We start from the raw sequence: 144179 nt of genomic DNA, 5'->3' as shown, positions 1-144179 counted from the left end.
TATTTGTGAAGGCCTTAAGACTTTACTTCCTTACTTGGAGGGGACTTGGCAGGCGATAAATCTAGGTTTATATAGGTTTTCTTCAAGTGATGTTTAAAAATTATATGACTTGACTCGAGTCAAGTTTAAGGTCTCCTGTCTTTAAAGATTTTCCCTCCAGAGATCAATGTCTTCACCCTCTCCACCACTGAGATGCCATTGCTTTGTGTTGCCTTATTTGCACACCCGAAGGCAACTGGTGACTTAACAGGTGACAAGACCATCTCAGATGCAGCTTCCGTTTTTGTGGTTGACTTTTTATAGTTCTTATATCCCAGCTGACTTAAATGTATTTTTGCTTCAGTTAATACCACCAATTCCTCTAGCAAATATATATTGGGAACCCAATTTAGTAAGAACAGCAAACATTACTGAGCATTTGCTATATTCCAGGCACTGCTGTAAGAGCTTTACAGATATTTTTTTGCGTTCAATCCTTTTGACATCCCTGTGATATAGTTTTATTATTCATTTATAAGTGGATACATGAAAAAACCCAAGAGGTTAAGTAACTTGCCTCTGCAGGTTGTTAATAAGTGTCAGAGAGAGGATGTGAACCCAGGCAGCCTGACTTCAGAGCCTCGACATTTAATCCCTACCCCATACTACTTGCAGCCCCATACAAACAATCAATAAAGGTATGAAAGAAAATAAAGCATGATCATTCCTGTACTTTTCACTCCCTCCTCCCTTGCCCACTACCATCTAGGTCAGATTCCTGAGGGCAGTGCACCCACTCCTACATCTGTGCTCAAACACTGGTCCTGTATGCTGAGTGCCATCTGTATCCAAATCTGACTGCATTCTTCAAGCAGTTTTATCTCTCCTCCCACCCGCCCCTCCCTGCCTTCCGAAGCCATGCTAGCTCACTTCTGTCTCCTCTTTCTTTGACCTTATTACAACTAATCAGACACTACCAGCAACATTGTTAGCTCCTTGAAGGTAGGGTTTCACGCGTGTTACTTCCTTTATATTCTCTAGGTTAGATAGAGCAGCCAAGCTGCTTCTACAAAGCACCTTCAAATCCACCTCCAGCACCTAGTAGTTTCTTCTGTTTGGCTACCCTACTGTTTTTCTTTTCTTCCTCTTCCTCATTTGTCTCCTCCTCCCCCCTCAATATTATAAAAGTAATATCCATATACTCATTGTATCTCTTCACTGTTTCTGATGAGAGGTCAGCCTTCATTTGTCTCATCATTCCTCTGAATATGATTTGTTTTCTTTATTTCTCTGGCTGTTTTTTGCTTTGTTTTGGGTTTTCAGCAGTTCGACTATGATGTGCTGAAATGTGGTTTTCCTTGTACTTATTGGCGTTTGCTGAGCTTCTTGGATTTGGAGGTCAATGTTTTTGTTTGTTTATATGGCTTTTTAAAACCAAATTTGGGGAATTTGGGGCTATTACTTCCTCAAATATTTTTTCTACTACATTTTTCTTTATTGGAGTATAGTTGCTTTACAATGTTGTGTTAGTTTCTGCTGTACAGCAAATTGAATCAGCCACACACATACATATATCCCCTCTTCCTTGGATTTCTTTCCCATTTAGGTCACCACAGAGCATTGAGTAGAGGTCCCAGTGCTATACAGTCAGTTCTCATTAGTTATCTATTTTATACATAGTAGTGTATACATGTCAATCGCAATCTCCCAGTCCATCCCATCACCTCCCCTCTTGGTATCCATATGTTTGTTCTCTATATCTGTGTCTCTATTTCTGCTTTGCAAATAAGTTCATCTACCATTTTTCTAGATTCCACATATATGTGTTAACATATGATATTTGTTTTTCTCTTTCTGACTTACTTCACTCTGTATGACAGTCTTTAGGTCCACCCACGTCTCTGCATATGGCACAATTTCGTTCCTTTTCATGGCTGAGTAATATTCCACTGTATATATGTACCACATCGTCTTTATCCATTCTTCTGCTGATGGACACTTAGGTGGTCTCCATGTCCTGGCTATTGTAAATAGTGCTGTAATGAACATTGGGGTGCACGTATCAGTTTGAATTATGGATTTCTCTGGGTACATGCCCACGAGTGGGATTGTTGACCCTGAATAGCCAAAGCAATCTTGAGAAAGAAAAACGGAGCTGGAGGAATCAGCCTCCCTGACTTCAGACTATACTACAAAGCTACAGTAATCAAGACAGTATGGTACCGGCCCAAAAACAGAAATATAGATCAGTGGTATAGGATAGAAAGCCCAGAGATAAACCCATGCACCTATGGCCACCTAATCTACAGTAAAGGAGGCAAAAATATATAATGAAGAAAAGACATCCTCTTCAATAAGTGGTGTTGGGAAAACTGGACAGCTACATATAAAAGAATGAAATTAGAACACTCCCTCACACCATATACAAAAATAAACTCAAAATGGATTAAAGACCTAAATGTAAGGCTAGACACTATCAAACTCTTAGAGGAAGAACACTGTTTGACGTGAATCACAGCAAGATCTTTTTTGACCCACCTCCTAGAGTAATGAAAATAAAAACAAAAGTAAACAAGTGGGACCTAATGAAACTTAAAAGCTTTTGCACAGCAAAGGAACCATAAACACGATGAAGAGACAACCCTCAGAATGGGAGGAAATATTTGCAAATGAAGCAACTGACAAGTGGTTAGTCTCCAAAATATACAAACAGCTCATGCAGCTCAATATAAAAAAAAACAAACAACCCAATCAAAAAATGGGAGGAAGACCTAAATAGACATTTCTCCAAAGAAGACATAAAGATGGCCAACGAGCGCATGAAAGGATGCTCAGCATCACTAATTATTAGAGAAACGCAAATCAAAACTGCAATGAGGTATCACCTCACACCGGTCAGAATGGCCATCATTACAAAATCTACAAACAATAAATGCTGGAGAGGCTGTGGAGAAAAGGGAACCCTCTTACACTGTTGGTGGGAATGTAAATTGATACAGCCACTATGGAGAACAGTATGAAGGTTCCTTAAAAAATCTGCTCCATTCTTTCTCTCCTCTTTCTGAGACTCCAACACATACATTAGGCTGCTTGAAATTTTGCTACCACTCACTTTTTAAAAACTGTTTTTCTCTTTGTTCTATGGATTAAATAATTTCTATTGATTTGTACTTAGGTTTACTGGCCTTCGTTCTACAGACTCCAGTGTCCTGTTAAACCAATTCAACGAGTTTTCCATTATAGATATAATTTTCAGTTCTAGAATTTCCATTTATTTCTTTGTTATCAGCTCTCTCCTGATAATTCCCATCTATTCTGTCATTATGTCTATCATTTCCTGAGTTCTTAAACATATTTATTATCACTGCTTTATAAAGTCCTTGTCACCTAATTCATCATCTGAGGAATCTCAGTATCTATTTCTATTGACTGCTTCTTTTCTTAGACTATGAGTCACATTTTCCAACTTCTTTGCACACTTTGCTCAGTAGATTTTTATTATAATCTGGACAACTTAGATGATCAGTCATAGGGAGACTAGAATAGGTTGTCTTCCTTTAAAAGACATCTATATACTTTTTTTAAAAAGCACGTATTTATTATTTATTTATTTTGGCTGCATTGGGTCTTTGTTGCTGCACACGGGCATTCTCTAGTTGCGGTGAGTGGGGGCTACTCTTCATTGCAGTGCACAGGCTTCTCATTGCGGTGGCTTCTCTTGTTGTGAAGCACAGGCTCTAGGTGTGCAGGCTTTAGTAGTTGTGGCACGTGGGCTCAGTAGTTGTGGCTCGCAGGCTCTAGAGGGCAGGCTCAGTAATTGTGGTGCACAGGCTCAGTTGCTCCACAGCATGTGGGATCTCCCCTGACCAGGGATCGAACCCATGTCCCCTGCATTGGCAGGTGGATTTGTATTCACTGCACCACCAGGGAAATCCCAATATACTTATTTAAAAATGCATTTGAAAGTACAGGGGAAAAGAAATTATCAATTTGTTCATAGGCCAATGTAAACATTTTAAAAATAACTATTCATCTAGCAGACAGTGTCTTCCATCATTCTACCATAAGTCACTCTCAAGAGCTGGTTTCTTTATGTTGCTGGAAACATACTCAAATGGAACTGACTCCAAGTTGCTTGTTAAAAAGATAAATGAACAAATGAATTGTAGTTGTAAATTCCAGGGAAAGACTTGAAGAAAGGTTAGAATTTGGAAAAGGTTATGCTAGGCACATGGGGCATAAATGCATATACTCAACAATAAGTTCCATATCTTCTTGACACTATCGAGAAATAGTGTTCTTATTTCATCCTTTTCCACTACCCTGTTGACAGCATTCAGAAAAGATATAATATGTTCATAGATCTCCCTTTCATGGGTTTCTTGCCACTTTACTTAGTCTTCTAAACTGCCGTCAACTATTGCCTTATTCCAGGATCTGACCCAAATCCTTTGCTTTCAGGGATCGGGGGCACAGCACTTGAAATAAAGATAGAAAGGTGGTTTACTATGACAGCTACCCTTCAGCTTAATTCCTGTGTTCTTCCTGCCCTGCTTCAGCACTGCTGTCACCCTCCTTGACTCGAGTGGACTGTCTGATGTCTTAAAAAAGTAAATTTCTGAATTTCTAGTTCTGTGAGCAGTGGGTCACAGTGGGAACAGCCTAAAATGGCAGCCCTAGTTTACCGGCAACTTCTTAACTGAGTCCAGTTTTTAAATTCTTCTTTTCCACTAAGCCCATTTTCAGTCCCACCACCCTACCCCATTCCTTGCCCCTGTTTTTCCTTCCTTTTAAGAGCAAACAGAGCCTGCCAGTCAAAAGTCCTGAAGTCCTATACATCTTGGACCCTTCTAAGCCTTCAGGCCTCTACGCCTTCTGGGAGGTGAAATGGGAATAGCTAGAACATGAGATTAGACCAGACATTTGGTTTTAATATTTAAATGCTGGGATCATGTTTTATGGAAGGTGCTTAGTTAAGTATCCACTACCCCCCTTTCTTCCTTGCTAACAGAACTCTATTTGCCTTGTGTGGGCAGTGTGTTCAGTCCCAGGCTTTGGCTCATAACTGTGATGGTAATGCTCACCTCCTTTGCAGATAGTTGTGGTCATTTTCCCAATTCTGACCAGTGAGATGATAGGAAATCTGTTATAGTGGGATGTTGTGGGAAAATGTTTGCTTTTCTCATAAAAGAATAGTCATGTGGGCATTGACCCTTCCTTCTTCTACCCTGCATTGAATATGAATGTGCCAGGAGAACGAGCAGCTCTGTGACACTGAGGAAAAGTCAGGGATGAGCAGAGATACCATAGAATCTGTCCCAGCAGGTATCTCCCTCAAGCTTCTTATAACTTGGAAAAAAATATTTGTTTGAGTTACTGGTCATCAGGTTTTATTTGTTGTTTTATTATTTATTTATTTATTTATTTATTTTTGCGGTACGTGGGCCTCTCACTGCTGTGGCCTCTCCTGTTGCGGAGCACGGGCTCCAGACGCGCAGGCTCAGCGGCCATGGCTCACGGGCCCAGCCGCTCCGCGGCATGTGGGATCTTCCTGGACTGGGGCACAAACCTGCGTCCCCTGCATCGGCAGGCAGACTCTCAACCACTGCGCCACCAGGGAAGCCCTGTTGTTTTATTTTTGTTTCTTTGTTTTTTGTAGCTGAAGCATTCCAAATTGATAGGTTTGGGGGATTTTTTCTTTCTTATTCTAATAGGAAAAAACACAAATCCATAGCGGAAATGAAAAGAACAGTGGAAGAAAATACAGATCAATGTTAGAAGTGCCTGTTTCAAAACACCTAAAGCCTGTGGTTGATAGAGGGTGCTATGATCTGAATGTTTGTGTCCCCTTAAAATTCATATATTGAAGCCTAATGCCTAGTGTGACAGTATTGGGAGGTGGGAAATTTGAATGATGATTAGGTTATGAAGGTGGAGTCCTAATGAATTGGATTGGTGCCCTTATAAAAGAAGCTCTAGGCAGCTCTCATGCCCTTTCCACCACATGAGGACACAGCAAAAAGGTACCATCTATGAAGAAATGAGCTCTCACCAGACACCGAATCTGCCAGTGGACTTTCCAGGTTCCAGAACAGGGAGAAATAAATGTTTGCTGTTTATAAACCAGCCAGTCTATGGTGTTTTGTTATAGCAGCCCCAAAGGACTAAGACAGAGAATATTGTTTTAAAGTTACAATACTGTATTTTAGATTTTTCCCCTTCAGGCTATTTTTTTTCCGGAACACTTCATTCATTCATTCGTTCATTCATGCATTCAGCAAACATTTACTGAGCCCCAGCTATTTGGCTTTCACTAGGATAGGTACTGGGGGTACAAAAATGAGATGAACAACAAAACCTCTTCTGTCCTCACAGAGCTCAGACTAGTAGGGGAGACACAAAAGTAAAGCAGCGTGATTAGCAGGGGAGGGAAGAACAAACATAACAAGCTGAGAGAACTGTACGTACAAAGGTTCAGAGATGAACTGGCCTATGGAATATTAGTGATGAGTGAGAAGTTCTGTGTAGAACTTGCAGGATTGAGCGACTGGAAATAAAGTTGACATACTGAGCAGGGCTAGGTGCAAAACCCTTGATTGCCAAACTTTATAATTTGGTGAAGCCTACGGGCAATAAACTGTAGGTAATCTAAACCTTTTTTAGATTTTGTCATATTTTAAAGTTGTTGGGTTGACACGGTCAGATTTCCTTTGTAGGAAAATTGATGGGAGTTTAGAGGACTAACTAAAGTGAAAAGAAATCTGTGAAAGGGAGTGCCACCATCTGTGTGCCACCATCACAGAAAGTTCTGTTCAACAATGCTGGTTAAATGTTTTAAAAGACTTGAATGAGGAATCAGGGAAATATAAATTTAAATGACAGTCCATTTCATATCTGTGAGATTAGGGAAAAAATGGAAAAAGCCTGATAATACCAAGTGTTGCTGGGGATGTGGGAAAGGGGGGCGTCTGACACGCTGTTAATAATCAAGCACACGGTTATAAGCACTTTGAAGAACAATTTGGCCCCATCTAGTAAAGATGAAGCTATGTAACCCTACAGCCCAGCAATTTAATTTTTAGGGACAAAAGTAAGAGAAACATTCTCAAGCAAACAAGGAGCCCAACCAATACAAGGACATCGCTACAAAATTCTTTCTAACAGGAAAAAAAAAATATCCTCTAAATACCCAAATTGGAGGATAAGTAAGTAAATTCTGGACTCTTCATTTAATGGAAAACTATACAGCGGTTAAAATAAAGAGCTCCATGTCTCAAAATGAATATATCTCAAAAGTTTATTGTTGGACTTCCCTGGTGGCGCAGTGGTTAAGAATCTGCCTGCCAATGCAGGGGACACGGGTTCGAGCCCTGGTCCGGGAAGATCCCACATGTTGCGGAGCAACTAAGCAGGTGCGCCACAACTACTGAGCCTGTGCTCTAGAGCCGGCGAGCCACAACTAGTGAGCCCATGTGCCGCAACTGCTGAAGCCTGCGCGCCTAGAACCCGTCCTCTGAAATAAGAGAAGCCACCGCAATGAGAAGCCCGCGCACCTCAAGGAAGAGTAGCACCTGCTCGCCACAACTAGAGAAAGCCCGCGTGCAGCAACGAAGACCCAACACAGCCAAGAACAAACAAACAAATAAATAAATAAATTTATTTTAAAAAAGAACTTTAGGGCTTCCCTGGTGGCGCAGTGGTTGAGAGTCCGCCTGCCGATGCAGGGGACACGGGTTCGTGACCCGGTCCAGGAAGATCCCACGTGCCGCGGAGCAGCTAGGCCCATGAGCCATGGCTGCTGAGCCTGCGCGTCCGGAGCCTGTGCTCCGCAACCGGAGAGGCCACAACAGTGAGAGGCCCACGTACTGCAAAAGAGAAAAAAAAAAGAATTTTAAAAATAATTTTTTAAAAAGTCTATTGTTGAATGAAAAATTTTGTCTATATTGTAAACAATATGCAGGGGGGTATACTGTGTTTGTTAATTCCCTGGCATATGGTTATTCTGCACACTGCCTCCATGCTGCCACCAATTTTTCTAAAAAGCTAATCTGGTTATGTGAACCCTTTCACTTTCTTTAAATGGGATAAAAGTTCTCTCACTGAAAAAAATATACGTCGTCATTTTCCACATTTGAACAATCTCTGTCCAGTTATGTCTTGTGTTCTCAGCTCAGCATTTATGTAGTTTGAAGGTGGGTCAGAAAAGTAATAAAGACAATGCAAAGTTGGAGAATGTTACATAATAAGGAATGTTGGCATTGTTAGCCTGGAAAACAATATGAACTTGAGGTGTTTAATGATGGTTTGAAGGCTTCTGTGTTTTCACTTAGATGTGCAGGATCTGTCTGGTTTAGCCTTGAAGATCTAAGTCTAACCTGTTTCTTTCAGTGGATCTGAAATTATTCTGGGATTCCCTCCCCCACCCTCCTTTTCTTTCTCTCCTTCTCTTTTCTCTTCTTCTTGGAAAGCTTTATATAACAATGTTAGGAAAGCTTCAGGTGAAAAGCTGATTCAGTTGAATTCAACATGATTAAAGGCACAGCTGCTGTTTATTTACCAAGCCCTGTACTAGGGTCTGGAGACATCGAACTGAGTAACACAAACCTACCCTCAAAAATCTCAGAGTCTAGTTGAATAAAGATCAATATAAACTAGTCATTGTACTCCTGCAAGATTAATGCCAAAATAGACTACTTCAGCGTCTTTATTCTATGCAAAATAGCCTTTATAGAGTCAAGGAGAAGAATGGCTGTAAAGGAATCTCGGTCACTGCGACCACCCAGGTGGTGCCAGAGTTGGAAGTAGCCCTCCTCCCCCAGCACCCGCCATCAATGCGGCTCAGAACGAATCAGCTTTTCAGGAACGCAGAGAGCAACGGAAAAGGCGGCCAAATCTTCCAGGCAGAAGCAATTCCGATCCGAGGATTAGAGCCTATCAGTGAGGGGTGACCGAACTGGAGGGAGGATAGAAGTAAGGAAATAGGGCTTAAGCTCCGAGGGAGACTCTCTCAGGAGACAGGGTCAGGCACCAAGCCGCCGCCTTCGTCGGAAAGCTTCCACCCGCGCGGTGCTCTCGCGGCTGGGCTGCGGCCTGGCTGGGACCCCGCGCCCGCCCGGCTCCAGCCCGCGCCCCGACCGCCCGCGATCTGAGTCGCCCGGAGGAGGAACTCCAGCGGCCAGGCCTCCTTTGAAGTCTCGGCGGCCGACGGGAAGGGAGATGGATGACGCGGGGGACAGGGCCGGGGCGGAGGGGCCCTGCCCGGTTCCCACGATCGATCGGCCAGCTCGAGGGGCCAACGCAGGGTGCGGGCTGGTCCTAGCGTAGGACGTGGAGTAGGTGTGCACACGTGTGCGGAGCTGCGCGGGGAGAGGAGCCGGCCGAGCACACGTGAGAGAGGAGGCCTGGTGGACTCTGGCTAGGGGCTCGGGGTCAGCTACCAGGAGCGTGGGCGGGACCCAAGGCTGGCGGGGAGGCGGCCGAGGAGCTGCGAACACTACGCCCCTCTTTCAGGGAGGCAGGCGGAATCCCTGCCCCTTCCCGGGCGGCCTGGGGCACGTCGGTGGAAGGAGACTCGGCAGGAATGAGGTTCCGTTTAACCTAGGAGCGCAGGAAGAGCTATTAACTTGTCACTGGCATCTGCTCATTCTTAAAAGAAAAAACCCGGCGAGCCGAGGGACCCCCAGGAGGGAGCGCTGGGGGCGTGGCCGTCGCCCCCTCTGCTCTCAGGGGTTGTTTCCAAAGCTCGCCCGGCCCCGCCCATCCGCTCGACCCCGCCCGCTCAGACTGCGCGGCGTCGGCCAGCGAGCCAATGGGAAGCTCTCAACCTCCAGCCCTGGCTGCAAATCACCGCAGGAAGTGTTAGGCTCGCCTCAGCCCCAGACAAAATCGATTACTTTTCTCCCCTCCGTGGTCCGACTGGGAACCCGAGAAGAGCTCGGGTGGATACCTGTCGGTCTGCACTCGGGCCAGGAGAACTAGAGCTGATGGCTCCGGGGGCTCGGGAGGTCTGCTACTTACCTCTTCATCCAGCCTTGCCGACACGGATAATAACGCGCCCAGTTTGAGGCTCGGAGAGAGGCTCATTAACTAGACACAATAAAGGCTCTCCTGGAGAGGAAGGCGGTCTTCTCAGACCCCGACCCCAGATTATTTCCGATGGGGGTCATCGGATAAATCCACAGGTCACATCTGTTCAAAGGGACCTATTAAAATATTTGTTGACCTAGAGTGAGAGTTACATCTGAGAGGGCGTGTGTGTGTGTAAAATTGGAGGATGCACCCCACCCACCTGCTAAAATGCACACAATGAGAGGATATGAAGGGGTCTTAAATAACTACCAGTTCAGATCCTCCTTGTCCCCCAGTCTTTATGTTTGAATAGTCTCCGCGTGCAAGGTAGAACTTTGGGTTGCAAGGTAGTTGGGAATTCCTAAAATTTAGTGGTTAAGAAAAGCTTTGAAATGCGGGAAATATTACACTGAAAAAATTTGAGCAGCGAAACCAAAAGATGGGAGGGAGGGAGATAACAAAATAGATAATAGAAGACGCTTTTAAAAATATCATCTGTATTCTTCACGCTCAATAGGCATTCCTAGAGACCTCGGCTTTCTGTGGCTGATTCAGAGCTCAAACCTTTGTCCTTAGGGAGCAGATAAGGGTGTTTTTCTTAGCACTTACATTATATATTTATGTGCTCTTTTGGCTTATTATCTGTTTTCCCTGGTACAACATAAACTCCCCAAAGGCAGGCGGCAATTTTGTTTGTTCGGTCATTGCTGAATCCTCAGTGCCTCTGTGTGTGGACATAGTAGGCACTCAGTAAATGTTTTTCGAATGACAGTTCTCCTAACTTGTCTCTCTGACATCTGTCACCCTCCTTCATTCATCCTTTGAGCTGCCATCAGGGTGATTTGCAAATCCAAATCTTCTTCTCTCCTTGCAGGGGCACATCATGAGGTCCAATCTCCTTAGCATGTATTGCATAACTGTTGCCCAAAGGCCACCCAGCTACCAAGTGGCAGAGCTGAAATTCAAATCTGGCTCTGACTGACTTCAAGCATCCAAACTCTTCAAAAGTGTATTTTTCTTCTTCTTTTTCCCAGAAACATGGGGACTCTTTGGGCTTCCAACACAATGGGCTGTTTCACACTTCTGTGCTTTGACATATGCTGTTCCATCTGCCAGCAATGTTCTTCTACTTCTTCCATATTCACCTTGTAAGCTCCTACTCATCTTTCAAGACCCAACCCAAATGTCACTACCTTTGAACCTTCACTGATCCATCAACCTGAATGAATCGCTCTGTTAGCTGTCCAACCAAAATACTTCACACTGTTTCTGTTTTTGCATTATCGCTCAATGTTGTAATTATTTATTTACTTTTTTTATCCACACAGTGAGTATTCAATCAATGACTATTGAATATTTTAGATACTTAAGAGTCCAGTTTTGATTAACTATACTTGAGATGGATGAATATCACATTAAAAATTAGTTTCTTTACCAGCCTAATCGTCAGCTTAGCTGCTCCTAAGTCTCTCTAGACTCGTAACTTAATTGGCTAGTTAAAGAAGTTAGAAAGTGTAGCATTTAGGAGTTACCTTCAGCTGCTAATGACAGAGACCAGAAATAACATTTGCCAAAACATGACAGAAATTTTTTTTCTCTTGCAGAGACAGTCCAGGGCTAGTATGGTGGCTTCACAGCCATCAGTGACTCTTTTTACATTTTTGTTCAGCGGTGTGAACACACTGATTTGCTTCTGCAACTTTAGTAGAAGGATGATGACAAACTTAGCATTTGTTCAGTTGTTTTCAAAACCCTATGAATCTGTACTCTTTGATCCAAAAGTAATACCAACACTCTGGGCTCTTGCCAGAGAGAAGAATCTTAATTTTAAGTTATTTGGCTCAGCTGAGAGAAGTGATATATGGGGAAGGCTGCCCAGTGGATATGTTATTTAGTGTTTAAAGTGAACCCTCAAATACTGAATTATATTAGCTTAGTCTGCAAAGACTCCCCTTCATTCAAGTCTTGATTTTTATGGAAGGTTATTACAAGAAGGTTATTACAAGCCACCACCATTCATAGTAGGTTGCTTCCATTCCCCAGATTGTTTCATGGTCCATGACGGACACTGGAGCTGTAGCCATCACATCTTTTTTTTAAAGACAGGAAGAAAGAGAAAGGGACATTAGAATCACAGAACAGCTATATAAAATTCTGTAGATCCTTGGTGCCTCTTGGACTAGATTCTACAAGCTTCTCCTACCACAACACAGCTGGTTAACACTGACTATAATTGGATTAAAGCATTTTTCTACCTGTAGTGGTTATTTTAAAGATTGCTGCAAATCCTTTGCTACTCTTCCCATTGGGTGGTAAAGTGCATGTCTACTTCATGCAAATCTGGGTAACCTTGTTTTGACTAATTAAGTATGGCAGAAGTGATGCTCTGTGACTTTCAAAATTAGATCATACGAGGCCGTGGAGCGTCCCTCTGGCTCTCCCGAGAGGTTTGCTCTAGGTTAAGCCAGTTGCTATAGAAGAAGTCTGAATATCCTGAGACTGCTATGCTGGAGAGGCCATGTGTAGTCACCATTGGTAGCCCCAGCTGAGCTCTCAACTAAGAAGCAACACCATTGGCCTACCTGTGTTGGATGTCCCAGCTGACATGTCAGTGTGACCACAGGAGAAACTCCAGGGCAGAACCGCCCAGCTGAGCCATGCCCAAATTCCTGACCGACAGAATTGTGAGCAAAATAAAATGGCAGTGCTAAGCTGTTGGGTTTGGGGGTTATTTGTTCACAATAACAGATAGCTGAAACACGACCAGACTGTTCCGATTGAGGTGTGCCAGTCTTTACCAAAGTATTTCAAACAACCCCTCTGGTAGGATCCTCTTTACACTCCTAATGATGTATCAGCAGCTCTCTGTATCTCACCGATTATAAATCCAACCATATTTTTGCATAGTTCCTCCAAAACTTTTTCCAGTTTTCTGTATTTCTGAGGCTCTCAGCCTGACAGTTTACCTAAGGAACAAGTAGGTTACAGATGCAACTACCCTTCCTTAATGTTCAATGATATATTACCTATCTCCTTCGGGAGAAAGTTGCCTAGAACAATGTAAGATGGTTTACAGGTTTCACCGACTCTTCATTTTGTGGATAAGAACTGGTTATGAGTCACATGGCATGATTTCAACATAGATTATTAGTTAGTCATGACCTTTTTAAAAAGTTCTCCTTAAAGTCACTATGCTACGTAAGTCAGTCACAAAAGTACACATACTGTGTGATTCCATTTATATGAGGAGGTAGAATAATCAAATTCATAGAGACAGAAAGTAAAGTGGTGGTTACCAGTAACTGGGGAAGAGAGAAATGGGAAGTTAGTGTTTAATGAAACAGAATTTCAGGTGGAGAAGATGGAAAACTTCTGGCAAATGATGGTGGTGATGGTTGCACAACACTAAACTGTACACTGAAAAATGGTTAAATGATAAATTTTATATTATATACATTTTGCCACAATAAAAACAATTCAAAAAAATTCTCCATTCCAACACCCCCTATAAAAATCAAGACAAGCAGTAACAGTCTCCTGACAGATCAGATAACAATCCTTTGAGGGGTATAAAACAGGATGATCTCCCTTGTCCTTTAAAAGACTCCCTGCCATGGTAAATAGGAAGAGAAAACTTTTCCTCTGGTCTGATGGCATTGTTTTATTATCAAGAACCAAAAGTGGCCTCAAAAAAAAAAAAAAAAAGTGGTTGCAGTATCTAACACCTGTCAAAAATAACAGCCTAACCAACTATAATAAAATTAAAGTCCTCGTTTGTGGGAGCTATTCTCAACTCATTCAATTTCATTTTGCAATGAACTTATTCTGGAGTCTCATCAGAAAGCCTCGTCATTCAGTCAGAGGTACCCTGGGAGTCCTACTGATGTTTTCCTCCAGCCACTGTGGTTGATTAGGAAACACCAGCTTTGAAATTTTTTCCATGCCAAAACAGTATGGAGCTCCAGGGACGCCATTAAACATTTGTTCAAGTGCTGGAGCATGTTCAAAGTAACTTCCTAAGGAAAATTTTGGCTCACCCTTGAGGTGCCCCTGCAGCCTACCTCTGAGGAAACCTGGGGTGGTCTTCATCGATGTGAACACACTGACTTGCTTCTGCAACTTTAGTAGAAGGATGATGACAAACTTAGCATTTGTTCAGTTGTTTTCCAAACCCTATGAATCTGTACTCTATGATCCCAAAGTACCAACACCCTGGGCTCTTGCCAGAGAGAAGAATCTTAATTTTAAGTTATTTGGCTCAGCTGAGAGAAGTGATATATGGGGAAGGCTGCCCAGTGGATATGTTATTTAGTGTTTAAAGTGAACCCCCAGGGCTTCGCTGGTGACGCAGTGGTTAAGAATCCGCCTGCCAATGCAGGGGACACGGGTTCGAGTGCTGGTCCAGGAAGATCCCACATGCTGCGGAGCAACTAAGCCCATGCACCACAACTACTGAGCCTGTGCTCTAGAGCCCCTGTGCCACAACTACTGAAGCCCACATGCCTAGAGTCCATGCTTCGCCACAACAGAAGCCACCGCAATGAGAAGTCCGTGCACTGCAACGAAGAGTAGCCCCCGCTCTCTGCAGCTAGAGAAAAGCCCACGCAGCAACGAAGACCCAACGCAGCCAAAAATAAATAAATTAATTAAAAAAATAAAGTGAACCCCCAAATTCTGAGTTATATTAGATTAGTCTGCAAAGACTCCCCTTCACTCAAGTCTTGATTTTTATGGAAGGCTATTACAAGAAAGAGGACTGTGATAGCCTCTTTTCTATAAAAGTACTGTTAGGACACTTCCTGTTACGTCCCTTGGTGCCCTTTATGATACTCCACATAGGAAATTTCTTTTAAAATTTAATTTCATTTGAAAATAGGCATTCTTTGCACTTTTCAACAGCAAGATCGGTATCAGGGTTTTTCTCTCTTTACCTTGGCTGCTGAGAAGCTCAGAACCAAATCTGAAGCTTGATTTTAATAATCATGTTCACTCTTAGGGTTGCCTTATTTCAAGTTTCCATTTTTTTCCCTGGTTTTCTATTTTGATTTTACCAATTTATTTGAAATGGGGGTGTTTTCAGTTGTAGACCACCCAGATTCTTTTTGGAAAGAAATAATAAGTAAAACGTACTTAGCTCATAACTCTTAACTCCCTTTGATTGTGTCACCTCAGCTCAGCCTCAATTTACAGGGATTAACCCTCAAAACGAGTGCTTAAGAAACTTAAGGGAAGAAGGTGACGACTTAAGGCTGGTAGGAGGAAACATACCGAAGGTTCTAGAAGAGGCAATCTGTATGCTAAATCCACATCAGAGACTTTCTTAGAGGGAAATGACCTTTAGTGAATTCCTTCACTTACTTGGAGCCCAAGACAGAACTGAAGTTTGGCCAGACTCAATTTAATAAAGGACTATCCCTCAGCTGGGAGTAATCCTGCCTCCACTGAATTCCCTAGTACTTTATTTGGAGCCTATCTTGAGGCACTTACACTTTCTACCCCTTGTTACTGTCTAAACTTTCTTCCTATCACTAGACTGGATGATCCATGTGGGTAGGAGCCCTGCATTTATTCATATTTTATCCCTTTCCCAATTCTTTCTGAACCCTCCTACCAGAAGAGGTTTGTCCAAATATTCCTTGAATGAAAAATCACTCACTCACTCATGAAGTGATGTTCTTTCAAAAGTTGCTCTGTGTGTGTTATTCACTCTTGGGAATCTGCTGCACAGGTTTGTCCCTTTCTCTGTAGTGTCAAACACTGGCTCTTTGCCCAGACAGGATACCAAGATCTAAGAAGCATGTGACATTCCTGGCATTGCTTTGCTCTCCAATGATGGTCAGCCATAAGGTTTCTGATAAGTAAATGGATGTCTCAGTCGGTCCTTTCTATTCCTTCCCCAAATTATCCTGATCATTAATTACACTTTCCAAAATTACTAGGCTTATTTGTCTCGAATGATGGCAATTAGACTTTGGAATACATTCCTAGAAGAAGATGCGGTTGAAAAACGAATTTGTATGAGTATGCCATTTGTGATTTTCTTACCAGGGATGAATTTTTTAAAAATACTAAATAGAAATCTGCTCTAAAGAGATGTTAGCCAACTTCTAATCCGAAGTGCAAAAAAAAAAAAAAAAAAAATCTAGTGGCTGAATTCTTGCCAGGGAAGGAGGGCAGCGGGATGAATTAATAAAGGAAAGTCTGACAAGCCAACCTGTAAGAAAGCACATAGGCATAATGTTATGTTTGTGGGCGGAGGCTGCCGTTCATTACTATTCCTTAGGTATCCTGAATGACCCACGGCTCGGCTTTTGTACTTAGAATAGCTTTCGGGGGACGTCCTCCCCCTCCCGCAGAATCGCAGTTAGCAGCAGCTCGCCGCTGCCCGCTCCCCGCCCCACCGGGTCGCCGGCCAGGCTGCGGCGCCGGTAAAACCGAGCCCGCGCTCCCCGGGACCGCCCGGCCGCTCGACCGCCCCGACCCCCAGCCGCGCGCGCTCGCGGCCCCCGGCGATCGGGACGCGCCGCCGGAGCCCCTCCGCCAGCTGCCGGCTTCCGGGGGTCTCTGGCCCGCGGACCCGCAGGGACCCCCGCTTCCTGGGACGCGGAAGTCGCGCCCGGGAGCAACCAACGTTTCCATCCCGAGGGCAGTGTTGGGAACCCGCGGACACCTTTTCCGGCCGCAGGGGGACCGGCGTCGAGCACGGGGGCGGTTGCTCCCCGAAGATGCGCCCCGGGCGCCCACCTAGGGTGTCCTCGCGGTGACGTCGGCTCCCAGGTCTGCGGCGCGCAAGTGCCCACGACCCGGGCGGAGCGAGGGGTGTTCAATTTCTCCCTCCTCGCGGGCGTCCAGGTCCCGGGGTTCCTCTCAGCCACGCAGGGCGCATCGCCACAGCCGATGCAGGGCGCTTTGACTTTCACCAATTAGGGGCACGTTTCGAGCCGGCATGAGCGTTTAAAATAATAACAATGATAATAACTATTATATTAATTAATTAGTATAATTAATATAGTAATATTAATAATTATTATTTTAAGCGTTTCGAAGAGGGAGGGGCCGGAGTGAAAGTGGAGGGTAGGAGGGGAGAAGTGTTAAAATCTCTACCAGACCACGAGAACTCTTAACTGGTTACGAGTTTGTGACAGTTTATTGGCTTTCCCCAAATATCCTCAGATTAGCCTGACAGCTCCTTCCCTAAAAATACCAAGTAAAAGCCCCCGACTTGGGAGCAGTTAAACGGTGTCACTGAATCCAATCTCAGAGCGATTACAGAGTTAATTCACATAATAAGCAAATCATAGAGTTGACAGATTATTATATGAACACGGACAAATTGTTACATAAAATATTTTAATACTGATTGTTTTATTAGTAATGTTAAGCCTCTTCATGGCTGTTTCTGTTTCTCAGGACTGACATGTTAAACAATGCTCCCTGCTAAATAAATAAATCAAAATGGTGTGAACTGTCTCCGTCATTTAACTGTACGCTTTCATTAACATTATTAACAAGATTATTGATAATTCTACTGGATATTTAACCCGTATAAGGTTTTTCAGTAGCAAATGTTACTTACCCACAGAGGAAAAAAAGAAATGCCAGCTTGAAGTGGACTTGAATAATATCCAGGTGTGAAACAGATCTTTTTGATGTTTAAAGATAACATTAAGGGTTCTTGTATCCTTAGACGATTATGATTTTCCAGTGCACATGCTCCAGCTCTTAAAATCAATTTCAATTATTAATGACAACAACAACAAAAAAGTACAAGGGGTATAATCATAAGTCAAAACTTAGAAGAATGTTTTGCCTAGCAAAGAAAGGGGACATGTCATTTATATTTCATTTTATCAAAGAAAGCTCTGTGCGGTTTACTTAGGGCTGTATAATTATGATTTCTAGTTTTAATAGAGACATGTGCATATAAAATCAAAATGATTAATAGGTATTTTGCTGATAAAAAGAAACACAGCAACTCAATCTTTTACATTTCAAGTAAAGCTTCATTGACAAGGAACGTTTTAGCTAATGAAAAGTCTTTAAGAACTTAAGTGGGGTGTTATATATCACAGAAGTAAGTGAAAAGTCATATTTTAAATTCAGCTGGGGTTATCACTTTCTCTCAGAAACTGGAATCTTACCTATAAAATGAAGTGAACTTGGGGAAAGGGTGAAGAATTGGGAAAGAAGAAGAAGGAAACTAAAGAAATTTTAGTTTATGAACATCATAAATACATCAGTAAATCATATACATCTTTTTCTTGTAAAGAATAAGTAAAAGGAAAACAGTAAAACTTGTTAAAATTTCATGCAACACAAAGGAAGTGTTCAAGCAACACCATCTATACTGTCCTATCATTCTCTTTCTGGGCACTAATTTAACCAAAAATATGTTTCCTAGTAAAAGAAGCAAGAAATCCAGAGAGACATCACTGAAAGGTGTTGTTTCTTAGGGGGCAGCTTTGCACATTGCAGTATTAGTAGCCTTGAAGGTACTAACTATAGCATGAGGTGGTCATTAGACCAAAAGTCAAATTTGCCTGTATGTTTTAGACAATGCGAACTGGAAGTATTTCAGAGAAGAGCACCGCCAGGACTAGAAATTTAAGTTACATCAATTGGAAATATTAAAGGAGTTAAGTTTAAATCCCTGGTAAGGGAAGATTTAGGATGACTGATAATCATATTCAGTTATTTAAGTGTTATCCTAAGGGCACTGGAGTTGGGACATACTAAAAATTTTAGTGAGAAGAAATGAGACTTCAGTGGCAATGGGAGAAATGGGTATTAGTATCTGAAGACTTTCCTAATCTTAAAGTTACTGAACAGTAACAAGTCACTAAGCAATGCATTCCTACGGAGCTATAGCTCAACTACCTGTTTAATGTACCTTAACGTTTAGAATCTTCTAGACTAGCTGGTGAAGAAAGCTGAACTTGGGAGGTCCTTCTGGTCGTTCATTGTGAAGTTCTACATAAAAATAAAACTTGTGCAAAAATATTTCATTAAAATATTATTTTTTTATTGGACTATAGTTGCTTTACAATGTTGTGTTAGTTTCTACTGTACAGCAAAGTGAATCAGCTACACGTATACACATATCCCCTCTTTTTTGGATTTCTTTCCCAGTTAGGTCACGACAGAGCACTGAGTAGAGTTTCCTGTGCTATACAGTAGGTTCTCATTAGTTATCTATTTTATACATAGTATTAATAGTGTATATATGTCAATTCCCATCTCCCAATCCATCCCACCCCCCTCTTCCCCCTTGGTATCCATATGTTTCTTCTCTACGCCTGTGTCTCTATTTCTGCTTTGCAAATAAGATCACCTATACCATCTTTCTAGATTCCACATATATGCGTTATTTTATGATATTTGTTTTTCTCTTTCTGACTTACTTCACTCTGTATGACAGTCTCTAGGTCCATCCACGTCTCTACAAATGACCCAATTTCGTTCCTAAGTAATATTCCATTGTATATATGTACCACACCTTCTTTTTCCATTCCTCTGTTGATGGACATTTAGGTTGCTTCCATGTCCTGGCTATTGTAAATAGTGTTGCAATGAACATTGGGGTGCATGTGTCTTTTTTTTTTTTTTGAGGTACGCGAGCCTCTCACTGTTGTGGCCTCTCCCGCTGCGGAGCACAGGCTCCGGACGCATAGGCTCAGCGGCCATGGCTCACGGGCCCAGCCGCCCCACGGCATGTGGGATCTTCCCGGACCGGGGCACGAACCCGTGTCCCCTGCATCGGCAGGCGGACTCTCAACCATTGCGCCACCAGGGAAGCCCACATGTGCCTTTTTGAATTATGGTTTTCTCTGGGTATATGCCCAGTAGTGGGATTGCTGGGTCATATGGTAGTTCTATTTTTAGTTTTTTAAGGAACCTCCATACTGTTCTCCATAGTGGTTGTATAAATTTACATTCCCACCAACAGTGCAAGAGGGTTCCCTTTTCTCCACACCCTCTCCAGCATTTATTGTTTATAGATTTTGAAATGATGGCCATTCTGACCGGTGTGAGGTGATACCTCATTGTAGTTTTGATTTGCATTTCTCTAATAATTAGTGATGTTGTGCATCTTTTCATGTGTTTGTTGGTCATCTGTATGTCTTCTTTGGAGAAATGTCTATTTAGGTCTTCCTCCCATTTTTTGATTGGGTTGTTTGTTTTTTGACATTGAGCTGTATATTTTAGAGATTAATCCTTTGTCAGTTGCTTCATTTGCAAATATTTTCTCCCATTCTGCAGGTTGTCTTTTCATCTTGTTTATGATTTCCTTTGCTGTGCAAAAGCTTTTAAGTTTTATTAGGTCCCATTTGTTTATTTTTGTTTTCATTTCCATTTCTCTAAGAGGTGGGTCAGAAAGGATCTTGCTGTGGTTTATGTCATAGAGTGTTCTGCCTATGTTTTCCTCTAAGAGTTTGATAGTGTCTGGCCTTACATTTAGGTCTTTAATCCATTTTGAGTTTATTTTTGTGTATGGTGTTAGGGAGTGTTCTAATTTCATTCTTTCACATGTAGCTGTCCAGTTTTCCCAGTACCAGTTATTGAAGAGGCTGTCTTTTCTTCATTGTATATTCTTGCCTCCTTTGTCATAGATTAGTTGACCATAGCTTCATATTATTTTTGATGATAGGTTCCTCCTTTGTCCTTTTTCCCCCTGTATTCCTACAATTTATTTGAATTTTTGTAAGAATAATTATCTACTAGCTTGGACTGACTGCATAAACTCACTGAGTCTCATTTTCTTCCACTATGGTAATAATTCCTATCTCACAAGTTGTCTTGGTGATCAAATATGATAATGAAGTAAATTCATGTTTAAAAAGAGTAATTAATATTAAAAGAAACTCCCTACATATTTATATTATGGGTGATGACTTTCTATATTCTTTTCTTGCTGTATTTGGTTGCCTTTTTCCCAAGTGGTTAAAAGATCACGAGCACAGTTGCCTTTCCTTGTTAGTTGTTTTAGCTGTAATTACAATTTTTTTTTTCTTTTGAGAAGTTAAATGAATACCCTAGTGGAGACCTACCTTTATTTAGCATGCCTTAAGGAACAAATTCACCATTAACGGTGAATATCAGAATTCCCTATCGTGGGTCGCAGTGACCTACCCCTGATACAGTGAGTCATGAAGTCCAAGGGTGGGATACAGAAATCCTAGTTTGAAAACGCTCCAAGAAACAAGGTGCATGCCCCCAAATCTGAGAACCCCTGTCCCAAGAGTTAAATTCATTGCCTTCTGTCTATAGCCAGATATGCCAGTTATGTTTGTATATTGAGACCACAGAATGATTCTAGCTTATGGCTGTCATCTTCACTCCCTAGCCTTCAGGGAGACTGCAGAGAGCTGATGTCCTCTGTCACTTGTGAGCTAATCTGGCTCACACTCCTTCAAATTCAAAAGGGCTCATAAATTATTGGGTCTCCTAGAGATCTCAGAGCCTAAACTTTAGGATGGGCTTAGAATTTGCATCCATCTCTTTTGACAGTGATCGATGTGTTCTTAATTCTCATGGAATAACAGGTGTCAATTGTGTCTGCCCTGAGCAAACATGGATATAGGGTCAGCCTACCAAACTTAGACTAGACTTTCTGGAATCAGCCTGGAAGCATCAGAAAAATCTCAGCAAACCCTCCATAACCAAGGGGCATATCCAATCTCCTTCCTTCCCCCACCCCCAGATCCTGACTCAGAGCTGAAAAACAGGACTTAGGATGCTTTGGGGGATCGAGATTGGCCCTGGAATCCAGTCTGGTAGTCCTAAAAAGAGGAATATCTTCCCTGGGGACTCCCCTTTCATCATTCTGTTGGTTGCCAGACAACCGAGAAATGTCATGAGGGTAAGTGTGTCCTGGGGCTCCTGAGCTTCTAAGTCCATGGCCGGCGTTGTGCACAGCCCCTCCCAGGCAATGCTCCTCCTGTCGCTGCTGGTGAAATGCAACTTCTCTCTCCATTTGCTGATCACTTCCTCATTTCCCAGTTTTCCCTGAAAAGCTCAAATGTTTTACAGGCCTAATACAATTAACCTTCCCAGATTCTTTCTCTTTCTCTAGACTTTGTAGTTATGGAATTGCATTAATCTTTTGTTTCCATTCTTTCCTATCTGTTGACGTTTTCTTCTCTTTACTTTCCTCTTTTCTGTATTATTCTTCCTATCTGGATGCTATGACAGGAAGCCTGACTAGAGGAAGGCCAAAATTAACATATGAGGACCAGATTGAATGACTAAGAGACAAGGAGATGGTTGAAAACCTTGATGGAGTTTAAAAGATCCTTTAGGAATAGGTATTCAGGATAAAAAAGGAAGAACATTGGAATCTCAGTGTTACTTTTGAAAATGTAAGGATTTGTGGTGTGTGTATGTGTGTCACCACAGACTTTACCTTTCCTGAATTCTGAGAGCAGCCAAGAGACTGTAAATAAGCAGCATCAATCCCAGCACTTATTTTTGATCATTCAGTGTCAGCAGCAGAGGCGAGAAAATACAAAGTCTGTTGTGTTTTGTAATTTTATTTAAGGACCAAATAACAAGAAGGAGAACGTTCAGTGGTCTCTCATTTAATCTTTATGAAATTTGTTGCTGAAGCTGTTTTCTTAGAACTATTTTAAATATATTTTCAGTTCCCTGCTGCGCTGCTTCTCTATGTCTTATAAGGTAATCCATGAATTTCCCCTCCATTTCTAAAGATGAGAAAACTGAACCACCTTTATTTGTAATCCATTTCTGAATTCTCACTAAAGCATGAACCCCTGGACATTATCACAACACTAAACTCCTTGCAAATTACTTCTACCCTTTGACTGAAAAAAGAATGAAAGGAGTCTTAGAAAAATAAGGTTAGCATTTCTAGAAGAACGGCATGAATATTTCATATAATACAATGTGAAGGCAGGAAAGATCTCACCACTCTGGACATCACCGCCATACACAAAACACTTGCCATTTTTATCAAGCTATTCCACAAATTTGGCTTAGCTGGGGGCAAATTCTTGCCCTTTTCAAGGTGAAAGGGAACGATCAAGTTAAAACCATAAAAAATTCCATAGTTTCAGCTTTTGTTTTTAGGATTATTGGAGCTTGAAATAATGAGTTCCAAAATCAAGGGTGCAAATTCTTAGAAAACCAAAACCAAACTAAAAATAATGGAAACAAAGAAGAGGTTCATCGAACACTACAGCAAGCCACTTCTCCAGTTTTGCAGTTTCACTCCCCTGGAACTTTAAGATTTTACATAGTTATATATCTAGTAAAAGTAAAATCATTCATCTAAGAGAGAATTGTATAATATTAAGAAATGTACAAGAAAACAGTTGACTATCTTACTGAACCAAATGTGAATGTTCAAAGTTTGATCAGATCTCTTACTAAAATTCATTACATTTTTAGAACTCTACATGTATGAAAGCTTTTCCAGGAGAGAAGTTTATATTGTAAAACATTTCATAAAAACAAAGAAACAAACACAACTCTGACCTTTGAAATTACCATGGAAAAGAAATCCAAAATATTGACATAAACTGAGAAACACACTTGGGAATTTAAAAGCTGTTCCTTCTTTGCTTATCGGCTTGCTCCACTTAAATTAACAATGAATGAAATACACTCTGTCTTTTTCCTCAATTAACTTTCCATTCATTTACAAATACAGTGGGCCTGGGCCCTGGAATTAGATCTTTCATTCTTCTTCTTCTTCTTCTTTTTTTTTTTTTTTCTCTCTTAAAGCAAAATCATGTAAATTTTATTTGCCAAATAATATGAGTAAAAGTTTTCATGGCTTTAAAACAAGCACATATTAACATTGGTAATATTTTTGTGATCTGAGAAAATAAATAAACAGGTATTAGATCTTTCATTCTTAAGTCTGTGAAAGTTGTTAAACTAATCAAAGAAACAAAACAAAATGTGAAATAGCTCCAAGGAATTAAGGCTGTTCCCTTAAGGTAGAGATGATGTCTCATCACTTACAGTCCTACAAATCCTTGGCATTCTCCAAAAAGTGAAGATTCCCAAATTTAATTTCCCTCTTAACTGACAGTTAACAAATCCCATAAAAAAAGTTAACTGGTAACCATAGGAGAGAGAGAAGGGACGGAGGGAGGGGGGTGTGCATCAGAGCATCAGATTTGGAAGGAGTTAGAGAGCTTCGCGTCCCCATCTATTTCTTCTGTTTGTAAGGAAGGAACGGTTGTTAATGAAGATCAGACAAAGTTAGAAACCAAAATCTCTGTTTGTAGGGTCAAACAACTCATGGACCTTTTAAATATTTAAAAAACAAAACAAGTTGCACAATCAATGTTATGCTTTAAATAACCTACTTAAATAATCTGAGTTGTTTCAGATTTCATTCCATGAAGTAAAATGAAATCCAGAGACATAAGTTTTCATCAAACAATTTGATATGTTTGTAACATATATATACACTAACAAACAATAAGCACATACACAGACGTCTGACTTTCAAGGTTTTAAGATTACATGCACCTGAGTCATTAAATTAGGGGAAGTGCTACAGATCTGTTTTTATAGAACATGAAATAAAATCTTTATATACTTCAAGGGGTTAGGATTACTAGTATAGAAATGGGTAAATAAAAGCTTAAATCTCCTCTGATCACACTGTGTCATCATTCTAAAGGCTCTACGTGTTTTCCTTGGAGAGTTAGTAGAGTAGACCATAAGCCCTTCCTGGAACCATGGGTGTCCCAGTATAATAAAGACAGAGCGGCCTGAGGGGAAACCATGCTTGGCTATTGTAACCACGCTATTTATCACAATAATGAAACTCTGTCGAAAGCAGTGGTCAGGATGATGCATTACATGGCCGAATCATAAAGCATGGTTACCACCAGTACTGAAAAATCTCAAGACTTTGGCCACCTCGCAGGTTGGCTTGATGTTTGTCCTCTGTGATAGATCCTCTGCACTCCATCAACTGTGTTTATGATATTGCAATTCTCCCTTGTTGTAGATGTCAGGTAAATATACTTGCAATTTTAGGCAATAATTTTTTTTGTTTTGCGGTACGCGGGGCTCTCACTGTTGTGGCCTCTCCCATTGCGGAGCACAGGCTCCGGACACGCAGGCTCAGCGGCCATGGCTCACGGACCCAGCTGCTCCGCGGCATGTGGGATCCTCCCAGACCAGGGCACGAAACCGTGTCCCCTGCATCGGCAGGCAGACTCTCAAACACTGCGCCACCAGGGAAGCCCTAGGCAATAATTTTTAACTTATGCAGTTGACATCTTTGCTCAGTTTAGATTTGTGGGCTGGACCATAGGACTTTCCAGGTGACTGAGTGCCCTGCCTGTTGCTGACCATAGATGGATTTTAATCATAGATTTCAAATACAGCCAGCGGAATACAGAGGGCGTGAGGCCCAGGACCAGATGCACCTCCTGACTCCATAATACCTGCTACAGTCCTTCCCCTTTGCCTCTCTAAATTATTCTTCAGGTCTAGCTTTGCTGTCCCAGAGCTGTGATTTTAAAGATGCTATAGTGTCTTTTCAACTTCCTCCTTTACCTTGTGCCTATCACCTCCACCATTTTGCCAAGGATTGACATAGGACAGCTTCCTACACTGAAAGAGGGTTTAATGTACAAATAGCTTTCAGCGAGTTAGCATTTAATTGTAATTCACACTATAATGTAAATGGCCTGCACAGAATCCTTTCAGTGTCTGAAAAAGAGAAACAGCATAATGTTGATAGGTGTAGGCATTGTCACGAGCATTTCACAAGTCCTTCACTTACAAGGCCATCCCCATTAAACCACAGCTATCCTCATTTTACAGCTGAAGACAGTGAGGTTTAGAGAAGTGTGAGGAAATTGTTTAAGGGTTACTATAGGACAGAGCCAGGCTTCACCCACATCCGCCTGATACAAAATTTTAAGCATTCAACTCTACTACCTGAGGGAATTTAGCAGTTTGGCCTAGGCCTTTGTTCTCAGCCTCATCGCAGATTGACCCACAGGCATATCACCATTATGCCAATCCTTTATTTCACCAATATCTCTTTTATTGTTTCCCTAAATGCCACCACTTCCCTTCTCATCCTCTGTCTTGTCTGTGAGAACCCTGTAAGCTCCATTTAGAATCTCTTTACCCAGACTTGTGGACTTTATTCCAGAAGATTGATTTCTTCCCTTTAATTCAAGGTTCTTTTGTTTTAATTGAAGTAGAGTTGATTTACAATGTTTCAGGTGTATAGCAAAGTGATTCAATTATACATATACATGTATATATTTTTTCAGATTCTTTTCCATTACAGGTTATTACAAGATATTGAATATAGTTCCCTGTGCTATACAGTAGGTCCTTGCTGTTTACCTATTTTATATACAGTAGTGTGTACCTGTTAATTCCAAATTCCTAATTTATCCCTCCCCTTCTCTTTCCCCTTTGGTAACCATAAGTTTGTTTGCTATGTCTGTGAGTCTATTTCTGTTTTATAAATAAGCTCATCTGTGTCATTTTTTTTAGATTCCACATACAAGTGATATCATATGATATTTGTCTTTCTCTGCCTGACTTATTTCACTTAGTATGATAATCTCTAGGTCCATCCATGTTGCCACAAATGGCATTATTTCATTCTTTTTAATGGCTGAGTAATATTCCATTGTGTATATATATATATATATATATATATATATATATATATATATATATATACTACATCTTCTTTATCCATTCATCTGTCGATGGACATTTAGGTTGTCTCCATGACTTGGCTATTGTGAATAGTGCTGCTTTGTATTTCAGGGTTCTTAACCTAGGATCTAAGAAAAAAACTTCTGGGGGTAAGGGGCATTAGGATAGGCAAAAGCCTTGAAATTGTAATTTTTCATGTATATAAACAAGTACATTTTTTCAGGAAAAGGAGGGTTCATGGTTTTCATCAGGTCCTCAAGGAATCTGTGACCACAAAATATGAAAACCATGGCTTGATTCAATTTCCAGTGTACAGAGGTGAGAGAGAATGAATTTGCCTAGAAAGTGGAGTTTGGGTGACATCAGAGTAGTGCAAGAAGAATTTACTTTGAACTTCACAAATCTGCCTGATATGTTCTATATGCTCTGTTGTAAAAGTTTTACCCACTGCCCACTATTTGTTACGGAACTTAGCTCACCGCTCAAAAATCAATCCTCAAGAGAGGCAAATGTTGGTAGAAAGGAAAGTTGCTTTTAATCAGAATGCCAGCAATCTGGGGAGATGGTGGACTCAGTGTCCCCCAAAAACCACCTCTGAAGATTCTGCTCTGCCATGAAAGTTTTTAAAGGCGAAAAGCGAAGTAATCTCAGTTAGCCATTGAGATGGGGGTCAGAGTCATTGCCATCCCCCACTGTATGCAGGCTTGTCAACTTCTTGGGATTTTCCTTTAGATGCTATCTTGTTCACACAGTTTGTTCCTGAGATTACTGAAGGGGAAGCTAGGGAAGAGATCTGCTCAGCTGTTAATTACTTATTTTTCATTTCTAATTCTTTGGTCTATGGAAAGAACCAACAGGTTAGGCAAGGTATTGTGTGACCAAGAGATTTGAATGGTGCGCTAAGTCCACAGATGAGTAGAGCATGGGGGTGCCTGGTTTAAGGTTAGTGGCAAGACAAAGGGGTGCCTCCTGCAGAGAGCTCTTTCCTGCCAGAAGCCGCTTACATATTTAGTTCTGCACGTCTTATATGTGGAGCATGTAGTAGGCATTCTTGATGCACCCATTCCCAGCTGGTCCTTGGTGGAAGGGGTTCTTGGTTTCAGACTTGACTTCTAGAGCGACAGTGCTCCTGAGCTTCTGGGATGCTCAATAAGCATTTGAGGAAAGTGGGAGAGATGGTGACAAGAGTGGTAGAGTGTGTATGGTAACTATGAACTATGAAACTCCTTGGGTTCCTGGAGACTCTTCAGTAGCCTCGCATTTTATGGTGTGGTTTACTGGGTCATGCAAGGTGAAATTATAAACTGCTGTCTGATGAGACCCAACGCTTTTGATCATGATTAAAGTGTTAGGAGAGTTGAACGTAAGTGAGATTTAATGCAATTTAAGGAAGGTATTTAGCGGTGAGTGGATAAATAGAAAAAGTTTAAGAGGAAAAGTGTACTTTTCAAAAGAGAACATACTCAAATGCAAGGAAAGGAAAGGCTAATGACGAATGATGACAATCCTAATTACTAATAGTTCTAATTACTATTTGGGTGTTAGTAGTTAAAAAGGTTGTAACCACCCAATAACTATGTTTTCTCATTGATGGAGAACACAATGAAATCTTTACGGAAAATAATTTCCTTCTGAAAAATCATGGTTGTTGATCTGGAGGTGTGGCAGGGAGATGGAGAGAGGAGAGAATCAGAAATTGTAGTAGCCTTGTTCTTTTTTACTAAAAGTAAACAAACAGGTCCAAAGTGGTTTAACACATGCAAGCAAAGCCTCTAGGAGCTGCACTGAAGATGTCAAGGAGCATTGTGACATCTTGCTGGGGAGGCTTTGGGAAGCAACTGGGCTGGGTCCAAGCAGACGGTCCCAAGCAGACGAAGGAGAGTCAAATTGGGAGGGATGAGGATGCACCATTAAAAGTCCTAAAAAGGAAAGACGGAAAGGATGCCAGGAGACCACGTGTGGGGCATCTTTTGTGACCCCCTCGGGAGCAGGCAGCACAGAGAAGAAAGCTGGACTCAGAGGTGGGTCTTGATCACAAATAAACTGGAAAGAATCTTCAGGATTAAGTTAAAAGAAGACATTCAGCACATGGGAGAGACTAAATGGTTCTTTTAAACCCTGGCTAAGGCCACAAGACAACATGAAACTGTAGTATTAGTCCTTAGTTATATATGGTTTGCATTACCAAATTCTCTGCACACACAAAAGTCACACAAACTCCTTGTAAAATACATTTCACAGTGTGTACAAAACTATACAGAATTATATAAATTCCGGATACAAACTATAACATAAAAGTCTTTCCTGATCCCATTACTTTTTACAGAGGCAACCAGTGTTAATAGTTCTATATGCATCAAGCACTCACATACACATATGCACACAATTTTTTTGTATATATGCGTGTGTATTCTGTGATTTACTAAACAGTGTACCACAGTCTTCTCACCATTTTAACTCATATAGATCTGCCTCATGCTATTAATGGTTACAGATGATTTTGAAGTATCAAATATCGTAATTTATTTAGCCATGTCCCCTTGCCAATCCCATCTTTAGCAGAAATCTCTCAAATGCCCTTTCATTCATTTATTCATTCATTCATTGGATTCTGCACATCCGCAATCAGTATGGATTCACGTCAAACATATGGTTAGTACAAAGACGTAAAACCCGTGATTTTTACACTCAATACTTAAAATCAAGTGGAGGAGATAAGAACCTAGTTGTATTAATCTAGCTGTAAAATATAAGACAGTTTAAAGCCACATTAAATCCTTTCTGCTCTAGGCAAAGTATTGGTAGGAAGGGAGTCAACGTAAACAAACAAATAACCAGTTTGCAGCACTGTATTAATGCTGCACGGGGAGTATAAACTAAGGGCGTCGGGAGTTCAGAAGAGGGAGAGATGGCTTCCAGCAGGGCTTTCCTGCTCCCATCCCCTCCATGCAGCCCCACCAGATCAATCTTTCCACAGCAGCACTTCAATCATGCCACTGCTCTTCTCAGAAACCTCCCGTGGCCCTCCATGGCCTGGCCTCTCTTCCCATTTGCTGCAGAAATTACTTCATCCATGTCACTGTACCATTAGAATAGAGGTCATTGTCATAGGGTTGAAAGCAACCCAGAGTTGTTCCAAGACCTGAGTGTGAAACCTGTCACTTCTCAGCTAGGTGATCTTGGGTAATCCATGCAACTTCCCCAGATTCAGCTTCTTCCTTTGTCGACTGTTGATATGGCCCATCTCATGGGTTTGGTATAAGAATTAAATGAGATAAGGTGGGTGAAAGTTCTTTTTTAACTATCGAGTGTGAGTACAAGATATATATGCATATGTGATATACAGATTTACAAAGGCACTGGATAATCATGTATTTATAAATATGGCTAGTACTTCTGTATGATATGCCTAAAGGAAGCTTTGATATTTGGTTTAGACTCTGAAGGATTGATGGGATTTTGAGAGGAGAATGGGGGAATGGCATGAGAGTATGTAAAGAGGTTGGAAGGCCCACAGTGTGTTCGGGGAACAGCAAGTCATGACCAGCTCAAGTGTGAGGTTTACCCAGAGGAGAGCAGGAGCTCACGTTGGAAAGAACTGGGATCAGCTCTTGTGGAGGCTCCCAAGGGCTGGGCCATGAGAGGTTTCTTAGCAGAGGAGCGGTGTGATCATTGTTCTGCGGGATGGATCGACAGGAGGGTGGTTAGAGGGAGAGAGGATTGCTGAAAGACTATGGTTAAGCCAGGTGGCAAAAAATAAGCTACTGAGCCAGGATTCTGGCAGAGGAAATGGAGAGGAAGAGGTAAGTTAGTGAGATTGCTGTGAAATCATTGGCTGGATTCTTCTTGGTCATTGATTGTACTCTGGGGAGGAGGGAGAAAGATGGATGAAGGAGGTTTTAAGCTTGATGGTGATCTGGGGTTGGGAAATGGGGCCGCTGAACACCAGAGAAAATGGGGGCGGAGGGGAGGTGCATTTATTTGCCTGGGATATTGCGGTAATGGAAGAGAAAATAGAAAATGTAGCCAGCAGTGATAACTGACCTAGCCTGGGAGGCAGCCGCCTAGGGGCTAGGTAATGCCCCCCAGTTTCTCCCAAACCTCACTGATTCAGAAACCCGATTGAAGCATGCATTTGCATTCTCTGTGAACACAAAGTGTACCCAGATAATTAATAGTGAAAACTAGACTTGGGGAGACTCTTAAATCTTAAAGGAACAAACAGTTTTCTAGAACCCACTTATTAGAAACAATTGACTTGATGATTATAATTTATTCTCAACTGTCTCTTCTATTCATGAAAGAGTTTCCTTCAAAGGATTTGGCTTAGAAACTTTATTAATCATGTTTCAATGACGGTATATCCTCAAAAGGAATCCAGATGCATTTCTCTACAAATAGTCTTCAATTCAGACATTTTACCAGTTCAAACCCACTTTGATTTCTAATATGTTTGAATAAATAAGGCTATGCTGCAAAGCTAATCTATTTCCTGAGGATTTGAGAAATAACTTGGAAATCAATTGTGAAGCACTATTTTCTGGGAAAACCCAATACTCTGTAGCCAGATGTCTCCTAAAACACTATTACCAAGAAATATCCTTCATCTGCATTATTCACCAAAGGAAACAGGAATTTCTCCCCATTGTCAAAACTAATAGAAATTTCTCTATTTTATGTGGGTTTACTCCATTTCGTCTTGTGATCTACTATTATCTATACTGAAAGCAGCAACGAAATATAGTTCACCATAAAAATGAGTCACTGAAGTATAAATGAGACCTTGTCATGCAAATAGATTTTCACATTGGGACAGTAACCAACACAGGGAAAATCAATGGTATAATTCCCAGATGTTAAAAAATGCACAACTTCATATTGTCTCATTTATTCCAAAGACCTATATATTTTAAATTTTATTTATTTATTTATTTTTGGCTGCGTTGAGTGTTCATTGCTTCGCGTGGGCTTTCTCTAGCTGCAGCGAGCAGGGGCTACTCTTCGTTGTGGTGCGTGGGCTTCTCATTGCGGTGGCTTCTCTTGTTGCAGAGCACGGGCTCTAGGTGCGCCGGCTTCAGTGGTTGTGGTTCACTGGCTTAGTTGCTCCGCGGCATGTGGGATCTTCCCGGACCAAGACTCAAACCCGTGAACCCCTGCATTGGCAGGCGGACTCTCAACCACTGCGCCACCAGGGAAGCCCTAGAGACCTATGTATTTTAAAGAACTGACTAGAATTTTTGGTGATTTTTATACTTGAAATTATACAATGGACCTTCTTGAAAAGTTACCAACAGGGAATTCCCTGGCGGTCCAGTGGTTAGGACTCTGTGCTTTCACTGCCGAGGGCCGGGTTCGATTCCTGGTCTGGGAACTAAGATCCCACAAGCTGCGCAGCACAGCCAAAAAAACAAAAACAAAAAAAACACAACTTACCAACATAATTAGAAATAATACTTTCAGATCTTAAAACACTATATAGTGGGAGGTGGTTATTGGATTCAAAAGTACTTCTGCTGAGGGAAGTAAAAGCAAACACTTTGGAAACAATTGTTCAATGCATGTAATGGAGTGTCAAGAAATTGATAGGCTTTTTGATCAGTTCATTTCTAGCAGCCACTGATGCTAATATCTAGTGTCTTTTTTTTTTTTTTTTTTTTTGCGGTACACGGGCCTCTCACTGTTGTGGCCTCTCCCGTTGCGGAGCACAGGCTCGGGACGTGCAGGCTCAGCGGCCACGGCTCACGGGCCCAGCCGCTCCACGGCATGTGGGATCTTCCCGGACCGGGGCATGAACCCGTGTCCCCTGCATCGGCAGGCGGACTCTCAACCACTGTGCCACCAGGGAAGCCCTTTTTTTTTTTTTTTGAGAAAAAGTATTCACTGTAGAAGTCTAGTGAAGGCGGCAGAGGACATAGAAACATTGGAATGAACGTGTGGCCAGTAAGTAAGAGCCATAGAGGTCTCTATCTTTACTCCATATGGTCTGAAGTGAGTCTGATGGGATTTCAGATCATGGCCCGAGATAGCCCAGGATTGTGCAAAGCTCCTGAATGAAAACTCCAAACTTCTGAATCAAAACCTCAGATTCAGGCCAAGCTGGCTGAGAGGTTTGCTGCCTCCAGTCCTAAACTAGATAGGTGCACATTTCAAATGAACCTGAGATGAATTCTGGTTTCAGGTGGAAATCAAGTGAAACTCAGTTTCAGCTGTGCTTCTGTGTAAACTTAGGGTGAGAATCCACATAAGCCAGAAATATGTGCTCTTTCCCAATGTCTTGTGAACCTCACACAACAGAAAACACGAAACCTCCAGCCACTCAAGTTAAAGACGTTTTTGTAAAAGGCATGCTTTTGTCTTGTACAAAAGTATAACCCACAGCCATGTTACTTCAATGGGTTGGGGACTTCGAGATTCCTGAAACAAAGGATGAAGGTATTAATGTTCTGGACATGTTTCATATGGATACCTGGCATAGAACCCCAACTCATCCTGAAATAATACTTTATGCTGGTAGCTTTGAACCAAAACTAAGTATGCTGGGTAGACAGTCTTCATAATCCTCTGGCTGGCAGGATACATAGTCTCCCATTTCATGGACAAAGAAGTCAAGAGGGCCAAAATTCTGGATTACTGATTTTAAGGCCCAGGATTACATACCCACAAGTCATTTTAACACAGAAAATGAAGAAATGCTACCTATTACTTGGCCCTTTCCATACCTGTCCCATCCACACCACCTCTTTAAAAGATGAAGATAGAATGAAATAGAAATGAAGAAAACAATAGCAAAGATCAATAAAACTAAAAGCTGGTTCTTTGAGAAGATAAACAAAATCTATAAACCTTTAGCCAGTCTCATCAAGAAAAAAAGGGAGCGGATGCAAATTGGCAAAATTAGAAATGAAAAAGGAGAACTTACAGCTGATACCATAGAAATACAAAGGACCATAAGAGACTACTACAAGCAACTCTATGCCAATAAAATGGACAACCGGGATGAAATGGACAAATTCTTAGAAAAGTACAACCTTTCAAGACTGAACCAAGAAGAAATAGAAAATATGAACAGACCAATCACAAGTAATGCAATTGAAACTGTTATTAAAAATCATCCAACAAACAAAAGTCCAGGACCAGATGGCTTCACAGGTGAATTCTATCAAACATTTAGAGAAGAGCTAACACCTATCCTTCTCAAACTCTTCCAAAAAATTGCAGAGGGTGGAACACTCCCAAACTCATTCTATGAGGCTACCATTACCCTGATACCAAAACCAGACAAAAATATCACAAAAAAAGAAAATTACAGACCAATATCACTGATGAATATAGATGCAAAAATCCCCAACAAAATACTAGCAAACAGAATCCAACAACACATTAAAAGGATCATACACAATGATCAAGTGGGATTTATCACAGGGATGCAAGGATTCTTCAATAAATGCAAATCAATCAGTGTGATACACCATATTAACAAATTGAAGAATAAAAACCATATGATCATCTCAATAGACGCAGAAAAAGTTTTTGACAAAATTCAACACCCATTTATGATAAAAACTCCCCAGAAAATGGGCGAAGAGGGAAACTACCTCAACATAATAAAGGCCATATATGACAAACTCACAGCAAACATTATTCTCAATGGTGAAAAACTGAAAGCATTTCCTCTAAGATCAGGAACAAGACAAGGATGTCCACTCCTGCCACTATTATTCAACATAGTTTTGGACGTCCTAGCCACAGCAATCAGGGAAGAAAAAGAAATAAAAGGAATACAAATTGGAAAAGAAGAAGTAAAACTGTCACTGTTTGCAGATGACACGATTCTATACATAGAAGATCCTAAAGATGTCACCAGAGAACTACTAGAGCTAATCAATGAATTTGGTAAATTTGCAGGATACAAAATTAATACACAGAAATCTCTTGCATTCCTATACACTAACAATGAAAGGGCAGAAACAGAAATTAAGGAAACCATCCCATTTACCACTGCAACGAAAACAGTAAAATACTTAGGAATAAACCTACCTAAAGAGGCAAAATACGTGTACGCAGAAAACTATAAGACACTCTTGAAAGAAAACAAAGATGACACAAACAGATGGAGAGATATACCATGTTCTTGGATTGGAAGAATCAATATTGTGAAAATGATGATACTACTCAAAGCAATCTACAGATTCAGTGCAATCCCTATCAAATTACTAATGGCATTTTTTACAGAACTAGAACAAAAAATTTTACAATTTGTATGGAAACACAAAAGACCCTGAATAGTTAAACCAATCTTGAGAAAGAGAAAAGGAGCTGGAGGAATCAGGCTCCCTGACTTCAGACTATACTACAAAGTTACAGTAATCAAGACAGTATGGTCCTGGCACAAAAACAGAAATATAGATCAGTGGAGCAAGATAGAAAGCCCAGAGATAAACCCACGCACCTATGGTCACCTAATCTATGATAAAAGGAGGCAAAAATTTACAGGGAAAAAAAGACAGCCTCTTCAATAAGTGGTGCTGGGAAAACTGGACAGCTACATGTAAAAGAATGAAATTAGAACACTCCCTAACACCATACACAAAAATAAACTCAAAATGGATTAAAGACCTAAATGTAAGGCCAGACACTATCAAACTCCTAGAGGAAAACATAGGCAGAACACTCTTTGACATAAATCACAGCAAGATCTTTTTTGACCCACCTCCTAGAGTAATGAAAATAAAAACAAAAGTAAACAAATGGGACCTAATGAAACTTAAAAGCTTTTGCACAAAAAAGGAACCCATAAACAAGGTGAAAAGACAACCTTCAGAATGGGAGAAAATATTTGCAAATGAAGAAACTGATGAAGGTTTAATCTCCAAAATATACAAGCAGCTCATATAGCTCAATGTCAAAAAAACAAACAACCCAATCAAAAGTGGGAGGAAGACCTAAATAGACATTTCTCCAAAGAAGACATACAGATGGCCAAGAGGCACATGAAAAGATGCTCAGCATCACTAATTAGTAGAGAAATGCAAATCAAAACTGCAAAGTGTGTATCACCTCACACCAGTTAGAATGGCCATCATCAAAAAAATCTACAAAACAATAAATGCTGGAGAGGGTGTGGAGAAAAGGGAACCCTCTTGCACTGTTGGTGGGAATGTGAGTTGATACAGCCACCATGGAGAACAACAGTATGGAGGTTCATTAAAAAACTAAAAGTAGAGCTACCATATGATCATGCAATCCCACTCCTGGGCATACACCCTAAGAAAACCATAATTCAAAGAGACACATGCACCCCAATGTTCATTGCAACACTATTTACAATAGCCAGGTCATGGAAGCAACCAAAACTTCCATCAACAGAGGAATGGATAAAAAAGATGTGGTACATATATACAATGGAATATTACTCAGCCATAAAAAAATGAAACTGGGTCATTTGCAGAGACGTGGATGGACCTAGAGATTGTCATATAGAGTGCAGTAAGTCAGAAAGGGAAAAACATATATCATACATTAATGCATGTATGTGGAATCTAGAAAAATGGTATAGATGATCTTATTTGCAAAGCAGAAATAGAGACACAGATGTAGAGAACAGATGTATAAATATCAAGGAGAAAGGAGTGGGGTGGGAGGAATTGGGAGATAGGGATTGACACATATACATATTGATACTATGTATAAAATAGACAACTGATGGGAACATACTGTAAAGCACAGGGAACTCTACCTAATGCACTGTGGTAACCTATATGGGAGGGAAGTCCAACAGGGAGGGGATATCTGTATGTGTATGGCTGATTCATTTTGTTGTATAGCGGAGGCTAACACAACATTGTAAAGCAACCATATTCCAATAAAAATTAATTTTAAAAATTAAAATAAAAAAAGATGAAGATAATATGAGTTTGTAACTTCTAATAACGTTGTGAGTTCCCACCACTCAAGAAGGAGAGACTGAATTGGGGGAAGTAACTGGAAAAATGGCTGTTGGAAACAGAATTTCCCCTGGGGAGGCAAGAGAGGTCTGCCGTGACACAGAAAGGGGAGACAGGCAGAGAAGGGGACAGCCCTCTGGGGCAGGGGAACTTCATTAACGTGAAGTTCAAAAACTTCATCAACAGCACCCTGGATGTCGGCTCAGAATGGCTTACTGAACATCAGCTACTGCATGTGTGTGTGTGTGTGTGTGTGTGTGTGTGTGTGTGTGTGTGTGTGTGTATACATGCGTTCACGTGTGTATAGAAAAGTTAAAGAGAGGAAAGCAATCACATTGCTGTGACAGAGATGGGAAGAGAATAAACTAAGCAGCTACAATAATTGGATCCTAAGGATAATTCGGGAGTCACCTGAGATGTTGGTGTGGAGGGAGAGCAAGTGGGAAAAAGCTGGGGTTCCAACAAAGTTACAAGTGCTGGTCCCAATCAACCAGAGCCCTTTAATTTGTTGCCATTATGACTCATATCCTTTGCTTTTTACCCTCTCAGGCTAAGTGGCCTGGCCAACACCATAGCATGATATGTATCACTCCCCCCGACCTATCCCACTAATGTGTCCTTCATTGAAACACTGTTTGTGAGAATTTGAACAAAGGCAGAGCTAGAGATAAGCTTGCACCATTTAAGAATTAGTGTATAATAAAACTGTAGGGAAAAAGCATAAATGTGAGGGAAGTTTTAAGTATTCCAAAAATACAGACAAATAGCTGACAATTCCATTAAATTCTTTCCTATCTATTTGCAACTGTCCGAAGAGTGTTTTTTTTTTTAATGATTCATCAGAAAATGCAAAGCTGGACTGAAAATTACCAGCAACAATAATATAATATGAAATGACTATGAAAAAGATAATATGAAATATGAAAATATCGTTTGGTGTTTAAGCAGACAATTTCTTAGAACCAAAGGACAAGATGAAGACCATGTCTCCTACTTGTTTTTCTGGATGACAAAAACATATTCAGAGGTTTTGAACTTGAAATTTTAAATGCAAAACTAAAAATATTTCGGTCGCATTTAAAAATTTTCGATTCTCATTAATAAGATGTATGCAAAGTCTTAATACAAAGTGAAGTTGAGGTAAACAAATAACCAGTGGCTACATTTAATATCTCTTTGGACATCTGTTTGGACCACTTTTGTGCATTTTCCATATATTTTAGCCAAAAACTTAATGAATTCAGGAAACAAATTATCTACAGATTATTTACAGAAAAATGTAAAGATATGCTCTGAACATGAAGAGGCTAACATTTTTGTTGTTTTTGTTCCTAACATGGGGCTCATCAAGTTGTATTTCAGCTTCCGGGCTTTGGTCAGATTCTCATTCTTGAACTTGGAAATTTTACATAATAAAATTAAACAACAATCGACCAAAATAGGATGTCACATACTTTTGGACAAAAATTCATTCCAATCTATGGAGAAGACCAGAGTGATATAGTTTTAACATAATGTAGTTTATTCCTAAAAACTAAGGGTCTTGGACTTCCCTGGTGGCACAGTGGTTAAGAGGCTGCCTGCCAATGCACGGGACATGGGTTCGAGCCCTGGTCTGGGAAGATCCTACATGCTGCAGAGCAACTAAAGCCTGTGAGCCACAACTGCTGAGCCTGCGTGCCACAACTACTGAAGCCCAGGCACCTAGAACCCATGCTCCGCAAAAAGAGAAGCCACCACAATGAGAAGCCCGCACACCGCAACAAAGAGTAGCCCCCCGTTGCCGCAACTAGAGAAAGCCCATGTGCAGCAGCGAAGACCCAACGCAGCCAAAAATAAATAAATAAATTTATTTTTTAAAAAAAGAAAGACTAAGGGTCTTTTTTGAATAAAACAGACTTGAGCCAATTCCTAATATTGTGTGTGCTTGAAAGTCATGAAAATGTCTATTGTTCAAACATTTACCTCTTTGGTGATAACTTTTCACTTTCCAATCTCCTCTTCCCTCCTCATCTTATTGCCCTTCCTTTACCTCTGTCCCACACAAATCTATCCAAATGGGGGAGTGGTTTTTTTGTTGTTTTTTTTTTTAACCATAAAACACTTTGCCTACTACCATCTATTGACTTTTGGTTTTCACTCCACACTCCTGTATGAATAATCAACTAAACAATGCCTCCAATGTAACCTCAATGAAATCGACATACGGATTGGCCTCGCTTCAATTTAAAGGTAGAGGCAGTTTCCCACATATCTATTTTCAGGTAAATGGCTCAGATTCCCTCCTAGGGTTCACAGAAAACTCTTAGTAACATCTGATGTGTTTGAACTTTAGAGTGGCGAGGCAAACAAAGAAACTTGATTCTTCTTAAGGTGGATCTATTTCTATAAAAAGTAACCATTATAAATTAGAAATGTTGGAAATAAAATGAAAACTACATGCTGATTTAATCCTAGGCTCTTGGTACCTGGTCAGCTCCTTGAACATCTTTAAACAGTTCCCTTAAAGATGTTGGGGTCAGCCTACAAACACTGAGCCCTTTATGGGACACCAAAACTCAGACTTGGAGTAAATAATGATCAGAAAACAACTCTCCAACCCTAACCTCTAGCCCTATATCCCTCCCTGCACTGTCCTCCCTATGCAGTGGAAATTGAATAAAAAATTTATATCATCAACTCAAGATGAAATCATCCCCTTACCACTTTACTAACTTACTTACATTTTAACATCTTTGACATCTTACAATCAATGGTCTCATAATCAGTGTTGGCCAGGTAGAAGTTCTGACATAACCGTCATTGCTTTTGTTCCCATAACCTTGAATTTGGTTGACATTTTGGAAACATGACTGGATAACTGCAACCCTTCAATATTTAAGTCAACAAACTCTTAAAAGATAATTTGAGGAAGAAACATGAATTCTGGCTGTTGTCTGAAAACCTTCCTTTCATCTGGTGAGATCAAGCAATAACCAGCATTTGCAGAAATGGGTGTCTATGACTTGAAGGAAAATCCCATAGAGAACAGTGGAGCACTCTTGTGCAGCAAACACAACATTTTGATAGCACAGAGAGCAACGCTGTGTGTGGAGAAAAATTCTGAATCAAAAAATGATGGAAGGGCTTCCCTGGTGGCGCAGTGGTTGAGAGTCCGCTTGCCGATGCAGGGGACACGGGTTCGTGTCCCGGTCCGGGAGGATCCCACATGCCGCGGAGCGGCTGGGCCCGTGAGCCATGGCCGCTGAGCCTGTGCGTCCGGAGCCTGTGCTCTGCAACGGGAGAGGCCACAACAGTGAGAGGCCCGCGTACCGCAAAAAAAAAAAAAAAAAAAAACACACAGAAAAACAAAATTATACCTGAAATGTTGGTTAGTCTTATAATCAGTGTTATCTCAGATTTGATGAAATAGAAACACATTCTATTCTTTGTGGAGGGAAAAGAAAAGAGGGAGGGAGTGGATATAGAGGAAAAGGAGAGATTTCTCTATGACTAGGAGGACTCTTCTATTGCTTCTTGCTATGTAGAGGTCCAAAGCTGAAACTAGCCACTGGTTCAGTCTAAAGATAGCAGACTAGAACTTTGCACAGGATTAAAACAAGTGTGCCAAACACCTTCAAAGTAAGAAAATATAAGGAGGAGGCAAACCAGTGTTATTTATTTTACGACTTTTCTGTTGACCATCAACACTTGGTATTCCTGCAGCGTGTTTCTTGGCAATTTGCAGCTATAGGCTGATGGACCTTTGATCCTGTGAGGCTGGTAGTTTGTTTTTACTTCCACTTTCCATTTCTACAATAAGTGAAGCCAACCAGTGCCTCCTATAAGAATTGAGTCAAGCTATTGACTGTTGAGAAATAACTGTAGTCCTCTGCTTCTGCCACTAGACAGTGTACTCTCTCTATATTCAAGGCACTGACAATGCTGTATTTCCTTAACCCTGAGAAACTGGCTATCTAATAGAAGATGTAGCCTTATAAATAACTAAACACTAAGTGTAGATGGACTAGCTAATATTTACTACAGATCGTATCTGGGATGTACTCAATGTCTTAAGTGCTTGTCTCCTCTGGATTTATTCCAAGAGTAAGAGAGAGAAGATTCCCAGGAGGAACATTGCAATCTTAGGCTCACTATTTTTTCTTGGGAAATGAATGATCTAAATTGCAGATGAATTCATTGACTCTCCAAGCTGTAGGCACTAGCTCCCCCACTCACACCACAGGAATCCAAAAGCAGAACTCCCTTGTCTTCTGGAATGTTGGAAAAATAGAAAGAGATATGGAGCTCCTTATAGTTATTTTTGAAGTAAACAATTGACACATATTTATAAATAGAACTACTGAGGTATAATGGAAAGAATAAGGTTTTGATGCCAGATCTGGGTTAGCACCAAAACTGTGTGATCTTGGGCAGATTACCAAACCCCTCTGAGCCTGATTTCATAAGCTGCAGCATGGGAAGGTTACAGGAGATAAATTAATCACTGGCTTGTAGTAGAAGTTCAATAAATGTTCATTTCTGTGAAAGAGAATGACTACTGGTATCATTACTTTATAAATCATCTCTTCTTAGAATGTGTGTTATTATAAATAATGCTACAATGAACATTTCTGTGCACAAATCTTTGTCTAATTCTCCAATTTTTTTTCTTAAAATATGTTTTGATCAGTGAAATCATGAGATCAAGGGTATAAACATTTTTAAAACAAATTATATCCATGCCTTTTCAGAAAGTTTATGTCTTTTTATTTTTATTTTATTTATTTATTTTTGGCTGTGTTGGGTCTTCGTTGCTGCCTGCAGACTTTCTCTAGTTGCGACGAGCAGGGGCCACTCTTTGTTGCGGTGCGTGGGCTTCTCATTGCGGTGGCTTCTCTAGTTGCAGATCAACATCTCTAGGCACGTGGGCTTCAGTAGTTGTGGCTCGCGGGCTCTAGAGCACAGGATCAGTAGTTGTGGTGCATGGGCTTATTGCTCTGAGGCATGTGGGATCTTTCCAGACCAGGGCTCGAACCTGTGTCCCCTGCATTGGCAGGCAGATTCTTATCAACTGCGTCACTAGGGCAGCCCAGAAAAGTTATGTTTTTTTACTGAGTAGGAGAATGCCTTTCTCACCTATACCTCATGGGCATTACATTTAATTTTTCTTGCTTAATGGTATCTTTTACCTTACCTTTGTTTTAGTTAGCATTTTTTGATTACTTATGAAATTGAACTTTATTATTTATTAATTATTTGTATCAATAACACTTTTTCATGAAATACTGATTTGTGACGATTCATTTCTCATATAAGTTTTCATGAATACTAGAGTCTGATTCTGAATCAGCTATGTCTTCCAGTGCTATGTCTTTCCAATCTTGTAACAATGTCACACTGTTTCAATTATCATAGCTTTACTCCAAATTTGAATATGTTTTGAAAAGCCTTAAGACCACTGAGCTCAAAAATAGCAAGGCATGGTAAGATGCTGGGGAAAAAGCAAAAAGAGAAAAAAGAGACCTAGACAGAGATAAAATGTTGGGAAGCCTCAACAAACTTCCCAAAGACTTGCATAAGGCTTGAAATAAGATTCGGAAAGTCCCTTAAATCCATTAAGGATCACGATAGAGATGAAAAAGATGGGTGGGGGGTAGCTTTTCTCTGTGCCCTGATCACAGCCTCAATGACCAGATGATAGGTGAAGAGTGGATCCCTTTGTGTATGCATTCAGTTTTCCAAATTGATTTTTTATTCACCTGCAAATGAGATCACATCACTTTTTTGTTTGGATATTTCCAATCACCTAACCATCACGTAAGAGTGAAAACTACCCTTCCAAGGCATTGAATGGCCTGGTCCTTTTCTGTTCTATGCAGCCCTATCTCCCTCAAAGCCTTCCCCCTTCTGATGGCAGGAGAGGATCTGAATTCCCTGGGTAACCATCCCCCTTCCTTCTGTTCTCCTGATTTTTTTCCTCTGACAAATCCCCATAGTCCTTTACATTTCAGTTCAAATAGAATCTCCTTAATCAACTCTTTCCAGCCTCTTTCAGCTGCTCTCTTTTGTACTTTCTTCATCTTTCCATCACAGCAATGACTTTAAGGATATACACTCCTTGGAGGCAATGACCATGTTGTTTTCATCTTTGAATCCCTGGCATCTAGCATGGTTCCTGGCACAGAATGAGTGACTAATAAAAAGTTCTCAAATAAATGAGACCAGATTGGATCTCGGATGCCATGTAAGAGATACAGCCCCCTTTTTCCCCTCCTGAGAAATACTCCAGAGTTAGAAATGAAACACAACTCTGTACCAATTTTTTCAATATTAGTCTTTTGAATTTGTTTATTTGCTATTGTCAGAAGGGCATACTTGAAGATTTTTCTCCATCCACCTTATTGAGGGATGCGTAATGATTGTAAAGCTCTTTTTGTAGAGAGGAAGCACGTGGCTGGGATAAATGTGGCTAATCTGAAGAAGAGGAGCGATATCTCTGAAAAAGCACCGCCATCATCCAAAGAAGGGAACTCGCAAATCCGCCCACTCACTCATCAAAAACCAAGTAGGACAAAAACTATCAGCACCTTCTAACCACAAGACTAAATTATAAACTTCCAGCTGCCAAGCCTCGCTTCAGATAATGCTCTTATTTCTGGCTTTTCCAGAATTCTCCAGCTTTGACACACATCTCAATTTTAGTGCTAAACAATAAAGCACATCTTAAGGCCACAACTGAACAAAAACCCCTGCTGGCCTCAAAGTTCAGTGCTTCTGGGGACAATCCCTGGGAAGTGGGCTAGACAGGAAGCAAAGCTACCTCTCACTTTCACAAGTTGTAACAGCCTTCCAGATCGTGTCTGTGGTCAATGACTGGCCAGAACTGGCCAGCCTCCAACAGGCTTGTTTAGACTACTTGATGAGTTGACACAAGCAACGACTCTTTCCAGTGCTATTAGTGTCTGAACATTAACGAGCAAGTGTTCAGTGAGACTATTAAAGAGAAAGGGCATTTTAATCTTTGTTTTGGAAGTGAGCCCTCCAAATAAACCCGTGGTGAGGGAACCCTTCTGAGCCAGTGACTGGATGGCAGCAGTGGTTGACAGGAGATGGGCTGAGTCATCGCTGCCCAAGGATCCTCCGCTCAGGGACCGGGAAGAAGGGAGGGGACCGCCCCAGCCCACCACCCTGAGAGAAAGAAAATGCTAAATACACCATATGATGAATTGTCAGCACTCTGTCAGCAATACTATACGTTTAAATTCCAAGCCAATGGTTCACAAAGGAGTCCCTTATCTTTCCTAACTGCAAAATAAACAAACCTCCAGGAGAGAGGGTTTCTCACCTTACAAAGGAACCCTTGCAATTTAGAGACTGCTAGGATGGTATTTAAAATTATGGTTCTGGGAACTGGTGTGGTTCCCAGGTGTGTTACCCTGTCAATGACAATCTCAACTAAAAGTGTAGAGATGGTGGCAAGAATGTGACACACGAGGCTGTATCTGTCTCTAAGAGTGGGCATTCCAAGCCAAAACAAAGGCAAATGTTTCACGCGCGAAGGAGAAACATGTGCTGATCTTTGCTTCTTTTTTCTTGTTCTTTTGTCAGCAAACACAAAAGCAGAGAATCATAAAACTTAGAGTTTAAAGGGAACTTAGAGGTTTTCTGATCTAAGATCAGTCTGTTTTGCATATTATTAAGCTAGAGAGTTCAGCTAATGAGGGCTCTAATCATACTTTTCATCAAATAGTAATAACCATTTAATTTTCTCCCTGGGGGCTTATAAAACTAGAAAGAGAAAAGTTGAATATATCTGCATCCATAAGTATGAATCAAGAATCATTGGTAGGGGCTTCCCTGGTGGCGCAGTGGTTGAGAATCTGCCTGCCGATGCAGGGGACACGGGTTCGAGCCCTGGTCTGGGAAGATCCCACATGCCGCGGAGCAACTAGGCCCGTGAGCCACAGCTACTGAGCCTGCGCGTCTGAAGCCTGTGCTCCGCAACAAGAGAGGCCGCGATAGTGAGAGGCACGCGCACCACGATGAAGAGTAGCCCCCGCTTGCCACAACTAGAGAAAGCCCTCGCACAGACCCACACACACAGCAAAAATAAATAAATAAATAAATAAATAAATAAACTCCTACCCCTAACATCTTCAAAAAAAAAAAAAGAATCATTGGTAGGATCTATGACACTTCTACTGAGTACGCATTGGTGTTTATTTTTAATCATTCTTATGCAGAATTTCCAAACAGCAAGAAATTACTGACTGTTCCACAAAATCTCTTTTCTTCTAACCATTCGGTTAACTGAGTCCATCATCAATTTGGTTTGTATAACAGGGGCGGAAATGAAAAACAAAGAGTTTTAACTTCAGACTCTCTCTCATGTTTAATAAAAGTGTTTGAAAATGGGAGAGAGTGAGAAATAAAACCATCACATAATATTCAAGCTGAAGAGGATGAGAAATCGGACCTGTGTATCCTTTCATCCTCCCCCTCCATCACTGAGGAAACTATAAACACTGGATTGTGAGAGCCCACTCAAATAGTAATCTTGGAGAACAGCAAAAGAAAAGAATGGTTACAGCCTCAATTATGTTAGTGATTACAATCAGCACCTGCAAGCCTGCTGCAACTATTTCTATGTTGACAGTGTTAGAAATGATGGAAGATTGGTGCCCATTTTCAGGATGAGGTATATATGCTGGTGATGACTTAAGGTTGTCATAGAAAGTAACCACAGCTGTCTTTTGCTTCATTTATCTGTTTCTTTCATGCAAACTATATATTTTAGAAAGTAATTGCCTCTGTCTTATTCCAAATTTGGAAGTAGAACTTTAAACCACCGGCCTCCTATTCAAATATATGTTTTTCACTTTGGTAGGCTGAATAATGGCCCCCCAAAATACCCAGGTCCTGATTCCTAGAAACTGTGAGAAGTACCTTGTATGATAAAAGGGACTTTGCAGATCTAAGTTCAGGTTCTTGAGACGGGGAGGTGATCTGGGATTATCTTGGTGGGTTCTAAATACAATCACAAATATACTTATAAGGGGGAGACTTGATTATAAAGAAGAAGGAAAAGGTAATGTGACCACTGAAACAAAAGTCCAGACTGTTGACTTTGAAGATGGAGGAAGGGGTCGTGAGCCAAGGAAAGCAGAGTGCAATTCCAGAAACTGGAAAAAGCAAGGAAACAGATTCTTCCTTAGAGCCTTCAGAGGGCATGAACCCTGCTGACACCTTGGTTTCCACCCAGAAAAACCATTTTGGGCTTCCCAGCTTCCAGAACTGAAAGAGAATAAATTTCTCTTATTTTAGGTCACTGAGTTTGTGGTAATTTGTTACAGCAGCCATAGGAAACTAATACAGTCACCTTTCCTTATTAAACAGGCTTTGTTGGACTTCCCTGGTGGCACAGTGGTTAAGAATCCACCTGCCAATGCAGGGGACACAGGTTCGAGCCCTGGTCGGTGAAGATCCCACATGCCGCTGAGCAAAAAAGCCCGTGTGCCACAACTACTGAGCCTGTGTTCTAGAGCCCCCAAGCCACAACTACTGAGCCCGCAAGCCACAGCTACTGAAGCCCGCGTGCCTAGAGCCCGTGCTCCGCAACAAGAGAAGCCACCGCAATGAGAAGCCCCGTGCACCGCAACGAAGAGTAGCCTCCACTCGCCGCAACTAGAGAAAGCCCGCGCGCAGCCACAAAGACCCAATGCAGCCAAAAATTTAAAAACGAGACAAAATAAAACAGGCTTTGTAAATCACTCACAAAATCAACATTTTTTTTTTCCTTAGAATTATAGCTGATGTATACGGAAAACCTGGGCTGCTGAAGAAGTTGCATAATGCAGCACGAAAAATTGAAATACTCTGCCCCTTTAAAATTGGTCATCTTTGGAAAGACACTTTTGCTCAACTATTTTTTGGCTTGCAACTTATAGCTTGTATAACTCCAAATAAATATTATATATTTCTAAAATTAGAATATTTTTGACATAATTTTATTTAACCCTTCGTTTCTATTTCTCAATATTTAAAATTTCCAGTTTGGGCCTATTGTTCCTTTTAAAGCAATTTGCCTTTACAAAACACAGTATTTTCCCCCCCTTCTGAGAAATTAAATGAGAAATGGTGGCAGTCTATGTTGAAACATTTGTCCTTTAAATTATTTAAAAATCTCCGGAATAATCACATTTTAAACATCTGAAATGGCATAGGACCATTAAGGGTATGACTAGTAAGGAAGTGATTCTGGAGAGAGGAATTGTAGAGAAATGACCTACATACTTCATTGTCAAGCCTGTTTTTGAGTATGGACCCTCTCCCTCCTGGCACACTAATATTTAGCTATGACACCTTTATGAAAATACTTTCACTGCTTGTCATACTTTTATCTTATGTGATCTCATTAATTCAATCAACACTTGTTGATTAGTACCAGGCAATGTGCTAGATAACAGGGAGATAGTGTTAAAAGAAGACCCAGGTCCTTGCCCTCATGGAGCTTATATTCTCATCTCAAATCAAATTTAAATTCTTTATCACTAGTCTTTAGCAAATCTCCAATGCTATGAATTTCTCTTTCATTTCTATCCAAGGACATACCAGCTTCTCAATAAATTGGTAAAAGAAGTAATGCTCTCTACATATGAAAGGTTACAGAATTTATGGAGTTTGGAATCTCATATAGAGAGCATACTCTTTTCCTTCCTTATTGGATTTACAGTTATTCTCTCAGCCTCTATACCCCACCTGTCTACCAATTCATCCTCACAGTTACCTCCCAAATAATCCTTCACCTGAGTGCACTTTGAAACCCAAGGAGGAGTCAAAAAGAAAAAAAGAAAAGGAAAGAAAAAACAAAAGGGGGAAAAAAAAGAAAGAAAACATTTGGGAAAAACAAGCAAACAAAAAAACAACCCAAAGAGTCAACTCTTGGGAGTGTGAGTGAATGTGTTGGCCAGGAGTTTATGAGGACAAGCCTATGAGATTTCAAGGCAAGGGAGACCAGAAACAGGAGAACCACACATCTTCTCTCCTATGGTTTGCTACAGAATGCTATGTCATCAGTCAGTGGTAACAAGAGACATTAACTGAACACCTACTTTGCTGTAGGTACTCTGCTCAGCACTGGAGTTGAGGTGAAGATTTCCCATCTTCAAGGAGCTCACAGACCATGAATTTAATGAGGACCTGCACGATAGTATTGTTTCCTCTTAATTACCATAACTCAAGAGGATGATAAAAGAGAAGGTCACATGAATGTGTGAAACGGTAAGAAACTCTTTATGTCTCTTTATGCTTGGTGGATTGTAATAAGGCCCGCATTAGCAGGGTCCAAATGTTATCAGCTGGTTATTAATCCCATTGTTATATCATTTGTTGTTTCTTGTCTTGGTGAAAAGTACTGCTCAGAACCAACCATCACCTGTGCTTTTCTGCTATGTTCATTGTGTAGTAATTTTATAAGTGAACATGAAATGGTGATGATGGATGGGGAAGCATGGGTATTGGGAGTTGAAGTATCTATGTTACAATCCCAGTTCTGCTATTTGCTAACTCTGTGACTTTATACAGATTTCTTAATTTCTCCCTATCTTCATCTGTAAAGGTAGAGATAATATCTCTTCATAGTGATTTTCAAAAAGGATCAAATTAGATAACAGATAAGGAATATATCGAACCAAACCCAGGCACCATTGCCCTAGGAGGAGAGACAGGACATAATAGTGCCATGTTGGAATTGGGTCACAGCCATGAGCTGGATTTTTTTAGAGAGGGCTGACATTCAGCTGATGGACACTGGTTCTGCTAGAGTTGTCGTTTATAGCTGGGGTCCATTTTGATTTGTTGGTGTTTGCACTAGACTGGCTATAAAATATTCTCAATTTCACTCTTGCCTTGCAGGAAGCTCTTTCAAGGATAAAACTACTTGTTAGTCTGTTGACTCTAGAGCAGTTGAAACAACCTTACAGAGGTCAGAGCTCCCTTTTTATGATAATTCCCTTTATTATTCTAAAATAAATTTTTTTTTATTATTCTGTACAAGAAATATAGAAAAATTAAGGAGGAAAAGTACAAATGGATACTCGAATAAACCTAGTGTTAGGGTGAGTAATAACAGTATATGTGTTTACATATAATAATAAAAAGAAAACTAATCTTAATTTAAGTAAGGGGAAATGTCAAGAAGATATACAGAGTCGAAGTGCAGAAAATGAAGTCCAATACTCTTACAAATGAGCTGGGTTCTGTTTATAAGTATAATATCAAAATGGTTCCCAATTTATGACATGGATTAGGATAATAACACTATCTTACTAGACGTGTATTCAGTCTCTAGGATTTTAAAAATCCTTGGAGGCTGTATTTTGTTTTTTTTGTTTTTTTTTTTTTTTTTTCTTTCCGGTGCGCGGGCCTCTCACTGCTGTGGCCTCTCCCGTTGCGGAGCACAGGCTCCAGACGCGCAGGCTCAGCGGCCATGGCCCACGGGCCCAGCCGCTCCACGGCATGTGGGATCCTCCCGGACCGGGGCACAAACCCATGTCCCCGGCATCGGCAGGCGGACTCTCAACCACTGCGCCACCAGGGAAGCTGAGGCTGTATTTTTTGATGGATGATGCAGAATAGAAGGTTTGGGAAAGGGAACTATAGTTCAAGAGGTTGTTGAGAAGTTGTGTGGTGGTACACCTCTGGGGACAAGGTCAGAGTCAGACTGAAAAACATCAAACATCCCCCGCCCAAATTAGCAAGTACTTCCAAAATATAATTTTCACAACATAGATTTCTTATTTTATTGCCTCCAAACTTTTGAATATGAAATATTATAAACCAGCCCTTTTTTTAATGGACCTCAATCTGATCTCTATGTTTTGCGTGTCTCTACTCATATAATGTTTGAATGTTAAATTCATTAAAATACATCTCAGATATCTTTTATTACAATTTTTGGTGACATCTACAGATGTAGACTGAAACAGGTTTGTTGTATGGGCTGTTGAAGACCTTGAACAGCATTGTGATTGGTGACACGACTTCTCAAAATGACAAACAACACTTACTAACCTTCTGAACCAAACAAAGGACCTTCTTCCTTTGATTTAGATGGTCTGTTGCTTTGCTGGAAAGTCAGTGTCTATTAAAACTGTTCAAAAATTCTCTATATAAAGTACCATTAGGTTTCAGGCTGAGATAATTATAAACAAATTACTCACTTATTTGACTATTTGCTGGGATATTTAAAAGCTGTACAAAGCTCAGCTTCTTCATTGAGCAGACTGTCCCCTGCCCTGGGAGACCTCTAGCATGCCTGCTTCATCAACTGCTAGAAGTATACCCTAATCATTGTGAAAACAAAAAATACCTCCACAGATTTCCAAAATGCCCTCTAGGGGGAGGTACCACCTCTGTTGAGAATCAATGATCCAGATCTGTGAACTTGCAAGTATGAGGATGGCCGTTCTCATGTAGCCTCTGAACACATACTTTCTTTCCCCTTTGTTTCTGTGTTGCATTATCCAGGCAATCCTATGTGTTATTTCCAATTTTAATGACAAATGAACTATAGAATAATTAAAATATTTCTTAAGGTAACACTTGGCTAGAAGTCCAATTTGGTTGGACCCTGTTTTTAGTCTTTCTGTATAACACACAGGATGTGGTCCAGTGAGGGAGGTGCTTCACAAGTTATAGATCAGAACATGAGCATTAGTAGAGACGGGTGAGGGCTGTAGACCTCTTGATGCTGGGATTTGCCTTTTTCATCTCTTCATCAACTAGGACAATGCCTGGCCTGTAACAGCTGCCACTGTTCCTTTCTGTTGGGTCCATGTTGAATGCGGTATGCTGGCACACCTGTTGCAATGCAAGGTAGAGGAAATAGGGACAGTGTCAGAGCTTGGCATCACACTCATCCGTTAGGAAGGATGGTCATTTGTGGAAACTGGTACCTGAGGGGCACACCAGGCTCAGTCTTAATCCTGGAGCTTGTGAGCCCAGGGGATGTGTGAGGTGGGTGGGAAGGGAGAGGAGTTAGAAAGCACAGTTCAAGATGAGGTTCTAAAGGCTGTGGTGTGGGGCAGAGTAACCAAGAGTCTTGGGACAACACCTAGGCAAGCAGGAAATCTACTCTGCTGGTTCACATCCCCTATAGCTGGGCTGAGGCCCTGGGGTGAGACTCTTGGTCCTCCTGAGAGGGCCTTCAGGAACACAGTATAGCACAGGGGCTCTGGCACCAGCTTGGAGTTTAGGATCATGTCCCAGGTCTCAGGGAAGTAAGCAGGGCAACTGGCTGGACATTTCAAAACAGAGTCAAAGGAAGAGTCCCAGTTCGATAGCCTGAAGGGGAGCGTGAGATGGCCTGAAGAATTGGAGTGGGATGAGTTGTGCTGGGGGACGTTGTGGACGACCAGGGGCCATGGTCTCAAGTCTCAGGTATGATTGATGGCATACGTGAGTTTAGGAGCAATGTGGTGGGACAGAGTCTGCCACCGGGCCCTGTGAGTGGAGCAAGGCATGTTGAGATACTTTCCAATGAAAGAGAACCTGAGGGTGTCCTGGAAAGTAGGGTCAGGCTGGTCTCAGCTTGGAAAGACTGGATGAGGCAGAAGGAAGGGAAACTAACTGGGTGGGTGGGAGAAGTGAGGTGAGGTAGGCAGCATCATTTTTCAAGTGTACATTTGAATGAGGTGATGTATTTTGACGTATAATGTACTATGAGGTGCGTGAATTATTAGTTTTAACTATATAAGTAAATCACAGGAACTTACTAAGAAAGGCTTAATTCTTAGTGCCCCAACCAGAGGGCAAGCAGACCAAAGTTTCCAGGTTAATTTTCAGTCACTAAATGTTGGGGAAAGGTCTAAAGTCTTCCAGATGGAATGTAACTTGAAGTGGGAAGCAGGAAGGAGGGAGAAGTGTGTGCCATTTCTCACCTTGACTTTACATCTATTATTAGTTTCTTATTTCCCTGAGATACTAGCCTTGCCTCCACAAAAAACAATCCCTTCTCCCTTCCCATAGCAAAAAGAAGGCAGTAATATAAATGTGAGGCTTTTTTGTTTCTAAACCTATCAATAGGATTGATTTTATCTGAGCATCAGTTATCTTAAGTTTCAAGATTGTCTTACCCTCAGCCAAGCAGTGACTGCTTATGTAGAAACAAAGATCACATCACCGTTTAATGATGACATTAAACGGGGTGTGATGACAACACATTTCACTCTAAACAGGAATCTCAGCATTAATAGTTTTCATGTTATTGAAATCTCAAAACTTTTTAGCCACATGGCCTTGTATTATGGATTCTTGGTCCACATTACTCCCGAGCTGGATCCAGTGGGAACGACAAGTAGTTATTTCAACCTAACATTTTGTGTAGATCAAAACAAAGAATCAAAGAGAATTGTTTAAAACAACAGACAGCAAATAAAGTAGAAGAAATTTGAGACCAGATATCTGTCTCAGGGTCTAGTAAGCTGTGCTGATTCAAGAAAAATATCTTAACACCTTTGTTGGTCCATTCGTGGGTCAGATTTAGAAGCAGTAAATTTAAATTCTGGGGTGTTTACAAAGCAAAGATGAGATTTCTCACCGTCATCCTTCAGAGTCATCAAATAGCTATGGACAAGGATCTATGACAAGATGCTGGGAACCTAATAAAATAGCTGCTAAGGGCCAGATCACGCACCTGGATGATAACTAGTGAAACATTGTTGCCACCCTGTAAGTATCAGTCCTTGCTGTTTCCCAAGTCCTTTTTTCGTAATTTTAAAGTTACGTTAACCTACAGGAGCAAGTAAACCTTCCCCGCTTAATAAGAACCATGATTGGCCCTACGGTGAAAAGATCCTGACCATGTTGGATAAATTAAGCCTATCATTGCTATTTTGCAAGTAGACGGCATTCTCTTCTCCTTACCTAGAACACCGTCTTCACACCCTCCACTGATCTAAACAGCATGCCTCAGGCCTAGTGAAAGTCATTCATCATCCTAGAGCCTGACACTCACTGAAGCTCCCTACAGTCCTGAGAGTCTCAGCTACATAATTCAACCTGTGTTTCTTTGGGGTTTTCTTTCTTTCTTTCTTTCTTTCTTTCTTTCTTTCTTTCTTTCTTTCTTTCTTTCTTTCTTCCTTCCTTCCTTCCTTCCTTCCTTCCTTCCTTCCTTCCTTCCTTCCTTCCTTCCTTCCTTCCTTCCTTCCTTCCTTCCTTCCTTCCTTTCTTTCTTTCTTTTCTTTCTTTCTTTCTTTCTTTCTTTCTTTCTTTCTTTCCTATTGCTTCCAGTGTTAATCCTGCCTCTTCCACCAGAGCACTTCACTTATTCCCTTAAGGCGAGTTTCATGTAGTAAGCATCTTTTGCCTTCAGCTGGTACAGAAATGAGTTACTATTTTTGGCAAAACGAGTTTAAGACTTACAAAGCACTTTTCTGTATATTTTTCTTTAATCCTCAAGATAATTCAGTGAGATGATACTATCATTATCATCATTTTATAGACGAGGAAACAGACTCACACAGGTCAAATTACTGGCCTGGGATCACACCCTTAGGGAATGGTGAGACTAGAATTGAACTCAGTACTCTGGATTCTAAATCCTTGGCAATTTCCACTCTGTAGATGGCCCCTTCCTAACAGGGTGCTCAGTGGACCTAGAATTTTCTTATAGAATGATTCTGTTATACAAGGGCGGGCAGGGGCATGCTTATGATTCTTGTGGTTTACAAGATGGAATTTAGTTTGTGAATATTAAAACATTTTAAAGGTTCATGCTTGTAAGAACTTTAAATGCATCGATACTGTGGGAAGAGATTGATGTGAATTTCACTTCCATAACTGCCTGGAGCCATGTAGTTTTATACCTATATGTAGATATGTATTGTATATGTTCAGTTCTTCTTTTTTTTTTTTTTTTTACTAATTAAATAACTTAATTTTGAAATTAAAAATTTCATATGGTTGATCACCTTCACTCATTTAACCCATCCCCAAACCCCCTTATCCTCTGGTAACCTCCAATATGTTCTCTGTATCTATGAGTTCGTTTTTGTTTTATTTATTTTTTGGTTTGTTTTTTAGATTCCACATATGAGTGAAATCATGTGGTATTTTTTTCTGTCTCCACCTGACTTAGTTCACTTAGCATAATACCTTCAAGGTTCATCCATGTTGTCACAAACGGCAGGATTTCATTCTTTTTTTATGGCTGAGCAGCATTCCATTGAATATCTTTATCCATTCATCCATCGATGGACACACAGGTTGTTTCCATATCTTGGCTACTATAAATATGCCACAGTGAACATAGGAGTGCACATATCTTTTTGAATTAAGTATTAAGTGTTTTTGTGTTCTTCGGATAGATACTAAGAAGTGTAATAGCTGGGTCATATGGTAGTTCTATTCTTAAATTTTTGAGGAATCATCATACTGTTTTTCCATAGTGACTAAACAAATTTATGGTCCCACCAACAGAGTACAAGGGCTCCCTTTTCTCCACATCCTCCCCAACATTTGTTATTCCTTGTCTTTTCATAATAACCATTCTAACAATTGTCAGGGGATATGTCTTTTGATTTGCATTTCCCTAATAATTAGTGATGTTGAGCATATTTTCTTGTGCCTGTTGACCATCTGTATGTCTTCTTTGGAAAATTATCTATTTAGATCCTCTGCCCATTTTTAAATCGGGTTGTTTTATTGTTGTTGAGTTGTATGAGCTCTTGATATATTTTGGGTATTAACACTTTATCAGATATATGATTTGTAAATATCTTTTCCCATTTAGTAGGTTGCCTTTTTGTTTTTGTTTTTGTTTTTTTTTTGATTCGCGGGCCTCTCACTGTTGTGGCCTCTCCCGCTGCGGAGCACAGGCTCCGGACTCGCAGGCTCAGCGGCCATGGCTCACGGGCCCAGCTGCTCCGCGGCACGTGGGATCTTCCCGGACCGGGGCACGAACCCATGTCCCCTGCATCGACAGGCGGACTCTCAACCACTGCGCCACCAGGGAAGCCCTGCCTTTTTGTTTTGATGATGGTTTGTTTCACTGTGTAGAAGTTTTTAGTTTAAGTCCTGTTTGTTTATTTTTGCTTTTGTTTCCCTTTGGAGTCAGATCCTCAAAACTATCACTAACACCAATGTCAATGAGATTACCACCTCTGTGTTCTTCTAGGAATTTTATGGTTTCAGGTCTTACAGTCAAGTCTTTAATCCATTTTGAGTTAATTTTTGTGTATGATGTAAGATAGTAGTCTAGTTTCATTCTTCTGCATGTGGCTGTCCAGTTTCCCCAGTGCTATTTATTGAAGAGATTATCCTTTCTCCATTGTGTATTTGTTGTCCCTTTATTGTAAATTAATTGTCCATATGTTTGTGGGTTTATTTCAGGGCTCTCAATTCTGCTCCATTGATCTGTGGGTCTGTTTTTGTGCTAATAGCATACCGTTTGGATTACTATAGCTTTGTGTAGTATAGTTTGAAATCAGGGAGCATGAGACCTCCAGCTTTGTTTTCCTTTTTCAAGATTGTTTTGGCTATTCAAGATCTTTTGTGGTTCTATACAGATTTTAGAATTATTTTTTCTAGTTCTTTGAAATATGCCATTCAAATTTTGACAGGGTTTGCATTAAGTCTGTAGATTGTTTTGGGCAATATAAACATTTTAACAATATTAATTATTCCAAACCAGGAACAAGGAATAGCTTTCCATTTATTTGTGTCTTTTTCAATTTCAAGTTTAGTTCTTTATTCCACATTAAATTTCTTTTTTAAGTATGGTGTGAGGCAGGGATTCAGTTTATTTTTCCATTTGGAAGGCCAGTTGTTCCAACACTATTTGATGAGTAATCCATCACTTTCATTGATCATCAGTACCATTTCTACACTCATCAAGTTTCCATGTAGGTTTTTGATTATGGCCTTCTTATTTTGATCCATTAGTTTGTCTATCCCTGTGCTAATAACTTTATAGCTCCTTAATATTTTAGGGAAAATTCCTTAGTCTTAAAAATCATTGTGACTCTTCTTGGCTTTTTGTTCTTCTAGGCCCTTAACTAGTTTGTTAAGTTTCACAAAAAATCCTTTTGGATGTTGATTATAATCACATTGAATTTATATATGTACTATACCCATATTAGAGAAAATTCAAAAGCAGAAAGAACAAAGTCTCACAATATTAGCACCCTAACACCATCACTCATGGATACATATATATTCGTACATGTGCTTATTGTGTATTTCCCACTAGAATGTTTCCTCCCTGAGAACCAGGACTTTGCATGGCTTGTATTGCAGCAATACTGTTGCCTGAAAAAGTGCCCAGCACATAGTAGATACTCACTCATTTGTAGAATAAATAAATAAATAAATAAATAAATGTAGGTGCATTTTCTTATCATCTTTTTTTTCATTACTGCATCTTTAAGTAGTTTTAAAACCTTTAACAGAGGAATTCGATTTTTTTTCCATGTAGATTTGTGAAGAATAAGACATTATTCTAAGAAGACATATTTCCCATAATGTGTTGCACAGACATTAGACCAGCAGGATGCTGTGGGAAAAGAGAGCTCAGTGGGCAAACATGTTTGAGAAGTGCCTCGTGCAATACTTGTCTCTTAGAGTCACCATGTATATTAGAATATTAAAGGTTCTAAGAAGTTCTGTAGTCATAAATCTAGTTCAATTATTTTCCAAAAATGATCTGCCCCCCTCCCACCTTTTAAAAATGCCAAACCCCTTATTATGTCAAACGCAAATGCTGTTCTAAAAAGCAAATCTACTATATCTGGGAAAGCGTAGAGCTGGAAAATATTAGAAAATGTAAAATGATTTAAATATCTTCTCCTATACAATTGAACATTTACTATAGTAATGCTATATGCCATAGAAAAGATGAGTTGATGGGAGTGGCACATCCCTTGAGAAGACTTCAACTTTAATAACTTTTCCCCTGCTAGTATTAGATAAAGTGAAAATGATTAGTTGCCATAAACTTCCAAATTTTTGCTAGTTCATAGAAGTAAAATGTAGTCAGGGAAATACATTAACAAATGTCAATTTCATTAATTTTATGCCTGAAGGAGAATAAACTTGTAAACCCTATCTTGTATTTGTGTGTCTATGCTATTATACTAGTGCTGGCATGGCAGCCAAGCTACCTCTGTGCTACAGCCCTTTTTTGTCACTCTTTGATTCTTCGGCTCCCAGAGGAGGAAAATTATTTAAATAATTGAATATTATATACTATGACAACTGTATTTTCCAGATTTTAGTGACAGGTGGTATTTCCTGTCCCAGACCAAACACTAGATTTATAAAATTTCTTCACTATAACCATTCTGCAATTGATTTTACATCGAATAACTGTAGTTTACTACGACTTTTTTTTTTTTTTTTTTTCTTTTGTGGTACACGTGCCTCTCACTGTTGTGGCCTCTCCCGCCGCGGAGCACAGATTCCGGACGCGCAGGCTCAGCAGCCATGGCTCACTGGCCCAGCCGCTCCGCGGCACGTGGGACACCCTGGGACACCCCCGGGACACCCCCCCCTGGACCGGGGCATGAACCCGCGTCCCCTGCATCGGCAGGCAGACTCTCAACCACTGCACCACCAGGGAAGCCCAGGACTTTCTTGAGAGTCAGTGTGGGCACTGTTCTTACATCAGGACAGTAGACATAAACTGGGACTGTCCCCCGCAAGTCAGGCATGCAGTCGTCCTAATTAAGTAAGACTCATTTCAAATGACTCCTTTAGTGTAGGATGACTGATTGTAACTATCCTACTTTTGAGGGCTTTAAAGCATATATTTTTATTATAATTGATGCAGTCATTTAAAAAATTACCCACGGGCTTCCCTGGTGGCGCAGTGGTTGACAGTCCGCCTGCCGATGCAGGGAACGCGGGTTCGTGCCCTGGTCCGGGAAGATCCCACATGCCGCGGAGTGGCTGACCCCGTGAGCCATGGCCGCTGAGCCTGCGTGTCCGGAGCCTGTGCTCCACAACGGGAGAGGCCACAGCAGTGAGAGGCCCGCGTACCGCAAAAAAAAAAAAAAAAATTACCCACAATTTTATGATGCCATCATAAAATCAAGAGTATGAGGGAGTTGTAAGTGATAAATATCAGTCTTACCAGGCATCAGAAAATGTAGGATCTCTTTTTATAAAGCATCATAACACTGTACTTTAAAAAGAACTGTAGGACCCTGAATATAGACAAAGCCAGTGTGTTTCTTTTTGTTTGCAACTCTTTTAAAATAAAATTTATGTATCATAGCTTTGAAAAAATGCCATGGATATGTCAGCTACCCTGGAGGTGACTGCATTGGCATTGGTAACACATCTTCAATTTCTGTTTGGGGAGTGGGGGTGGCTCTTTCCAAGGGGAAACCTTAAGGATAAAGCAGTGGTGATATTTTTACCTTTTTTCAAATAATAAAGTATGATTTTGTATGCTATTTAGAATTAATAATTTATCTTTTGGGAACCTCTTTTCGACATCTCGTTAGAAGATAGTAACAAAATAATCCCCCCAATTGGTGTTTTATGAGTAGAGTCATCTTCTTGCTGTAGATATTTGATCCAGTTGGTCTGTAAAGGTATAACCTGGGAGTGCTTAAACGGAAGTCTTATGTATACATAACACAATTATAAGCATAGCCAGATACAGATACAGATACACATGGTATAGATACAGAGTTATATATTCTACTTCTGAGGAGTTTCTCAGGAAGACAGTTTGCTTCTTTCAGAAATAAGTTAATCAGCTGTGAGGCCTTAGTAGTAAAATAATTAGGTCACATAGCCAGCAGCACATTGATAGATGATAGATAGGTAGATAGATGGATAGATAGATGCAGGTATGGGTATAACCAGAGTATATAGCATATTTCAAATGTAAATAGAGATATAGATGATACAAATATAGGTATATGCAAATAGAGACATAGACACAAATATAAGTTGTATAGCTTATTCTTTCCTATTTGAATGAATGTAATTTAACGAATGCACATTAATAACAGCAAATCCTTACTTTCATCTTGATTTATTTTTCCAAAATATATTTTGGCTGTTATATAAATGAAACCGAAGGAATGGCTAAGATTCACATTAAGATTACAGACTTCTTCCCTTACATGCTAATTTGAGTTGTAAGTTTAGAGAATAACTGATTTGGAAGACTACTCAACGGCTTGTGCCCTGCTGGCTCCCCAGCCTGGAGTGTTCTTGCCACAAATTTCCAAGGCACAATGTTAGTCTCATCTACTCAGAGAGGCCTTCTTGAGCACTCTGACCAGGAGAGGGGACCAACCCCGAACTCTCTCTAATATTCTGCTTTGTTTTATTCTCTTACATTTGTCATTCCTCCTCCCTTCCTTCCTTCCTTCTTTCCTTCCTTCCTTCTTTCCTTTCCTCCTTCCTTCCTACTTTCTTCTTTTTCCACTGTCTTTGTCTCTAAGGGGCTGGAACTTCATTTACATTATAGTGTTTTCAGTGCCTAGAATATTGCCTGGCACAGAGTAGGTATTCAAAATATCTTTGTTACAAGGGTAAATGGATAAATGAATTAAAGTTCACCCAGTTTAACTCACCAGATAATGAGAATTTTGTGATCCTCCAATACGAAGAGGAAACCACAGTTTTTTGAACTCCAACCATATTGCAGGCACTGTGCTGGGAACTGCTGGAATATCATTCAACAAAATCATACGTGTGAAATGGAACTGTTCTCATGTCTCTTTAACTGAATTTAATTTCTATCTGGGACCCTTATTTTGTTGGGCAGCGGGAACTTTATCTTCATCTATTTGGAATTCCACGCCCCTTTCTTTGGGGTTGTGCCTACATTTCCAAGATTGACATGTGTGAGTGCAGAAACCAGGTTCTGGTGTTATCAGCTCTCCGTGCTGGGATCTGCCGAAGCATCCTTTTTTCTGTGTGGTCCTTGTCTTTTGTCCAGTCAGGTCTGTTCAGGTGTGACCCTCTCAGCTAATTCCTGACAATCTGAGCACGTGGCCAGCCTGAGATGGGGGAAACTCTGCTTCCTTGCTTCTTTCAGCTACCTGAGACCACTGTCCTTCATCTGAGAAGAGAAGGACGGTGCAGATGGCACTTAAGGGAACGTTTAGGAAACAAGCAGAGGAAAAGGTGCTCCATTAGATCCTTAGAAATGATCAAGAGATATGAGGACAGAATGGCATCATGGGAACCAAAGAAAGAGAGGATTTTGTAAAAGTGAAAGTGGTCAACAGCATCAGACACCAATAAAAATCAGTTGAAACGGTGAAAAAGAGGCCCTAGGATCATGTCTATGCGGTGCCCAAACAATGATTGAAAAAAAGAGAGAGTGAAAAGAAACATTAGCTAATATACGGTAAAACACGGACAAAACATTTGTTTGGACTCTTTTTCCTTATGGAAAAGTTTTGCTGTTATTCTATACAAATACAATGAATGAATGCTGGTCAAAGGTGACTTTTCAGTCGTAAGATCGCTGACTACGGTGATGTTCACTGGCTCTGTCTCCTCAGCCTTTAATTTAACTAACTTGGCATACTTGAAAAACATTTTGTATTCCATCCTTAGATTTGTGCTGTTTCTTAAATGTCAGTGACCTTTTGATATGGTCAGTTGCTCATTTTCTTTCCGCCCACCCCCCAAAGAGAAAGGTTTTGTAGAGGCATTATACAGAACAGCTGCTTGAAACATGCATAGGCCAGTTTACATTAGGCTGTTTTTTCTAGAGAAAGTCATAGTTTAAACAAATGGTTGTGTCTATTTTAATCATTTTTGCCCTCTTTTGAAGTGTTTTTCAAGCATAAGTTTTTTTTTTAGAATAGAGTTTTGCATTATAAATTAGTCTGCTCTGTCATGTCCCTTTTAAACACAGCTGTTACTACAATGTAAACAGAGTTTTTAAAATGTAGATAAACAGTTATAAGAGGAAGAGTTTCAGGTGTTTTTAACACATGGTCAGTTTTTGCTTACTTGAATTCTGTGGTTTGAAAGTTGAATTCAAAATACACTTTTGATTTCACAGATGTCAGGCTATTCAATACAGCTGTTCACGGATGCCCTAAAAGGCATCTTAATTTCACAGTCATTACAATTTGATAGTATCATATTTTTGAAGTCATACTGGTAGTAAACGTAAGATGAATATGGAAATTTTATAATGGTACAATACATAGTACCCTTTTGAGGCATAAAAGTGGAATGGAAAAAATATCTAGTGGCCCAAAGCTAAAATATGAAAGGATTTTGTGTGACCAACCCAACAATGTGAAATATATAGTAAATTTTAGTATCTTGGAAGGAATGATAGTCTTAGTAAAAGAGTCCTTATTCTTCAGTGGAATGATCTTATACCTATAGTCTAAGAATTTGTGCCTAAGCCTACACCTTGAAATGTGAAAAATTAGGCACTGTTTGAACATAAAGCTGATCTAAGTTTATTATTTAACAAATTTCAAAAAAATGGACCTGGGTACAGCAATGAGTCTAATATTTCCTGAACACCAAACTAGGTCTTCTAGGTACACAAGAAACACAAGCATTTGAAACTGAGAGAGTATTAGAACTAGAACATTTCAATGATTTTTGGCGGTATGGTGACAATATATTTGAAATCAATACTTCCATGAAATATCTGGAAATCTACTATCAAAATATTCTAATGGGTGTTTATGGATATCATTGTATAAATTATTATCCCAAACTCCTCAATTCATTGTTTATCTATAATAACATGACATATTACTTGAGTGATAAATTTAGGGGCCACAATATTTTAGATGATTATTTGGAAAATGTTCTCCCAGGCAATGTCACATAAAGTAAAAATTAGAGTAAATTAAATTATATCTAAAATGTAGTCTAGTTAGAAAGTGACATTCATTTGAACGTCCAAGAAAAACATACACAATTTCTACCCATATTGTTCCCAAACCACCATGTCTGAGTTATGGATCTTAGGGAGGAAGCCATGTTACTAAACCTAATTACTCTGTGTTTGGCTTGGAAAAATAGTTAAGTGATTATTTAGCTATATCACACAAACCAACATGACCTCATTTTCAACAAAAAAACATCTGATTTGATCCACAGCCTTCTGCAGTACTGCATAATTAGACACCTTATCCATCAAGGTGCAAGGAAACCTTGGTAAAGAGTAAAACAAGAATTTTCATGTGTTAAGTTATACAGTAGAGGGAGTCCCGTGAATATAATACATACATACTGATATTGCCAAAGAAAAGTCAATTAAAAATTATATGCACTCTAAGAGTTACAAAACTCAAAACGTGCTGTGTAATTCAGGTCAGATAGCCCTTGACTACAGGTATTCATGAAAATTAGGCTTCATTTATTAGAGTTTTCATCTCTAAGAGCTTTTAAGACTTTTCCTAAGTGAATTTTGGAACTGATCTAAAAAGTATAAACAACATTTTTTCTTCATCAGAATGTTCAGAACATGTTTGTATGTATGAACACACCTATTGTGTATTTATAAGTAGTGCCATGTTTGGAATCTTAAATTTTCCCCTAAAATTTGATCAAATACCTGATCCTTTAATGTTTTTACCTCCAGTGTACATAATCGTGTTTCAAGGTAAATTGAATTGACTCCCTTAAATAAGAGAGAACTTGGATTTCTTCCAAAATGCCACCTCTTATTTTTATTCTCTGTGATGGCTGTCCCTTATACCTCCCTAGTCATATAAGTGAAGGTTAAGACCAAGATGTTTTGCCAAATCTTTTCCCTTTATTTCTCTGTTTTGTTCAGCCTCACACTGTACAGTTGACATGGAGAATCTTGCCGAGTACAAGTAACAGTAACTCTATAGACTACAGTAATTATGGTCCCTAAAGAGCTTTGAATAGTGCTTAGAAACTTGTGATCAAGGAAAGCTGTTAATATCTTCATAGGCTCTTCATTTACTTGCTTATATTTTAAAAAACATGCTCCTCTGGGGTTTATTTTGCCTATTACTATAGCCCATTGATATAATTAGTATAAAATACGTAGTCAAATGTTATTTTATAAGCATAATACAAAAGGACCCACCCAACATATAAGTCATTTCTTTACTAGTTAAGAAGAAAGAGCTAGTGAGATGTTGAAAAATTTAGGCAAGGTGTTAAATCGCTGCTGAAAATGTAGACTCTCCTGAGTGGATAGTTAACTTTTCTACTGGAGAAGCTATCTTACTGGTGGACTTTCCTGTTTCTTTTAAATATTCCTAATATTACCCTGGAAAGGGCTCTGCTTAGGTCAAACGTTGAAAGGTGAAGTGATGAAGAGATGATTGAGTTGACTATTATGAAACCTTCACTCTTCATTACTTTAGCAAAACACAGCCTAATCCCAATATAATCTTTTCTACCAGATATGAAGGGTATGTACGGAATGATGAAAAGAAAATGATTTCGTTTACTATCTTAATCATATTTTCTTTTTTGATTTCTTTATTGTTAATTTCCTGTATTCCAACAACAACAAAAAAAGTCTGTACAAAGTAGAGAGGAGTAATTTATAAGTATGGTGCTAGCCATTGCCACTTTTGTAAAGGAAGCCCAAGGAACTCTAGGGAATGTAATCCGGTAAGTGTTTTATACCTTATCACTTCCCTACATTTTTGACCAGCTTCCTCTTGCCCTGGTCCCTTTCCTAAATGCCCCATGGTCCTCCCTTTTCACTTTCTCCAGTAGCTTTGTCCAAGATTACCCAGTGACCTTGCTAGCCTTTCCTCTAATTCTTTTTTGCTCCTCAGTCAATACATTTCTTGGAGATTGATCAGATAGCCCTATCTCCTTGAGGGAAAATGCTGGGTTCCCAATGGAGGCTTTGTGGCACTGAATAAATTCCATGACAGTGGCAGTGTCCTGGTCAAAGGATGAAATAATTTACACGCTCACCAAATAAAGCACAAATGTCCCTTGGGTACAACCCCAGCTCAAAAAGTTTTCCTGCCCCATGCACCACACCATTTCCATTGAGCAGCCAAGTATTTAAAATTATATATATATATATGTTTTATTAAAGTTTCTAACCATCAGTTTTGGCTTTAAATGACAGAAAAATCAAATTCAATCTTGCATGCACGATAAGAGAAATTTATTGGTTCAGGTAATTGAAAAGCCTGGGAGTAGGTCTGGCTTCAAGTGTGACCTGATTTAGTGACTGAAGTGATGTCATTGGGATCTTTGAGTCTTAGTTTTGCCTTTTCTCTATTAGCTTCAGGCTCCAGAGCTTCAAGCTCCATATTCACTGATACAAGTTGAGAGGAAAACTCAGTACTTCCTTGCGGTTCCCACTGAAATCCCAGAATTCATTTTTATTAGATCAATTTGAGACAAATCTGTGAACCCATAGCTGCAGTTAGGGAGAAGCAGTTCCATTGATAGACAATGCCTGGGTCACAAGTTCCAGTCCTGGGGTGGGGAATAGAGACCATCCAATCACATTGTCTGAGAGTAGAAGACAGGTGGTTCCCCAAAGCAAGTTCTGGTACTGTTTCTAAGAAAGAGAGATTGAAAAAAAAGAAAAGAAAAGAAAAGAAAGGGAGATGAACCCTGGGCAGTATTATCTTCTCAACTCTAGGCAAAGACACAGAATGTCCTAACCTGTTCTCAAGGTGGGCTTTCATTTGGCTCCAGGAAAAATGAGGCCATGTTCAAGGAACATAAAAATCAGATGTGAACATCCAAATGGACACTAAAATATCTAATTCAATAGTAGGTTATTTTAAATATTTAAGCAATATTTGTGTCCTAGATCAGTTCCTTCTCTTTAATTTCCCATTTTTGTAAGCAAAACCACCTCCTCGTAGTGTTCCAGGCCCAAATGGTCCAGGGCTGGGACCAGGGTGGGTGAGGAGAGTGAAGGGAGGCACTTGCCCGAGATGCCAAATTTAAAGAGTCCTAGGGGGCTTCCCTAGTGGCGCAGTGGTTAAGAATCCACCTGTCAATGCGGGGGACACGGGTTTGAGCCCTGGTCCAGGAAGATCCCACATGCCGCAGGGCAACTAAGCCCATGTGCCACAACTACTGAGTCCACGCACTGCAACTACTCAAGCCTGAACGCCTAGAGCCCACGCTCCACAACAAGAGAAGCCACCACAATGAGAAAACGCGCAGACCACAACGAAGAGTAGCCCCCGCTCCCCACAACTAGAGAAAGCTAGTGTGCAGAACGAAGACCCAACGCAGCCAAAAATAAATAAATTAATAAAGAGATGTAAAAAAACTCAGTGTAGTAGGCTAAAAATTAACCCCCCTGCCCTGCCCCCACCAAATCCACATCTAATCTCTGGAACCTATGAATAGCAAAGACTTTGCAGATATGATTAAGTTAAGGATCATGAGATGGGGATATTATCTGGGGTTATCTGGGTGAGCCCTAAATGTAATTAATTATAGATGTCCTTACAAGAGAGAGGCAGAGGGAGATTTTACACAGGAAGAAGAAGAGAGGGTAGTGTGACTACATGGTAGAGATGGAAGTGATGCAGCCACAAAAAAGGGATGCTCACAGCCACCAGAAGCTGGAAGAGGCAAGGAATGGATTATCCCCTAGAGCCTCTGGAGGGACTGTGGTCCTGCAGACACCTTGATTTCAGACTTCCGGCCTCCACAATTGTGATAGAATAAATGTCTGTTGCTTTAAGCCACTAAATGTATAGTACTTTGTTACAGCAGCCACAAGAAAATAATGTACTCTGTGATCGAGATAAATATTTTAATGAAATATTTATTTTTAAACATCAAAATTAATGCAAAAAATCCATGGTAAACAAAATATGAAAACTTTAAACAAATATGGGCTATCTTTGGAGTAATCCTTACTTCTTTTGCTCCCTTACTCCCTACAGCCAATCATTTGATTACTCCTGATTACTGTAATTTCTCTTGACTTGCTGTTTTGCTCATCTTTCCATGGAGGCCACTTTTCCGGCTCAAATGCCCAGGATATCTCACTGTCATGATGTCAACAAACAGTAATCTGCTTTGCCTGTCTCTGCTTTCTCCTCCTTTCTAATCCATCCTCATTCCAGATAGATTTTTCCTAAAACATATATTTGGTCATGTCCTTCTATTTTTAAAAAAATCTTTAATGGGTTATCAAAGCCCTTGGAAACCAGCTTTCCAGTCTCATCTAACACGTTTCCCTTCCACATAGCCTAGTTACCCAAATACACCCTGCTCTTTTCTAGCCGGCTATCTTTGTTCATACACTTTCCTTATATTTCTCATCTATTTATGTTTTATAGACACTGTGGCGTAAGCCTTAAAATTAAGGTCCAATATTATGTGCTGTCTTGACATTTGGTAAAATTGGAAGGACTTCAAATGGTCCAAATGCAAATTCCCTTTCCCACCCTGCTTCTGCAGATAAGGTCTCATAGGCAAACAACCCTCCTCATTAGGGGGATCACGTATAGCTCCTGTTTATCCCCAAGTAGCAGTTTTCAGATCCCTACCAGCCTGCAGGATTATTCAAACAAGCCAATTGTATTCTCCTGTGGAATAGGGGATACCCCACCCTCTTGATACTACAAAGACTGCTTCCCACAGGCTCTGCTTTTCTCTGTTTCTAAATGCAACCCCTGGCATGCAGTGTCCCCCTCCCCCAGGTGGTGAGTAGCTGTGATTAATGAACTGCTATCCATGTCATCTGTCCAGTGTTGGGTGTTGTGTGTTCAGCCATCCCCATAACCCTAGGGCAGGAATCCCTCCCTCACCAATGAGGTAAATTGGAGGTGATTAAAACAGAGATTCCTGTCCAGATCCCAATATACCATTTACTATCTTTGTGACTTAAGGAAAATGAAAAGAATGGGAGAATCATTTTAAAATTTAACAAATTATGAGCATTACTACCTCATTTTAAAGTTTAGAAAAAGGCTGCCAAGGACCAGCTTCAAGGTTCAAAGTACTGGGACTTTGTCACCCCATAGGGGGGTGACATAACAGTCAAAAGTTCAGGCTCTGGAGTCAATTTTCCTGGGTTCAAATTGTGGCTCTACCTCTTACTAGCTGTGCAATCCTGGTCAGGTTTCTTAATCTTCCTAAACTCTAGTTTCCTCAAGAATCGGGACAATGATAATATCTACTTTCAGTGTTGTTGTATTGTCCACATAAAGGAGATAATCTATGGAAAAGCCCTGTCACAGTCCCTAGCACATAAGTGCTTAGTAAATATTAGTTTTTATTATTATTCATATTATAGCATGAGCCAGGGCAATAGATGTACGTTTGGCTCTGCTACTGAGATCATAATTTAGTTTCAAACAATGAAGCCTCAAGAGGCTCCTGGAGTCCTTGATCCTACAGTTTCATGTCTGCCATTTTATATATGTTGTCTTTGGAACAAAAGTGACTTTTCTAAGAATTCTATCACACAGACTGCAGGGTTCAGGTTGCCCTGGATAGAATGCCACCCTGTTGATTGAGCCCTCACCTTTCACGCTCTTTGATGCTATTGGAAGAGACTATCCTCAAATTAATCCTAAGGATTATCCAGGTGATCATTCCAGCCCTTTTATCGGGGCTCCCTGCTTGACACCTTGCAAATGTATTTGGGCAAGTGATGTGCGGGGGCGAGGGGCGGGGAACAGTTTACATTCACACAGCAGCATATGTCTTTCTCCCACATGATTTTCTCCCATACAGGGGGTAGAATAGAGACATCTTTACATACTAGTCAGATTTCTGTGTGTTGTATTTTGCCAAGTGCCAGACACTCTAGGTAAATGAGATTATATTCCATGTTTTGCAAAGTCATTTCAAATTAAACAACTTTGATTCTGAGTTCTCAGACTGCATCCCAGAACACTGTCTGTTTAAACATGTTTTTGTTTCCTTTTAGTCTCTGGGTGTCCTTCCATAAATATTGCTTTTTAACTAATCTTTCTTCAGGATTCCATTACTGTCCCCAACAGCACTGGGGTTTACGACAGCCCTGGAGTTCATCTCACCTTATAGCCTAGGGTAAATAAAACTTCTGAAAAAACAAGTAGAAAGATGGTTGATATCGTCCATTCATCATGAAGGAGGGAACATTGCCTGAGAGCTTCCATCTCCCAGATTTAGTTTCAGATCCTGGTGTTGCTAGCGATCTGTTTGGTTTTGGTTCCTTTGAACTTTTAATTTCTGCTTTGGCAAGCCCTCCATGGCACTTCTGGCTTCCTCTCTTTTTCTTTCCTCCTTAAAAAAAAAAAATCCCAAAGAAACAGACTTGGATGGTGGGTGACCCAGGTATTGTATGGATGGTTGTTAGTTGTGGTGGGGCAAGGAAGGGGCAGAAAGGGAAGAAAAGTGTTGTCAGGAATAAGGAAAATATAATGGGTGTAATTGTTCCCTTCCTATTTCACTTCTGTGTAATCTTTTGAATTTTTATTTTTAAATTTAAAACAATTTTAATTTAAAAAATTTAAAATTTTCAATTAAATAATTTTAATTAAAAATTTCTAATTAAATTTATTTATTGAAGTATATTTGATTTACAATGTTGTGTTAGTGTACAGCAGGGTGATTCGGTTATATGCAGTATATATACATATATTTTTTTTCATATTTTTTCACTGTGATTTATTACATGATATTGAATATAGTTCCCTGTGCTATACAGTAGGACCTTGTTGTCTATCAATTTTATATATAGTAGTTTGTATCTGCTAATCCCAAACCCTTTTTTCTGAAATTAATTAATTTATTAATTTATTTATTTTTGGCTGCATTGGGTCTTCGTAGCTGTGTGCCAGCTTTCTCTAGTTGCACCGAGTGGGGGCTACTCTTTGCTGTGGTGCACGGGCTTCTCATTGCAGTGGCTTCTCTTGTTGCGGAGCACAGGCTCTAGGCATGTGGGCTTCAGTAGTTGTGGCCCGTGGGCTTTAAAGCACAGGCTCAGCAGTTGTGGCGCATGGGGTTAGTTGCTCCACGGCATGTGGGACCTTCCTGGACCAGGGCTCGAACCCGTGTCCCCTGCATGGCAGGTGGATTCTTAACCACTGTGCCACCAGGGAAGCCCCAAACCCTTTTTTTAAGTTAATTATTCTTTATACAGCAGGTTCTTATTACTTATCTATTTTATACATATTAGTGTATATATGTCCAACCCCATCTCCCAATTCATCCCACCACCATCACCCCCCGCCCCCCTGCTTTCCCTCTTTGGTGTCCATATATCTGTTCCCTACATCTGTGTCTCTATTTCTGCCTTGCAAACGGGTTCATCTGTACCATTTTCTAGATTCCATATATATGCGTTAATATACGATATTTGTTTTTCTCTCTCTGACTTACTTCACTCTGTATGACAGTCTCTTGGTCCATTCACGTCGCTACAAATGACCCAATTTTGTTCCTTTTTATGGCTGAGTAATATTCCGTTGTATATATGTACCACATCTTCTTTATCCATTTGTCTGTCGATGGGCATTTAGGTTGCTTCCAGGACATGGCTATTGTAAATGGTGCTGCAATGAACGTTGAGGTGATTGTGTCTCTTTGAATTATGGTTTTCTGTGCCATATGCCCAGTAGTGGGATTGCTGGGTCATATGGCAATTCTATTTTTAGTTTTTCAAGGAACCTCCATACTGTTCTCCATAATGGCTGTATCAATTTACATTCTCACCAACAGAGCAAAAGGGTTCCCTTTTCTCCACACCCTCTCCAGCATTTATTGTTTGCAGATTTTCTGATGATGCCCATTCTAACTGGTGTGAGGTGATACACACTTTGCAGTTTTGATTTGCGTTTCTGTAATGATTAGTGATGTTGAGCATCTTTTCTTGTGCCTCTTGGCCATCTGTATGTCTTCTTTAGAGAAATGTCAATTTAGGTCTTCTGCCCAATTTTGAATTGGATTGTTTGTTTTTTTAATATTGAGCTGCATGAGCTGTTTATATATTTTGAAGATTAATCCTTTGTCTGTTGATTTGCTTGCAAATATTTTCTCCCATTCTGAGGGTTGTCTTTTTGCCTTGTTTATCATTTCCTTTGCTGTGCAAAAGCTTTGAAGTATCATTAGGTCCCATTTGTTTATTTTTCTTTTTATTTCCACTATGCTAGGAGGTGGGTCAAAAAAAGATCTTGCTGTGATTTATATCAAAGAGTGTTCTTCCTATGTTTTCCACTAAGATTGTATAGTGTCCAGTCTTACATTTAGGTCTTTAATCCATTTTGAGTTTATTTTTGTGTATGGTCTTAGGGAGTGTTCTAATTTCATTCCTTTATGTGTAGCTGTCCAGCTTTCCCAGCCCCACTTATTGAAGAGACTGTATTTTCTCCATTGTATACCTTGCCTCCATTGTCATAGATTAGTTGACCATAGGTGCGTGGGTTTATCTCTGGGCTTTCTATCCTGTTCCATTGATCTATATTTCTGTTTTTCTGCCAGTACCATATTGTCTTCATTACTGTAGCTTTGTAGTATAGTCTGAAGTCAGGGAGCCTGATTCCTACAGCTCCATTTTTTCCCCTCAAGATTGCTTTGGCTATTCTGGGTCTTTTGTGTCTCCATACAAATTTTAAGATTTTTGTGTTCTAGTTCTGTAAAAAATGCCACTAGTTATTTGATAGGGATTGCATTGAATCTGTAGATTGCTTTGGGTAGTATAGTCGTTTTCACAATATTGATCCTACCAAGCCAAGAACATTGTATACCTCTCCATCTGTTTGTGCCACCTTTGATTTCTTTCATCAGTATCTTATAGTTTTCTGAGTACAGGTCTTTTACCTCCTTAGGTAGGTTTATTGCTAGATATTTTATTCCTTTTGTTGCACTGGTGAATGGGATTGTTTCCTTAATTTCTCTTTCAGATTTTTCATCGTTAGTGTATAGCAATGCAAGAGATTTCTGTGCATTAGTTTTGTATCCTGCAACTTTACCAAATTCATTGATAGCTCTAGTAGTTTTCTGGTGGCATCCTTAGGATTATCTCTGTATAGTATCATGTCATCTGCAAACAGTGACAGTTTTACTTCTTCTTTTCCAAATTGTATTCCTTTTAATTCTTTTTCTTCTGTGATTGCTGTGGCTAGGACTTCCAAAACTATGTTGAATAATAGTGGCAAGAGAGGACATCCTTGTCTTGTTCCTGATCTTAGAGGAAATGCTTTCAGTTTTTCACCATTGAGAATGATGTTTGCTGTGGGTTGGTCATATATGGCCTTTATATTTCATTGAGGTAGGTTCCCTCTATGCCCACTTTCTGGAGAGTTTTTATCATAAATGGGTGTTGAATGTTGTCAAAGGTTTTTTCTGCGTCTATTGAGATGATTATATGGTTTTTATTCTTCAATTTGCTATTATGGTGTATCATATTGATTGATTTATGTATATTGAAGAATCTTTGCATCCCTGGGATAAAACCTACTTGATCATGGTGTATGATCCTTTTAATGTGTTGTTGGATTCTGTTTGCTAGTATTTTGTTGAGGATGTTTTGTATCTATATTCATCAGTGATATTGGTTTGTAATTTTCTTCTTTTTTTGGTAGTATCTTAGTCTGGTTTTGGTCTCAGGGTGATGGTGACCTTATAGAATGAGCTTGGGAGTGTTCGTTCCACTGCAATTTTTTGGAAGAGTTTGAGAGGGATGTGTGTTAGCTCTTCTCTAAATGTTTGATAGAATTCACCTGTGAAGCCATCTGGTCCTGGACTTTTGTTTGTTGGAAGGTTTTTAATAACAGATTCAATTGTATTACTTGTGATTTGTCTGTTCATATTTTCTTTTTCATCCTGGTTCAGTCTTGGAAGGTTATACCTTTCTAAGAATTTGTCCATTTCTTCCAGGTTGTCCATTTTATTGGCATAGAGTTGCTTGTAGTAGTCTCTTATGATGCTTTGTATCTCTGCGGTGTCCGTTGTAACCTCTCCTTTTTCATTTCTAATTTTATTGATTTGAGTGTTCTCCCTTTTTTTCTTCATGAGTCTGGCTAATGGTTTGTCAATTTTGTTTATCTTCTCAAAGAATTAACTTGTAGTTTTATTGATTTTTCTATTGTTTTCTTTGTTTCTTTCATTTATTTCTGCTCTGATCTTTATGACTTCTTTCCTCCTACTAACTTTGGGTTTTGTTTGTTCTTCTTGCTCTAGTTCCTTTAGGTGTAAGGTTAGATTGTTTGTTTACGATTTTTCTTGTTTCTTGAGGTAGGATTGTATTGGTATATACTTCCCTCTGAGAACTGCTTTTGCTGCATCCCATAGGTTTTGGATCGTCGTGCTTTCATTGTCATTTGTCTCTAGGTATTTTTTGATTTCCTCTTTGATTTCTTCAGTTATCTCTTGGTTATTTAGTAACGTATTGTGTGGCCTCCATGTGTTTGTATTTTTTAAGTTTTTTCACCTGTAATTGATTTCTAACCTCATAGCATTGTGGTCAGAAAAATGCTTGATATGATTTCAATTTTATTAAATTTACCAAGGCTTGATTTGTGACCCAAGTTGTGATCTCTCCTTGAGAATGTCCTGTGTGCACTTGAGAAGAAAGTGTAATCTGCTGTTTTCGGATGGAATGTCCTATAAATATCAATTAAATCTAGGTGATCTATTGTGTCACTTAAAGCTTGTGTTTCCTTATTAATTTTCTGTCTGAATGATCTGTCCATTGGTGTAAGTGAGGTGTTAAAGTCCCCCACTATTATTGTGTTACTGTCAATTTCCTCTCTTATAGCTGTTAGCATTTGCCTTATGTATTGAGGCACTCCTATGTTTGGTGCATATATATTTATAATTGTTATATCTTCTTCTTGGATTGATCCCTTGATCATTATGTAGTGTCCTTCCTTGTCTCTTGTAACATTCTTTATTTTAAAGTCTATTTTATCTGATATGAGTATTGCTACTCTAGCTTTCTTTTGATTTCCATTTGCATGGAATACCTTTTTCCATCCCCTCACTTTCACTCTGTATGTGTCCCAGGTCTGAAGTGGGTCTCTTGTAGACAGCATATATTGTTTTTGTATCCATTCAGCGAACCTGTGTCTTTTCGCTGGAGCATTTAACACATTCATTTTTAAGGTAATTATTGATGTGTGTGTTCCTATTGCCATTTTCTTAATTGTTTTGGGTTTGTGTTTGTAGGTCCTTTTCTTCTCTTGTGTTTCCCACTTAGAGAAGTTCTTAGAGAAGTTCCTTTTGCATTATTGTAGAGCTGGTTTGGTGGTGCTGAATTCTCTTAGCTGTTGCTTGTCTGTAAAGCTTTTGATTTCTCCATTGAATCTGAATGAGATCCTTGCTGGGTAGAGTAATCTTGGTTGTAGGTTCTTCCCTTTCATCACTTTAAATATATCATTCTACTCCCTCTGGCTTGTAGAGTTTCTGCTGAGAAATCAGCTGTTAACCTTACGGGAGTTCCCTTGTATGTTATTTGTTGTTTTTCCCTTGCTGCTTTTAGTAATTTTTCTTTGGCTTTAATTTTTGTCAATTTGATTACTATGTGTCTTGGCGTGTTTCTCCTTGGGTTTTTCCTGCCTGGGACTCTCTGTGTTTCCTGGATTTAGGTGGCTATATCCTTTCCCATGTTAGGGTCGTTTTCAACTGTAATCTCTTCAAATATTTTCTCGGGTCCTTTCTCTCTCTCTTCTCCTTCTGGGACCCCTATTATGCGAATGCTGGTGCATTTTATGTTGTCCCAGAGGTCTCTTAGGCTGTCTTCCTTCTTTTCATTCTTTTCTCTTTATTCTATCCTGCGGCAGGGAATTCCTCCATTCTGTCTTCCAGGTCACTTAGCTGTTCTTCTGCCTCAGTTATTCTGCTGTTGTCTCCGTCTAGTGTATTTTTTATTTCAGTTATTGTATTGTTTGTCTCTGATTATTTGTTCTTTAATTCTTCTAGGTGTTTGTTCTTTATTTTTCTAGTTCTTTGTTAAACATTTATTGCATCTTCTCTATCTTTGCCTCCATTCTTTTTCCAAGGTTCTGGATCATCTTCCCTATCATATTAAGAATTCTTTTTCTGGAAAGTTGCCTATCTCCATTTCATTTAGTTGTTTTGCTGGGGTTTTATCTTGTTCCTTCATCTGGTACATAGTCCTCTGCCTTTTCATGTTGTCTATGTTTCTGTGAATGTGGTCTTTGTTCCACAGGCTGCAGGACTGTAGTTCTTCTTGCTTCTGCTGTCTGCCCTCTGGTGGATGAGGCTATCTAAGCAGCTTGTGCAAGCTTCCTGATGGGTGGGACTGGTGGTGGGTAGAGTTGGGTGTTGCTCTGGTAGGCAGAGCTCGTAAAACTTTAATCCACTTGTCTACTTATAGGTGGGGCTGAGTTCTCTCCCTGTTTGTTGTTTGGCCTGAGGCGACCCAGCACAGGAGCCCACAGGCTCCTTGGTGGGGCTAATGGCGGACTCTGGGAGGACTCATGCCAAGTACTTCCCAGAACTTCTGCTGCTAGTGTCCTCATCCCTGCAGTGAGCCACAGCCACCCTCGCCTCTGCAGGAGACCCACCAAAACTAGCAGGTAGGTCTGGTTCAGTCTCCTATGGGGTCACTGCTTCTTGTCCCTGGGTCCTCGTGCACACACTACTTTGTGTGTGCCCTCCAAGAGTGGAGCCTCTCTTTCCCTCAGTCCTGTCAAAGTCCTGCAATCAAATCCTGCTAGCCTTCAAAGTCTGATTCTCTGGGAATTCCTCCTCCTGTTTCTGGACCTCCAGGTTGGGAAGCCTGACGTGGGGCTCAGAACATTCACTCCAGTGGGTGGACCTCTGTGGTATAAGTGTTCTCCAGTTTGTGAGTCACCCACCCGGCAGTTATGGGATTTGATTTTATTGTGATTTTGCCCCTCGTACCATGTCATTGCAGCTTCTCCTTTGTCTTTGGATGTGGGGTATCTTTTTTGGTGAGTTCCAGTGTCCTCCTGCCGATGATTGTTCAGCAGTTAGTTGTGATTCTGGTGCCGTCACAAGAGGGAGTGATCACACGTTCCTATACTCCACTGTCTTGAACCAATCTCCCAAACACTTAATTTATCTCTCCCCACCCCCTTAACCCTTTGGTAACCATAAGTATATTTTCTATGTCTGTGAGTCTGTTTCTGTTTTTTAAATAAGTTCATTTGTATCATATTTTAGATTCCATATATAAGTGATATCATATGGTATTTGTCTTTCTCTGTCTGACTTACTTCACTTAGCATTATCTTCTCTAGGTCCATCCGTGTTGCTACAAATGGCATTATTTCATTCTTTTCTTATGGCTGAATAGTATTCCATTGTATATATATATCACATCTTCTTTATTCATTCATCTGTTGATGGACATTTAGGTTGCTACCATGTCTTGGCTATTGTGAATAGTGCTGCTATGAATATTGGGGTACATGTATCTTTTTGAATTAGCATTTTCTGCCCAGGTGTGGGATTGCTGGATTATATGGCAGCTCTATTTTTAGTTTTTAAAGGAACCTCCATACTGTTTTCTATAGTGGCTGTACCAATTTACATTCCCATCAACAGTGCAGGAGGGTTCCCTTTTCTCCACACCCTCCCCAGCATTTGTTATTTGTAGACTTTTTAATGATGGTCATTCTGCCTGGTATTAGGTTATACCTCAATATAGTTTTGATTTGCATTTCTCTAATAATTAGTGATGTTGAGCATCTGTTCTTGTGCCTATTTTCCATCTGTATGTCTTCTTTGGAGAAATGTCTATTTAGGTCTTCTGCCCATTTTTTGATTGGGTTGTTTGTTTTTTGTTATTGGGTTGTGTGAGCTGTTTGCATATTTTGGAAATTATGCCCTTGTCTGTCGCAAAGGTTTGCAAACATTTTCTCCCAGTCTTTAGGTTGTCTTTTTACTTTGTTGATGGCTTCCTTTGCTGTGCAAGCTCATATAAGTTTGATTAGGTCCCATTTGTTGATTTTTGCCTTTATTTCTATTGCCTTGGGAAACTGACCTAAGAAAACATTGCTATGATTTATGTCAGAGAATGTTTTGCCTATGTTCTCTTCTAGGAGTTTTATGGTGTCTTGTCTTATATTCAAGTCTTTAAGCCATTTTGTGTTTATTTTTGTGTATGGTGTGAGAGAGTTTTCTAACTTCATTGATTTACATGTGGGTATCCAGCTTTCCCAACACCACTTGCTGAAGAGACTGTCTTTTCTCCATTGTATATTCTTGCCTCCTTTATTAAAAATGCACCTGAAACTAACACAACATTGTAAATCAACTATCTCCAATAAAAAATTTAAAAAAAGATTAATTGACCATAGGTGTGTGTGTTTAATTCTGGGCTCTCTATTCTGTTCCATTGATCCATATGTCTGCTTTTATGCCAATACCATGCTGTTTTGATTACTGTAGCTTTGTAGTATTGTCTGAAGTCTGGGAGGATTATGCCTCCAGCTTTGTTCTTTTTCCTCAGGCCTGTTTTGGCAATTCTGTGTCTTTTATTGTTCCATATAAATTTTAGGATTATTTGTTCTAGTCCTGTGAAAAATGTCATGGGTAATTTGATAGGGATCACATTAAATCTGTAGACTGCTTTGAGTATTGTGGCCATTTTAACAACATTAATTCTTCCAACCCAAGAGTATGGGATATATTTCCATTTCTTTGAATCATCTTCAATTTCCTTTAACAATGTTTTATAGTTCTCAGCATATAAGTCTTTCACCTCCTTGGTCAGGTTTATTCCTAAGTATTTTATTTTTTTGGATGTGATTTTAAAAGGAATTTTTTTTTTTTTACTCTTCAGTGTAATCTTAATTCCAGGCTAGGGATCAATATGTATTTGGTTTATTCCTAAGTATTTTATTTTTTTGGATGTGGTTTTAAAATGGATTTTTTTTTTTACTCTTCAGTGTAATCTTAATTCCTGGCTAGGGATCAATATGTATTTGGTGAGTTAACGCTTATACTTATTGCGGTCTCCTTAATGTAGCTGTGGGGCATTGTTAACAAGCAGAAAATGTGGAAAATGTACATACCTTCTTCTCAACAGCTGAGAATATGTATGAAAAGATATATGAGGGTATATTTCTGAGGCCTACTTCATTTGTAGAGAGAGAGAACACAAAATTCCACACTCTTAGCAACCTGAGCCCTGGGCAAACAGGAACAAACACAAGATAATGTGTAATAAGTAAGGGTTACAGTGCCGGCTGGCAGCCTTCACACCACAGAAGGCCCTACTGTCTGCCTTCTGGGCTTTAGTGGGAAAATTCTCATGCAGGGAAATTTGCACAATGCACCAGCAAGAAAGACATCACTAAATAATTTCAAGAAACATAGAATTTTATCAACCTGAGGACTGGTCTTGTCATGAGGCCAATGTTTTGGCATCAACAGTTCCTACCAGCTGTGCATGATGATGTACCATGGACATCTGTTGTTTTTGCCTGCAGAGAATCTAGCTCCTCTTCTTCTGGTACAAGCACCTCCATTTCCATTTGGGAAATCATCCAACAACTCTCACATGCAGGATAGGCAAGACCAGTACTTGATCTGCCAAGGAATGGGAACAAGAGCCAAACTAGGACTCTCCTATTTTTCCTCCTAGGAATGTGACTATTGAATGGCGTGACGCAATAAAGGGAAAAGATCAGTGTTAGTTCATCCTGACTTAGTGCCCTGACTGTCCATTGACACTTGTTACCTGAATATTCAGAGCCACTCTAGTGTGTGTCCTTTCTAAAGCCAGGGATAGCAGATTTCCGCTTAATTCTAGGAGCAACCAACCTCAAACCCTTTTAATAATCCCTTTATTACTTCAATTTTCCAGAGTCAGTGTCCTTGCAACTGAAGAACCTGAGGGAGTCCTCACAGGACAAAAGGAGGGGCAAGGGACTGGGAGTCAGACTTGGCTCTGTCCTAAAATAGTCTATTAACCCAGAGGGGTCCCTTAGTCTTTCTTCATCATGAGCCCCAGCTTCTTCATCATTAGATTAAATCATTGGGTTAGATGATTCTAAGGTCCATTTATCTAAAATGTTCCTGAATTCTAGGTTAATTAAAAAAAAACAACAAGTCTTTACAGAGTTGTATTCATTTGTAAACATAATTTATTGAGCTCCTGTTGTGCTAGTCATTGGGGATACAGGAATGACCTTGGGATAGAGAGGTAATATTCTAGTGCAGGAGATATACTATAACACAGTAAGCAAATAAAATCATTACAGACTGTGAGAAGTTCTTTGCCAGCAACAAACAAGTTGATGAGACAGAGAATCAGTGGGGAAAGCCAGTTGGGAGAGCATGGCCAGGGAAGCCTCTCTGAGGAGGTGAACTGGAATGGAAACTAAAAGATGTGAAGAGGTGGGGAAAAGCACATTCTAGGTAGAGAGAAAAACAAGTGCTCAAGCCTGGGATTAGGAAAGGGGACTTGTTCCTAGAGGACAGTGAGGAGTAGGAGAAAGGTAGGAAAGAGGCTGCAGAGGAAGGGGGACCGAGACCAGGCAGGACCTCGTGGGACAAGGAAAAGAATTTGCATTTTACCTTAAAAAATCCAATGTCTGGGCTTCCCTTGTGGCGCAGTGGTTGAGAATCTGCCTGCCAATGCAGGGGACACGGGTTCAAGCCCTGGTCTGGGAAGATCCCACATGCCGCCGAGCAACTGGGCCTGTGAGCCACAACTACTGAGCCTGCGCGTCTGGAGCCTGTGCTCCGCAACAAGAGAGGCCAAGATAGTGAGAGGCCTGCGCACCGCGATGAAGAGTGGCCCCCACTTGCCGCAACTAGAGAAAGCCCTCACACAGAAACGAAGACCCAACACAGCCAAAAATAAATAAATAAATAAATAATTTTATTTTTAAGAAAAAACCAAACAAACTAGATAAGATTACAGAAAGCAAAAATTTAAAAAAAAAATCCAATGTCTATATCAAGGGGATCTCTTTGGATGCTCTGTGGGGTTTTGAATGCCACAGGAGAGGAGCAAGATGAGTTAGGAAGTTATTGCAGCTGTCTAGGTGGGCAAGGATTGTGGCTTAGACTAAAAAGGTGTGAAGATGGAGAGAAATGGGTGGATTTGAGATAATTTTAGAAAAAACACCCAGAGGAATTGGTGGTGAGGAGGTTGAGGAAAAGAGAAGACTCTAAAAAGACTCTTAAACATCTGGTTGGACCATGTGGGTGGAGACGTTACCCTTTATCAAAATAGAAGAACCAGGGAAGCAAGCATTATGGTGTATATAGTGGTGGGGGGTTCACTTTGCACATATGAAAAGTTTGATATCCTTATTAGATACCTGGTGGAGCTGTCACACAGGAAGTTGACTATAAGTATCTGGAGCTCAAGGGAGGTTGGAGATAAATATTTGAATATCAGCCACATAAAGATTGTATTCATAGATGCAATTCCTTAGAGAAGAACTATCAATAGGGAAGAGGGCTGAAGACCAAAACCTGAGACTCTCCAACATTAGAGGTCAAGTAACAAATGAGATTGTAGCCAAGAAGAGTGAGAAGAAGTGACCAGTGGGGGTGGAGGAGAGGGATGAAACCCAAGAGAGTGTGGTGTGATAGAAGCTGAGAGTAGAGAGTGTTTCATGAAGGAGAGAGAATGGTCAACTGTGTTCAGTGCTTGTGAATGTCTTAGGAGCATGGACTTAGCAACATGGAAGCCATTGGTGACAGTGACTGGGACAGTTTTAGTAAAGTGGTAGGAATGGAAGATAGACTGGAATGCATTGAATACTGAAGGAATGGGAGGTGACTAAAGTGCTGACAGCTTGTTTAGAAGCCTTTTGAGAAAGTTTGCTCTGAAAGGAAACAGAGAAATGGGGCACCGGTTGAATAGTTGAATGGAGGGTTGTTAGAGGATGATGCTAACATAGCCCTATGAAAACGATTCAGTAAACAGAAAGAGATTGCTGATGTGCAAAAGCTGTAATAGCTGGCCAAGAAATGTCCCTAGGAAGCGGAGAGGAGATGGTATGGAACCTGAGCACAAATGAAGGGACTTCTTACTTTTTTTATGTATAGAGATGATTCTTCTATAAAAGCAGGGGAAATACTTAAAAGGCAGATATATGTGTAAATACCTAAGCCACCCATCAGAATGCTAAGGAGTTTCTTTTCTCAGTAAAGTATGAGATACCAATGCTTGGGTGGTAGAAATAAGGGGAGGTTTGAGGCAACTGGAGAAAGTATTAAATTTTAACTCAAAGAGTAAGAAAGCGGGCTTCCCTGGTGGCGCAGTGGTTGAGAGTCCGCCTGCTGATGCAGGGGACACGGGTTCGTGCCCCGGTCCGGGAGGATCCCACATGCCGCGGAGCGGCTAGGCCCGTGAGCCATGGCCACTGAGCCTGCGCGTCCGGAGCCTGTGCTCCGCAACTGGAGAGGCCACAACAGTGAGAGGCCCGCATACCACAAAAAAAAGAAAAAAAAAAAAAAGAGCAAGAAAGCAAGTTACAGAGCAAATAAATTAGAACTATTGGGCAGTGGCTTGGGGATTTTGGATGTGGGGTCATGATTTTAAAATAGGTCCTGTTGGTGGGATCTCATCTGGCAACATGGGTTCATTCACAGAGATGGAAGAGAGTTAGGTTTAAGTAAGGTTATTTTTGTTTTTTTCTGTGTTTTGCTTTGCTTTGCTTTATTTTCTTTCTTTCTTTCTTTTGCGGTCCAAATTCCAAACGTAACATTGTTTTGAGTGTCAGATTAAGCTGGGGCTGAGTGTGTTCAGACAGGGATGTATTTTGCTGCCAATACTAGGAAACTCAACCAACAGTGGCTTAAATAACTAGATAATTATCTTCCTAAGAGCCTAAGAGGTTTGGAGAGAGGTGACTACTAGCCTTGGTTTAGGGCCTCTACAATGTAAAGGCCAGGGTTTGTGATTCTTTTGGCCTTTTCCTCTTGGATACAAGGTGGCTGTTGCATCTTCATGTATCACAATTTCTGGGTCCGTTCTCTGCTGAGACCAGGTGGAACCATTTCAGATTCCAGGAAGAGGATGGAAGAAGAGTCATTCTGGACAGTCCCCAGGGTCTATAAATTATTATTATTATTATTATTTGGAACTGTTATATGAGTGCAAATGAGTATGAAACTAAAAATATTTTTAATCTGTCATCAGATGTTTCCCTTCTCCCACTCCTACCCATCTCCCCAAAAGATTTGTATATAGACATGCACACTAGATTTATCAGAAATCTATAATTTGGCTCTCTTTGGGCAAAGAAACTACTCTACACTTATTGCCGAGATTCTAGATATAAATGTAGAACTACAGACAAAGAAATATGGGTTTCACCTACAAGGATTTTCCAGCCATTTCTGCAACCCCACTTTAGGCAACTTCCTCCCATCACCCATAAATCTTGAAGACTATCAAGTTTCTTATTGGAAGCAGATGGGATGTCTTCAGGAGTTGACACCTCTATGTCAATGACTTAAAGTTTAAGTGGTTGGGCATCTGTGGAATTCTGAACTGAATGAATGGAAATGGCTAATGAATGGAAAGTAATTAAAATTCCATACATAAAACAGTAACCACCCAACTTCAGAGGGGTTACTTAGCCATTTTCAGTTCTTCTAATCTTGCTTATCTAAATAAAAATCACGGCTAGCTATTCTATATTCTAAGTTGTTTGATCTTTGGCATTTATTGTTTTAGACATATTTGATTTTTTTGTTATTTAGAAATATTTTATGTCTTAATTCTTTCCTGCTTTAGGACTTCATGAACATCCATTATGAGAATATCTTACTGCTGAATTTAGCACTCAAATTAATAAGGTGTGTGCCTTCAGTTGAAAGGGTGGCATCCATGTACCTACATGTCTTCTGTTAGTAATTGCTACATATGAAATCTACTCTGTGCAGAATTTTAAAAGAAAAGCATAGATGACCCTGAAAACCAAATCCCTAGAAGGGTCAGAATAGCAAGAGTCCCTACCAGCACTGGGGTTTAAAAAACTGTTAATTTCCGGTTTCACTGAAGTGAATTTCAGTGGCTCTACACTTTTGTGTTTGATGCTCTCCTGATCTGGCCATCTTGTTATTGTTACTCTGAAAAGTGCTCTTAAAGTGCTGCTTTCCTAACTTAACTATGTCCCCACTTTCTATTTTAGAAAAAAAAAAAAAAAAAAGGAAAGAAAGAAACAAGAAGAGCCATAAAAACAATGGGCAAGTTAAATATACATTTACTTTTGACCTTGATGTTGACCAGTAAAGATTCTAATTATTTTCTTGTACCTAAAGGGGAAGGGAGGCCTCTCTGATTTATAGTACACTTAACTTAGTAACACTGCTCTCTCAAAGTACTATAGATCAGCTCACCATCAGTATTGTCACTCTCATAAATAATGACAAAGTCTTCTGAAATTGCTGAAATATATGCCCATAATTTCACTTTGATCTCTTTTTCTTTAAGACATGCATGACAACATCTACTTTATGCACCATCATTCAAAAGGAAAATAAAAGACTTCAAGGAGTTTATAATGGAATGACCCACCACGTGGGCAGGATTTATAAGCTAATATGGAAATTCTCCATGAGCATCCAGACTCATATTCCCATTCATTGGTGTGTGTCCAGTCTAACGATGTTGGAATGTGTTTAAGTTTCCCTCACATCCAAAGGTGCAATGGACAATTTCCATGCTGGCTGAGATGCCATCGACTTCGCCCTTTCCCATAGTTACCTTAATTTTTAACTATAGGGACTGACTGAGTGGCTCAGGACTTTAATTTAGAAAGATGGGGGGATTGAGCTTTTGGGGTAGAACAGGGATATGGATGGTGGTTCAGAAATCTAGAAACTGGATGTTAATATACAACTGAGTAAAATTTACTGAGCACCTAGTTTAGGCTAGGTGCTATTCTAAACACCACACAAGACAAACTCTTCTTATGGCTCATCATCTCTTGGAGACTTTCCCAAGACTTGAAAGAACCAAGAAGGTGCAGGAAGGAAGAGAAAAGATTAGTACCTAATGAAAGAAAAGATTCTTGATGTTGCTTTTCTTATCCTTTGACTAAAGGAATTGCAAAGGTTATCACACTAGTAGATCAACAGCAAAACCACACTTTTAAACTACTAATTGCTCTATACAAGATGCAGGTGTCTCTAACAAAGTTTTTAGACTACTAGAAACAATTATCACCCTAGAAGACTAATAGGTCCAGCTTTGTTGACAAGCCATTAGAACTATTACCAGGTGTTTAGTGCTGTCTTTGAGTTGAGCAGCTCAAAACCTAGCACACGCAGCAAAGTGTTAATAACTCTCTTCCCACGCTTGGTTGGCATGCCAGATTGGGAGGTGAAAGACTCTGATCCTTTCCATTCATATTAATTCAATTCAGTAATGTCCAATTCATTTAAAATGAATTAAGACATGACTTTGCTTTAGGTGTTTGGAAACTACTTCATACCCAGTCTATCCACTAAATCCAGGTCTAGCTGACTTCCTACTGGGTTTTTCCACATGACTATCTCACAGGCACCTAAAACTCAACATGTTCAAATTTTGTTCTCCAAAACTTTCCTTGTTCTACGTTCCCTGTTGCAGGGAGTAGAGCATTGTCATCTCAAATTGCCAAACCTGAAAAACGGGCATCTCCCTGTCCTTCAACCCTTCATCCAATCAATGCATTCACTCACTGTGAACATGTACAAAGAGATCGTATTCCAGCCACGGGGATGCAGCAGTGCATAAAACAGATAAAATTCCCTACCTGCAAGGAGCTTAAATTCTAGTTGGGGGCAGACAATAAATATAATAAATCTAAGAAGGTGGTAAGATTGATGGAGAAAATAAAGTGAGGTGAGTGGGGAGTACTGGCTCTAAATTTTTCTAAATATTTGGTCAGGTGACTTTGAGAAAAGATCTGAGGATGGTGAGAAACAAAAGCAAGTGAGTATCTGGGATGGGAGGATTACAAGGAGAGAGCATGGTGGAGCAAAAGACCTTGAGGCAGGAACATCCATGCTGGAGGAATAGTCAAGAGACCAGATGGCTGGATCGTGAGCAGAGGGAGATGAGTCCACAGGAGAACTGGGGACTAGATCATGCAGGGCCTCAGAGGTAAGAACTTTGTCTTTTACTCTTGAGCGACGTGGGAGGTCATCAGTGTGGTTTGAGTTGAGGAGTAGAACATGATCTGATACACATTTTTAATGAATCTTTCTGTGTAACTGATTGTAACACATTGAATGAAAACGAACCTGTGAGTCAATTGTGAAAGTCAAAAGAAGAAAGAGGAAGGAGAAGGGGGGAAGAGGAAGAGGAAGAAGGGCAAGAGGATGAATCAGGGAGGAAGAAAAAAGGAAAAAAGAAAAAAGGAAAAAATAAGGAAGGCAAAGTTTTAACTAAAATGTCTGCTAAAAAATGAGTGGGAGTATTTTGAAATCACCATTTCCCAACTTCCACTATAATAAATAATCTAGGAAGGGTTATCCATAGATCCTAAAACCAGTGGGTAAAATGTGGATAAGATATTTGGAAGATGCCAGAATAGCACCCCACAACTTTTGACTAATTACAGAAAGGAAAATTTACTTTCCTAATGGAGAGCTCTGGCAGGTCACCACGTTAACCAAGTGATCAAACTGCATCGCTAATATTAGGACAACCTGACATTATCTGCCCCTTGATATGATGCAATATGAAGTACATGACATCATCTATGAGGAAACTGACAAATTCAGAATGTGTGAGACATTCTTGACGGAAAAATGGATGTCATTTTTAAAAAAGTAGGAGGACGGTTCTAGATTAAGAGAGATTAAAAAGATAAATGAATACGTGAAACTGATTGGATCCTGGATCAGAAAAAAAAAAAAGAACTGTAAAAGACATTTTATATTCTATTCTTTCAACTTCTCTATATGCTTGAAAAGTTTTAAATAAGAAGTTGACAGGATAGAGTTTTATCGTTCTGGCTGCTGTGTAGAGAATAGACTGCAGGGGGCAGGGGAAAAAGCAGGGAGACAGGTTAGGAAGTTGTTTTTTTTTGTTTTTTGTTTGTTTTTGCGGCACGCGGGCCTCTCACTGCTGTGGCCTCTCTCGTTGCGGAGCACAGGCTCTGGACGCGCAGGCTCAAGCGGCCATGGCTCACGGGCCCAGCCGCTCCGCGGCATGTGGGATCTTCCCGGACCGGGGCACGAACCCGTGTCCCCTGCACCAGCAGGCGGACTCTCAACTACTGCGCCACCAGGGAAGCCCATAGGAAGTTATTATATTAATCCAGGAGAAAAAGATGATGCCTTAGATCAGGGGTGGTAGCAGTGGAGGTGCTGGGAAGTGGTCAGATTCTTCATAAATTTTGAAGTTAAAGCTACGTGGATGTGCCGATGGAATGAATGTGAAATAAATACACATAGTCAAGAATTACGTCGAAGCTTTAGATCCAAGAAACCAAAAATGGAACTGAGGTTACCAAAAATGGAGAGGGCTGCAGGTAAAAGAGGTTTCAGGGGAGGGCTCACATTCAGATTGGAGTGTGTTAAGTTTGCTGTCTGCACTGGACATCCAAGTGGAGATGCTACATAGACCATTGAATATTCAAGTCTAGAGTTCAGAGAAGTGTGAGCTGACGTTATGAATTTGGGTATCATCACAGGTTGGTTGAGATTGCCAAGGGAGTCAATGTATCCAGAAAAAAAAAAAGAGGACCAAGGATTGTGCCCTTGGGGTTGGGCAGGGGATCGGGCTCCAACTTCGAGAGTCTGAGCACCAGGACCCTAAATCACAGCCCAGAGTCCATCACCAGGTCCTATCTCCTGTTTCCTTCACCTACTCTCCATTCCCACTAAGCTTACTGTCATTTGGGCTCAATGCCGTTTTCCCTTTGGCTTATCAAGATAGGCTCCTGACTAATCTGCTTACCTACAATCTTACTTTGCCTTCATCTAATCTCTCCTTAACACCTCTCCAAGTCGTGTCCTGTCACCCCTCTGCTGAAACCTTTCAGGGCTCCTCCTGGATACCAGGAGAAAGTCATCCGGCTCCTTAAGACCTAGCTCCTGCCTTCCCTCCCTGACCTCATCCCTTACATGTTCCCTAGTAGTGTTCACAATCTGTGCTTCAGCCATGCTGAACTGATCTTTTAATAGCCATCTTCTCTCCTGATGTCTTGCCTTTAGACATGCCTTTTCATAGGTTTTGTCATTTACTCACTTTGTGTACTTTGTGAGCATGCCTGTCATGGCACGTGCCATATTTAATTAATTGTATGTTTCCCCCACCACCTCTAAGCTTCTTGAGGTCAGAGGCCTCACCTTAATTCCTCTCTCCCTATCTCAGTAAGCGGGACACACTTATTTATCCAATAAATATTCATTGAATAAATGAATAAATAAAGATTTGCCTTTAGGAACGCTGAAGTTGAGGTTGGTGGCATGTCCGTAGTCTGGAAAAAAGAACTCAAATGTTTATTGTATACCGACTGCTATGGTCTGAATATTTGTGTCCCCCAAATTAATATGTTGAAATCTAATCCCAATGTATGGATGATATTTGGAGGTGGGGCCCTTGGGAGGTGATTAGGTCGTGAGTGTGGAACCCTCATAAATAGCATTAGTGTCCTTATAAAAAAAAGAGTCCCAAGAGAGCTCTCTCACCCTGCCGTGTGGTATTATAGCAAGAAGGTGGCTGTCTATGAACCAGGAAGCAGGTTATCCCCAGATACTGAATCTGCCGGTGCCTTCATCTTGGACTTGCCAGGCTCCAGAACTGTGAGAAATAAATGTCCTTTGTTTATAGGCTACGTGGTCTATGGTGTTTTGTTATAGCAGCCTCAATGGACTAAGACATCTACTTTACTTAGACCAAAAAGAGGGCATTGCAGGTCTTTTAAAATAAGAATTACAAACGAGTCTAGACCAGTTTAATTATAATCCTGTCAAAGGTTGGGAAGAGACGATCTCAGTAAAGTCCATTCCAAAGCACTGATTGCATGTTTCCAGTGTTTCTCCCTCCATAATAAAACTCTGAGCAGCTGGGTGCCACATTACTGAATCTGAAAAGCTACACTATGTTGATCCGTAGCAAAAGACTCTCTGAGTCAGGTGATGATCCAACCATCAGTCATAGGAAACATGAGGCACTGAAAATTTAGTATAAAACCCCAAACCCACAAAATCTAGCCACAGTTTCCTATCACAGGGGATGTGACTCATATCTCAGCAGGGGTACACATACCTTATTACAGTCACAAAAGAAAATGTTTCTCAAACAAACTTTATCCCCCCCAAAATCATTTGCACAGAGCAGTAATTTGGTGAAAATCTTTTGAAACTTACAAAGTAATTTATTTCTTTGTGGTTGGCGCATATTGCTAGGCTTGGTTCTTACCACAATGACTCTTAATTTAGGGAACAAGATGATGGGCAATTAATCCTTTAACCATATTCAGCTGAATCTAGAGTCAAATGGAGGATGGATGGAAAGAAAAAGCCCTTGGCTAACCTAACCTCTGGACCTCCCAGGAAGTACTCCCACACTCTAGGGATGCCCCCACCAATGCCCATAGCCAAGAGTTCCTAAACTAGCCATCTCAGTCGCAAGTGGACCCTTATAAATGCACTGCTTTTCTTGGTTGTGGATAAGGGAGAGATGCAAGGGAGGGAAGTGTTGCTGAGAGAAAGAAAGAGAGAGAGAGATCACAAAAATACATCTGAATTTATAGCAAAGAACTTTTTCTTAATACATCTTTAAAGTTGCAGTACAGAGTTGATGATTTTGTTCGTAAATAAAGAGCAAGAGGAATGAATGAGTGGGTAGCATGGAGACCTCAATTATGCAACCACTTGATTATTCAGCATTAATTCATTACATGTCTATCATATACCAGAGATTTAATAACAAAAGAAATAAAACATGAGCCATACCCTAGAGAGAGCCAAGATGCAGTGTGTTAGAATATGAAACAGAGAAAGGAATTCCAGGCAGAGGGAACAAGATACGCAAAAGCCAAGAGGTAAAAACAGCATTGTTTGACTCCCACTGAGGGGTCACAGCAAGTTATATTCTCACTGCTTTGACCCTGAGGATGTTTTGAGGCTGAAGTTATACCAAAAAAAAAGAAAAAAAAAGAAAAAAAGAAGCCTTTAAATGGAAATGGTAACAACATTAATGCATTTTTGTCAAAAAAGCATTTTCTGCAGTAATTTTCCTTAATCAGTTAAACCATTTCCAGTTACTTTTTTCCATTTAAAATTTTATTTACATTTTCTTGGAGATCAATTCTTTCTTCTTTGGACCGATATTTACAAAATTCGATTAATCAATCAGCACTTTGATCATAATAAGTCTATGGATTCCAGTTTTTGCTAGGAAAAGAGAGAGAGAGAGAGAATTACTTCAATAAGGACAACATCCCTGGAGCAAGTTTTGTAAATCTAAATTTTACTGAGTATCTTTCTATTTGTTTTTTTTTTTTTTTTTAAGATTTGTTTTTGATGTGGACCATTTTTAAAGTCCTTATTGAATATGTTACAATATTGCTTCTGTTTTATGTTTTGGTTCTTTGGCTGTGAAACATGTGGGATCTTAGCTCCCTGACCAGAAATCAGACCCGCACCACGGGCATTGGAAGGTGCAATCTTAACCACTGGATTGCCAGGGAAGTTCCTGTTGTCTTAATTTGTGTCAATTATTTCTATTAATAATATTATTCAGAAATGGAATAAAATACATATCCAGACATTGCTGGTTAATCAACCAGAAAAACGGAGAGAAATTCCTTTAAATAGTCTGGAGTCGCACTATTACATCGGTCTTCAAATTTTTTGATAAACCTATCTTCATTAACAGTCTGTGCTACTTTAGGTCCAAACAACTAATGATAAATGTTGGAGACAAAATGTCCTGCTTCAGATAGAGCCCATCCGTGATGTGTCACATCTCTGCTTCTTCTACCTCCAGATTAACCCATGGACCAACAATGGAATGCCAGATTGCATTTGGGAAACTTATAGTCCCCTAGAACATAATCACCCAATTAAACAGCATAGACTGCTGGCAAAAGGATTCTTGAAGACCACATCAGTCACCATTCAGTCTTAAACTAGGCATTCCATTTTTCCTTGGTTCTCTGGATATGATCTCTAAACTCCAGGTGCCATTTAAATCAGTACCTTCCTGTGTTAAAACTTTCTGTGTCAAATTTAGCCCTTCCTTAGCATATACTCTGTTCAAGCTGTTTTAGTTAATTTATTTCCCAGGTAACAGCTATACTATTTATTTTATTTTATTTTATTTTTTAACATCTTTATTGGAGTATAATTGCTTTACAAGTGTGTGTTAGCTTCTGCTTTATAACAAAGTGAATCAGCTATACATATACATATATCCCCTTATCTCCTCCCTCTTGCATCTCCCTCCCACTCTCCCTATCCCACCCCTCTAGGTGGTCACAAAGCACCGAGCTGATCACCCTGTGCTATGCAGCTGCTTCCCACTAGCTAACTATTTTACATTTGGTAGTGTATATATGTCCATGCCACTCTCTCACTTTGTCCCAGTTTACCCTTTCCCCTCCCTGTGTCCTCAAGTCTATTCTCTATGTCTGCGTCTTTATTCCTGTCTTGCCCCTAGGCTCTTCAGAACTTTTTTTTTTTAGATTCCATATATATGTGTTAGAATATGGTATTTATTTTTCTCTTTCTGACTAACTTCACTCTGTATGACAGTCTCTAAGTCCATCCACCTCACTACAAATAACTCAATTTCGTTTCTTTTTATGGCTGAGTAATATTCCATCATATATATGTGCCACATCTTCTTTATCCATTCATCTGTCCATGGACAATTAGGTTGCTTCCATGTCCTGGCTATTGTAAATAGAACTACAATGAACATTGTGATACCTGACTCTTTTTGAATTATGGTTTACTCAGGGTATATGCCCAGTAGGGGGATTGCTCGGTCATATGGTAGTTCTATTTTTAGTTTTTTAAGGAACCTCCATACTGTTCTCCATAGTGGCTGTATCAATTTACATTCCCACCAACAGTGCAGGAGAGTTCCTTTTTCTCCACACCCTCTCCAGCATTTATTGTTTGTAGATTTTTTGATGATGGCCATTCTGACCAGTGTGAAGTGATACGTCATTGTAGTTTTGATTTACATTTCTCTAATGATAGGTGATGTTGAGCATCCTTTCATGTGTTTGTTGGTAATCTGTATATCTTCTTTGGAAAAATGTCTATTTAGGTCTCCTGCCCATTTTTGGATTGGGTTATTTGTTTCTATGATATTGAGCTGCGTGAGCTGCTTGTATATTTTGGAGATGAATCCTTTGTCAGTTGCTCCATTTGCAAATATTTTCTCCCATTCTGAGGGCTGTCTTTTCGTCTTGTGTATGGTTTACTTTGCTGTGCAAAAGCTTTTAAGTTTCATTAGGTCCCATTTTTTAATTTTAGTTTTTATTTCCATTTCTCTAGGAGGTGGGTTAAAAAGGATCTTGCTGTGATGTATGTCATAGAGTGTTCTGCCTATGTTTTCCTCTAAGAGTTTTATAGTGTCTGGCCTTACATTTAGGTCTTTAATCTATTTTGAGTTTATTTTTGTGTATGGTCTTAGGGAGTGTTCTAACTTCATTCTTTTACATGTAGCTGTCCAGTTTTCCAGGCACCACTTATTGAAGAGGCTGCCTTTTCTTCATTGTATATTCTTGCCTCTTTTATCAAAAATAAGGTGACCATAGGCGCATGGATTTATCTCTGGGCTTTCTATCCTGTTCCATTGATCTATAGTTCTGTTTTTGTGCCAGTACCATACTGTCTTGATTACTGTAGCTTTGTAGTATAGTCTGAAGTCAGGGAGCCTGATTCCTCCAGCTCTGTTTTCCTTTCTCAAGATTGCTTTGGCTATTTGGGGTCCTTTGTGTTTCCATACAAATTGTGAAATTTTTTGTTCTAGTACTGTGAAAAATCCCATTGGTAGTTTGATAGGGACTGCATTGAATCTGTAGATTGCTTTGGGTAGTATAGTCATTTTCACAATGTTGATTCTTCCAATCCAAGAACATGGTATATCTCTCCATCTGTTTGTATCATCTTTAATTTCTTTCATCAGTGTCTTATAGTTTTCTGTATAGAGGTATTTTGTCTCCTTGGGTAGGTTTATTCCTAGGTGTTTTATTCTTTTTGTTGCAGTGATAAATGGGAGTGTTTCCTTAATTTCTCTTTCAGATTTTTCATCCTAAGTGTATAGGAATGCAAGAGATTTCTGTGCATTAATTTTGTATCCTGCTACTTTACCAAATTCATTGATTAGCTCTAGTAGTTTTCTGGTAGCATCTTTAGGATTCTCTATGTTTAGTATCATGTCATCTGCAAACAGTGACAGCTTTACTTCTTTTCTGATTTGGATTCCTTTTATTTCTTTTTCTTCTCTGATTGCTGTGGCTAAAACTTCCAAAACAGCGTTGAATAATAGTGGTGAGAGTGGACAACCTTGTCTTGTTCCTGATCTTAGAGGAAATGGTTTCAGTTTTTCATCATTGAGAAAAATGTTGGCTGTGGGTTTGTCATATATGGCCTTTATTATGTTAAGGTAAGTTCCCTGTATGCCTACTTTCTGGAGGGTTTTCATCATAAATGGGTGTTGAATTTTGTCAAAGGTTTTTTCTGCATCTCTTGAGATGATCATATGGTTTTTCTCCATCAATGTGTTTATATGTTGTATCACATTGAATGATTTGTGCATATTGAAGAATCCTTGCATTCCTGGATTCTTCACACTTGATCATGGTGTTTGATCCTTTTAATGTGCTGTTGGATTCTGTCTGCTAGTATCTTGTTGAGGATTTTTGCATCTATGTTCATCAGTGATATTGGGATGTAGTTTTCTTTCTTAGTGACATCTTTGTCTGGTTTTGGTATGATGGCCTCGTAGAATGAGTTTGGGGGTGTTCCTCCCTCTGCTATATTTTGGAAGAGTTTGAGAAGGATAGGTGTTAGCTCTTCTCTAAATGTTTGATAGAATTTGCCTGTGAAGCCATCTGGTCCTGGGCTCTTGTTTGTTGGAAGATTTTTAATCACAGTCTCAATTTCAGTGCTTGTGATTGGTCTATTTTCTATTTCTTACTGGTTCAGTCTCGGGAGGTTGTGCTTTTCTAAGAATTTGTCCATTTTTTCCAGCTTGTCCATTTTATTGACATATAGGTGCTTGTAGTAATTTCTCAGGATCCTTTGTATTTCTGCTGTGTCAGTTGTTACTTCTCCTTTTTCATTTCTAATTGTATTGATTTGAGTCTTCTCCCTTTTTTTTCTTGATGAGTCTGGCTAATGGTCTGTCAATTTTGTTTATCTTCTCAAAGAACTAGCTTTTAGTTTTATTGATCTTTGCTATCATTTCCTTCATTTCTTTTTCATTTATATCTGATCTGATCTTTATAATTTCTTTCCTTCTGGTAACTTTGGGGTTTTTTTGTTCTTCTTTCTGTCATTGTTTTAGGTGCAAGTTTAGGTTGTTTATTCGAGATGTTTCCTGTTTCTTAAGGTAGGATTGTGTTGCTATAAACTTCCCTCTTAGAACTGCTTTTGCTGCATCCCACAGGTTTTGGGTTATCATGTTTTCATTGTCATTTGTTTCTAGGTATTTTTTTATTTCCTCTTTGATTTCCTCAGTGATCACTTGGTTATTAAATAGTGAATTGTTTAGCCTCCATGTGTTTGTATTTTTTACAGACTTTTTCCTGTAATTGATATCTAGTCTCATAGCATTATGGTCGAAAAGATACTTGATACGATTTTAATTTTCATACATTTACCAAGGGTTGATTTGTGACCCAAGATATGACCTATCCTGGAGAATGTTCCATGAGCACTTGAGAAGAAATGTATTCTGTTGTTTTTGGATGGAATGTCCTATAAATATCAATGAAGTCCATCTTGTTTAATGTATCATTTAAAACTTGTGTTTCCTTATTTATTTTCATTTTGGATGATCTGTCCATTGGTGAAAGTGGGGTGTTAAAGTCCCCTACTATGATTGTATTACTATCAATTTCCCCTTTTGTGGCTGTTAGCATTTGCCTTATGTATTGAGGTGCTCCTATGTTGGGTGCATAAATATTTACAGTTGTTATATCTTCTTCTTGGATTGATCCCTTGATCATTATGTAGTGTCCTTCTTTGTCTCTTGTAATAGTCTTTATTTTAAAGTCTATTTTGTCTGATATGAGAATTGCTATTCCAGCTTTCTTTTGATTTCCATTTGCATGGGATATCTTTTTCCATCCCCTCACTTTCAGTCTGTATGTGTCCCTAGGTGTGAAGTGGGTCTCTTGGAGACAGCATATATGCGGGTCTTGTTTTTGTATCCATTCAGGCAGTCTGTGTTTTGGTTGGAGCATTTAATCCATTTACATTTAAGGTAATTATCGATATGTATGTTCCTATTACCATTTTCTTAATCGTTTGGGGTTTGTTGTTGTACATCTTTTCCTTCTCTTGTGTTTTCTGCCTAGAGGAGTTCCTTTTGCATTTGTTGTAGAGTTGTTTTGGTTGTGCTGAATTCTCTTGGCTTTTGCTTGTCTGTAAAGGTTTTAATTTCTCTGTCAGATCTGAATGAGATCCTTGCTGGGCAGAGTAATCTTCATTGTAGGTTTTTCTCTTTCATCAGTTTAAATATGTCCTGCTACTCCCTTCTGGCTTGCAGAGTTTCTGCTGAAAGATCAGCTGTTAAACTTATGGGGATTCCCTTGTCTGCTCTTTGTTGCTTTTCCCTTGCTGCTTTTAATATTTTTTCTTTGTATTTAATTTTTGATAGTTTGATTCATATGTGTCTTGGCATGTTTCTCCTTGGATTTATCCTGTATGGGCCTCTCTGCGCTTCCTGGATCTGATTGACTACTTCCTTTCCCATACTAGAAAGGTTTTCAACTATAATCTCTTCAAATATTTTCTCAGTTCATTTCGCTTTCTCTTCTTCTTCTGGGACCCCTACAATCTGAATGTTGGTGCATTTAATATTGTCCCAGAGGTCTCTAAGACTGCCCTCAATTCTTTTCATTCTTTTTTCTTTATTCTGCTCTGCAGTAGTTATTTCCACTATTTTATCTTCCATGTCACTTATCTGTTCTTTTGCCTCAGTTATTCTGCTATTGATTCCTTCTGGAGAATTTCTAATTTCATTTATTGTGTTGTTCATCACTGTTTCTTTGCTCTTTAGTTTTTCTAGGTCCTTGTTAAACGTTTCTTGTATTTTCTCCATTCTATTTCCAAGATTTTGGATCATCTTTACTAATTACTCTGAATTTTTTTTCAGGTAGAGTGCCTATTTCCTCTTCATTTCTTTGGTCTGGTGAGTTTTTACCTTGCTCCTTCATCTGCTGTGTCTTTCTCTGTCTTCTCATTTTGCTTAACTTACTGTGCTTGGGGTCTCCTTTTCACAGGCTGCAGGTTCATAGTTCCCATTGTTTTGGTGTCTGCCCCCAGTGGCTAAGGTTGGTTCAGTGGGCTGTGTAGGCTACCTGGTGGAGGGGCCTACTGCCTGTGTTCTGGTGGATGAGGTTGGATCTTGTCTTTCTGCTGGGCAGAACCATGTCCGGTGGTGTGTTTTGGGGTGTCTGTGACCTTATTATGATTTTAGGCAGCCTCTCTGCTAATGGGTGGGGTTGTGCTTCTGTCTTGCTAGTTGTTTGGCATAGGGTGTCCACCACTGTAGTTTGCTTTTTTTTGAGTGGAGCTGGGTCTTAGTGTTGAGATGGAGAACTCTGGGAGAGCTTTCACCATTTCATATTATGTGGAGCCAGGAGGCCGTTGGTGGACCAATGTCCTGAACTCGGCTGTCCCACCTCAGAGGCACAGGCCTGACACCCAGCTGGAGTACCGAGAGAGAGAGAGAGAGAGGGAGAGAGAGAGAGAGAAAGAAGAAAGAAAGGAAGAAAGAAAGAAGGAAGGAAGGAAGGAAGGAAGGAAAGAAAAATAAATAAAAAGAAATAAAGTTATTAAAATTAAAAAGTAATAAAAAAAAGAAAGAAGAGAGCAACCAAACCAAAAAACAAATCCACCGATGATAAAAAGTGCAAAAACTATACTAGAAAAAGAAAAACAAAAACGGACAGGCAGAACCCAGGACAAATGGTAAAAGCAAAGCTATACAGACAAAATCACACAAAGAAGCATACACATACACACTCACAAAAAGAGGAAAAGGAAAAAAAAAATCTCTCTCTATATTTTTTTTTAAAAAGGAAGAGAGCAACCAATTCAATAAACAAATCTACCAATGATAATAAACTCTAAATACTAAACTAAGATAAACATAAAACCAGAAACCAGTCAGTCATATACAGGAAACCCCAAATCTACAGTTCCTCCCAAAGTCCACTACCTCATTTTTGGAATGATTCGTTGTCTGTTCAGGTATTCCACAGATGCAGGGTACATCAATTTGATTGTGGAGATTTAATCCGCTGCTCCTGAGGCTGCTGGGAGAAATTTCCCTTTCTCTTCTTTGTTTGCACAGCTCCTGGGGTTCAGCTTTGGATTGGCCCCGCCTCCACGTGTAGGTCGCCTGAGGGCGTCTGTTCCCACTCAGACAGGACGGGGTTAAAGGAGCAGCTGATTAGGGGGCTCTGGGTCACTGAGGCCTGGGGGAGAGGGGGAGGGAGGGGTATTGAATGTGGCGTGAGCCTGTGGCCTGCGTGAAGTTGCACCAGCCTGAGGTGTGCCATGGTTCTCCCAGGGAAGTTGTTCCTGGATCACAGGACCCTGGCAGTGGTGGGCTGCACAGACTCCTGGGAGGGGAGGTGTGGATAGTGACCTGTGCTTGCACACAGGCTTCTTTGTGGCTGCAGCAGTAGCCTTAGCCTTTCATGGCGGTCTCTGGTGTCTGCACTGATAGCCACGGCTTGCACCCATCTCTGGAGCTCGTTTAGGCGGTGCTCTGAATCCCCTCTCCTCGCACCCCGAAACAATGGTCTCTTGCCTGTTAGGCAGTTCCAGACGTTTTCCCGGACTCCCTCCCGGCTAGCTGTGGTGCACTAGCCCCCTTCAGGCTGTGTTCACTCAGCCAACCCCAGTCTTCTCCCTGAGATCTGACCTTCGAAGCCCACGCCTCAGCTCCCAGCCCCCACCCACCCCGGCGGGTGAGCAGACAAGCCTCTCAGGCTGGTGAGTGCTGGTTGGCAACGATCCTCCATGTGGGAATCTCTCTGCTTTGCCCTCTGCACCCCTGTTGCTGTGCTTTCCTTCATGGCTCCAAAGTTTCCCCCCTGCCCCCCGCCACCCCCGTCTCTGCCAGTGAAGGGGCTTCCTAGTGTGTGGAAACTTTTCCTCCTTCACAACTCCCTCCCAGTGGTGCAGGCCCTGTCCCTATTCTTTGTCTCTGTTTTTCCTTTTCTTCTTTTGCCCTACTCAGGTACGTGGGGGAGTTTCTAGCCTTTTGGCAAGTCTGAGGTCTTCTGCCAGCATTCAGTAGGTGTTCTGTAGGAGTTGTTCCACATGTAGATGTATTTCTGATGTGTTTGTGGGGAGGAAGGTGATCTCTGTGTCCTACTCCTCAGCCATCTTGAAGGTCTCCTCCAGCTGTACTATTTTAAAAAAAGAATTGACACTCTTCAGAAGCTTTATATAATTTATGATTTTTAAAAATAGGATAGATCTTTTTTGCTTTCATCATTTCAAGGATTATCAACTTCATATAAGATTAAATTTTCATAGACCAGATCTCCTAACAGTTAGCCCTCTGATTAGTTATTAGTCATTAAGAAAGACTTTCAATGAAGTGAAGTACCCTTGCCTAATGTGAATCTGTAGCTCATAAAATAGTGGTTTGATATGTCAGGATTTTATTTTATATATATTTTATAATATATTTGTATTTGCTTTTACTAGATAATCAGTCTAGTGTTAGAAGTCCAATCAATTATATTTTCACGTAGAATTCTTGACATAAGGACAGTCTCATGCCTCCATGTTGGCGTCATATGAGGAGGAAAACATCTTCAGAATTCATTAGAGTTTTTCTCCTAATTGCATTTAAAGATACATTTCAGGCATCTCTCGCTCTCTTAGACATTGCTGCTTTCCTGCGCATGCCACACCATGTACCAAGTGCCTTGAGACTGGTGGCCTCTGATGCAGAAAGGGCTAAGGGCTTACGGTTAATTAGTCTAACAAAAATACTTCATATAACTTCCTTTTCTTAATAGTCTCCATTTAAACAAACAAAAAAAATAAAACTTTCATCTTCCAAGTTTTGTTAGAATTTATCTAAATGGACTTGAAACCCCTAGGAAGTTGATGCCTCAGGAACTGGAGCAACAGTGAGGATGCCCATGTGGCAGTGGCTTCTTGCTGGGCAGCAGTGAGGTCTTGGGAGGCAAAGGCCCAAAACCTGAAACCTGAGCAGAGGTCCCTTGTGATTCCAAATAAAAAGCCGTTACTGGGCCCAAATAGCCAAAACAATTTTGAAAAAGAAGAGCAAAGTTAGAGGACTCACACTTCCTGATTTCAAAACATATTTAAAAGAGACAGTAAGAAGTTCTGGGAGGTGCTCCTTGGTGTGAGCCTTCCCAGAGTCCACCTTTAGCCCCACCAAAGGGCCTGTAGGCTTCAGTGCTTGGTTGCCTCAGGCCAAACAACCAACAGGGAGGGAATTCAGCCCCACCCATAAGCAGACAAGCAGATAAAATTATACTGAGCTCTGCCAACCAAAGCAACACCCAGCTCTACCCACCACCAGTCCCTCCCATCAGGAAGCTTGCACAAGCCTCTTAGATAGCCTCATTCACCAGAGAGCAGACAGCAGAAGCAAGAATAACTACAATTCTGCAGCCTGTGGAACGAAAACCACATTCACAGAAAGATAGACAAAATGAAAAGGCAGAGGACTGTGTACCAGATGAAGGAACAGGATAAAACCCCAGAAAAACAACTAAATGAAGTGGAGATAGGCAACCTTCCAGAAAAAGAATTCAGAATAATGATAGTGAAGATGTTCCAGGACCTCGGAAAAAGAATGGAGGTAAAACTCAAGAAGATGCAAGAAATGTTTAACGAAGACCTAGAAGAATTAAGGAACAAATAATCAGAGATGAACAATACAATAACTGAAATGAAAAATACACTAGAAGGAAGCAATAGCAGAATAACTGAGTCAGAAGAATGGATAAGTGACCTGGAAGACAGAATGGTGGAATTCACTGCTGTGGAACAGAATAAAGAAAAAAGAATGAAAAGAAATGAAGACAGCATAAGAGACCTCTGGGACAACATTAAATGCACCAACATTTGCATTATAGGGGTCCCAGAAGGAGAAGAGAGAGAGAAAGGACCCGAGAAAATATTTGTAGAGATTATAGTTGAAAACTTCCCTAACATGGGAAAGGAAATAGCCACCCAAGTCCAGGAAGTGCAGAGAGTCCCGGGAAGGATGAACCCAAGGAAAAACATGCCAAGGCACATAGTAATCAAATAGACAAAAATTAAAGACAAAAAAAAATTATTAAAAGCAACAAGGGGTTAAATGACAAATAACATACAAGGGAACTCCCATAAGGTTAACAGCTGATTTCTCAGCAGAAACTCTAAAGCTAGAAGGGAGTGGCACAATATATTTAAAGTGGTGAAAGGGGAGAACCTACAACCAAGATTACTCTACCTGGCAAGGATCTCATTCAGATTCGATGGAGAAATCAAAAGCTTTACAGACAAGCAAAAGCTAAGAGAATTCAGCACCACCAAACCAGCTCTACAACAAATGCACAAGGAACTTTTCTAAGTAGGAAACATAGGGCTTCCCTGGTGGCGCAGTGGTTGAGAATCCGCCTGCCGATGCAGGGGACACGGGGCGGCTGGACCTGTGAGCCATGGCCGCTGGGCCTGCGTGTCCAGAGCCTGTGCTCCACAACGGGAGAGGCCACAACAGTAAGAGGCCCGCGTACCGCAACAACAACAACAAAAGATCTGTATTCAGAAAACTATAAGACACTGATGAAACAAATCAAAGATGACACAAACAGTTGGAGAGATACACCATGTTCTTGGATTGGAAGAATAAATATTGTGAAAATGACTGTACTATCCAAAGCAATCTACAGATTCAATGCAGTTCCTATCAAATTACCAATGGCAGTTTTTACACACCTAGAGCAAAAAATCTTAAAATTTGTATGGGGACATAAAAGACCCTGAATAGCCAAGCAATCTTGAGGGAAAAAAATGGAGCTAGAGGAATCAGGCTCCCTGACTTCAGACTATACTACAAAGCTACAGTAATCAAGACAATATGGTATTGGTAGAAAACCAGAAATATAGATCAATGGAACAGGATAGAAAGCCCAGAGATAAACCCATGCACCCATGGTCAACTAATCTATGACAAAGAAGGCAAGGATATAAAATGGAGAAAAGACAGTCTCTTCAATAGGTGGGGCTGGGAAAACTGGACAGCTACATGTAAAAGAATGAAATTAGACACTCCCTAACACTATACACAAAAATAAACTCAAAATAGATTACAGACCTAAATGTAAGACCGGACACTATAAAACTCTTAGAGGAAAACATAGGAAGAACATTCTTTGACATAAATCACAGCAAGAGCTTTTTTGACCCACCTCTTAGAGTAATGGAAATAAAAACAAGAATAAACAAATGGGACCTAATGAGACTTCAAAGCTTTTGCGCAGCAAAGGAAATGATAAATAAGACAAAACGACAGCCCTCAGAAAGGGAGAAAATATTTGCAAAAGAATCAACGGACAAAGGATTAATCTCCAAAATATGTAGACAGCTCACGCAGCTCAATATTAAAAAAACAAACAACCCAATGAAAAAATGGGCAGAAGACCTAAATAGACATTTCTCCAAAGAAGACATACAGATGGCCAAGAGGCACGTGGAAAGCTGGTCAACATCACTAATTATTAGAGAAATGCAAATCAAAACTACAATGAGGTATCACCTCACACTAGTTAGAATGGGCATCATCAGAAAATCTACAAACAGCAAACGCTGGAGTAGGTGTGGAGAAAAGAGAACCTTCTTGCACTGTTGGTGGGAACGTAAATTGATACAGCCATTATGGAGAACAGTATGGACATTCCCTAAAAAACTAAAAATAGAATTGCCATATGACCCAGCAAACCCACTACTGGGCATATACCCAGAGAAAGCCATAATTCAAAAAGACACATGCACCCCAATGTTCATTGCAACACTATTTACAATAGCCAAGTCCTGGAAACAACCTAAATGCTCATGGACAGACAAATGGATAAAGAAGATGTGGTACATATATACAATGGAATATTAGCCATAAAAAGGAACGAAATTGGGTCATTTCTAGCGATGTGGACGGACCTAGAGACTGTCATACAAAGTGAAGTAAGTGAGAAAGAGAATAACAAATATTGTATATTAACGCATATATGTGGAATCTAGAAAAATGGTACAGATGAACCGGTGTGCAAGGTGGAAATACAGACACAGATGTAGAGAAAAAACATATGCACACCAAGGGGGGAATGCAAGGGAGGGGAGTGGTGGTTGGATGAATTGGGAGATTGGCATGGACATATATACACTATGTATAATATACATAACTAATAAGAGCCTGTATAAAAATAAATAATTAAAAAAAAAAGAAACCCTTAGGAAGTAAAAGGGGGCAGAGAAATGAGCTGATAATTCTCCATATCACACAGCATGGCTGTACCTGCACTTTAAAGGCATTTCATATTTAAAGAGCTAAAGGATATGTTGCTATCTGTATCTTAATTAGAAATTTGAGCAGTGACATCTTTCAAAATATACTATCTTACAGTTTGTATTGACACTAGGAATTTCAATGTTGTATGTTCCCTTTTTGCTACAGAGGGAGGTTTTCACTGATCATTCTTCTGGGAGCAAAAATTGCAGAGTTTATGCAGAGGTGACTTTGGCATTATATAGACAATTGTGTGTGTGTGTGTGTGTGTGTGTGTGTGTGTTGGGAGACAGAGTGTAGGGTTGTGGTGAGGAAATGGAGGATGGTTCTTATTTCTCCTCCTTTTGTGCTGTGCTGGCCCAGGTAGTAACCTGACTGTCTACAAGTCATCTTTTATGTGCAAGGCTCTGAAGGGCAACAAGAGTATTTGCAGTTCATGCGCATGTGAGTTGGAAAGGAGCAGCAGGCAGTCAACACAGCATTAGAAGCTGTAGCACTCTCTAAGCTATTGTAGCAAACAGTATGAAATAGCATTTTGATAATAGCTCAATTTCATTGGCTGCAGCAAAGTTTCAATGAGTAAACGCCTCTAGAGAAACAGGAAATTCTTCAACCTAAAATCAATTTAGTCAAGATGTCTGCATGGGCACAGGCTCCCCACAAGTTAATAGCAGCTACTTCTGAACAAAAATATTTTTCAAAAGGGAGAAGGAGCAAGCTCTGCTTTATTTCAGGCTCAAGCAGATGCCAGGTTTTTTTTTTAATAAATAAACTTTTAATTTTAGAATAATTTTAGATTTACAGAAAAGTTTCAAAGCTAGTCTAGAGAGTTCCCATGTACTCTATGCCCGGTTTCCCCTATTCTTAACATTTTACATTAGTAATGGTACATTTGTCCTAATCGATTAACCAATAATCATGCATTATTATTAATTAAAGTCTGTACTTTATTCAGTATTCCTTAGTTTATACCCAATGTTCTTTCTCTGTTCCAGTGTCCCCCCTGGTATACTATATTAGATTTACTTGTCACATCTCCTTAGGCAGCTCTTGGCTGTGACCATCTCTTGGCTGTGACCATCTCTCAGACTTTCCCTATGTTTGATGACCTTGACAGTTTTGAGGAGTACTGGTCATGTATTTTATAGAATGTCCTCAGTTGGGATTTGTCTAATAGTTTCCTCATGATTAGCCTGGAGTCACCAGGTTTGAGGAGGAAGACCATTCAAGGTAGAGTATCATTTCCATTCCATCACATCAAAAGTCTGAACATGTACCTTACTGTTGATGTTTTACCTTGATCACCTGGCTAAGGTAGAGTCTGTCAGGTTTCTCCACTATAAATTTACCTGGTTCCCCACTTTCACATACTCTGGTCTTTAGGAGGAATTCACTATGTGCAGCCCACACTTCAAGAGTGGGGACTTAGGCTTCACAAAGGCCAGTTTCTGTTTTTTCTTTGAATTTTATTTACTGTTTGTTTGTTTTTTGTTTTTTGCGGTACGCGGGCCTCTCACTGTTGTGGCCTCTCCCGTTGCAGAGCACAGGCTCCGGACGCGCAGGCTCAGCGGCCATGGCTCACGGGCCCAGCCGCTCCGCGGCACGCGGGATCCTCCCAGACCGGGGCACGAACCCGTGTCCCCTGCATTGGCAGGCGGACTCTCAACCACTGCGCCACCAGAGAAGCCCTATTTATTTATTTTTTATACAGCAGGCTCTTATTAGTTATCTATTTTCTACATATTAGTGTATATATGCCCATCCCAATCTCCCAATTCATCACACCACCACCACCCCACAAGGCCAGTTTTTACACGGGCAGATTATGGAAGAAGTTGATACTTATCTTCAAAGCTTGTTCTCCACAAGTGTGTGCTTGTACATTCTGTAGGTTAGTTATCCTATAGCTACTCACATCCCCTGATTTGGTCCAGGTATTAGGTGGCCACGGGCAGAGACTATGTGGTACCCTTTCCTCCCAGGCACACAGCTAAGCTACACCTCCCAGGCATCCCTATTTCTGACCAATAGAACGTGACCAGAGGGGATGTGTACCCACAGAAGCCTCCCAATCAGCTCACCTTCTCCCCACACCGGGCTCTCCTCCAGGTAAAGAATTCATGATACTATTTTCTAATACTTCTAAGATGTATATTTAAAACAATTCAACTTTGCTGACATCAGTGGCACCTTACATTTTTCAAGATGTAGTAGCTTAAGCCAAAGTGATGATTCTGTTTTTCCCATCAATGATTGTTTCCGGCCAATGGAGTGGAAGGGGAAGCTCTCTGGGGCGCCGATAGATGTTTTCTCGCTCTTAAAAAGGGGCTCAAGAAAGATATTTTCCCCCTTCTGGCTTAAGGACTTATGTGAATTGCTATCATTATCTTGCTATCATTGAATTGCTATCATATCCCAGGAAATTACCCTGGGAACCTGAGTCGACATGCTGAGCATGGCAGAGTGGAAATATGGGAAGAATCTGTGGTTTTAATGATGCTGTTGATCTCTGGACTCACCAACAGTGGAATCCACCTCTCTCTGGACTTCTTGATATGTGTACATTAAATCCCTTAATTTAAAAATCACTTGAGCTACTTGCAGCCAAAACCATCCTAATAGTTATAAAGATAACAGTGAAATAAACACACCTTCAGAAAGCCCATCAAGTGGTGTTAGGGAGAGGGCACTGGCACAGGAGTTAGGGCAGGTGGGTATCATCCTGCACAGCTGCCAGCAGGTGCTTGATATTGATCAAGTGACTAACTCTTTGGGCTATGGTTTTCTCATTTCTAAAATAAAGGATCTCCAAGGCCTCTACCCGTTCTAAAATACTTGTTTCTTGAGTGTATCTAGACCAAACTCTTCTGTTATATTTAAGTCAGAGGGGGAGTTCAGAGGTTTAAATACCTGGCCTAAGGTTTCTTCTCTAGTTAGTGAAGAAACCTTACCGCTGACTTTGTGACTACCAGTCCAGTGTACTCTTTTATTTATGCCTTCCCAAGAAGGCGTTTATTAGAACATATATGGTTCGCACAAAGGTTCACAAACTCAACTCACAATAATTCAAGCCAATTTGTTGGTGTATATGACTGGTAGTCCTGGGATTAATTTGGCTTCATACATGGCTGGTTCTGAGAGTTCAAACAATGCTTCTCTCCCTCTCTCTTTCTCTCTCTTCCTTCCGCTTTCTTTTTTTCTTAAGCCCACTGCATTCTTAATTAAGATCCCTCCACATAGTGGGAGAGATGGACACTCACAGTTGCAGGTGATATTGTCCTCACAGGTCATGATCTTAGCAGAATCACCTTCCTTGTAGGGGACATATGTTGATTGTTCGACAAACTTTCGGAAGAAGAATCCCACTTCTTCGAATTCATATGATGGGAATGGGGGGCAACTCCCTCTCTCACCTAGGGAGGGTGAGATGCATTCCAAGCTGGCCCGTCAGGCTGTTACATTCCCCCGGCCGTGAAGATTGTCTTCACAAGGAAGGTAGGGATTTGAAATGAAATGACTATCAATACTTTGAAAAGAGGCTGGTAGTAATAAAAATACCAATTTGCCTCCCTCTAGATAAACAATGTAAATCAATCCATTAGAAAGTACTTGTGAGATAGACTTTGACATTTCTGCTTTGATAATTTTGAAATTTCTCAGAATAATTTTCCATTTGATTGAGGTTTTTCTCTACTTCAGAACTCAAGTCACAGCTAATGACCCTAAAGACTTTGAATAGTTCCAGAGGTGGTTTAAAAGCAGGGGCTCTCAAACTTAAGCCTGGGTCAGAATCACCAGGAGAGTTTGTTAAAACAGACTGCTGGGCCCCTCCTCCAGGGTTTCCAGGTCAGTGGGTCTGGGGTGTAGCCTGAGAATCTGCATTTCTAATAAGTTCCCAGGGACCTTGCTACTGGTCCAGGGACCCCACTTTGAGAATCACTGCCCTAGAACATTCATGGAGGCTCCTACATGTACATTATTTAGACATACACATCATTATGACAAAAGAAGAATCTTATCAATACAAGGTATTATATTCATCATTACAAGGAAAGAATCTTATTTCTTCTTGTAGGCATAGCATAAAAGTTAAACTAGATGTAATTTTGGAACTGGGATTTTTGAGAGAGACTTTTCAGTTTGAACTTACCAAATCCTTCCATGGGCACAGAATCACCCGAGGATCTTTTTAAAACAGAGATTCTCAATCAGGGTCTCTGGGACGAGGCCTGAGAGTTTGTGTTTCTGGCAGGCTGCCTGTAGCAAAGCTAGCCCACGTAAACAAGGCTAGCCCGTATAAATTCTTGGGAAACAAAGGGTTTTCTGCGTCTCAGGTCCCAGCCCTGAAATGTATGCCTGTTGGTGAAAAGATGACTTTCTCAGAGTGAATTAATGGATGATTTGGAAGTGGCCCATCGCTTTCTTGCACTGTACTCTCCTAGAGGGCTGGCCTCAAGAAACACATTTCAGCCTCCTTTTTTTTTGTCAGTTTAGTCCAGATTCCCCAACTTATAGTTTAGGTAGAATCTTGCTGTGACACTTTTTTTTTTTTTTGCGGTACGCGGGCCTCTCACTGTTGTGGCCTCTCCCGTTGCGGAGCACAGGCTCCAGATGCGCAGGCCCAGTGGCCATGGCTCACGGGCCCAGCCGCTCTGTGGCACGTGGGATCTTCCCGGACCGGGGCACGAACCCGTGTCCCCTGCATCGGCAGGCGGACTCTCAACCACTGCGCCACCAGGGAAGCCCAACACTTTTATAATTTAGGTTGAAATTCTAACCTCCCAAACACTTTGTGATTAAAGGACCTAGATGCTGTGGATAATACATTCAAGTTCTCTGGTGACCGTTTGCCTTTTACACATGTCCAAATGGCCTTATTTTTTCATCAGCTCAGTTCAAGTTGTACATAAAGCCCTCTTTGGCCTGCAGTGGCTGTGCCCACTACAGCTCTGGCAACTACTTCTTTCTCCCTCATTCCCACTCTGTTCTTTTAATTTCACTCTTGTATTTCAAGAACTTCTGTTTTTGGTTACTGTCTCCAATGGGTAAAGTAACCGGATTTCTTTAAGCAGTGTTTATACGATTTGTGAGAAGGCCTGACTTTTCAATCCAATCCTTCCTTCCTCACTCAGTGACCCACTGTGACTTCCTAGTGCTGCCATATCAAATCTGTACTCCTCTGCCTGCATTTAAAAGCAGTAATTTCTGGTGACCTGACATCTAGCAGGCTATGGATTTCTACAAGCATCTTTTCTAATAGAGACCAGTACCTACAGTATCAAACTAGTAATAATGCAGCCAGTGGCCAGCCTAGGCCAGTGTTCTTCCTGAGCTAAAAGCTGCATCATTTAAAACAAGGGCTCAATGGGAGTTCTGTATCACAGAGCCATAGCTGGCCATCCTTTCTTGAACATTTTTTGATTACGTTATATTAATAAGAAACAGGCCAAATTCTTTAATCAGTCTCCTTGAGTGAGTGAAAATATTCCACTTCAATACGACAAGGCTGCATCTCTTAGCTTACAATTAATGAGTGGGAGTTGCACAAGGGCAAATGAAACTCTAGTACATCCGATCTTGTGATGGTTAACATCTATGGATATTCTGTTCAATGCCGAATTCAATTTAATGTTGAATCACTTCAGGAAATCCAAAGGATTCTCATTACACATGGGTGAGTGTTTCCTCACAGAGGTACAGTACTTGGCATCTCCTAGATGAGTGTGAATCACCACTTCGTCTGGCTGCTATACAAGCACACATTGTTTTATTGAACAGAGGGTAAAAAGTCACATAAAACACTGCATACTACAAATGGCTGGGGAATAATTTGACTTGCCTTGGTGCAACTTAATTTACACATTGGACTTCTAGAAAATAAAAAAGAACAACTCTGCCATAAATATAGCTTAGTCTGGGCACATAAACCATGAATGGCTTTGATTATTATTTTTTTAGTTAAATTCCTCTTACCCTTTTTTTGGATTGTAATATTTTTAAGATAAAAGTACTTGAAGGTAGGGAGAAAATTAAAGAGAGTGAAAATAGGGTAAGAAAGCCTTGCTGTAGGCAAAATAGAAGAGGAAGACAAAGAACATAAATTTTTCTCAGATTTCTAAAACATAACCATTTATTCCCAACTCTATGGAATATAGCATATTTTCTTCTTTGCAGGGCTGAAATGTTTTTCCCCTGAACTTCTGATTTTTAGCCACATTTAAGGTTTGGCATATTGTCTCCAGAAAGAAACAATAATGAACTTGTATTTCAAGCTCAGACAACACCCAGGGGATATTGCTTTAAATAGGATATTCTTGATGACTTTGTAAATTATGCTTGTTCTATAGGATGTCACTATCTCTGGAATTTGGTATACATGAAGATATTTGGATAAATACCGTATGCAGAGATCCTGATTTGAGCATTTGTGTTAGTAAAGGGAAAAATTAGACTATAACTAGAATATTATCTTGACATTTCCAAACATCCCATGCATTTGTCCTGAAATATCCAGTTAAGTGATACTAAAATGTCTTCTGAGGGGAGATCTGAGTTACTTAGAACCTTTACAAGTGAATAATGGGTAAGGATATACATGGATCCAGTCTGAATTGGTTTCCACACTGAATCAGAATTAAGGAAAAGGGAGAGACAGGCACAAAAATGTGCTCTAGAGCTGTTCTTGACTCCTTACCCCCGAGGCTATAGAAAGCCTTGCTGTCACCCAGGATTCCACTGTCGAGCAGAGTTGTATGTAGGAATTTCAGTCCTTTCTTTTATTTCTCATACATTTTAAACTTTGTTTTCAGTATTGCAGTGCACATTTTTATTTCTACACGTCAATTCATTAAAACCTCTAGCTCTCTTTCTGGAAGGTAATTTAATAGCAGACTGGGGCTTTGCTGTGGTTTCAGGTATTGCTAATTTTTCTGAAATATCCTTTGGGTTGTTGATTATTCCAGCTCGCCTGGTCCCATCTGATGGGTCTGCCTACGCCACACTGAGGGCAGAGCAATCTTTGGTGAACACCAGGCCTTGGATTCAGGCCTGTGTCACCTCATGGCCATTTTTCCCTCATCTCCTCCCATGATCTCCAGGTGGTGAGAACCCATCTTCCTCCCCCCCGACTCTAAAATGCCTTCCTAGTCCGGCTGAAATCTCTCCCTCTTCAGACTCTCTCCTCTGGCATGGGCTGAGGCTTAGAAATGAAACCCAAGAAGTCCTGTTTCAGACCTCCCATAGGCAAGGAAGCCCAGCCCAGAGTCTTCTACCTGCTTGAATGCAGAAGAGAAAATGAAAAATATCTCAAAATATTAAACTGCCACACATGTTTTCTTGTTTTTGGATCCTTCAGTTCCTGGATCTGGACCGTAATATCTGATTTTCACAACATGACTTGGATATGAAGGGCTTGTGGGAGGCCAGCTTGCCATAAGTTTGGTTAAGAAAGATGGACGTCATGTACGTGGACTTAGAGCCAAAGATTAGAGTTTGAATCCTCCCTCTTGCTACTACTCAACTGTCATGATGGATAACTTTCTTAACATTTCTCCTCCTCATTCCTTTTCCCCCATCGGACCTCCATTGTCTTTCACCTGGACCACTATAAAAATCTCCTAACTAGTCCCTTGTCTCCAATATTACCCTCTCCAGTCTATCATCTATCTTAATCATATATACACATATGGTCACCTCAGGTCCTTCATCCAAAACCCTCCAATGACTCCCTGTTGGCCAGAGGGCAAAGTTCAAAATTCATAGCAATTTGTGATGGGCTTTTTCATGCTACTCAGGGGCAGATACTCCCAGTTGTCTTCCAAATTCCATTCTCTCTTTTTTCTATACTAATATTATCACAAATTTTAAACTGAGCACATTGGTCCCCATAGCAGAAGCTATTAGAAGTCTTTAGCAGTAGACGTGGCCATGTGACTAGCTCTGATGAATGAATTATAAGCAGAAGCGTCCCATGGCAGCTTCTACGAATCTCCCTTAAAAGAAAGCTAGTTTATGCCTTTGTTCCTTTTTTCTTTTCTTTCCCTTCTTTCTGCTGCTCAAAATGTGGATGGGATGGCTGAATCAGGAGTAGCCATCTTGGACCACATGGAGGCCATGCATTTTGAGAAAAGATCAAATGAATCTGATTTCCTGAAGACTTCTTTTCACCAACCCACCGTACCAACCCAGAAACTTCTTGTTTCTCACTGGAAACAAGTGAAAACACTTGCTCTCACTTGTTTAGCTCTAGTAAAGCTAGAAAACGCTCTCCGATCTCATTTTCCTCCTTTCCGTACTCATAAGCATGCTGAACTGTTTGCTGTTCTTGAATTTATCATACAGTTCCTTGCTTCTGTGCCTTGCCACTTCTCTGCTTTATGTTTTATCTTTTCTGGCAAATTTCTTGTTAAGACCCACTTCAAGAATCTCCTCCTTTGGAAAGACTATTCACTCACACCCAGGCAAATACGGTAATTTTTTTTTTTTCCATCATTGTATCTCGTGCATCTGACTAACACAGACTCATCACATCCCACTATCAATGTTTTATTTACCTATTTGTTCTACATAATAGGCAGTGAACTTCATCAGGTCATGACTAAGTTGTTTTCATCTTTGTATTTCCAGTGACTAGCACATATTTGGGTCCAAAATTAAAATTATTGAATGGATGAATGATTGAATGAAATTCTCTTAACTTCCATTCCGTCATCTGTAAAATGACAGTAATATTAATTCCCATCCTATAGATTTTATTTTTTGAGAATTACATGAGATGAGAAATGAGAAGGTTCTTTGTAACTATAACGTGTTATCCAAAAAGTAAAGATATTGTGTATTTATGCAGATTTCTACTATGTGGTCAGTCATCTTGCACAAATATAATGTGTATAGAATCCAGGGCTATTGACCTACATTAAACCTACAGGAAATGGAAGCAAAGGATGAATCAGAAAGAGGGCATACTTCTGATACTAGCAATGTAAAAATTAGTAAAGAGTTCTTATGGTCAACTTATTTATTTTTTTAAAGATTTATTATTTATTTATTTGGCTGTGTTGGATCTTAGCTGTGGCCGGGACCTTTGCTGAGGCATGCAGGATCTTTCATTGCAGCACGCAGGCTCTTTCGTTGCAGCACGCGGGCTCTTTCATTGCAGCACGAGGGCTGTTCGTTGTGGTGAGCGGGCTTCTCTCTAGTTGTGGTGTGTGGGTTGCAGAGTGCGTGGGCTCTTTCGTTGAGGCACACGGGCTCAGTAGTTGTGGTGTGCAGGCTTAGTTGCCCTGTGGCATGTGGGATCTTAGTTCCCTGACGAGGGATCGAACCTGCATCCCCTGCATTGTAAGGCAGATTCTCTACCACTGGACCACCGGGGAAGTCCCCTTATGGTCAATTTAATATCTGTTGCTTGATAGTTAAGTATATTTGATCGCACCTATCCTACAAATGCTTAGCTTTAAGTAACCTCTTTAGCCACTGGGCAAACATAGCTCCATGCAAAATAATTCTGCTTAAAACAAAAATAAGACGTGTCAAGCAGCTTCCACTTGCTGAGATCACCTCTAGAACATAGAATAGGCATATGAGCTAAGAGCTCAGCTGCTCTAAGAGAACATGGGACAGTCAAAGCTGGAGCTGCAGCCCGAGATAGGATGCACTTTTGTTTCTGCCATATTAACCTAAGCAGCCAGGGAACTCCAGACATCCTTGGAAGAAAAGGGATCCTATGGGGCGATGGGCCTGCTCAACTCATGCTCACTTCTCTCTTGGGACTTGTATTCTAAGCTCAGCAGCCTCATGAAGGCATTACCAGAGCCACTGTGTGATGTTGATTCCGCTATGGTTCTTCAACCATCTGCTGTCCCTGGATCCTTGCTTTGGTCCCTAAAACTTCCCAGCACCAGGATCTCATGTCTGAGATTGTAAAAGCCCCTTTTTATAGGAGTGGATTTGCTCTCACTACTTCCATGGAATCCAGCCTTGTTTTTGCCTGTAGGTTCCTGTCTGTGGGCGTGGGGGGCAGTGAGGGGGCATAGATTTAATGTCACCTCTTATATTATGAATCAAGGACATAGGCTTTTAAAGCCAAAGTACTTGTAACATCTCCTTTTTAAAAATAGAAGATTTAACTACCTTCACTCTCCCATTTAAACTGATTTCAGAAGGAAACGTAGGGTTCAAAGCGAAGTTCAGGCTCTTCTCTTCTGTATATTTGCAAATGCACAAAGCTGGGTCTGTTATGTCCTGTCTGAAAGGCTATCTATTTGTACAGCTTTATGCATCTCTTCAAAGAACACCCATGAAGTTACAGCTCATATTTCTACTTTAAATATTCGATCTTTTGGCTTTAAACACCCATAAGGGTTATTTGTCAAAACGGGTCTTAAACCTCGCCCCACAGCTCTGCAACATATCTTTAAAGTAATGCTGTAGGGGTGGGAAGGAAAGGGTGGGGAGACGGGAAGAGTCAGCCATTCAGCAAGCATTTATTGAGTGCCAAGTACGTGCAGAGCATATGGTATCTAGTAATAGGTGCTGTGAGGGGGATAAAAAAGAAATGGAATATGCGTTCTTGCCCTCAAGATGAAGGGGACAGAGACATAAGCACTGTCAGTTCAATCCTAGATCGAGACATTTTAACCTTGTTTTCCAAAGATGTTTGAATGAAGAGCAGGAACCAGCAACCTGGGGCATGTAAGAACACTTTAGCAGCAGAAGTGTTCTTACAGAAGGGGAGGGGGGAGGGGGAGGGGGAGAGGAGGGAAGGGGGAGGGGAGAGGAGGGAAGGGGGAAGGGGGGAAGGAGGGAGAAAAAGGAGGAGGAGGAAGAAGAGAAAGGGTTTGTGGGTACAGGGATGGGATTGAGGGTGAAGGAAGAGTCATGCCTTGTATGCAAGGTCCTTTCTTGTTGTGTTTCCTCAGTCATCTTCCGAGCCAAGATGCCTTTTGCTAGTTTTCTGAGATGCCAGCAGCAAGCTCCTATGTTCCCTTTTTACAGCAATACGTGTGTTCCTGATCCTTGGGACCCAGGCTTTCTCTTTTTCCGAATCTGTGTTTGTTTTGGTCTTATATGAAGATCAGCTTGCCTTGTTCCTCCTGATCGTTCATTTCTACCATCAGCCTCTGTGGTTCTGAACTGTGTTGTGGCCAGACTCCTGGAGGGACACCTGCGTGAACCCAGGAGGGTGGTCTCCATGTGCTCAACCACAGGTGGCCTCCTTATCCTGCCTACAGGAGGCCTGGTCACTCTAGTCCTTGTGCTGGGAGTGGAGACTTGGAAACCACTATGAGGTACTGCTGAGCCCTTAGAAAAGTGTGCAGGGTAGTGAAGAGTCAGGCAGGCTTGGACTGGAATCCTGTTTCTACTATTAACTACCTGATAAAACCACATTGAGCCTCAGTCGCTCCATCTGTCACATGGAAATTCTCTCCACATTATTGTGATAGGCAATGATTAATGCATATAAAGTGCTTAGCATATAGTAAGCACTCAATAAAAATTTTGGCTAGTATGATAACATTGATATAGTTTTCATTACTGTTTGTGCATTTGCCTTGAGACTTTTCTTTGCGACCTAACATAACATTTGTTCTGTCCTACAGAGTACATGACTAAGAGGGAAACAGGAAATGTGACTTACTCTATCCATTAAACAAGCTTTCTAAAGTGCTGACTGCATTGCCAAGTACTGTATCAGATCCCTTCCTCCTAGCTCCCTTCCTTCATCCTTCCACAAACATTTGCTGTGTGTCTGTGAGGTGCATTGCATTAGATTCTAGTAAAATAGCAATGAGACAGACAGAGAGGTTTTCTTCCACCAGAGAGCTTAGGATTCAGGGAGGAAAGAAATACATTACACAAGTACACCCAGGTATAGAACCAGGTGTAGTTTCTAGGTGCTACAGTGGTTCTCGTGGAATATTGGGGGATGTACTAGGATCTGCAAGATCAGCAATTGTCATGTTATAAGTTTCCATTTCTGAGGCCTGCTCTCAAAAGAGTAAGTGACTTGGCTTCCAATAGGTCAGTGATGTTTTCATTATGCTTCTCTAGACAAGACTGGCATTTTCTAATGAGATATCTCTCAATCAAATCCATGAATTTCCAACTCCACATTGTAAGTGACAAAATGGCTCTTCACTGGAAGATTTGAACATAGTACCTACTGAAAAAGGGACATATAAAGAATCAAGATTTAAAATAAGAACTTCATAGGTACAACCTGGTGTGTGCTTTACTAACGCTTAGTGCAATGTGTTTTGTCTTAACAGTTCTATTCAGAACTTAGTCACCCAGTTCAGACTTTCCTAGAATATTTCTTTGTAAATCATCCTCCACTGATTAAGGCAAAAACTAGATTATGAATACGGTTCTAAAACTTCTCAAAAATCATACCTGTATCTTTCTTCTGCAGCTAATAGCTTCCATGCCATTACAGCAAGGACAAAGGGATGGGGAACTTATGTCTACTGATTATCAGTTGTGTGAGTGCCAAACGTAGTCTCATGTAATTCTCACAGGAACCTTGTAAAAGAGGTCTTATTTCCATCTCTTTTCACATATTATGAAATTGAGGTTCTCTCTCTTAACCTCTCTAGGTTAAGAAATTTGTCCAAATTTGCAGGGCCTTATTCAAAGCCAAGACTACCTGATTCTCAAGGGTAGTCTCAATTTGGCCATGAATGAGCTGACCATTCACAGAAAGTCACATAAAGGGGCTTATTTCCACCCATGCACAGTATATTTTAATTTATATAACCACTGCAAGGCTGAAAAATCATGCAATAATCACAGTTTAACTTACAAAAATCTAGTTATAATTTTTGTATCACAAATTGTGTACAATTTATCCTAGGCCCTAGGAACTCCCTTCCCTTTTTGCCCTAAATCTGTATTTCTTTGAAATTCTTTTCATATACTATAGTTTACATTCACAGGATGCTTAAGCCCTTTCAATATGCCATAAATAGGAAGACAATACTATATATACCACTCTTTCTGAGATGATAATTTTACTTTCCCATATTCATGAAAAGTTCTCTTTTCAGCAGAGCAAACAAAATATTTGTCCTCATTCGGTGTGCCTAAAATGAAGCCCATCATCCTCCATCAGGACTGGACTGATCTTCCCTCTTTCCTGTTGCTTTCCAGGGAGCCGTCTGCTTTCCGGCACCTGGGGTCAGGTCCTTGCAGCCATCTTTGACTGCTCACACCTTCTCACTCTCCCACATCCAGGTATTGTTTATAATAAGAACAGCTTCTGTATCAAATGGCATTAACCTTCACTCTGTCGTTTGCCTTCACAGCAGCCCCCTAAGGCAACTGTTATCAATTCCATCTGACCGATAAGGCAGCTGAGCTTCAGAGGACTCAGAATTTGATAATTAGTGGAGATTTGAACCCAGATCTTTATGGACGACAAAATACCGTCTATGCTTCCTTCATCATTGATCTTGTGCTCAGCTATTTCCTTTTATTTCCCATGAACTCACCTTGAGTCAGACTTGCATTTCTTTATGTTCAAATTAGTGCCACAGTTTCCTAACCATTCTCCTTCCTCGACTTCAGTCAAAATTCTATGCCCCAAACCAGATATATCTACCCAACCACTCCTCTTTTTCCATTGTCTAATGCAGTAGTTCTGAAGCTACTAAAAATCAAATAATAATGGTGTTTCACTTGTTTACAGAAAAGGAAATGTTTACTTTTTAAAATAAGTATCTAAAATTTAATATTTTAAATTTCTCTCGCTGAAGTTTTTTTCTTAAACTTTTTTTTTTTTTGGCTGCACCGCACAGCCTTCGGGATCTTAGTTACCCAACCAGGGATCGAACCCATGCCCCCTGCATTGGAAACGCAGTCTTATCCACTGGACCACCAGGGAGGTCCCCTTTTCTAAAAAACTTTTATCTTCATCATCGACTAATACATAGTTGTTTCATATCGCCTGAAAATACTGTGGTTTCTAGGGACCCTGTCATTTGTCAAATTGAGATTCATAGCTTTAGATAGTAAGTGCTAAAAGGATGGTCAAGACCCTCTAAACTCTGCCCACAGGTCACATTTCGACTACTCTTTAATCCAGCATCCTTCCTTTGTATGCAGTGGGTTGAAGTTCTGAGCCTAATGCGGGGCACACACGAGTGGATTCAGTCCTGGTTCGCTGCCCTCAATCCACTCATTACTCAGAGAATGCGCTCTGCTGCGGGACATTCCTGGCTTTGCTCATGCAAGGCACTTGCTCCCAGCTTCTTCCTTTCCTCTCCTTTTTATCATGTTTTAAAACGTAACGGTTAATATTTATTGAGTGCTTCTGTTGCTCCGGACACTTCCCAAGGGCATTACATATATTGACTCATTTAAGCTTCGCAATACCCTCTATGGTGGGTATTAGCAAGACCACTTTCTGGGCTTCCGTTTCTGATTTTGTAAAATAAAGATTAAAATAATACTTGCCTCATACGATTTTTGTGAAGGTTAAGTGAGTTAGCACATGAATTGCCTAGGACATGGTACTTAGTAAATATATATATATTTTTTATGCCACCTTCCAATTGTGGAAATTAAAGCTTACATTGATTAACGATTTGCTAGTCACCAGTAAAGCCAAGATTTGGACTCAGCCATGTCTCTGGAGTCTGAACTCTCAAACACTGGGCTTCTTCCTTACGCTTTTTCTTACTTACTCAGATATCCCACCCCCTCCAGGAAGTCTTGGTCACTCATTTGTGTTCCTAATATCTCCTTTGAACACATCATCATATGGAGCATAGTACTCACTCATATAAGACCTTAAGTATATGAAATACTTTCCATCTTTGTTTCCGTGGTATTAACAGTTAGAGACAGACCTATGCAAATGACATACTTTTTCCATTTCCTATTTGTGCTAGGGCCCCCCAGGACCTCTCTCAGGTTCAGTGATTTGCTAGGAAAACTCAGAGGACTCAGCATAGAGTCATAGTCATAAATAAGATTTATTATAGCAAAAGGGTACAAAGCAAAATCAGCAAAGGGAAAATATACACAAGGCAAACTCTGGAGGAAACCAGGCACAAGCTTCCAAGAGTCCTCTCCCCGTGGAGTCACACAGGATGTGCTTCATTCCTCCGGTGACGAGTTCTGACAACACACGAGAATTGTCTACCAGGGATGCTCGTTAGAGTCTCGGTGCCCAGGGTTTTACTGGTGTCCAGTCACGTAGGCACTCTGCCAAGCACATAATAAAATTCTAGACTGGGAATGCCTTTTTAAATTCTTCATGGGAATAATGAAAGCAGCTGTTCAGCACAAACCACGTTACTCATACAAACAGTTTAGTCACAGTGAGTCACTCTTATCAGTTCTGGGGATGATGGGAACCCTCCTGTGTTGGTTCATTTTATATGTCAACTTGGAGGGTGCTTTTGGATGAGATTAACATTTAAACGAGTAAATTCTGAGTAAGCAGATTGCCTTCCATGATATGGGTGGGCCTCGTCCAATCAGCTGAAGGCCTAAACAGAACAAACAGATTGGCCTCCCCAGCAAAAGGGAATTCTCAAGCAGACGGCCTTTGGACTTCAGGTCAGCTCTCGTGGAGTGCCAGCCTGCCGGCACACACTGCAGATTTCAGACTTGCCAGCCTCCATAATCACGTGAACCCATTTCTTCTAAGAAATCTTTTTCTCTCTATTATACACACACATATCCTTTTGGTTGTGTATCTCTGAAGAAACCCGACTAATCCAAGTTCCCAGATCCCAGTCAAGGGTCAACCTTGAAAGCAGGCCTTCCTAAGGAAAGCAGTCTCAGGCCAGCTATGTCAGCTTTATTCTGCACATTGCTAACTTTTAGACCAGCAGAAGCCACAGGTGGTAATACCATGGAGCAGCAGAGCCCATGGAAGATAAGAAACTATAGGGTGGAAAGAAAGGGAGTAGAGAGAAATTGGCTGGTAGTGGCAGAGAAGTGGAAGCAACAGAGTGCTGGGGTGGAGGATTCATGTAATAGTGCAACATTCAAACAGGAAACAGGAGATGTCTGTAGCAGGGGCAGCAGGATGAGCAGGTAACAAGATACTCCTTTATTCCACAAGACCTGATTACATAATTGTGGTGGGTTGAAGATAGCCAGAGATTCTTTGCCACTCCTTACATGAAGGTGTTTTCCTTCTCCTTGATTCCGGGCTGGAATGTGATTTGCTTTAACCAGTAGAACACCACAGAGTTGGCACTGTGGCTGTTCTAGGCATGAGCCTTAAGAAGGCCTTGCCGCTTCTGCTTTTGTGATTTGGGGAGCCATGAGTCACCATGCCATAAAGTTCATCTACTGTGCTTGGAGAAACTTGGAGAGAAAGGAAGAGAGAGAAGGATGCCTAGCCAGCCACCCGCTGTTCCAGCTATCCAAGCTGAGGTTCATGCATGTCAGTGATGTCATTCTGGATGTTCCAGCCCAGTTTGAGACTCCAGATGACAGCACCTGCCTACGTGACCCGAGGCCGGACCAGCAGAAGAATCACCCTGCTGAGCCCCACTCAAATGACAGAATCAAGAGCAAATAATAAAATGTTGTGACCCTAAACTACAAACTGTTTATTTCATAGCAATAGATACGTGATGTGGTGAAACAGCTGAAGCAGTCTGAGCACAGTGGCTTCCTTGCAATGCTGGGGTACCGGAGGAGAAAGCAAGAGATGTCTGTGGACGGGGCAGTGGGATGACTCCGTGAGACTTGACGCGAGGCACTCTTTTCCAGTTTTCACTGTTTCACAACAGTGACATGTGTCACTTCACAAAGAAAACAGTCTGTACCCTTCTGGATTAAGCTTTACCCGAGAATCTTTTCCAGACTTTCCCAACCCTCAAACCAAAGTTTGTGAACAGTTGATTGAGATCCCATGCGTGATGAGTCATGTTTGCCTTCAGAATGCCTATTGCCTTAGTGGAGATCTTAGATCATCAGAAGTCCCATGCCCTGGAGCTCGTTTCTTCCTTTGGGAAGCCAACGTACGATGTATAACTTCATCTCTGGCAAAGATTCTCAACATGTGCCTGAGCATGTATGCGCAGGATGCCAAGTCAGTGAGTCCAAAAATGTAATAGTTACCTGCCAAAACCAGTCTGACTGATTTTACTGACAGAATTAATGGGTCATTTAGTTGTAGCAGAAACTGGGCCTATGACCAATTGTTGCAAATATTTTCATCTCTCTTTTATGGATGAGGATACCAAGAGGGAGAGACAGAGAGAGAGAGAGAGAGAGAGAGATCCCATGAATTACCAGAGCCACTCAACAAGTCAAAATTGAAGGCAGGGACAAAATCCAGAGCTCCCCAATCTCTCTTCAGGGCTTTCTCCACTATTGGCAGTGTTAGTTTTCATGGTTAGTTGATAGTTAGTTGATATGTTTGTGTATTTCTCTGCTGGAGAGGGCATAGGTGCAGCCCAGCATTTTTTATTACCTTAAGCAAAACGTATTTCTTCTTTGTGATATCACTGTTTTACCCTGAACACTTGATTAGTTTCTTATGGGCAGTCTCAGCTATCTCTTGGAAAAAAAAAAAAAAAAAAAGATCCAGTAAGAAATAAACTCCCCAAGGACCATGTGTGGAGAAAGAATGTAGAAGCCCAGCCAGCGGGGTGAGTGTGGAGAGGCTCTCCCTGCTGATAAACTTGGGAGAAAGAATTGCCTGACTTAGAAATATGACATTTTTCTAGGCCACCTCATTTCATCTGATTAAAAAATGACCACTTTCCAATATGTTCCTATTAAAGAAAATGAATGAAAACATAGCTAGGAGGTAACCTAGAATGGTAAATCAGAATGAGTAAAATCTACATGTCCATATCTAGTCAGTAGATACTCTGTTTTACTTATAGCCTACGGAGAATTCATTCACTCACCCATCCATCCATCCATCCATCCATCCATCCATCCATTCACCAAATGTTGATTCACCTACCACGAGCAAAGCCCTATGGAGACACAATAGGTACAAACCATACCTCCTGCTCTACAGAGATTGCTTTTACAGTCTCATAAAGGAGATAAGACAAGACGTGAACACAAAGAACTATGATCAAGGTAATAAATGAGTAAGTACCAGAGGAGAGAAAAATAAGGTGAGATGAAAGTTCAGAAAAAGGAGACATCACTTCTGGCCAAAGGAAATATAGAGTAGAATGATTTTTTAAAAGTATAATCTATCACTTTCCAACTCCTGGTTTAAAAGCCTCACACAGTTATTAGCTATATGACCTTGGGCAAATCATAAATTTTCTCTGTCTTAGTTTGCTTATCTTTTAAAAGGAAGGGTTGGAGTACATGATCTTGAGGGTCCTGTCTGCTCTAAAGTACTAGGGTACGTAATTTTTCATGAGATGGCCTAGCTAAATATGTGACAATCTATTATACAACCAGAGTAACTCTTTAAACCTAAATAAGATCATGTTACCCATGGCTTAAAACCCCTTCGTGGCTGCATTTCAAAGAAAACCCGAGCTCCTTTTGATGGCGTGCTAGGTCTTGCAACATCTGGCCCTGCTCCTTCTCTAACCCCATCTCCCAGATCTCCTCCTCTCGCCCTTGCCCTCCCAACAGAGGGACCTCTTCTCTGGTCCCTAATGCACCAACCAGGACCTTCACACATGCTGTTCCCTCTGCCAGGAATGCCTTTCCTCTCCTCTTAAAAAAATGTGTATGTGCGTGTGCCTATAATTTTTATGAAAAGGATAAATGTACACAATTTAAAACAAATGATGCAATAGGGTTATAACCCAAAGCCAGAGACTTAGGAGGCTGGGAGGAGTAGAAATCATGTTCCAATATATAGATTTGTGCTTAAACCCTTGTTTCCATGCATCTCTCCCCTACTTCCTCTGGGCATGGCATCCTGGGTATGAAGCCACTCAAATTTTCCATGGAATAAAAATCCTCTGTCATCCTGGCAGAATGAGGGAGGGACAGTTGCCTGAATAGGTGGAATGGAGGAGAGAATCTGGGGGCCTAAATGTTCTTTATACTGACTTTCAAGACATTTTTCTGATGTCCTCCCTATACTTTCTACCCCTACATGACCCACGTCAGGTGCCTTCAATTCCTGAGACTTTTCTGGGGAGTTCAGTGCTGTGACTTGATGCCTTTAACAATGGCATCGCCTTTGCAAGCACTTGGTATTTTGCATTTTTAGTTTTGCTAACTCTTCCTTCCACTTTTTATCTTCCGAAACTGTGATCATTCTTTGCAACCACAATGCTCTCTCTCTTCACCCATTCTCTTTGTCCTTCTGAGTTTCTTTCTCATTAATTCTTTTAATACTCAATTTGAGTAGGGATTGTTGAAGGGGTCAGGATGAATGTCTTATACCTTCCATGTTTAACTGGAGTGCCTCTTCCCTTTTCTCAGTTTTAGACTTTACATCCTTTAGATAGCAGGTTCAAAGTCAGAGTGAACTTCCCCGACGACATGTCTAAGTGCATCCTCTTGGGTTTGTCTATTAGAGCACCGTGTTTGCTTCTTTCATAACAATGAATGCCACTTCAAGCTGAATCCTTATTTACTGACTTACTAATTTTAAAAAATGTATGTTTATGACTTTCTTTAAGGTCTGTTGCTCCCACTAGAGTGCAGACTCAGGGAAGACAGGAACCATGTCTGTTTTCTTCAACCAATTTATACCAAGTGCTCAGCACAGTGCCTCACCCTAGCAGGTGCTCAAGAATTCTTATCGGGCTTCCTTGGTGGCGCAGTGGTTGGGAGTCTGCCTGCCGATGCGGGGGGCGCGGGTTCGTGCCCCGGTCCGGGAGGATCCCGTGTGCCACAGAGCAGCTGCGCCCGTGGCCCATGGCCGCTGGGCCTGCACGTCCGGAGCCTGTGCTCCGCGGCGGGAGAGACCACAACAGTGAGAGGCCCGTGTACCGCAAAAAAAAAACAAAAAAAAGAGGATTCTTATCTATGAATGTTGACAAACATGAGGATCAAATCTTAGACTCCACGGACAGCACTACCAACACAAGGACAGCCTAGAAAGAAGAAAGACAAAGATGTAGCATATTGCTTAAGAGGATGAACTCTGGAGCCAGACTTTCTGTGTTCAAATCTTAGAATGACCACTCGCTTAGCTGTGCAGATAAATTACATTAACAAGGAGATAATAATAGTACACTTACCTCATGAGACTATTGTAAAGATTAAAGTGAGTCAGCATAGCTAGAACTCTTAGAACAATGGCTAGCGTGTAGTCAGTGCTTTATTAGTGTTGACTGTTACGTATCGGAGTACTTGGCTTGGGGAGACCTTGGCTGGGTGAGGACCAAAGTCTGAAGTTTCACTTTGAAAAAAAGTCTAAACTTCCATAGAATATAAAACACATTGACCTTGTATGTCCAGAATGTTTAGAATCCAATTTTGAATACTGGGTTCCACTTCTTAGGTTTTCATTGTGTTCCCACTTATGTCCAGTAATTTATAAAGCAAGTCCCCTTAGGGTAGCCCCAAACAGAAGACTCCTCCTTGGGGACAAGTTATGGTGGGTAGGGTGGGGCAATGGATTAAAGGAAGGAGGTAACTTGATAGGCTTAAAAGAATAGAAGGCCTAGAAGAGTGGCATGTGAGGGTGAAGAAAGGGGTTTGGGGCACTAGGAAGGCTTTGGTTGAAATGCCAGCTCTACCTTTACCAGCTGTATGACCTTGAACAATTTGCTAGACCTTTTGGTGCCTCAGTTTCCTTGGTATATATATATAATCTGAGATGATGATGTACATATAAAACTTAGGTGAGTACCTGATATAGAGAAAAATACTCCAGTATTTAAATTATTATCACTATGATTAAGATTAGTCAGGAGACCTGGGTTTTAATACCATCTCTGAATCTGACTGGCCTTGTGGCCTTAGAGAATTCATTTTCCTTTTCTATGTCCACGAGGTTCATCTATGAAACTAAGTCACTCTGTTTCTTTGCAGCTTATGAGTCAGAATCCTGCCAGTAGCTACTTCTGGAGACCCCGCTATACACACACACACACACACACACACACACACACACACACACTTACAAATTCCTGGGATCCTGGGCCTTTTCCACCTCTTGCCAGGACAGTGTTTCCAAATTCTGGTCCGCAGCTGGACAAAATTAACCTACATTACAGCGTGAAGAGTCAGGGGAAGCCAGCCTCCAAGAGGGTCCTCTTGAGCCCCACCTCCTGGTGGTCATACCCTGTGCAGTCCCCTCCCATAGTGAATAGAGCTGACCAGTGTAACCAGGAGGGATTTTTAGAAATGTCGGAGTGTGACCCTGAGACTAGGTCATGAAAGACATTGAGGCTTTCCCTTTTGTTCTTGGCTCCCTCACTCTGGAGGAAGCCAGCTGCCATGTCAGAAGGACACTCAAGAGGCCCTGTGGGGCTTCCCTGGTGGTGCAGTGGTTGGGAGTCTGCCTGCCGATGCAGGGGACGCGGGTTCGTGCCCTGGTCTGGGAGGACCCCACATGCCGCGGAGCGGCTGGTCCCGTGAGCCATGGCCACTGAGCTTGTGCGTCCAGAGCCTGTGCTCCACAACGGGAGAGGCCACAACAGTGAGAGGCCCGCGTACCGCAGAAAAAAAAAAAAAAAAAGAGGCCCTGTGGAGAGGTGCATGTGGTCAGAACTGATGCCTCTTGTCAACAACTAGCACAAACTTGTCAGGCATGAGAATGACATGATCCTCCAACCTCAACGAAGCCTTCAAGTGACCAGTCCCAGCCAATGTCATGACTGAAACCTCACGGGAGACCCTGAGTCAGAACCTCCCAGCTAAACACTCCCAAATACCCAACACTTAGAAACTGTGTGTGATCATTTATGCTTATTTTTGTTTCAAGCCTCTGCATATTGGAGTAATTTGTTATGCAGCAACAGATAGGTAATACAGGGTTCCCTGGGAACATGTTATGTACAGTTGAGTCAGAGAGTCTTACAAGTGCAGACTCTCCATCTAATCTTCACACTGGCTGAAACCTTATGAACCTTTCTAAAATCTCATTTATTTCTCCTCCCCTTTAGGTAGCAGGCCTGTTTCCCAGATCTTAACACTGGATTACAGTTCCTTTTTCTCTAGGTTTTTTTCGTTCTTTTGCGTATGGAGGCATTGTTCAGAGGTTTCTTTTTTTTTTTTTTTTTGTGGTACGCGGGCCTCTCACTGCTGTGGCCTCTCCCGTTGCGGAGCACAGGCTCCGGACGCGCAGGCTCAGCGGCCATGGCTCACGGGCCCAGCCGCTCCGCCGGCATGTGGGATCTTCCCGGACCGGGGCACGAACCCGCGTCCCCTGCATCGGCAGGCGGACTCTCAACCACTGCACCACCAGGGAAGCCCCAGAGGTTTCTTGAATACCCAGGCCCTCTCCAGGGTCTGGCAAAGTTCAAAGTCCGTCACTTGCACAGTTATTTTTCAAGGCCCTGAGAGGGGCCTGTGCAATGTGTTCACATGGTCATATGGATAATAAAATTTGTGGAAGAACAATAGTTGATGACAATTGGTTAGCACCACTCTATTTCTATTTCTCCTTCCACTCTGTCATGCTTCCCCTCACGTTCAGTGGCATTTGAGTGGCCATGGGCATTCTGTCATTCAACTAAGCGAGAGTTGAGTTTAATTTGAATGTAGTGGGATATGTTTTGTGGTTCACAGGCACTTCTATGTGGAGTTAAGGAATTTCTGGCCTTTTCAGTGTTAGAATGGCTTCCAGCAATATTCCTGGAAATACTGCTGTACTTACACAAAGGGACATGACCAGAAGCCCTATCACGGTAATGCACCCTATGCCATGTCCTATGGGCATCAGAAGCCTGTGGATTGGGGAGGAGAAATAAGGTTGGAAATATACAGAGCCAGAAGCTAGTTTGTGAAAACTTCTTCCCATCTTCAGATGTATAAGACTGTAAGCCAAAGATTGACCAGGTCAATGTCTAGTTAAAAATACCAAAAATTTAAAAATTAATCATTTGATAGACAAAAGACTGAATTATTTTTCTGTTCACTCTGTAGAGAATTATGCTACAAAGTCATTTTCATAGGAAGAAATGAATGACCAAAAAGAAAATACAGCCAATAAATAAAAATTAGGAAAACCAATATAGATGTGTGTCTATGAGTACAACTATTATCTTTTTCTGGATTTTGCAAAGTCTAAGGTAATTGTCACATTTAAAGATGTGTAATGCATTGTGATTTCTCTTTCCAAATAAGTATTCGCTTTCAAACCTGAGTTGCTATTTACAGTTTTGTGTTCTTCTTAAAGAGAGTCCTCGAAATTGAATGCTGCTTCAGGCTCCATAAAATCTGGCCCTCTGCCTGGTCCTTCCCAGCTGGCTCCAGATTTTTGCAGAAAGAGCTCCTCCTTTTCTGCAGCGCAGCCTCCCACTTTGGTTTTGATCTGAGCTGCTCTCCATTCCCTCACCTGTTGTTCTCAGTAGTTCTCATGAGGATCGTGTGGCTCTTCCTTTTGGTTCAGGTCCCTTGGTTTTCTGAGTGCCTTCTCTTATCTCCACTGGCAAGTGTTGAATTCTTTCTTCATGAAACTCAGTTTCCTTTGGGAGCCCTCGTGTGCTTTTTCTTTGATGGGAGCCCATGGCAGCCTCAACTCTCCCCCACCCCCCAAGAAACGCTCTCCCAGGTCTCTGTTATTTCTACCTGCCTCACGGCCGCCATTACCTATCAGCTCTGTGAGGGCAGGAAACACATCAGAATCATTCACGTGTGCTGAGTGCAAGTGCAGGCACAGTAAAGGTTTGTGGAAGAAATAAATGGGCACATAAATTATACTGTATATCTGTTGGCATAAACATGAATCCTCATTTATGTGATCAGTCTTCACTTATGATCAAAATCTTTTAGCACCTAGTAGGCAAATTGCCCTAAAATCCATTAGCTTGGGGGGAAAGAAGATGTTTTCACCACAGGGATTTCCTCTTTGCTTTTCCACTGTTGAGGCTTTATCCCTAAGTTTTCTTCTCCTTCCCTTTTTCTAGCCGTTTCCCCTCACCTGTCACTTTCACCTAACACGTGCATGTGCACGCACGCGCACACACACGAATACTTATATACACTGGAGGAATTGATTGTGAATAATCTGAGGCTTGTGATCAGAGTTATTTATTTAACACTTAAATTTGTTGCCCAAGTTGCTTGAAATCTAGAGAGGGCAAGAACAGAGGAAATCCTGTGGTTAGGAATCAGCAGTGCCCTGTTCCAGCTGAGAGTTTGCAGAAGATGAGGGACACCTTTCTTAAAATGTGCCTCAGGTGAGAAAACACATGTCTAGGACTAACTCTCTGTTAGCTTCTCATAGTTAACAGGAAGGATACCTTATTTTTCCAGCAATAATACATTTCCTTCATTGAGATAAGTGACCTGTAGCTTTATTTCCTTGCAAACTAGATTATAACCCTCTAAAATGAAACGCCTCACCCTATGATATTTTCATGGAATGGAGTGGACAGCTGTCGCATTTGCCTGTCCAGCCCAGTATCCATTACCTGTGATTCTGATAATAGTCCACTGGGTTTAGGATGATGGGGGTTCATTCCATGCCAGGATCCAGGAATAAGAATGTATCAGACATTCTTACCCCAGAAATTAAAACTTGAATAAGCTGTCAAAAAATGAAAATTGTAGCAATTCTTTTATCTCAACCTCAGTGGCCTGAAGAAAGTGTCCATGTATTGCTGGCCCCAGATCCTCGAAGCTGTTTGAGTTAACACTTAGTTTTTTTTCTAAAAATTGAAGTACAGTTGATTTACAATGTTTCAGGTGTACGGCAAAGTGATTCAGTTATATATCCATTCTTTTTCAGATTCTTTTCCATTATAGGTGATTACAAGACACTGAATATAGTTCCCTGCGCTATACAGTAGGTCCTTGTTGTTTATCTGTTTTATATATAATAGTGTGTATCTGATAATCCCAAATTCCTAATTTATCCCTCCCGCCTCCCTTTCCCCTTTGGTAACCATAAATTTGTTTTCTATGTCTGTGAGTCTATTTCTGTTTTGTAAGTAAGACCTAGTTCTTTTATTTTTACTTCCAAGCTACTTCTTAACCTTGATTCTTTTCATTCTTTTTTTTTTTCTTAAGTGTTCCAGTGTGGGTTTCTGTAGTCTGCAATCAAAGAACCTAGCAGATACAGATAACTGAAGTGGATCTAAGCTGTCAAGAAGACCAAATTCTGGGACCAGACCCAGTTATAATTCTGAGGGTTGCATTTTCATCTTTTTTGTAGTTTCCTTTGCTTTGCAAAAGATTTTAACTTTCATTAGGTCCCATTTGTTTATTTTTGATTTTATTTCCATTACTCTAGGAGATGGGTCAAAAAAGATCTTGCTGTGATTTATGTCAAAGAGTGTTCTGCCTATGTTTTCCTCTAAGAGTTTTATAGTGTCCAGTCTTACATTTAGGTCTCTAATCCATTTTGAGTTTATTTTTGTGTATGGTGTTAGGCAGTGTTCTAATTTCATTCTTTAACATGTAGCTGTCCAGTTTTTCCAGCACCTCTTATTGAAGAGACTGTCTTTTCTCCATTGTATATCCTTGCCTCCTTTGTCACAGATTAGTTGACCATAGGTGCATGGGTTTACCTCTGGGCTTTCTATTCTGTTCCATTGATCTATACTTCTTCTGTTTTTGTGCCAGTACCATATTGTCTTGATTACTGTAGCTTTGTAGTATAGTCTGAAGGCAGGGAGTCTGATTCCTCCAGCTCTGTTTTTTCCCCACAAGACCGCTTTGGCTATTCAGGGTCTTTTGTGTCTCCATACAAATTTTAAGATTTTTTGTTCTAGTTCTGTAGAAAATGCCACTGGTAATTTGATAGGGATTGCATTTAATCTGTAGATTGCTTTGGGTAGTATAGTCATCTTCACAATATTGATTCTTCCAATCCAAGAACATGGCATACCTCTCCATCTGTTTTTGTCATCTTTGATTTCTTTCATCAGTGTCTTATAGTTTTCTGAGCACAGGTCTTTTACCTCCTTAGGTAGGTTTATTCCTAAGTATTTTATTCTTTTTGTTGCAACAGTGAATAGGATTGTTTTCTTAATTTCTCTTTCTGATCTTTTGTTGTTAGTGTATAGGAATGCAAGAGATATCTGTGCATTAATTTTGTATCCTGCAACTTAACCAAATTCAGTGACTAGCTCTAGTAGTTTTCTGGTGGCATCTTTAGGATTCTCTATGTATAGTATCATGTCATCTGCAAACAGTGACAGTTTTACTTCTTCTTTTCTGATTTGGATTCTTTTTTCTTCTCTGATTGCCGTGGCTAGGACTTCCAAAACTATGCTGAGTAATAGTGGTGAGAGTGGACCTCCTTATTTTGTTCCTCCTGATCTTAGAGGAAATGCTTTCAGTTTTTCACTATTCAGAATGGTGTTTGCTGTGGGTTTGTCATGTGGCATTAATTATGTTGAGGTAGGTTCCCTCTATGCCCACATTCTGGAGAGTTTTTTATCATAAATGGGTGCTGAATTTTGTCAAAAACTTTACTTGCATCTATTGAGATGATCATATGGTTTTTATTCTTCAATTTGTTAATATGGTGTACCACACTGATTGATTTGTGTATATTGAAGAATCCTTGCATCCCTGTGATAAATCCCACTTGATCATGGTATATGATCCTTTTAATGTGTTGTTGGGTCCTGTTTGCTAGTATTTTGTTGAGGATTTTTGCATCTATATTCATCAGTGATATTGGTCTGTAATTTTCTTTTTTTGTAGTATCTTTGTCTGGTTTGGGTATGAGGGTGGTGGTGGCCTCATAGAATGAGTTTGGGAGAGTTCCTTCCATTGCAAATTTTTGGAAGAGTTTGAGAAGGATGGATGTTAGCTCTTCTCTTAATGTTTGATAAAATTCACCTGTGAAGACATTCACCTGTGAAGACATCTGGTCCCAAACTTTTGTTTGTTGGAATATTTTGTTGTTGTTGTTGGAATATTTTTAATAACAGTTTCAATTTTATTACTTGTGATTGGTCTGTTCATATTTTCTATTTCTTCCTGGTTCAGTCTTGGAAGGTTATACCTTTCTAAGTATCTGTCCATTTCTTCCAGGTTGTCCATTTTATTGGCATAGAGTTTCTTGTAGTAGTCTCTTATGATGCTTTGTATTTCTGTGATGTCCGTTGTAACTTCTCCTTTTTCATTTCTAATTTTATTGATTTGTGTCTTCTCCCTCTTTTTCTTGATGAGTCTGGTTAAAGGTTTATTAATTTTGTTTATCTTCTCAAAGAACGAGCTTTTAGTTTTATTGACCATTGCTATTGTTTCCTTTGTTTCTATTTCATTTATTTCTGCTCTGACTTTAAGATATCTTTCCTTCTACTAACTTTGGGTTTTGTTTGCTCTTCTTTCTCTACTTCCCTTAGGTGTAAGTTTAGATTGTTTATTTGAGACTTTTTTCTTGTTTCTTGAGGTAGGATTGTATTGCTATAAACCTTCCTCTTAGAAGGGCTTTTGCTGCATCCCATAGGTTTTGGATCATCATGTTTTTGTTGTCATTTGTCTCTAGGTTTTCTTTTATTTCCTCTTTGATTTCTTCAGTGATCTCTTGGTTGTTAAGTAGTGTATTGTTTAGCCTCCATGTGTTTGTGCTTTTTACGTTTTTTTCCCTGTATTTTATTTCTAATCTCATAGCATTGTGGTTGGAAAAGATGCTTGATACGATTTCAATTTTCTTAAATTTACCAAGGCTTGATTTGTGACCCAAGGTATGATCTATCCTGGAGAATGTTCCATGTGTACGTGAGAAGAAAATGTAATCTGCTGTTTTTGGATGGAATGTCCTATAAATATCAATTAAATCTATCTCGTCTATGGTGTCATTTAAAGCTTGTGTTTCCTTATTAATTTTCTGTCTGGATGATCTCTCAATTGGTGTAAGTGAGGTGTTAAAACTCCCCCACTATTATTGTGTTACTGTCGATCTCCTCTTTTATAGCTCTTAGCATTTGCCTTATGTATTGTTGTGCCCCTATGTTGGGTGCATATATATTTATAATTGTTATATCTTCTTCTTGGATTGATCCCTTGATCATTATGTAGTGTCCTTCCTTGTCTCTTGTAACATTCTTTATTTTAAAGTCTATTTTATCTGATATGAGTATTGCTACTCCAGCTTTCTTTTGACTTCCATTTGCATGGAATATGTTTTTCCATCCCCTTACTTTCAGTGTGTATGTGTCCCTAGGTCTGAAGTGGGTCTCCTGTAGACAGCATATAGATGCGTCTTGTTTTTGTATCCATTCAGCGAGCCTTTGCCTTTTGGTTGGATCATTTAATCCATTCACGTTTAAGGTAATTATCAATATATATGTTCCTATTACCATTTTCTTAATTGTTATGGGTTTGTTTGGGTTTGTTTTTCTCTTGTGTTTCCCACTTAGAGAAGTTCCTTGTGCGTTTGTTGTAGAGCTTGTTTGGTGGTGCTGAATTCTTTTAGCTTTTGCTTGCCTGTAAAGCTTTTGATTTCTCCGCGAATCTGAATGAGATCCTTGCTGGGTAATCTTGGTTGTAGGTTCTTCCCTTTCATCACTTTAAATATATCATGCCACTCCCTTCTGGTTTGTAGAGTTTCTGCTGAGAAATCAGCTGTTAACCTTATGGGAGTTCCCTTGTATGTTATTTGTCATTTTTCCCTTGTTGCTTTAAATAATTTTTCTTTGTCTTTAATTTTTTGTCAGTTTGATTACTATGTGTCTCAGCATGTTTCTCCTTGGGTTTATCGTGCCTGGGACTCTCTGTGCTTCCTGGACTTGGGTGGCTATTTCCTTTCCCATGTTAGGGAAGTTTTCGACTATAATCACTTCAAATATTTTCTCGGAGTCTTTCTCTCTCTCTTCTCCTTCTGGGACCCCTATAATGCAAATGTTGGTGTGTTTAATGTTGTCTCAGAGATCTCTTAGGCTGTCTTCATTTCTTTTCATTCTTTTTTCTTTATTCTGTTCCGCAGCAGTGAATCCCACCATTCTGTCTTCCAGGTCACTTGTCCGTTCTTCTGCCTCAGTTATTCTGCTATTGATTCCTTCTAGTGTATTTTTCGTTTCAGTTATTGTATTGTTCATCTCTGTTTGTTTGTTCTTTAATTCTTCTAGGTGTTTGTTCTTTAATTCTTCTAGGTCTTTGTTAAACATTTCTTGCATCTTCTCGATCTTGGCCTCCATTCTTTCTCTGAGGTCCTGGATCACCTTCACTATCATTATTCTGAGTGCTTTTTCTGGAAGGTTGCCTATCTCCACTTCATTTATTTGTTTTTCTGGCGTTTTATCTTGTTCCTTCATCTGGTACATAGTCCTCTGCATTTTCATTTTGTCTATCTTTCTGTGAATGTGGTTTTCCTTCCACAGGCTGCAGAATTGTAGTCCTTCTTGCTTCTGCTGTCTGCCCTCTGGTGGATGAGGCTATCTAAGAGACCTGTGCAAGTTTCCTGATGGGAGGGACTGGTGGTGGGTAGAGCTGGGTGTTGCTCTGGTAGGCAGAGCTCCGTAAAACTTTAATCCATTTGTCTGCTGATGGGTGGGGCTGGGTTCCCTCCCTGTTTGTTGTTTGGCCTTAGGAGACCCAGCACTGGAGCCTACCCGGCTCTTTGGTGGGGCTAATGGCAGACTCTGGGATGGCTCACACCAAGGAGTACTTCCCAGAACTTGTGCTGCCAGTGTCCTTGTTCCCACGGTGAGCCACAGCCACCCGCCGCCTCTGCAGGAGGCCCTCCAACACTAGCAGGTAGGTCTGGTTCAGTCTCCTATGGTGTCACTGCTCCTTCCCCTGGGTCCCAATGTGCACAGTACTTTGTGTGTGCCCTCCAAGACTGGAGTCTCTGTTGTCCCCAGTCCTGTCGAAGTCCTGCAATCAAATCCCACTAGCCTTCAAAGTCTGATTCTCTGGGAATTCCTCCTCCCATTGCCGGACCCCCAGGTTGGGAAGCCTGACGTGGGGCTCAGAGCCTTCCCTTCAGTGGGTGGACTTCTGTGGTATAAGTGTTCTCCAGTTTGTGAATCACCCACCCAGCATTTATGGGGTTTGATTTTATTGTGATTGCGTCCCTCCTACCGTCTCATTGCGGCTTCTCCTTTGTCTTTGGATGTGGGGTATCTTTTCTGGTGAGTTCCAGTATCTTCCTGTCGATGACTGTTCAGCAGTTAGTTGTGATTCCAGTGTTCCTGCAAGAGGGAGTGAGGGCACATCCTTCTACTCCGCCATCTTGAACCAATCTCAGCATTCATTATTTTTTTAATGGCAGGATATTCCTCCAAAGCAATCTTATAGCTCAATCTAAATCTAAAATTGGAAGTGCTCTGGTTGTTTCTGGGTGGAGATGGGGGCTAGTCCACCCCCAAAGTCCTGCACTCTCAGTTTTCCCTCAGACACCCTCCCCCCAACACTTACACTGAAAATGATATCTGAGGGCTCACTATAGAACTCAATGGTACATGGAGAACAGAATAAAAAGTCCCTGACCTCCTTCAAGTCTATGGTCAAATGTCACCTCTTTGATAAGAGACTATAGAAAAATTGCAGATTGCAATTGCAGATTGTCCCCATACCTACCCTTAGTCCTCCTGATACTTTTAGCCTACTCTTTGTTTAAATCACATATAAAATACTAACATACTATATGCTTTACTTATTATTTTTGTTTTATTTTGAATTGTCTCTCCTTGCTAGAACATAAGCTCCACAAAGACAGTCATTTTTTTTCTTCTCTGTACTGATGTTTCCTACACACTTATAAATAATGCCTGGCACATGGTAGTACTCAATCAATAATTCTGGAATGACTGAATGAATGGATGAACTAATGTTACAAAAGAAGCAATTCCTTAGTGAGCACAGTATTTTTTTTAATTCCTCAAATATTTATTGAATATCCAGTTAATCTACTCTGTGCCAGATAATACAGGAAAATTAAAAGCATTTAGAAAATTAGATTTCAAATAAGGATTTGTCTTATTCTAGGCAACTTGGAGAACTCGGTAGTGTAATTTCTGATTCTAGAGAAAAGTAATATTTCCTTTCTGTTTTAAGTGGTAGATTGGAATGCTGGTCTCAGTTTTCCACTCCCACCCTAGAAAAGCATTCTGATTCCATACCGCTTGCCATATAACTTTGCAGTGCCTTTTAGTAGAGGAGGTGGGACAGTCATCTCTGACTTGGGCTTTGCGGTATTACTTGCTTTGGCCAATGGAAAGTGATCAGATGTGTTTTGAGCTGAAGTTTTCATTATGCTTGCATGGTCAGGCTTGTCCTGGGCTTTTGCCATCTGCCAGGAGATGAGCTAGTCCCAGTCAGCCACTGTTCCCAGAATGAGAGACCAGGAGAGCAAATCTGAATCCAATCCAAAGCCTAAAACCAAGCCACCTGCCTACCCACAGACCTATGAGCAAAAAGTTAATATTTGTTGCTTTTATTATAAACCACTGAGATTTGGGGGTTGTTTGTTCTCCAGAAGTAGCACATTAAAAATCTGACCAATATAGTCACAAATAAATATAATGAACTTAATAATAGTGGCTCTCCTTGTTGGAATTCAAATGAAAAAAAAATCCACCTTCTATTAAAATTGAAATTAGAAGGCACTTCCTGGTTTTTGTTAAAGCACTAGTAAGCCAAAATCGAGGCATATTTCCTAAGGGAAGCATGGTTTAAGGTGTGATTCTAATGAAGGCTAAATGATTTTGCAGTAAAAGAACAGAAAGGTGAGTCCTAGCAGACTATGCCCCTCTTCCCCTGAGTGAGCCATGGAAAGTCTAGTAATTCCTGGATGGTCCTGCATGCAGAAAATGAGGGTAGCCAAGTGGATGGTTGCTAAGGTAGCTTTCTGCTCTAACATCAGACTAACCATCCTTATGTAGAAGCAGAGGAAAAGTTATTACGTACTTTGTACGTACGTACTACTGATGAATGGAAAAAATTAAGAATTTTTGAAAGAATAAAAAAAATTCCATGCAATTGATTTATTCTGCTGTTGTAAATAGAATTTTGTTTAATTAATTCATTTATTTATTTTTATTTTTGGTGTGTTGGGTCACCAGGTAAGAAGCCACCAGGGAAGTCCTTGCTTCTGTTTTATGTCTTGGTTTTTTGGCTGCAAGGCATTTGGGATCTTAGCTCCCCAACCAGGGATCGAACCCACACCCCCTGAACTGGAAGGCGAAGTCTTAACCAGTGGACTGCCAGGGAAGTCCCGAGACTGAATTTATTTTAATATGCAATACAAACAAATTACGAGGCTAATTGGTTTTCTACCTTAGCGTTTTTTGCATCACTTAATGCATTTATAAGTGATCCAACAATTTTACGAATTCACTACATAAAAAGCATTTTGCTTTAGAAAATAAAACAATGGGTAAGACATGCTTCGTGCTTCACTCATTTTCTACCCTCACACTTCATGGAATAATTTTAAGTGCCTACTGTGTGCAAAGCATTTTACTGGATGCTGCAAATAATGGAAAGAAGAAACAAAACTTATTTCTGCCCTCTAGAAGCTCAAAGTGACATGGGAAAGACATATGCATAAAATAATGTTAATATAAGATAGACTCAGGTAAGTAAGTGCTAAATGATAAAGGTACAAAGTGATTGGGAGGTATAAGGAAGGGAGGGAGTAAGTCCGGTGGGGAGGGGATCAAGAAAGGCTTCTTGGAGGAGGAAGGATTTGAGCTTGGCCTTGAGAGATGGCTGGGCATTTAACAAGAGGCTGGGGGATGGGGAGTCAGAGGAGGAGAGAGGGGGTTTGTGTCGTCTGGGTTGCTGGGTTGCTCTATAGGGAGGTTTTCATTTCTCTGGACAATTTTCAACTGTCACATGGAAGAGTCATGTCACACGGAAAATACACAGACCAACTGAAAACCGGTCTGCAAATACAGCTATGTGACTTCAGAGAGGGAAACCATTTCAGGGTGGGGTGTGGGCTACAAAAGTGACAGGTATAATTAGACATTGAGCAGATCAGCATTTTTTGATTAATAAGCTCATTCTTCCTATACATTGACTCCCAGGCCTAAAAGGAAGCTCAGGAAGTTATTTAGGTCACCCTTGACTGGGATGTTTTTCTACGTTGTTCCCTTAGCCTTGGCCCTATAACATGAGCTCTTCCAATGCTGAGATGTTTAGGTTCCACATGAGGACCAGTACAATAAAATATAGACGCGGCATCAGTAGAAACAGCCTTGTAATACCCCTGTTTCGTAGCTATGTTAGTAACATTGGGTGCACATTGAGGCAAGGATCTGTGGGTCTCTCAGGGCTGTCTTTTCAGTCTGTTCCCATCATGGGGGCACCTCCTGCTTGAGATGAAAGCTGATGATTGAAGTGATTCATGGTGGTTTCCCATGGCATTGCCTTAAGAAAGTTCATCCCTAGCAAGCTACCGATTAGAAGTCTAAAATGATAGAATGTTAGAGCTGGAGGAGCTATTAGGAATAATACAGCCCAGCCCCTTCAAGGTCTCCACTTTACAGTAGTGGAAAGAGAATATTGGGGAGAAATGATTCTAAAGTCACACAATGGCTTACCTGAACTAGAACTAGAATGCAAGACTCTAGGCTTCCCTTCTTTCAGATCAGTTTCTTTCCCCTGCACCATACTGGCTTCTTTATTTGCATCACTGAATGAGTGAGAGAGAGAGAGAGAGAGAGAGAGAGAGAGAGAGAGAGAGAGAGAGTGTGTGTGTGTGTGTGTGTGTGTGTGTGTGAATATTTCCAACATTTCAGCTTAAAGCCTTCAGTAGAATCACAAAGAATAATGTATACTAAGCAAAAGAGGTAAAATGCATTGGCTCCTAACCCTCCCCCTTGGAAAAACATTAGAATCCTGGGAATTTCTTGAGACGCAAGAAAGCTCGGCCCCCAGGACTTGCAGTGTAAACACTGTGGCTAATTTGTTGAAGTGAGATGCCATTGATGATTCTCTCTGCCTTGAGAGATGACAGGGCTCCTGATGGAACAAAGCAGATTGCTGTAGCAGATTGCTGGGTGCAGGCAGACTGCAAAAAGTGATCAGGAAAAGACAAGACATTTTACTGAGACAGATCATCTTTCTTAAAGAATAGTTGCGGGGGCAGGGAGACAACTAAAAAGGAATTCCTCCCATAAAGTTTGCCTAGAGGAAAACCTGCCTCTGCCCCAGAACGTTGGACAATAACGTGGAGTGAGGCTCATCAAAGCTAGTACATTTGTTCTACATAAGCAGTTTTAAGAACACTGAATTTGCTTCTCTACTTATTTTCTTATCAAAGAAAAATGTCCACAAGCTTTTCTGTAGAATAACCTTTCTTACAGACAGGAGTTGTACCCTTTCGATGTGATTCGATTTGGGGTGGTCCGGGAAGATCCCACATGCCGCGGAGCAACTAAGCCCGTGTGCCGCAACTACTGAGCCTGTGCTCTAGAGCCCACGAGCCACAACTACTGAGCCCACGTGCCACAACTACTGAAGCCCCCCCGCGTAGAGCCCGTGCTCTGCAACAAGAGAAGCCATCGCAATGAGAAGCCCCACCCCAACGAAGAGTAGCCCCCGCTCGCCGCAACTAGAGAAAGCCCGCGCAGAGCAACAAGGGCCCAACACTGCCAAAAATAGATAAATATATTTTAAAAAAAACAGAAGCAATATTGTAACAAATTCAATAACGACTTTAAAAATGGTCCACATAAAAAAATCTTAAAAAAAAAATACAGTCTGTTTAATCGATGTCAAGAATGAAATTTGCCAGTAATATTCATTTAGAAGTAAATGCTCCTTTCATTCATCCAATGAATTTATTTATAACGAGTCTCCACACACTTTAATTTGGAAGGAATGCATACTTTTAATGAAACACTCAGCGTATTTAATTAATCATTTACAACAAGCCGTAAAAGACATGAAAAACCATCTTTCCATTTAAATGACTATTTCCTAATATAACAAACTTTTCCACTTCTACTCAAGGCAAGTACAGTAATTTCTGTTACAGCATTTTACATTTGTCAATTTTGCCATCTCCTCATTCTTTTTCTCCTTTTCTTTTTTTTTTGCACTCAATCGATTAAACTAAATCAAAGGCTGTTAAAGTGATCTTGGTCTATCTCAGCCTCTTTCTGCTCCTCCCTCCACTTCACCTAATGTCATAACATCCTTCACATACACTTCTTAAAATTCTCAGAAATATTCTCTGAATTTTGAGCTTTATAGACTTGTAAAAAGAAATGCAGTATCTTGCCTAATTGCCATTTTCCACACCTCTTTTCCATACAGAGTTCTGTGCAGTTCACTAAAATCCAACTGTCTTTGGATAACCTGTGTTCCTTGGGCAAAGTTAAGCAAGAAATGTACTCATTGTCTGTGACAATTGTGCTTTGTCCCTTTCCACAATAATGCTATTATAAAATGGTGAAGTTAGTTTGATATAACCAATGCTTAATCTGCTAGTATAGAACAGTTCCATTGGAGGAGGGGTTCCATTTTGTTTTAAACAAAAGACAGAAAAATATACTTCACATTTTTCACAATAACCATTCATTCAACAAGCAGTTGTTCACTGTTTACTGAGTATCTGTTATGAGATACGTGTTGTTCTAAAAAGGTTTTAGTCTTGTCAGACAGATAGATTATCATTCAACTTTCCAACTCAGTGCAGTCAGTGCTATAATAAAGTACATGCTAGAGTTTCCCACAGGGAAACAGAGACAAAAGTTAAGATGATCAATGGAATGTGAGCAAGGAACTGTACAAGGTTTTATGGAGAATCAATACAAAGACAAATTGGACCTTAAAAAGTGTAGTGTACAATATGAGAATTAGAGCTTGTGCTTACATAGCAATGACATGGTAGAGAGCCTATTAGTATCAGAGGAAAGATACAGTCATGCTATAGAGAGGCTGCTTTCAGATTGAGCCATGAGAGCAGTCTTCAGGGAGGAGATGGCACTTGAGATTAGCCTGGAAAGGTGAATAGAATATAGATGCATAAGGATGGGGAAGGGAAAGGAGAAAATGGGAATATGAGTCTTGGTAAGACTAGGACAGCACATGACATAGTTCTTCTCTTCACCTTTCTAAGCAAACACCAGATAGGGTAATGTTGCCTTTTGCTTTTAAAATGTCGCTGTGCTACCAACTACCCATGGTCTAACCAGTCCTTGGTCTCTCCCCTTTGACCTTCTCATCTCCTACTAATTGTGAGAAAACTTTCATTGGAGAGTTTTATTGTAATCCTCCTTAATAGCCAGGGAATAAATGGGGAATGGCACCACCTGAGTGATTTGCTTATTTTCTCCCATAAAGGTACATCTCACATTGCTCATCATAATTGAAAAGCAAATGCAAGCGAAAGCAAAGAATCTCTATGTTCTTGGCTTTCACTCTTTGAAAAAACAAAAGAAAACCATAGCACAATGGTACAGAGCTTGGACTTTAGCTGCTATGCCAATGATGGTAGCCACTAGCCACATGTGGCTACTTAAATGTCAACTAGGTTAAAATCAAATAAAATTAAAAGTGCAGTTTCTCAGTCACCCTAGCCACATTTCAAGTGTTCAATAGCTACATGGGGCCAGTGGCTATCCTGTTGGGCAATGCAAATATAGAATGCTTCTGGCATCACAGAAAGTTCTATTGGAGAGTGTTGCTCTAGAGCCTTACGACGTGGTGACCTTGGGCAAATTCCTCTATGCCTCGGTTTCCTCATCTGTAAATGGGATAATAAATAGTGCCCATTTCACAAGATTCCTATGAGGATTAAATGAGTTAATATTTGTAAAGAGCTTAGAACAATGCACGGCACATGGTAAGCCCTATGTAAGTGTATCTTAAACCAATACAAACACACAATTTACAAATCTGAAATATGGCGGCCACTTCCGAATAATAACCAGCGTGAATAAAAGTCGGTGGATGAAGAATCAATTCCTATTGTTTCCCACCAGCTGAGGTTCTCTTCCCACCTCTTCCCTTGGCTTCCACTCATGTTTGTTTTGTTCAGCTGGGAAGACCACCAAGCAGGAGCTCTTTTCTATTACACAGTGAGTGCTTCATAAATATTTATACTAGAAATAATAATGATGTATATGGAAAAGAATCATTCCATCATCTTGGAATTGTAGCCACTGCCAAAAATTAGATGACTTCAAGCCCCTCGGCTGTACTCCATAGCAGATTAGGAGAGGAAGTGAAAAACTCAACTTGTTTGGGGATTTATGATGAGAAATAGTTCTGTTAACCGAAGTCTCTTGGATCCAACCCAGGCTGGTAATCCCACTTGAATATATATTTGGGTGTTTTATCATAAATACAAAAAAAAAAAAGTCTCTTTGCCTGAGACACTCAAAGTGTGTGTTGTTGAATGAAATTCTTCCTCACTCCCCACTTTATGGGGATGATGGACAGATTGTAAAGAGAGAAACTGATGTCATTAGGATATGTACCCAAACTACAGACATCAATTTCTCCTGGCCTGGAAAATTTTTGTACCTGTGCACGATATAATACTTGCCAATGACAGGCACAGCCTTCATTATCAAACAACGATTTGCCTTCTCTCATGCCATCCTTGTACCAGCTTTGCCCTCTGTCCCACCTCTTACTATCCAAATTCTCTTCATCCTCTAGGTCCTTATAAAATCTCCTTCCTCTAGATGGCCTTCTCTGACCACCCCAGCTGGGCATGCTCATGTCCTCTTCTGAGATTTTTGTGTCATGAACAAGTTGCTACCATATATGACATCTATATGCTTACATGTTTATTTCCCCTGTTGATCTAATGTCTTTGCATCCTCTGCATCTAGCTGTATTTTCAACATAGCAACTGTTGCTCAGTGTCTCAGACTGCTAGCTGCCTTCTCCAACATCCTGTCCCCCCTTTTTATGTAGAAAAAGAGCCCTGATTTTTAGCCAAGCCTCTCTCTCTATTTTTTTTTTAATTCAATATAAATTAAATAGCTAAAAATTTGCCAGACTCCTTGAGGGGTAAGTGTGGCCATTTGTCTGTGTGCCTGACCAATGAGATTGAAGCAGAAGTATAATATAAAACTTCCAGCAAGTCTCCATTAAAGGGAGGAAGCAGGCCTTATTCTCTGGTTTCTCACTCTCTGCTTCTTGGAAGGCAGATGTAATGGCTGGAGATCTGGCAACCATATCAGGCCATGGGATAGTAGTTACGTGCTGGTGTGAGAGCCTCAGCAAAGCCAGAAGCCTTGGTCTACAAAGTCTTTATGGTGTCACCACTCTGGCCCAGGACTGCCAACTTCTTATTTTACATGAGAGAGAAATATTCTTTTTTCTAAGATTTTGTTGGTTTTTTCTGTCAGGTATAATCCTAAAGCATGCATTCAATAATGATTTTCATTCATTTATAAATGATTAATATGTAATTATACCCACTTTCTACTGTATAATAATTTATTTAGGTTTTCAAATTCATTTATTTTTAATTAATAGACTTTAGTTTTGAAACAATTTTTGTGCACAGCAAAATTGAGCAGAAGGTACAGAGTTCCCACAGAACCCCTCGTCCCACACCCAGCCTCCACACCCAACATCCCACACTCTGTTTCGTTACAGTCCTTGAAGCAACATTGACACATCATTATCAACCAAAGTTCACGTTTATTGTGGATGACTCTTTGGTTATACGTTGGTTACATTCTGTGGATTTTGACAAATGTATAAGGACATGTATTCATCCTTACAGTGTCATACAGAGTAGTTTCACTACCTTAAAAATCCCCTGTGCTCCACCTATTAATCTCTCCTTCCCTCCTCCCAAGACCCTGACACCCACTGATCTTTTTACTCCCTCCATAATATTGCCTTTTCCTGAATGTCATATAGTTGGAATCACACAGTATGTAGCCTTTTCAGATTAGCTTCTTTCACTTAATACTATGCCCTTAAGTTCCCTCCATGTCTTCTCATGGCTTGATAGCTCCTTTCTTTAGCATTGGATAATATCCCATTGTATGGATAATACCACAGTTTATTTATCCATTCACCTACTGAGGGATGTCTTGATTGGTTACAAGTTTTGACAATTATGAATAAAGCTGCTATAAACATCCATGAGCAGGTTTTGTGTGCACATAAGTTTTTAACTCCTTTGGGCAAATATCAGGGAGCACAATGGCTGGATGGTATGGTAAGAATATGTTTAACTTTGTAAGAAATGATCAAACTGTCTTCCAAAGTGGTGGTACCATTTTGTATTTCCACCAGAAGTGAATGAGAGTCCCTGGTATTTTGTTGTTTTCATTCGCAATTCCCTAATGACAATTGATGTTGAGCATATTTTTATAATTATTTTAAATAACCATTCCTTCCAACAACATTGTGAGGAAAGGTTACATTGTTACCACCTCTACCTAGCAGCAGAGGAGACAGACCCAGAAAACTTCCTGATTGTCTGTGTAATCTTTACAGGTAAGGAATGGGAAATTATAGTGAGAGTTCTGAGCCATCCAGCTAATGGAGGCTTCGTTGTTGAATCTCCAAGGATTGCTCCCTCTGCTTAATGGGAACCAAGAAGCTGTCTCAACACTTTGAGCAGTGGCTATGTCTGGCCATGCCTGTGTAATACAGAAGAAGCGTAATGTCTGGTAAATCAACACCTGTAAAGGAACAGCAGTCATTGACCAGAACACAGTTGGCTGCCAAGAGCATATCATGCTGGGCAAAACCGTGCTTGCTTATTTTCAGGCAAACCCCTCTTTCTTTCATCTGAGAAACAAAAGCAAAAAAGCCTTCAGACAAAACAAAACAAAAAACAACCAAGGAAACCAAAAACACATAACACAAATCATACTGAGTCCCTCTCACATGAAGCACCTTTTAGAGTACCCAATAGACCCTCATAGCATTTGCAAACAACACTTTTCTGTCACGCTTTGATTTTTCTCTTAAACATTTCAGATGTGAATGCTAAATTTTTGAACGCCACAGAAACTGAATTTCCTATGCGTTACTTTCAGCACTGAAATTCGAAGGCCTAGTCAGCTCTGTCTGTACTTTGAGCTCAGGATGGTATTAGGATTAATCAAAAATCCAATAGACGTAAAAGAAAAAAGTGTAGATCTTCAAGTTAACTAAAAATATGGACACAGCATAATTCCCTGCTCATGTATAATGAAATGCAGACTCTTCAAGAATAGAAATAAGGACAGGAACTTCTGAAACAAACACATTTTTTAAATGGATATGTTCCCTAGAGCTGAATATCCCCTAGGCCATTGGGTTGTACCATTTTCAGTAACAGTAGTTTAGATTTTAGCTTATGATATGCAGAGTGAAAGACATGCCAGTCTGGCAAGTTACTAGGACTAGAGGATGTAAAAGTTGGGCAGTGGTGGCAGTGAGGAGGGGGAGAAGAGTTGGATTACTCTGGAGATTAACTAAATTTCTGCTTATTCAGTAGAGCATATTCTAACATTCCATATATACATGTTTGGCACCGCTCCAAATCAATCAGCCAGCTTTCTTTTTATTGCTTTACCATATTGAAAAAGTAAGTAACCTCAGAGTTGACAAAATAGGAAAGGAAAAGAAGTTCTCTGAAGTCAAAGTAAGAAACAAAGGAAAGGTAAGATTGTGGAAAATGAGAAAAAGGAGGTAAAGAAACATTGTGTGAAATATGGAGTAAAATCCTCCTTTCCTTTCTCCTACTGAATTGTAACATCAATAATTCCTGTTTCCTAGAAATAAACAGAGTGTTCATGGCCTTAGGCTCTGCCAAGATTAGCCAACGAATTCTCAGATCACAGTCAAACAAATACTGGTTTTCTACTTTTGCCAAGAGGAATATGCCAGACTACATCCACGAATACCAGAGATTCGAGATGACCAGAGGCTACAGCCCACATGATTTTTTTCAGGGTTATGTGCTCTATTGGAACATACGGCCACCTTTTCACTGGATGTATTTAATTAGAAGGCTTTGGATTGTAATGGAATACCCATCTGAAAGTGGCTTCAACAAGAAATCAAGAGGTACCTGGTCCCAGGGTTAAAACAGTGGCTCAATAATATAATCACAACTTCAGGAAGTTTCTGCCCTTTCATCTTGTCCATCCTACTGAGATATCTTTGATCCTCAGGCTTGTCATCTCAGGATCACAAAACGGCAACCACAATTCCAAGCATCATATTCTCTCACAGTTACATCAAAGAGAAGAAGAAGGGGTGGCAGGAAAATAAAAAAACACACACACAAAAAAACACACACGAAAAAAACCTCTCCTCCCATACCTCTCTCCTTTTATCAAAAAGGAAAACATCTCCTAGAATCCCCCAAGCCAGAAATGGCCAGAACTGAGTCACATGACCAACCTTAGGTACAAGATATAGCTGGAACACTGGATGCCTATCTGGATTTTCAAGTTTTTATCATGGGAAGTGGGCTTTGCTAAGAAAGAAGGCATAGGAGAGTGGAGTCGTATAGACAACAGTGTCTGCTATTGCCATAAGCTCAGAAAGATTGATGGGTGTCCAGAGGAAAAAATCCCTCCTAACACAAAAGATAGATAAGAGTTCTCACTGGGACACAGGACTGTCACACAACCAAATAATTCAGACTTGGAGAAAAGGTCCTACAGTGAAAATCTACCATTCCTGATCGGATCAGATTGATTATGTATTCTAGCTTTAATAGAGAAAATCGTAACACTGAGGGATTGACTGGTTATAAGCTGAAAGATGAACCTTTTGTACCAGGAGGCTGGTTTTGCTATTCTTGTTTCTTAATTCTTCTGGTCCCAGATGGGATTCACTCTATAAAACTTAGCTTTCATTGATTCCCTGGGGCCCAAATGTTTTTCATTGAACCACTGGAGTTGAATATTTTCACAAAATTTCCCATAGAGAGATGGTGGGTGAAAACCCACCCAGCCCAATAAAATCTGCCATCTCCTCCTCCAGGACCTTTAATCATGACCAAGCTTTAAATACTTTAGCTCAAAAACACATTTTATTTTTCTGCTTAAGATGAAGGGAGTATTTTGAAATAGCCAGTACTTCAAGAATGTGTTTCTCCCTGCTCAGGAGTCTCAACTAATTAAGATGATCTTACCTTACCTTTCAGAAACTTTGCCATTCTTTTTTTTTTTTTTTTTTAACATTTAAAAATTCTGTGATTATTTTTTTTTATTGGGGTATAGTTGTTTTACAATGTTGTGTTAGTTTCTACTGTACAGTGAGGTGAGGCAGAGTTCCCTGTGCTATACAGCAGGTTCTCATTATTTATCTATTTTATACATATTAGTGTATATATGTTAGTCCCAGTCTCCCAATTCATCCCACCTCCCCTTTCCCCACTTGGTGTCCATACGTTAGTTCTCTACATCTGTGTCTCTATTTCTGCTTTGCAAACCGGTTCATCTGTACCATTTTTCTAGATCCCACAAATATGCGTTAATATACGATATTTCTTCTTCTCTTTCTGACTTACTTCACTCTGTATGACTGTCTCTAGGTTGCCATTCTTTTTATTTGCTTGAACAAAATGCTGGTTGGGAATTTTAAATTCTTCCCATGGTAGGAATGCAAATATTTTTAGCTCTCATAAAATGATCTTCTCTTAATAAAAGAACAGAGAGATCACCCATAAAACAAAATACTTAGTCTGGGTTCAACTTGAAGAATTGAAAATATTTGTGTTATCTTGGTTTTCAATAGGAGTTGCCCTGTGGGATCAAATCGCTATTTGTCAGGGCTAACATCCCCACCTCCTGTTTAGCCTGAATCAGTTGTACTAGAGAAAAGGGAAAGGAAAATAAAGAGGGAAAGTCAAGCTTATTGCACCTGGCCCATTGTGTAATATCCCACACTGGACTTCGAGGTGGGAATTCCTTCCCACCCTCCACATGTGATCAATTTACATCCTGGAACTTGAGATTTCATTTCCTTGTATCTTTTTTGTTCTAGTTCACATAGCTTTAAATGCTAGTCACACTCATAAAATTATCTAATCCTTCCTCAGATCCTACTCTCCCCTGCCTCAGCAGCCCCCAGTGGTAGTAAATGCCACAGGTTGACTATGCTGGTGGGGTTGAAAAGAAGTTGGTTGATTTGCATCTCTTTCTCCTGTTTGTTTGTATTTTCTATCTTCCAGTTGCAATGAATGTGCCCTGTTCTTATTTGAAATAAGCTTTAAAAATGCATATTCACTTTGTTATACAGCAGAAACTAACACAACATCGTAAAGCAATTATACTCCAATAAAGTTGTTAAAAATAAATAAATAAATAATTTTTAAAATGCATTAAAAAATCCCCTGGGAGTTTCCTTTGATCTTGGTTAAATGGGCTTATTTGAGATTTTGTTGTCCCGACACTAGCTAAGAAATATACTCTGGGAAAAAGTGAACAAATGAAAGTGGAAGCAGGTGCAATGGAGAACTGAGGAAGTTATCTACAACAGCTTTTCTCAGGGGATATTTGGGCCCACTCTACTCCTGGTGACTGCTTCACCGTGAGTGTTCCATAGCCAGACGTAAGGAACACATGGCATACAACCTCCATGCAAACTTCCAAGGCATAAGTTAAAGGCTCTGAGAGCTTGGCAGCAAATAGAAGACTCTTGGTCACATTTACTTAACCCAGTGTTTCCCAAACTCATTTGTCCTTGGCACTCTATTCTTTGGGATACATATTAATTTCTTATAGAACCAATGTTTGAGAAATACTGCCTAAGCAATTTAGGCAAAACATCTTTTGTACAAGTAACAATCATTAGTCACTGCTCTGAACTCTAGTAGTATTTGCCCAGAGGCAAAGAGCCGTATGCAATAGAGGAAAGGGCACAATATTTGGAGTCAGAAAATCTTGGTTTAAGCTTACATCAAAGGATGAAGTTCAGCTTCTTAGATCATGACATAAGGATAGATATATTACCACTCACCAATATTTCTAAAAGGATTGGGTAAAGCAATGAAGTAAAGGGTCTTGTGGAAAAGTAAAGCATTAATTTTTTAAAAAATTATATTCTATTTGTTT

This window comes from Monodon monoceros, unplaced genomic scaffold (assembly GCF_005190385.1).
Source record: "Monodon monoceros isolate NGI ecotype Baffin Bay Population unplaced genomic scaffold, NGI_Narwhal_1 Super_Scaffold_6, whole genome shotgun sequence".
Taxonomy (NCBI): Eukaryota; Metazoa; Chordata; class Mammalia; order Artiodactyla; family Monodontidae; genus Monodon; species Monodon monoceros.
Note: the sequence above shows the minus strand (reverse complement) of the source record.